General features: G+C 48.5%; 1 protein-coding gene across 3 annotated transcripts; it reads left to right on the top strand.

Moving 5' to 3' along the window:
- Window positions 1–52701: 52701 nt before the first annotated feature.
- On the top strand, window positions 52702–101128 carry PMEPA1 (prostate transmembrane protein, androgen induced 1). 3 transcript variants are annotated; one of them, XM_064465293.1, is made up of 5 exons: window positions 52702–53288; window positions 70015–70053; window positions 92851–93005; window positions 99393–99446; window positions 99550–101128. In XM_064465293.1, exons 1-5 carry the CDS (start codon window positions 53186–53188, stop codon window positions 100093–100095), a joined length of 897 nt encoding a protein of 298 aa, XP_064321363.1. In that variant the 5' UTR covers window positions 52702–53185; the 3' UTR covers window positions 100096–101128. The 3 variants fall into 3 exon arrangements, with proteins under 3 accessions (XP_064321363.1, XP_064321362.1, XP_064321364.1); XM_064465292.1 differs by having other exon boundaries at window positions 52704–53288; window positions 99547–101128; XM_064465294.1 differs by lacking the exon at window positions 70015–70053 and having other exon boundaries at window positions 52706–53288; window positions 99547–101128.
- The last annotated feature ends 40911 nt before the right edge of the window (window positions 101129–142039 follow it).

Below are 142039 nucleotides of genomic sequence, written 5' to 3'. Positions count from 1 at the left end.
AGCCCATATGTGTGAATTCACCTCATATTTCCTATCAGATAAAAAAATACAGACAAATAGGATAGTAGGTAAATTTGAGAGGTTTTAGGAACTTACAGATGGCTCTGAAATAGCTGCGGGTATGACACACAGTAAGATATGAATTTTACTACAACTGTAGAGCTACTGCAAAAAAATAGCCGCCTTGTTTTATTCCTCTGTATTTAAAAAACCAAAAGTGTGTGTTTAGGGGACACAGAAGGAAAGAGTGAAAAGAAACCTTAAACCCTGGATCCCAACAGGTGCCAATGAATCACAGCTCTCTTAGTCACCATTACTGGCTGCATGAATCAATAGAAGACTCTGACTATTAAATAAAGATTCAGTGTTTGTATAAAATATTATCTGATAACTGGCTAGTCTATATTCAGTGAATGCTTCACAAAAGACTTGGACCGAGACCTCCAAAGACAGGCAGCCCTGTATGCAATCATTTAGTGGGAGAAGAAAAGGCTGAATTTTAAAGGTATTTATTAAAAAAAAATCAGCTACTGTTAAAACACAATTTAAGTTTTTAATTGAATGAGAATGAGCACTCCAGTAAAATTATTTGGAGTGCAAAGGCTACTGCAGAAAAGGTAATTATACTTGTGTTGCAAATGTTTGCTTAGCAAAATGAAGTGCACTGTGACAGGGGCCCAAATTCCCAGGGGAGGCACAGGTTGTGAGCGATTCAGGTCGTAGCACAGAGGGTGAGAGCAGACCCTGTGCGGGGTGCTGGGTAGCTTGGTGCAGGGGTGCAGCTGGAAACCCCATCCTTTGCCGGCAGGCGCTGCCTGAGCCCCCAGGCCTCAGGGCAGCTCTGAACAGCAGCAATCATCAATCCAAAAGCAGCAATTTGCAAGCTATGTAGGTTAGTATTTGTGCACAGCAATGGATGTTGCTATTGTCCAGAGCAAAGGACACATCCATTGCAACTACTTGTGAAAATGTTGAATCAAATATAAATGCCCCTTCCTTCCTTTCCTGTCTCTCCCAAACTTTTAAATTTGGCAGGCAAAAGTCCCTCCTCCAAAATACCACTTAAAATAGTGACTATTCAAACAGATTTTCTTTCAGTTTGTAATATTTTTTTGGAGGTCAGGAGATGTGAATTTGTTCATTAAAACTAGGGGTTTTTTTTCCCTGCAAAGAACGAACATGTTCTGTGACAATTGTCTCAGTTGCTAATCCATTTTTTGACCTCCTTCAACATTCCATGGAGAGTTTTCATTCATTCTCAATAAAGACTGCTCATTAAATGAATCTTCTAGCAGAACTGGCAGGGCGTAATAAAGAGATTTTTAATCCTTTTTTACTCCAAATAACATACGGGCAACAGATACTTTCAGTGTGATTCACCTGGAGTTGTTGTGGGAGCTCTTAAGAATCTGGTTGTCTTTCTCAAATCTGCTCGGAGGATTTTAAGCAGCAGCTGATCTTCCAGGTTTGAAAATGTGGTTTATGATGATGCTTCTGAGATGCTTGAACTTCCTAAAAGGCTCCTGACTACGGAGTCATAGTTGGAAAGAAAGGCAGCCCTGAGCTGGCTGGCACTGGGGACGGTGCCGCTGTGCGTGGCGTGACCCGGGGCGAGTGCTGCGCCGGCTGGTGCTCGCTGAGACCTAAATCCTCTTTGGCCTCTGCTGTCTGCAGAGCTGTGCCTGCTTCTCCGGCAGCAGGAGCTGCCGGGATGCTGCAGGCTGGGAGAGGGCTGGGATTTGTTCTGCAAGAGCCAAGCGTTGATCCGTACTGCTGATGCTTACGGTAATTAAACAATAGAAGCAAAATGATTAATAAGGTTCTTTTCTAAGGCGTGGAGAAGGCTGAAGGCCTGGAGAGGGGCCACTGAATTTGACTAAATAAACTTAGCAGAATAGGAAGATTTTCAGCAATTATTGGCTCATTTTTTCCTCAGGCTTTCTAACCTGTCGCTTTAACTTATTGGCTTAAGACACTCCTTACACCCACATCACATTTTGCCTTGGGCCATTCTGCTGCTCTTGACAGCTGTCTAGGGCAAAAGGAAATCACCCGACCACAAATGTTTTCTCATAACTTCCTAACAAGGGGATCTGAAGAAGTCTAAACCTTGGAGGTTCAGACCCTGCTTTAAAAAGCAGGATAAAATTAGGACCTGAAAACCAGGCATTGCCCTTTGCCACCCCAGCTGTATATCCAGTTTTGCTGCTGTGTACACAAATTAATAGCAATTAGCAGCAATTTGAAAATGGTTACCTGAATTGCTGAAGTCATGGTGATAATTAGAAGCCAAATCGCAGCCACTCGGTGCTGCTGTTTTGTACCTGGTTGGCAATGCAGATCAACGGGGGAGCGAGGGGATGTGGCTGGTGTGGCAGGAGCTCTGCACCGACCTGGCTGCTGACCATCCCGTGGTATGGAAAAGGGAAGGATGCCTTTGAGGCCAGCCAGCCCTTGTGAACTGAGCCAGCAGATGCAGAGCCATGGTCACACCCCTCACCGTGGAAGCAGGTCTTCCTTGCGCACGTGAGCTGGCTTCATCGATGGCTGTGAATGTGCCTCCTGTGAAGCCTGTTTGTGTTAGCCCTGCCTGCAGCACAGCTAGTCACACCAGTGGCAGCTACTCTCATAGAATGTTTTTGATGGCTAGTGGAGATTTAAGTCGTTGAGGGTTTCACTACAGCATCACCTCTATACTGTAGATGTTCAGTGTTTGCTATGCTGTACATCTGAGATGCTGAGTAAAGGGTGTCTGTCGGGGAGCGATGTCAAAGGGACGGGGAGCAGGCACATGCCTTTGCACTGTGCTCAGGGACATTACGGTTCAGTGATGTTCAGCTTGTGCTCCATCGTCTGCCAATTGTCCCTACAACAGGTGGATCAAGCAATGACTAGAAAATAATAAAAACCTGTTCCATCTCCCACGCAGACAAGCTAGCAAACAAACTGCAGGAAAAGAAAAGCAAACTACCGTGCAGTTGGTGTTTAGGGTCTTTTGTTCTCTCTGCAAGTGGGTGCAAGAGAGTCTTGGGAGTGCTTCGGGAAGGCTGGGGGTCCTTTGAATGGATGGATCCAGCTGGATTTCACTCAGATGTCCCTGTCTGAAGACAAGGCAGACAATGAGCTGGCTTTTAATTTCTTCATGTTTTATTTAGGCCTCTTCCTTTGAATCCATTTAGAAAAATGTACGCTCAGTCATTCTTCCACACCCCTGTCCCCTTCCGCTGAGAGGAGGAGCGGGGAGGTGGTTGTGGTTTTAGTGTGAGTGTGGCTGCCTGTCTGAACTAGTGAGAGATTAAGCAATTTGCCCAAGGTCACAAATAATTCACTGACTTTCCCTGATGATTTTCAATACAACATGTGCTCCAGCACAAGTCCTCGTTGGAGAGTTCATGTTGCAGTTTTACTGTGGGTACCTGTACATGACAACTTTCCCTTTTTTGTGCAATTACTAGTGCTCAGCCTGAAAGCCTGGTTTGAAGGAAAGTTGGTATACTGTTCCTGGGAGTAAATCTGTCTGCAAATTTGATAATGGTTGAGGATCTGGGCCTTTCCGTCTTCGCTGTTCTTTCTCCAAAGTTGTGTTGGAAAATCCTGAAGGGATGTTATTGTGGCTCTAAAATGCACCGCCCGGTTCTGATTTCAGTCTGGAGCAATGACATGTGGCTGTAAGCTCAGCAGCACACACCCTGACCCCCTTGCTAGCTGTGTGGTGAAGCTCTCAAATCTTGCTGGGAGAACAGTTGGAGGTTCATGGTGCTGCTCCATGGTGCATCCAACAGGGATAGAAACAAAACTGCAAAGCAGTAGCTACCTGCTATTAAAAAGCATAATTAAAAATTTAATTACTTCTGAAAATAGCAGTGTCACTGGCTAGACATGCAAATCCCACTGCAAGCCAAGTAAGAAATTCTGGTTTCCAGGAGGACGCTTGTTGGGTGCACTTATGAGGGAGAAGTGAGAGGATGGGATCCTGGTAAGACAGGCAATGGGTGCCATACCTGTCCCAGTTAGGTCACCCTCCCCAGACTGCCTTCCTTCCCTAGCAGTCTGTCTGTCCGTCTGTCTGCCTCCCATTGCTGTACTTATCTGATGGTCGAAGTCACTTACTCTTATTTACATTGCCCATAGGGCATGTTGGATTGGAGCACATTCCCTTTCTTGTTACAGTTGATGAATGCAGCCCTATTAAAATATCATCTCATCCTCACACTAGATTGCAATCTAAGATAATATGTGTTTTTTCTATATCGTTTATACAAGAAAGATTATGTTAAATGCCAGACCCAGTAAATATTTCAAGATCCACTGCATTGCTGAGAACAGTTTCTCCCCGGGCATATGTTTCAGAGCCAAAGAAAACACTTTAAAAATTTCCTTCCTGTTTAATATTTTTTTTAAAGGGCATTTTCCCTATATCTCTTACTGAAATGACAAGTTGTCATGTTCCATGATCTTATTACAGTTGCAGATGTAACTCAGCAGGGAATCTGCCCAAGTTTACATTTAAAATCATAAGACCCTGATTCTGATTTTTTTTATCAGTTTAAATCTTCCTATGGTGTAGGACTTCCAGCTTTACCTCATTGTAATCAAGATCAGAATTGCTCCTAATTACAACACTTAACTCCTGTGTAGTGCTTTACACTTTCCAGGCTCTCTATACTCATCAATTAATTAATCCTCAAAGCAGTATTACATTCCCACTAGAAAAATGGGAAACCAAAGCACGAGGGTTGGAAGAACTTGCCAAATGCAGAGGCGATGAAGCGGGTGCTGGCACCATCAGCGCAGTAGCCTGGGTCCTTCCCCACCTGCCCTCTCCTGACTGTGCTGTGATTGTGTGAAACATCACCCAAAGGGTCCTGGAAAGACCCCACAGTGGGATCTGGGTTCTTCTGGATTTTGGGGACTAGGTGATAGTTTAGAAAAACAAAAAAGCTTGGAAAATCACCTGTCTCTTGAAGAGCTTGTAAGGTCTCACTGAGGCCTGCCAGTCCATGTGCATTGCTGAGCCTTCATGAGGAGGGGGCCAGAGGGATGGCCAGGCACTAGAAATAAAACCTCAGACCACTGAAACCCTCCCTTAGACATGTAGATATATATACACACATGGAAAAAGCATATTTAGGAGTAGCTGTAAGTCTGAAAAGCTTACAGATCTGTACACCTAATGCAAGCAAAGGTGACGGTCTTTAACCTCAGGGGAACAAGATTTGGCTCATATTTCAAGCATTTGCTCCATGCTCCAAAGGTCTCTGGGGAGCCTCACTGTCCTGGGCTGATGCTAAGCAAGGTTAATGACAGCGATGAGCAAAACGGCGAGGAAGAGGATGGCCTCAGTTCTAATCCAAATATCTTCTTGCAGTTTATTCTCTCTCAAGTCCCTACTGTGAGCGTATTGTCCTTCCCAGCGTGCCTGTGCAGGGAGGTTTCCTGGCATAGCTGTGTCACGGTAACTGTTCTACACAAGCCGTACCAGGATAAATCCCTGCATGGCTTCTGGAATAAAAGCCATGGCTGCACAGAGACATGCTTCCAGAATAAGATACATTTTATTCCAGAATAATATCCAGGCAGGATGTTTTACTGGGCTATCTATAATGGATTAATTATTCTAGTATAGCTGGTCTGGGAAGGTATTTCCCGGTAGGCAAGCCCATGGAGGGTAAAGGGGAATGTGAGCTTGGTGAGGGATTAGGTAGAAGGGTGGGATGTTTAAAGGTTCAGCTAAGCATCAAATAAATGAGTTGAAACCTTTGGAGGTTTCCCCATCGCTTCTCATGGAGATCCGATCACTTTTATCAAAGAGAGAATAAAAAGGACTGAGATGCAAATTTTTTCTTACTAAGTTGGTTTAGTTGGAGAGGGAAAAAGAGAAGTGACTTCAAGAGGAAAAGCAGGTTACATGGACTTTAGATTATGTGATTTTGGAAGGTGTGAGTCATTAGGAAAGGGGGGGGGGAATAATTTTCTCTGGTCGCTATGCAGTAATGGAGAACAGTTGTTCCTGTGTTCATTTCTGTGTTTTCCAGCACATAAATTGTTGGCATGCACCATTGTGAGATAGGGATTGTGCAAACTCAAATAGCAAAGCAAATATTCACCAATACAATAGCAGCTGATGCCAACTGTAACACCTGACGCAAATATGTTAAACATATCAGAGAAGGAGGGATCATTAAATGAAACAAGTAGTCTTTTAACTTTCATTTCCTGAAGGGTTTGTGATTTGTTTGGGGGTTTTTAAGAATAACTGGAAAAACTGCACTGGACTGGAAGTGCACACCAAGTAAGGGCAGAGGGAAGAAATCTTTGGTTTCTCCTTTTGTATTACAGAGTCTGAAAACGGAGAAGTACTTCATTAAAAATAGGGGCAAGCAGGAGATTGAATGGCTTATTCTTATAGTGTATTAATATTTTGAATCAATATTTCAGTAATATAATTCACTTTTGCATGCCTTTCTACTTTTTCTTAAGAAAAATTGAAAACCAAATACAAGCAAAACCAGCTGCTGTTTGTGTTCCTCCTAAAGGTCCTCTCTCCTGTGCATGTAGGTGTTTGTCCCTTTCCCACATTTTATTTTCTTTTTAAACCCTGAGGTTGATGACAGTCGGATTATTATAAAATTGTTGATATTGTTGCCTACACTAAAATCAGCCCTTTTCAAGGAAATTGACTTAAAAGCAGCCAAGTCTGCTGACATGGAATAGTCTGTTGAAAATGCCTCTGGTCATGGCTGCTTTTCTCAGATTGGTTACAGGTACATGAATCATTGCAGCATTCTTCTTTTGCTTTCTCTGACCTTGCCTTTTTTTGTTGTTTGTCTTTTGGATTTTTTGAGCAGATACGTACAGCAGAGTCCCGCAGGAGATGTCGCAGCATTAACCTGGGCTGCCAAGCAGCTCTTCGTTACACACCTCGTACGCAGAGCGTTCAGCGCCGGGGCTGCCCCGGGCCCTGTTAGAGTTCATATTCCTCTGATTGTCGTTCCTGCTTGTAGAGCAGCTCTGTGGCCTCCTGCCTGCGTGCCGTGGGAGGCTGCGAGCTCTCCCAAGCTGGAGCAACCTCAGCACTGGTCTCTGCTCTATGGTAGCTAATGGTTTAGCTTGAGCATCCTGACTAACAGTTCCAGGGCAAATCCCTGCTCAGGTTATTGTGTCCTTGGTCTTTCTCTGTTTACTTGCATGTATGAGGGCACTTTCTGCGCAGAGGCAATGTAAAGCTCACCAGACTGAGAGATGGTTTGCTCAAGGACCCAAATGCAGTGACTTGTCTTCCCATGGCTCCCCAGGGGAAGGCAGCTGCTGTGCAGACTCTGGGCTCGTCCTGACCCTGGGTAAGGAGAGAGCTGAGAGCACAACTGAGAGCTCTCAGATGCTTCTGGGTTCACCAGTGCACACACAAGGTACACAGCAGGAGAACATCTGCCTTCAGGGAGTACTGTGGAGGACTTGTAATGCTTCAATCATTTTTGTCTGCTCCTCTGATGCAAAATGCACAGATCCCAACCCAGAACACAGCAAAATCAGATGCTGGATTCTCTTCTAGCTGATTAAATTACCCCTAACTACAGCTCCTTCCCACCCCAGAGGAAGCCTTTCCTCTGTGGGCAGTAGGGCAGCAGCCCAGCACTCTGGGAAACTGCACTATGAAGGACCTCCGTGCAGAGCTGTGCACCTCGACAGTGCCCCATGTTTGCAGGCTTCAGACCCAGTGTGTTTGTCTGTCCCTAGCCTCATGAGACGGACAGGAGTGGAGCTCGGATCCAAATGCAGATGCTAGTCTCCTCTATAAAGAAAAAACCCTGCTGTTTGGGGAGATTTTTCTACTTGCATATTTAGTCCCAGCCTTGAACTCTCCCTCTCCATCTTCATCCCAGAGTTACCCTCTCCCCTAGCATGGATATATTTGCTTTTCACCGGTTCTTCAATACCTGTATAAAACCCTTCTACAACAGAGGCTCAAACACGTTTTCTGTTTGTTCATGGTTAGGCTAGCAGAGCCATTCAGACAGGCTAAGAAAAGCCAGCCAAACAGGTCAGAGAAAAGAAAGCCTTCGTATGCTTTGTGGATTGCTCTCATGGTTGGTGAAACTGGCAGGACAGGAAAAAAAAAAAGTGTTTGTCTGTGTGTGTGTATGTGGAAATCTTTGTAGCTCCAGTCTAGACCTTCCCTGCTGTTTGGGGAATGAGGGAAACTGCAGCCGGGGCAGCAAGGCTGGGTGAAATCATAATAGTCCCATTGACATCAGCCGGCACTGGGCGGGTGTGCAGACCCAACACCCTGTCAGGGAAAATGTCTCGCACTCGCACTGACACTCCGTTGTGGCTGAGGGACCCTGGCTAACACCAGTTGTGCTGCTTTCTCATGCAACAGCCGAAATTCCAATCAGGACACTTCCTCTGGGCTTTAAGTAGATCCAGGAGAGCTGTAGGTGTTGCATAAGTAAACAGCACTTTAGCACCCCATTTATATGGGAACATGTATGAGGTATGATGAGAGTAGCTTTTCCTTCCATAGTGCCATCAATGCTCTCTACTTCTGATGTGAGAAAATCACATACGCTACCCTGGAGACTGAAACACGCTGAGGTTGGCCAAAGACGGTGCGTTGAGCCATATGTTGACCCAAATCATCAGGAGATTCTGTGGGTTTCGTGTCCCAGCTTTGTTGCGTTCAGGCCCTCCCTTGTGTTTGTCAGGCTTCCAGGGACTGATGTCTGGCGTTCCCACCCTGTCTGCCACCCAGTCCCAGCAAGCTTTTTGCTGGAACAGGAACCTTTGATTTTTCATTTTGAAATAACTTTGGGGGTTGAAAGTTCTTTCCTGGGTGTTTCAGATTTCAGATGAAAAGAATAAAAAGGCTGTATCCAAAACAAAACCTTTTATGTTGGGGGCAAATGAAATGTTTCCCCTTCCCCCCTTCCCTGTGCCCCAATTTGATAATGGTTTCGAACACAATCTGGAGTCAACCAGAAATGACGTTACAGTGCTATTATCCTCTCTTTCCTTCCTTTCCTTGGCACTGATGCATTGCGCTGCCTGCATCCTGGCTTCCCCAGAAGACACTTCCCCGGAGCCTCTTTTCCCTTAGATCTCCAACCCCGGCTCCCCAGGTTGTTCCTGTATGTACCAGATTAATGACATCAACTCTACCAGTCTGTATTTGCGGCTGCAAAAATAGCAAGGTGGTGACTCAAAATGAAAAGTGCTTTCCAAGTGGTTATGTTGTATTTAGTATATTAACCACCACCCCTCAGAGGAGGCGGATGAATGTGGAGGAGGAAGAGGTTGTTTTGGAGATTTTGTGCGAAACTTCTTTTGACTGACAGCATTCTGTGACAGTTCCCAAAAGCAGTGCTTTTTACTGGCTCCTGAATTCGCTTATCTTTTGGCAAATCTCCTCCCCAGCCTGCTGCCTCTCCTCCTTAGGGTACTGAGACATTGTAAAGAAACAACAAAAGGAACGCCCGGCTCGCTACCCCGGTGGCACAGGGATGTGGGATGAACTGGCTCGAGCCAGTTCTCAGCAGACGGGCTTGTAGCGGAGCGATGGCTCCTGCAGCCTTCAGAGTCATTTTGGCCCCAGTGACCAGAATGTTGATCATGTGCCCCTGATTATTTTCTGAGCTGCTGCTGACTTTTAAGACCTACTGCATGGCGAACTGATGGAAAATAAAACCTTTATAAGCGCTACTGGCAGCAAGGTGGGGGAGGATCTTATTGTGAAAGCCGTATATGGCACGCTGGCCTATGCTATAACTGTGTATTTCAGTTGTGCTCTGCAAACTTTGCCCCTGCAGACTGATGGAAAATGGCTAGATGGAGCATGGATACATTTTCTAAAGGAAATGAGGATATAAATTCATTTAAGAAATGACATGCCAATTTTTCTTGCTCCATTTTCCTCTCATAATAAACGGTACAGCTGCCAGGAATTTTTGTGAAAATAACACTTGCTTTCGTCTTTTTTTTTTTAAATCCTGCTCAAATGTTATAAAAGACCCAGAGCCAGATATATCATATTGGAGATCTCAGCAGAGGTAAACCTCACTAAACAAACGAAGATCTGTCCCTGTCCCCATTGACTGCTGACAATGATAGCGACATAGGCTGCAACATTACTTCCTCAGAACCTCGAGAAAATATATAACCCATTTACTTAATGGACTGAACTATAATGTCATCAGTTAAGTGAATCCTGTGAATAAAGAACAAGATGAAGTAATTGCTTTCAAAACATTTCTGGAATGAAGTAAAGCTTCACAGTGACTGGTCTCCTGGGGTCCCATTGATAACCTCTTTTGAGCAAAGTTTGTTCTTCTGTGATGCAGAGATCCTTTTCCAGGTGTTATTAAGGACAGCTTGAGCTCAGCCCACTGTGACTGGGCCTGTGGATTGCCATCTTGGTTTGGTTTAAATCACAGCAGCTGGAATAAGAGCCCCCTCTAACCGCACTGATTAAAATTGTTCCAGAGGCATAGTGCCAAGTGCTTTTAAGCTTGTACGGGGGTATAATAAAGTCTTAATGCCTCCAAAATACACTGGTCTAATGATCTGAGCACGACTTCAGAAGTCAGGCCACTTGACCTGCGTCCTGTGAGCACTGTGCAGAGCTGGGAGGTCGTTACTGGTATGTGTACCCCATGCTGGGCGGTGCAGGCTGAGATGCGCGTGTACCTTCGGGAGGTTGGCACCCGCAGCAGTGTAGATCAGGACTGGAAGAGCCAGGGACCACCACTGCAGAAAAGTGGCTGTGTTGCTGCTATGGTCCAAGTCCGTGTGGGCGCAGGGGGCTGCTGGCCTCAGCCTCTAGCCCAGAGCTGCGCCATGCACTATGACCATGACTCCGAACACCAGCCCCGTGCCTTCTCTTCACTTTGCCTCCGACTCTCTGTGTGGCCAAATTCTGGGGGAAAACAATCTGAAGTGTGCAAACTGGCGTGCATGTACTGAATTTCAGCTGTATTTGCGGAGATGCTGAGCACCTGTAGGGCCTATTTACAGCAGTTATAAACAGCCAAGAAATGACACAGAAAGCTGGTGTGTGTCCCAGCTGAGACAGTTTAAAAACAAATGAAGAAACTCCACTGGTGTAATGTTGCAATCATCACTCCTTGACTGCTGTGGGAGACCGGCAGGAACAAGGTCTGCAGCATTTGCAGCTTATCTTTCATTTGGCTTTGACTTTTTTCTTAAGAGGCAAATAAATTGAAGAGAAACTGCTAGAATGCCATCCTACAGCAAAAGCAGAGAATGAAAGGCTTACCTGACACAGAGTAACTTGGCAATCTCTCTATAGAGACCTTCTCTTTGCTCCAGGATTTCAGGGGTGTTGAGCCCCTGAGATCTAGGTCTCAGTCTCTTTCCGATAATGAAAAGAAACAACTGTTGGAAATGCTGGGTTTGTAGTCCATAGGACAGAAGAGTTGTTTTCCTGAATCTTTGCAGCTTTTACTGGTAACCTGTGACAGAATCAGAAGACCAGGTTGGAAGGGACATCTGGGGGTCTTCTAGTCCAGCTGTCTGCTCAGGGCAGTGCTATTTTCAAAATCCAATCAGGTCATATAAAATAATCAGTTTAGCCCTTGATTATCATTTTTAGAGGTTTCTGCCTCTGTAGCCACACAAAGAGCTAAGCTGGCATTTGGTACAATGAATTAGGCAGAAATTTCCAGCTCCAGAGCAAAAGCAAGACAGAGAAGCAGGAAACACTTGAGGTAGGTCAGCTGTGGGCAGGATAGCTCATTTCTTTGTGGCAGATCCACTTGGCAAGGTTCCCACACCTGATTCCCATCTTCCCTCCTGTCCCTGCTGCCTGGCTGCCGAAGGCTGTGGGACCCTCATGATTATGCAGGGTGTGAAACGAAGTGTTTGCGTGGCTGTGCTCTGGGGGTCAAAAACCTTGGGGAGCAGGGACAGGAATGGAAATCGTAATTGTTCGCCAACTGTGCTTTCAAAGCAAAATTAGCAGTCCTCCCTTGTTCCTTCCTTATCCTTTGCACAATGCCCCTATCTGTCCTTCTCCTGTAATTTTTGTGTTTCCCTCAGCAATATTATTTGCACAATGTTTTTTTCCCCACATGCTTATTTTTCTGGCTACTTTGCATTGGCCAAAATGTTGAGTTCTTTCCATCTGACTTAGAGGTTTCTGGTCTTACAAACGCTCTGGAAAAATTTAAGTGCTTAATTAACATGCAACTACTGGAAGGGAAGAGAAAAAGGAAATATACAATCACAGACTTTTTGTTTGACAGAGAGGAGAGCCCCGTGGTACAAAACACACAAAAACGGGTTTCATCAGGAGATCTGGATTCTTTTCCCATCCCAGTGCCTTCTGTGATTTCAAGCCAGTGCCTGATCTCTCTGAGCCTCCTTGCCTACCTCCTGCTATTGTGTCTTGCTTTTCTTTCCCGTTCACTTCTTGCCTGTTGAGGTGGTGAGCAGCTTTCGGCAGGCACGATGCAACCTAAAAGGTACCTGTGTCAACTAGCAAAACACCTGCCCTGTGACCCCTTTGCACTCACTGGGGAAGAGAGACATCCCAGAATGATTCAGATCTGAAGTGGGATAAATCACAGCTCTTAAAAAGCCTTTTTCTCTCCATTAGCTGCAGCGGGAACCTAAAACCACTCTGTTACTAACCTGGACAAAGAAAAGCTAGTGGGAACCTATGCAGGCTGGAGCATATGCAGTGTTTATCACAAGCAGCCTAGCTGCAAACTTTAACACCTAACTATAACAAACTATAATGCTAGGAAAAGCTACTTTTCCTGGGCATCTTTCACACACAGACTCTCATTGCTGAATATCAAAGCAAGCAGGCAGAAATGACGAGCTCTTTTTTTTTTTTGTAATAGCAGTGAAGGACTGTAAGCAAAATCAAGCACTGTTCTGCTGGGAATAAATAAAAGAGCAGAGATCTGTGTTAGAGCAGCCCTTATGGAAACTTAAGGCCCAATACTTTCTTTGCAAGGTGAAGAAGAATAATGAAGGTGCAGTGATTGGAGCAGGAAGTTTGCCCTGTGCAGTTGTTCGTTAGTGGAAGCGAATATTCTGCGTAGCTCTGCATGACGAGCAGACTGCCTCAGTATAGCTGATCTAGGTAGAAGAATTACTTTGAAGGGGAAAGGAACTGCATGGTGTTTAGTTACCTGGCTTCTAAATGAAAAAACTTGAGGGATTAAAATAGCAAAATGTTGAACACCAACAAGAGTTCTCCCTGAAGAAAAAAAAAAGAACCCCTACCCCCAAAGCTCTCGATAGGCCAAATGGTCTTTTGAAATGTGGTATTTTATCTGAGAACTGCAATAACAATGGAGCATGGGAGTCAGTAAGGGGTTTCTGAAGGCAGCTGCGACTGCTGGGTGTGAGGATGGAAGAACAGGTCTCTGTTAGCTGATCTGGTAGAGTCACGTCTCTTTGTCCACACTCATCATTTTCCTCACATCCCTGCTGCCTTCTTCTCCCTGCTCCATTCCCCACTTACCTTTTCTCCCATTACATTTATTTCCAGTTGGATTATTTTTGAAAGATAACACTTTTTCCTCAAAAAAAGCACATATTCATGAAGATAATCTGTCATCTGCCACTATGGTTTTGTGTGGTTTTTTTCCCTTCCTACTGTGTGTTGGGGTCATCTTTAGCTTTAGCTCTGGAAGATGGGAGAGGTCTTTTTTCTTTTCCTGCTACCCTGTGCTTGTGCAGTGCCGAGCACTCCAGAGCTCTTATTCTGCTGCCATAAACTCTATGATGAACCATGCCTGCACATGCTGAGTTGTAGGACTCATCAGCCAGCAAGTGGGTGATAGCCTGTACAGCAACTAACATAGCCATTGGTTAGGTAAAATAGCAATAAAATTCTAATAATTAATTCGCTAAAGCCTTTTTTCATGGACAGATTTCCTGCTACAAAATTATGACTTAGGTACCACCATTTTCATTGGTCCATTCTCAAAGGCTGAATGTTTTTCACCCAACAGGGTATTGAATCCATTCCCTAGGATGTGTTAGGTATTTGTGCAAGCACCATGTCGAGGTGGTGTTGTTATGGTAACTCTTCTGTATTAGTCTTGATTCCGCATATAGTGCAATTATGAATGCTGTTGTTTTAAAATAATCTGAGCTGCCTCCAGTCCAGGGAGCCAGCATTGCTCAGTAAGACCTGCACATCCACACTGAGGCAGAGCTGCTTTACCATATGTTGTTAAAATAATAAGTTGATGAGGGAAAATAACACATCGGAAATATTTTTGTGGAAAATCAATGGAGAAGTCCACGCTTCCCTTGAACTTTTCTCCACAGCTATGAGGCAGACACCTACTTTTTTTTTTTTCCCCTTTTAAATCAATTCAGCCTTGGTTCTCAGGTAATCACATGAGTCCAAATAAGCAAGACTGCACTGTACTAATTGAAATGATTATATAAGCTGTGATAGTCACACAGAGGTGCTTTAGAAAAGCCCGCTTTCACCCAAGTCTGTCAAGGTCCAGAAATTTTACGCCCCTGCCAGATCATCCTCAGTATACCCCAAAGAAGCTAAAGGAGGGAGCTGGAAAGCAGAGGAGCACATGCAAAGAGATGGTGTCCCTGCTTGTTCTCTCCCAGGCGAGGAGGCAGGGCCAGCTGGAAGCCCAGGGCAGGGTAAAATGCGCTGACCCCAAGCCCTGTGCGCGGAGAGAGGACGTGCTTCTTGCCTTCTCTAGCAATAACTGACTCTGCCCCGAGGTGTGTGATGAAGACCTCGGCAAGCTCAGCTCAGGGATAGCTCCCTCAAACCCAGTCAGGAAACTGTTACCTTTAGCTCTGTGGTTGAGATGGTCCAAGCGAGCACCCTGACCTGCAGGGCCCGGCGAGCTCAAGCTGCAAGCAGTTTCTTCAGATCAAAGTCTGAATTTCACAGCTCCAAACTTCGTCTTAACTCACAGCCTCCAGCCCAAAGCCTCTTTGTCCTGGCCAGCGGCTACTTCTGCCACCTTGGCCACATACCAACCCCTCCTGCAAGGTTTGTGCTGATACCACTGCAGTGGCCCACACTGCAAGGACCTCCTCTTGCCCCCTCCCTTTCCAGGTTTAATCTGCTTTTCACTTATCCAGATGTGAAGCAGCTAGGTCTCAGTGCAATATTAAGGACGCACAAAACCACTGAGGACTGTGGCTCCAGCATCCACAATTTGTCTCAAGGCTCCAAAATATTCCCTGGATGTTGCCCAGGGGACTATAAATCCACTTCTATCTCTCCAGACTTTGAAGGACAGACATTTTCTCTTAAATAGACCTTCTCTGTTTTCATTCCCTTATTTATCTGGAGCTGACACTTTAACACAGTAGAAGCAGCCAGGCACTAAAAACAAAGAGAAACTCGAGTCCTTGACTTCTTCTGAGACTTGCAGCCTGTGTTTAAGAAGAAAAAAAAAAAAAATCTAACAAACAGAGAAAGCGGTTTTACAGATTTGTCTCTTTGGCTTTTCTACAATGTCAAATACGCAAAGCAAAGATTAGCAGTTTCTTATACTTCATGAGATAAAAAAAAGAATAAAATTATTCACAGAATAAAAAGGAAAGAAATGAAGAAACAAAAAATTCAGTACACAAGGTGTTCCTTTGGTTTCTTGGGAAAATCATAGAACGGTTTGGGTTGGAAGGGGCCTTTAGAGGCCATCTAGTCTGACCCGCCTGCAGTGAGCAGGGACATCTTCAACTAGATCAGGTTGCTCAGAGCCCCGTCCAGCCTGACCTTGAATGTTTCCAGGGATGGGGCATCGACCACCTCTCTGGGCAACCTGGGCCAGGATCTCACCACCCTCATTGTAAAAAATATCTTCCTTAGAGCTAGCCTAAATCTACCCTCTTTTAGTTTAAAACCATCACCCCTTGTCCTATCCCGACAGGCGCTGCTGAAAAGTTTGTCCCCATCTTTCTTACAAGCCCCCTTTAAGTACTGAAATGCCACAATAAGGTCTCCCTGGAGCCTTCTCTCCTCCAGGCTGAACAACCCCAACTCTCTCAGCCTGTCCTGTTAGGAGAGGTGTTCCATCCCTCTCATCATCTTCACGGCCCTCCTCTGGACCCACTCCAACAAGTCCATGTCTGTCCTATGCTGAGGACCCCTGAGCTGGATGCAGCACTGCAGGTGGGATGTCATGAGATGGAGTAGAGGGGCAGAATCACCTCCCTCAACCTACTGTTCGCCCTTCTTTTGATGCAGCCCAGCATATGGTTGGCTTTCTAGGCGGTGAGGCTCGAGATTGCTTGTCTGCATTGCAAACTTTCACATTGAGCTTTTGAAAAATGTTTCATTTAACTAGATACTTGACCCTGTGTGTCGATAATGTGTCTCCGAAATGAAGGGAGGAAAGGAGGAGGCAAGGAAGAAGGACGGACCTGTCTTTGCTTCTATTATCTTCAAAGACTGCAACATTTCTGCAGGGTTGCTAGATAAGCTGTGAAGGAGAGCTCTCCCATCCTTCCCCCGGCTCTGGGAGACGTCGTCCTCCTCCCCGTCTGGTGGAGGGCTGATTTCACTTTCTAACCATTTGCTGCAGCATGTTTTACCAGGCCTCAGCTGCAAATAAACCAGATTACCCAGCTGGGCTGGCCTCAGCAGAGACTATTACCACTTCCAAAGACTGAAATCAAGGTTTTTCACTTCATGTTCAAGTACTGAATAAGGTTGAAACCAGTAATAGGGGAGAATGGTAAGGTGGCCAGACATCCCAAAGTACTCGGAGCTGCATGGGATGGGATAAATGGTATCTCTTACTATGGCAATTTCTCCTTCTTGGGCAACTTTGGGTGGAAGTGCCCTGTTTGCTTTTGCTGCTAACAAAGCGACGAGCGCTGGAAGATCTGAGAGGATGCAGAGAGCAATTGCACTGCTCCTCAGGTTGGGCAGTGGGATCAGAATTGAGGAAAGCAGTGACCAGAGAGGGAGGCAGCTGCAAGGACATAATTCAACCAGAAGCAGTTTGAAAAAGGCTGAAACATTGTTTGGGTGTTGGTTGGCAAACAGTACACTAGTCATTCTAGCAGGCCTTGCCATTCCCTTCCTACATCAGTGAGGGCTTCACAGTCTCTGTAAAACCCAGCCATTTAGTGAATCACTCAGATAAGGACTTGGGGGAGTTTATATTTCAGGCAGACAGGTTTGAAGCTCTTGGCCCTGGCCTTGAAGAGGAAAACGAAGCTGGTCCTAAACATGAAGGATGGTTCTCACGTGGGTTTTTCTGTCGCCACCATGTGAGACTAGCGCGTGCATGCAACAGGCACCGAGCCACAGCCACCAAACACATCCAGACTGCCAGCTGGACTTCAACCAGACATCCAAAGGTGAAATCTTATCTCCATGCCTGAGAGAAAACAGGAGGAGATGCAGATGGTCCCAATAAACCATTGCAGGAGACAAAGTACACTTGATAAGGAGCAAGGGAAAAGGAGGACGAGAATTCCTAATGTCAGTGATTCTGTTAAAGACTTTGACCATGCCTTATGGGAAACTGCAAAGTTAAAATATAAATAAACTGACTTTAAAACCTCAATATTGCAACAGTAGCGGCTGAGTTGAATTTAAATTACCTTCTGTAATTCTTGGAATGTCTAATGCTCTAAGAAAGTGTGATGTTTTTCTTACCTCTTACATAACTTTTTTTTGGTCAAATTTCTGAAGCAGTGTATTGGTTTTATTTTTTTAAGGCAGAGATTATCAAGCTTGTTATCAGCTGCTTACAAATAAGATGCAAGGCCTAGGCATAAGGAGGGACCTAATAATTCAAAGAGTAGGGGATTCTTCTCAAAGTCTTGCCCAGGGATCCTAACCCTTTTCTCAGAAATCCCTGAGTACTGAAGAAGGGTATGGATGGAAACATCATATTAGTCACTGTCGGTTTATTTTACTTATCTGCCAGGTGCAGCGTGGAGAGGGAATCATTTCCCAGCTCTGAACTACTGTAGGTCTTGTCCACAACTAGGACTTAAGTGCTGCAGACTACATTGTGCATTTGTTCTTTGCATTCTGAAAGACCCACTGGCTTGAGAAAAAGGCAGTTGTGCCTCTGCTCATAAACAATGAGAATCAGACAGCCGCACACATAATATCTAATTTGAAGGTTTAGTTTTGTCTTCACCATCTGAGTAGGAATGAGTATTACATCAGCAAGAGCCCAGTCTAGCTGCCTCAGTAGCTCAGCATTTTGGGATAAGTCTGTGCAGAACTGCAGTATTCTGCCTTATTGATTAGAATTAATTTAATAATACTGCTATGCTTCTACTGATCACAAAATGATTTTATAAACCCCGGGTGGGTTTTTTTTTCCCCCCTTCTAAAATGGTATATGAGACAAGTAAATCTACGGGACACTCTTAGACTGACTGCTGATTCATTTCTGATTCATAAAAATAAACAGATAGCAAGACATATGTCTGAGCCAAACAGCATTTACTCTGTGGGAACATGTAAATGTAATAACACTCTTTAACAGGGTTAAACAATATTAGCCCTCTGATTTGTCATTATTAGTGTCACTAATTCTAGTTTCATGAACATCACTGAAAATATATGGCACGCAAAAAACAACTACCATAATGTGAGCACATCCATCTGTCTTTCCAGAAGAAAAACAGGCTTGGCAGGGACTGCAGTTCTGCAAGGATTTGAAACAACAACTTTTTATTCATTAAAATGTGGTTATGGTCTGAAAATGGACTTGGGGGAGAGGAGGAGGGAGGGAAAAAATGATCTCTCATTACAGACAGCACTTAGCCATTCCAGTTTGTCTTCCATTGGCAATCTGCACTGACAGATACAATGGCTTATTACTGCCCCCATTGAAGCCAACGGAAAATTTCCCTGTTGAATTCAGTGGGAGCAAGACCAGACCCCAAATCTGGACTGCTGTCAACAGCGGGGAGCCAATGTCAGTCTAAACAGAGCAAATTTGGTTTCTTTTCTGCCCCACGTGTCTTCAGCAAATTGCCAGCTAAGTGTTGAATCCAGACTCTTTATAGCTCTTGAGGAGAGCGGATGGTCAGGCTTTGCCAAGCTTGTGGAGTTTGAGGCTTTGCAAACCTCGTGAAATATTTACTAGCTTTGCAGAACGTGATTGACTTTTACAAGCCAGTTCTCCTCTGACTTCAGGTCAGGGCTCACCTCTTTACCAGGACACTACTGTTTTGTTTGGGTGTCCGTGTGCACATGTGCGAGAAGGCAGTGGTCGAAGCGCGGCACCGTAGGGGGACCTGCAGAGGGGTGCGCTTCCCCAGATCGCAACCTGGACCGTGCCCCTTCTCCAGAGTGTCCCTGCCTTGCTCTCCCTCCCCTCCTCGCCTGCTGTGCAGGTTGTTTGTGCCATGCCCATGAGCATCACTTTGTACAACGGCCTGACGCAGTAGGGCTCCCCTTCGAGCTGCGAGGGGCTGATACCAATGAATAACACTATCCCAAGTGGAAGAGATGCCTCCGCTGCAAATGAAGGGCCTGAAGCATCAAGCTGGAAAGACAGACTGAGACGTCTTCTGCCACTGGCCAAATAGGCCAGTGATAACTGCAGCCCGCGTGGGAGCTTGGGGGTACATGGGTACTTTCTGAGGCCAGAGTTACCTCCAAATGGTCACCGTACCCCGATGGTCAGTGTTGCCCAGCAGGGAGCTCCAGCTTTTTCCCTACCAGCAAGAGGACAGGGGCTGCTCGAGGCAGTGGGGGATGATGGGTGCACACACCATGGATGTCACCAGCAGTGTCTGAGCGCAAAGCAATGCGAGACGGGGCCAGAAAGGGGTTTCAGAGGTATGGGGCCTCTGCCTCATTAAGCTCTTCTGAAAGCCACCAGCGCAGAGGAGGCACCAGAACTGCCTTACACACTCTGGCCCAGGATTTCCCTACTCCTGTATATAGTTAGAAAGATGTTTTCCTAATGCCTAACCTCAGTCATCTTTGCTGTAAATAAGGTGATTTCTTAAGGGACAAGAAGAACGGTTGATCATTGTCCTCTTTATAACAAAAAATTCTTCATATTGGAAGACTTACATCAATCTTTCCTCATTCTTTTCTTTTCTAGATGAAACAAATCCAGTTCCTACAACTTTTCCTTACAGGTCTTGTTTTCCAAATCTCTTATCGTTCCTGTTTGCTCTTCTCTGGCCTCTTGCCAATTGATCGATGTCTTTCTCAAATTATGGTGGCCAAAGCTGGACATCCTGATCGTATTTTGCTACTTTGGATAGAGGAGGACAGCGAGGCAAACAGAATTAGCATGAGATGAGGAGTTGATTTTTAATCCCTTCCATTATCTCTGAGCTGGATAGCACTGCTGCAGGGTTTTAGGAGAAAAAAGAGCCAAAGTGGGAGCTCACTGAAGCACTGAACATCAAACCACATCAACTCCTAGTTATGACCAACTCTTAAATTATGCCAAGTCCTAATTAACCCTGACGTTATTACGTTGCTCAGGTAAATAGTCATCTGTACAATCAGCTCTGATGGGATTTTGGGGACAGCACAAAAAGTTTGCCTTGCTTCAGCTCAGCTCCTGCCAGCACCTCTGCCTCTCCGCTGCGTTCCTGCAGTCCCACCGCTGAGTGGATCACGACAGAGATTGCTGTGCCGACTGTGGGAACAGGGGGAGGACACTGTTGTCATGTCCATGTTCTATCTGTCATCTACTGGTAGCTATTTATACTGCGCTTATCGCTGTGGTGGGGATGAGCACGGGGTAATGGTAATGCATTAGAGAGCCTTTGAAGCGGAAAGCTGAAAAAAGAAAGATACTGTTGGTTTTTTAATGTGCTAGACTGAGCCTGGGAGGGAATAACTACCTGCCACTGCACAGGGACTGCTGCAGACCCACGGCCTTCCAGTAGTGCTCAGAATTCCTGAAAAATCACAGTCTGCATTGGAAAAATGCAAATCCCTTCAGGACTGAGCTCTAGGGCTTTAATAGCAGCATGTTTTATTCAGCCTGTTTCCACTGTGTTGTATGTTGTCCTTTATGTTTTCAATATTTAAAGCCTGGTTTTTGTGACAGTGTTTCTTATGGCATTTGTACCCCAAAATTGTCTTTTTCTGTGCCTCTTTATTCCAGTAAAGGTGTGGTTTTGTGCACTTCCCTCCCACAGTTGTGAAATCTCTAGGTGTCCATTAAGATGAAGAGAAGAAAATTAAATGAGTTTTATTATCTGTTGTGGCGGTGCTAGTGAAAAGGTGGGAGCGGTATCCGTTTGGGCTGTGTAGCACAGGTAGAGCCAGAGAGCAGGACGTGGCAGCACCTGGATTATCCATTGTGATTTTTTTCTTAATTCTATTTTTCCCCTCAATTGATTTGTAAGGAACCATCATTGCCTTTTATTGTTATAAACTAAGCTGTGCAGGAGGTTTCACATGAAACCATTTAATTTTCTAATCCTCCACTTCCTTCATGAAAAAAACCATTCACCAAACACTGTGCATTCAGTGCCACTGGTGATGGGAAATCAAGGACCATTTTTAAATAGATTAATTTCTCCAAACAGTCCTGCCATTGACAAATCCAGATAATAATAATACAGAATTTTAGAGAACACAGAGAAATGTTATATCTGCTCATCCACCTGCAGAATACCTTAACACTGCATGTCAGCATTTAAAGTGGATTGTCTGTAATTAGGCTGCAGTAAAACATAAGTATAGTGGTCACAGACAATAAAACCCAAGGAGGTATCTTTGCAGTACGTCTGAGCACAGGCATTTATACAGGTCCATAACAGTCTTTCACAGGAGACTCATAACAGAAGAAGAATAACGCGTATGTGTATATAAATGTATATACACACAAACATACACACACTACGCAGAATAGGTGTTACCAGTCGTATTAGTTATATATTGCCTTTAGGGAAAATGGAACTTGGGTTTGGGGAAATTTAAAGGAATCATTTTTAACTGAAGATGATTACATCGATGTCTGTGATCCCGCAAGACACTGGCGTTTCTCTGTCTCCCTCTGTGTTTTCCCTGGAGACTATGAGGGAAAAAGAACAAAGCAGAAATGCAGAGATCTGTGGCTGCTCTGGAGACAGAGGCAGCCGCTTGTATGGCATAGGAGAGGAGAGCCAGCACTCTTTCCTCCAGCAGTCCAAACCACCTTTGTAAAGGCAGGTATGGTATTGCTCTGCTAACGCAGAGGACATCCTTTGAGGCCTCTGGAGGCTTTGGAGTCACTCTGGATGCTGTTGCTGGCAGGTTGCAGCCCCAGGGAGTTGTTCTGCCACAAGAACAGAGCTGCTTATTCCCTCTGAAACAGGATTTTGAGGGGTGGGGAGCCCCCAAGTGACTGGGGTGTCAGGTCTCTTGGGTTATATGGCCAACGGCGCAGCCCTACCTGAGCGCTCCAGTCTCTTAGCCCTCCTCTTTGCCACGCAGAGGTGGTGACCGGGCACTCCGGGGGCTGCAGAAGCGCTGTGCCCTGTCGGTTGCTTTGGTATTGCACGGCGTTGCCCGGTGCAGAAAGGCTCCCAGCCCTTCCCACTGGGCAAATGCGACCGAAATGCTTCACCTTGCTTCAGATGAGCCTAGCTGCAGCTTATCTACAGTGCTCGCGTCTGTCAGCTGCGTGTTTAATGGCACTGCTCTCTGGAAAGATGAAATATATGGTTGGGCAATAAAAGAAAAGCTGGAAAGAAAGATTTATAATTTTCCCCTTAAGCCTGTCATTCATGTCATTAATATAGATGTGATTTAAGAGGGCAACAACTTTTTCTTCTTTTTTCCTTCTTTCTTTTTTTGCTAAAAGCTTTGTGTATGTACCCACAGTCTGACAACCAAATGGGTCTGCCTTTCTTTTTTCCTCTCCAATATGTGGATTGCTTCTAATTCTGTCAGTCAAATGGAGCAGCAGTTTCGGGAGGGGAGTGATTAAGGCTCCCTCAGAATAAAGGACTGCATGCTGCGCCTCTGCTATTCATCAGAGCTGGAGATGGAAGAGCGATTCCAGGCTCCTGAATAACGGGGCTTTTTCAAACATACAAAACACACCTTAGAAATATGGCACAAACAAAGCTCGAAGTCTCCAAGTGCCATACTTATTTTCTGTTTATTTCTTCATGCTTTATTTTCGCTTTTCATCATGTGCTCGAGGACCCCACTCGGCCCAGGCGCTCGCTCCGTGCTTGACTGCAGACTCACTCAGCAAAGCACTTGGCAGTTCCTTAATTTAAGTCTGTGCTAAGCTCACTAAAATCAAATGGATTTAAGCTTGTGCTTAAAGTAAAGCTTTTTATTATATAATTTGTTAAAAGAAACTTCATGATTAGAACTGAATGCATGCTTTTGGTCATTTTGGGCGGGGGGGCAAAAAATGCAGAGTAGGTGATACTGCAGTGTTACCCAAACCAGTGTCAGTTTACCAAAATATTTGTGTAAGATTAAAAAAATATATATAAAAAAGGTGAAATGCTTGTGAAGGTGTTTCTAAGCAAAACATTTCCATATTTTGCAAACTGTCATTTTGCAATTTCTTCCAGCATTATTTAGAATTGTTTAAATTCCACTTGTTTAAAATTGTGTATAAAACCACTTATAAGGTAAAAAAAAAACCCTTTTATTTATAGTCGAACAGTATCTTTTATTTGACTTCGGATATCTTCTCTTTCCTTTTTGACTCCTCAAAGATTTTTGAGAAACATTCAAGTTCCTCTGAAACAGAACTACTGAGTTGGTTTTAGACTAATGTTTATCAGCATTTATTCTTATTAATATTTATTCTTGACTACCAGACAATGCTTTGTTTCTTTAGTTAAGCTGTTCTCTTAAAAACCCATACAAAAGCACCGGAGGACATCCTGAAGCAGGAACAGTGTCGGTGCATCTTTCCCCCCCCACCCCTCGGGGGTGGCCAGCCCAGGTGTGCGTCCTTCCAGCTGCTGGCAACTCATGGAGGAGCTGCAACCTGAGCTGGTGCGCAGCGTGTGAACCCAGAGCCGCGTCTCTCCTCAAAGCCAAGGAGAGGTTTCAGTCTTCCTTTCAGGCTGGGAACCCTGCAGCTTCCCAGCTCCACCTCCAGCAAGCCTCCAACAGCGCCTTCCAAAGAAAAGGCAGAAGCGGGGAGCTGGTACTGGAAGACACAAAACCAACCGAACAAAAAATTACCGAGTTGTCTCTATACATTAGAATTAAAGTGGGAACATGGACTGACTTTTCTGTTTGCAATTCAGTTCAAGATCAGCCCTATCTCTGTGCCATTAGATACACTATTGTTATTCAGGGAAACAAGGAGGTACCTGTCCCGGCAGCAGGGCTCAGGGCAGAGGAGCAGAGGCATCAGGGGCTTGTTCTGCAGATGGGAAACCAAATGGCAGTGAGTTATCAGGGGAGTCAGGGCGTCTATTGCAGGGCTGGTAATTGCTCCACAGTCCCCCAAATATCAATCCAGCACCACTGTCATAACGCTATCTTCTCCGGGCAGTTAAGATAAAAAATATAGATGACTAGAAATTGTACTCCTACATACCAAGTGTATCAAATGGATGGTGGAGGTCCTCAGAGACCGAGCATTTGTTGAAATGCAAGATATTACTTCCTGATTCCCCACTATGTTTTATGGTGTGGCAAATTTATTATGGAGATAATATTCAATGCCCACACTTAACTGAATTTAAATCCAGGAGAACGTATCCAGGTCAGGTTTTTTTCTCATCACTTTTAATGGCTGCAAACATCCTGCACATGTGAGTGACTGTAACAGCATGTCCGCTGTGTTTGCTAAGGTACAATGGAGTGAACACGTCGGTACAACATGGTAAATGTTTCATGAAAAGAGTATCAAATGGACTGTCTAAAACCCTCAGAGACTGTCTGCTCTGCACTCAAACACAGGACATTATTTCATGATTCCCTGTGATCCCTTCGGCATTGTAATTCTAAACTGTGCAAAGAGAAGTGGATGAAGGCGGATTACAAATTCTAGTCCATATAAAGAACCTGTAATTATTTGTTAAACTGTTGTGTTTAGTCTTCTGTCCTGTCCTCTCCAGACTGGACTATGCAGTATTTTCCAGTTCAACTCCCTGGCTGTATTACTAGTTTATAAGAACTATGTGTACCTCCCTCTGTTTTTTCACAGTTTGGAGGTACGATTTCTCCTTCAGATCCCAGGCAATAGCCCGAGCGCATCCGCAGGTGGAGGATAACTGCCTGTGGGATACAGGCTCCAGTCCCACGCCGTGCTGGTGGGACACTTTCTGACCTGACAGCAGACATTTCTGTACGAGCACTTTACATGTTTCCAGACCTCTCGTACTTTTGTTCTTTTGCTGTTGTTTCCCCTCAGACATGATAGGATTTGTTTTGCTTCAAGACAGAATTTCCCCTAAATGGCAAGAAAGTATCTGCCTTTCTGTCCATGCTTCCTTTCTCGGAAAAAGTGTCCCCTGCTTCATCTGGAGATATATATATGTGTGTGTGTGTGTGTGTACCTATATATATGTATCTATCTATATGTATATTCTTTCTTACCCTGCTCCACTGTGATTTAAAATAGCAACTCTTTGCCAGTCTCTTCTCTCCCACCAGAGACAGGTAGGGTTATTTTGAAAGGTGCGAGGGTTGTTTGTTTTAATTTTTCTTTAAGTCACCAAAATGGTGTTAAATATAATTTTCATTAAATGCTCCAAACCCACTGCATTTGCCTGGGTGTATTGTTTTTCAGGCTCTCTCCCACCTCTAATCAGCTATGATTCGGCACAGTTGGCAGTCTCTGCTCAGTAAGCAGACTGTCTGAATCACAACTCAGCCCTAGAAAGGATGGTCTTTCTAGGTCAGGGCTAAATATACTGAGTATGGGGTGAGGATGGAAAAGTTCCCATTCCAGCTGCTATCCTGCACTGAGTCTGCGGGGATAAAACTCCCCACCTTGCTGGCACGTTGGGAAGCTTCATTCACCGGGATCTGCAAGGGGAAGGGGGAGAGTCCTACAGTGTTCCTACCCCGGCAGCAGAGAGGTCCCTTGGGGACACGGCATTCAGAAGCAGCTCAGAGCAGCCTCACTGTGGCTCTGAGCTGGATGGAGAAAAGGGGCATCAAAGTAGCCACTGGTCACCTCGGCATGAGCGAGGCTTACATCTAAACTTAACATCGCTCTTTCTTAGGACTCCCAGCAGCGATGGTAGGATCGAGAGGTCTGGGTTCACCTCCTTTCTGTGCCTTATCAGGCAGGGTGCCCTGCGAATGCACTGGCCTGCAGGACGCTGCTTGTTCTCCAGCAGTTGCCCATCCTCGGGCAGTGAGGGATAGCTACCAGATCTTTTCCTGATCTTAGGGATACTTCCAGGCTGGCTGGCTGGTAAGGAAAGCCAGCTCAGGAAACTCTGCTGAGATACGGTCGTGCTGTGAAGGGCAGGGTACAGGTGACGTTCAGCTGTGTTCAGATGAGGATGCCCCAGCTAGTTCATGAAGCACCAAGGCTGGCAGTGTAGGGAGAGCCAAGTGCTTTCTCCGGGGCTGACGTTTGCATGATGCCTTCCGAAGCACGTCAGCTATGGAAAGAGAGCACTCACAGGATCTCCCTCCAGGCTGGTCCAGCTATTCCTCCAGCCCATGGCTGAGACTTGGCAATCTGGCTGGAAAAATTGGAGCACAAATCCATGTGCTGTTTGAAGTCAGTAATGAAACAAACTCCCTTTTCCAGGAGTGGGACTACATTTCCATTGGCCCCTCCCTATTAATTCTGTAATACCATCTTTCATTTTTATGTAACACACTAGCCTTCCGCAAGAGTTTTCTTTCCTTTTGGAAGATGAAGCTTCAAGATTGTTACAGTTGCTAGAGGCAACTATTCTGCAAAATCTTTTTATAAAATGTATTTATCTAATTAAAAATCTTTTAACAGCACCATGCCTGTAGGATCAAATATCTCATTTATACTGTGCGGGGCTGGGGCAAGTGTTTGCTGCTTCTGTAGAACCACAGATAAACAGGGACTGGAGGGGCATAAAATGGCTGCTCCAACTCAGCTAATCCTAATGCACCTTTTCCAATAAAAAAGTGGGTTCTAAGACCTTTCCGGTTTATTATTGGAAGAAAAGTAATGGGGAGGGGGGAGGAGTAAGCTTATAATGGAGTCAATTCAATGTAGTTGGCAACAAGAGTAGAACAGCCTTACATCAGTGACATTTTCCAGTGAAACAAACCTGTTGTACAGAGAACAATTTTTAATTAACTCTGTATCTCATGTGTCGAGGAACGTGAGCAAACTTCTTTATGACTTTACTTTTGGCTGCAAAGTATATCCCAGTTTTTATTCTCCAAGAATAGATTCATGAGGTGAGTGGCAGGGAAGAGAGGGTTTCTAAATATGCATGTGAAACTCTGTACAAAGCAACTTTGTGAGCACTTTATTGATTTTTAAAATCTGCTTCTTTTACATGATGTAGAGCACGGCGTATTAAACATTAAATGGTACTCAAAGAATCTTTCAGAAGACAAGGCTTGGTTGAACTTAGAATGGAGTTTGGAGAAACCAAATACTTGATGCTCATCTTTGACTGAAGGAGCCCAGGTGGCCGCTGACCTGCCTTGGCATCTCTCCTGCCTCGAGGGAGCAGCCCAGGGGCCGCCGGTGGCTCAGGGTGGCCCCCCTCCTGCTCCCGCCATCCCCACCGCGAGGGAGGGCAGCCGGCAGCCTGCTGCAGAGCCCGCTCCTAACCCTGCTGTAACCAAGGGTGAAAAGCATTTTCTTTCTGGTGGCGTTACCCTGTCCTGCGTGTTTGCCTCCACTCCAGTGGGGCAAGAATGCTGCCTGGCAAAATGTGGGGGACAAAGCTCAGGCGGGGTACTGGAGGAGGTCCTTGGTTCAGGTATTAGGTTGGTGTGAGCGATTTCTCGTGTTTGAAAGTTCAGGGGTGAAATAAGGAAGAAACTGGAAGTGTCTGTGCCACGGCAAGGCTTCTGCTGCAATAGAAGAGCTATGCTGAAGCACAGCATAATGTCTGGAGATGTCTCTCCAGAAACCGAAGCTCCCGAATCATAAAATTAAACACTTTCTCTGTATTTTTTTTAACCTATCCTAGCAAAATAACTTCTGCTCTTAATTAACTTGCCCAGTCAACACCAGAAACCAATCACTGCTAGCTATTGGCGTGTCTGCGTTGGCTGCATTTCTCCATGTTGCTGAAGATGTGTGCAGAGCTTTGCAAGCAGGAACAAGGCAGAAACTTGCAGTAGCTACAATCTGAACTAGTGTGCAGACAAAAAAACACAGAGAATGAGTTTAAAAAAGCACATGAGCATCTCTTTGGCTTTGCACATCTTTTGACATTCCAGGAACATTGTTCAAAATATAGATTGCACTTACAGCCACAAAAGGAGGCTGATGATTTCCAGTCAGGCTGAAAAAAATGAGTACTTCATGGGGAGTTGAAAAGGAATTAAAACGAACTATCTATAAACCAATTGGTTTCACTTATGGTCCCGAGGCTCACCAGAGCTCAGGTATTTGTCTCAGTGGGGTTCCCTGCTTGGCCCGTACCTCCCCACTGCTACTCCCGCTAATGTGTACAGATAAGAGCTGTGTTGCGGACATAGTAATGGCATGTTGAACAGCATAGATCATAGGGGAGCTAAATTTGTATGCTTTAGCAGAAATTAGATTGCATTTCTAAAATCCTAATAAGCATAAAGATGGATCCAGAGGGATTGTTACAAACCAAACCAGAATAATAAGCTCATCCAGAATTTATCTAATGGACAAAAGGAGCGATGGTTCTCAAATAATGGGCACATCAAATGAACCAAAGAGCATCTCAGTAAGAAGAAATATGATCCTGTTCTGGGATGTTGGGGCCTGCAGCGGGACAGGGAGGAACTTTGCAAATTCTAGCTGTGTTGGAGAGAGATGAGTGGGTAGCAGACTCTCTCTTAAATACAAGAGTCAAGGAAGTACTTTATGTATGGATGAATAATTGCTTTTATGAGGCCAAGTCTTTCATTGAAGCTAATGGAAAATTTGTCATTGACTTCAATGGGATCGGCACTAGACCCATAACAAGAAAATAATAATGGCCTTGTCTGCGAGACAAAGCCAAAAAAAAAAAAACCCAACCAAAAAAAAAGATCCAGCTTTCACAGCAGCCAAGAGCCTTCTGCATGGATCTAGGAACACTGTACTTGGTGAATCATTCCTCTGTTAGATAGAGCATTTGTTCTGTTCCTGATTTATCTCCAAGCAAATTTAGACTACTCAAAATCGATTTGCTTGTTATAATTTTTTTCAATGCCTTTGGGCAAACTCTTGGCTTCCGCTGTTTCCTATTGTTATTCCTGCTGAGCAATTGGTTGCCTCGCTCACGTGGGTCTGCTCTTGCTCCCTGCCTGCCTGACACAACGTTATAAATAGAGGGCTGGTAAGAATCCCAGCTATCCGTATTTCACAGAGGTAGGCTGGCATGGCTCAGAAGTGCTCTGTTACACTACCTGTTACACGGATAGACCCAAAATTCAGAGATTCTTTTTTCAGAGTCATTTCAGAGCATCTGTTCTTGAAATGAGCTGGGTGCCCATGTTAACAAGCAAACAAGAAAAGCAAAGCACAGAAGGCAGCAGCTAGGAAGACCTTAAAAGGGCTTCCCTGGGAGAGCCATTGAATCAGGAGCCTGCAGATCTCCATTAATGAAAATTATTTTGCTGACACAGGTTTTTCACAATAATGTGATTGGGTTGGATTGGTATTTAGGAGGAAGAGACCTAAAGAATATTACTGGAAATGATGCTGGGGAGCCTGCTGAGTCTTAAGGCAATACCAGCCCAGTGTCAGTACATTTTATGGACTCTGCTACAGAGCCTCCAGCTATTTTCTGGGTCAGATTTAAGCAGTAGCCTGGAGGGCATTTTACAGACCTCTGGCTTTTTCTGTTGAAGCTGCTGCTTACCCAGGATCCTGCCCAAATTTCATTTAGATATTCTTTTTTGGCCTCCCTGTTTAGAATTTTTACCATTTTAATTACAGTGAAACTGATCTAGCTGAAGGTGTCCCTGCTCATGGCAGGGTGTTTGGACTAGATGACCTCTAAAGGTTCCTTCCAGCCCAAACTATTCTTTAATTCTACGATTGTATGTGCCATTGCAGGAGCAGATCCACAGTTACTTACCAGTGTGAGAAGCTCTGTTCAGACTGCACAGTCTGCGAGAGTAGTCCAGGCTTAGCTTAGGTCTGTTATGTATAAGTAAGATGCCATTTCTAGCTCACACAAGTAACAAACAGGTTTGTCTTATGTCAGCCTGAGCAGCCCATCTGATGTTGGGTTTAGCAGTGAGCCATCGTGCCTTTACTGGGATCCTTTGTTCTTGCAGTGCCTTATACCAAAGACACTTTTTGGAAATGCTAAGAATTTGCATGATATTAAAATGCATGTTCCGTTGGGCTTTCCAGTTAATTCTTCCTTTCTTTTTTTTTTTTTTTTTAACAAATAGGGCTCAGTTTTACCATTGTTCAATTTTTTCTTTTATTTAAGCAAAATTTTCAGCCATTCAGTGCCTCTGTTGAGATTTTTTCTTTCATTACTTTATGGCAGATGAAAGTTAAGAGGTCCAATTACTAACATTTTATGATAGCACAGAATATTATTAAAGCACTTAAGAGGTTATTAACACCTTTTATGTACCTCATTATTTAAAAGCCTGCCATATTTAATCATTTTAGCACCATTAAATTGGCATTAACAACAACCCTATGACTTACACTCAGAAATGTCACCATTTGACAACACTAATGCAATAAAACATCTCACAGAAACCTGGAGGCACCAGGTGAGCTATACCACTTCACAAAAATTGGGCTTTTTCGTGGCTTTCAACCACAGACAGCTGCAAGCAGTGCCACGGGGGCCCCACCTCGCCCTGCGGGCAGTGCCTGCTGCCGGAGAACGGCGAGGGAGCCGCTGCGATGCCTTTGGCAGGAAAGCTGGGTTTGGTGTAGTCCGCAGCGGTGAGGCACCCACGGCACTGACTGGGATCTCCACGTGCAGAGAAGCAGGAGTTAATCCTAATTCAGTCCTCTCTGGTGTCCGAGCGCAGGTCACAGGTCTTGCGGTGCAGTGTGAGTCCTGGGAATCCCTTTGCCTCCCAGTGGGTACTGTGGCACCTTTGCTGTCTCCCAGTGTCCATGCCAAGTCACAGGCTCAGGCTTTGAGGGCCCTTAATTCAATGACTGTCACACTCCTACCTGTGCCTGATGATGGATGGGTAACTTTGACAGATATGCAAGGGAATAGCAGAAAAGCCCTTCATCCTCTGTCCTGCCGGATCCCCTTGTTTATAGGAGCAGTTACACATGTGCTACTCCCTCTCGTAAAGTTGTAAAATTATTTATCCCGTGACTCTCCTCTTGGATCCCTTTCCTTTCTTTTTTTTCCTCACACCCTTTGCTGCGGAGGGCTGAGGCTGACATACAATCCAGTGGTTAGCAATTACACACTCAATATCAGCCTCTACCCATTGATTATCAAGGACAAAAAACAACAGCCACAGAGTGGCTAAGTGGAACATCATGTTAATCAAGTCAGAAGTATTATTTTTACAGCCTCCTGATTATTTCTAACAACGTACTAAAAGCCAGTGGGACTGGGTGGGTCTGAAAAGCTCTGGTGACATTGGGAGCGTTCCAGCCCCTGCTTTTCAGCTCACAAGCTGAAACTCCAGGAGCAAGATTCAATTCATATGGGACTTTTTCCCAGCAAAATATGGGATGAATTGTGTTTTCTCTTTAAGGCTTACAAATAAATCCCTTTCCCATAATCATTATTTTCATAGATGAGTGTTACTAATATATTTTGGCATTTTAAAGCACATCCTTGAATTTACTCTGGCAACTGCTACACAGCTGAACGCAGAATCAGGGAAATCTATTCCATGACTTATCTGCCCGGACTTCAGTAGCATTCCCTTTCTTTGTGATTGTCTAACAGAAAAAAAAAAATATAGAAAAGGCCCCAAAAGCCTCAATTTTGGAGCCATAAAAGACCACCTGAGTTGTTTTTCAGATGCTGGCACTCAGCCGAGTGACTCTGTCAAAAACCCCAACAGGTCTATGTACAAAACATACCAGTCCCATCTGTTAGAAGGATGCCACCACTGCCATCAGTGCATTAGTTCAGCCATTTGGGGAGAGTAAACGGTCAGCGTTTGTAACGCAGAAGGGTCAGGGCATCTGGCTGTTAATGAGGCTGCCTGTCCGCAGCCAAATCCCCCCGTGTACGTGATCCACGGGCGCTTCCCCATTTCCATCACCCTTGGAGGGATGTATTAATATTCCAGCCCAGCCACGCTTGGGTTTGTTTTGCTGTTTGCATTACATCTATATCTGCAGCAGTTAAATGCTGGTAGGTCTTCAGGTCTGTTAAACAAATTATGGGAGTCTTTAAGCATCATGTGCTGGGCTTTATCCCCCACAGCCGGCACAAGATCGCTCAGGTGCAAGTGGAGAGAAGTGAGTACAGCTCCCTGCCAACTCCCTCCTTAACTGGAAAGGCGTGTGCTGCGTGTGTTAATGAGCATGTGTTAGTGCAGGGTTTAACAGCAATGCCTTACCCCCAAGGAGCACAGAGCTGGGTCTCCTTTTCTCCTCCAGGTGTAGTTCCTATCTCCCCAGGTGCCTCCAATCGCTCTGGAGTTCCCTGCCCCTCCTTCCTGCACCTCCCCCACATTTTATAAGGCTTTCCTCCCCCCCCCCCCCCCTTGGTTGTTATAGAGCCCTTCCCCAGAAGATTCCTTATAATAAATGGGCTGAAGCAAGAGAGGGATGTAAGATACTTCATTTTTCAAAACAGCTTAGAAGTGAGGCCAAATTTTACTGGGACTTGAGGTCTGAATTCATTTGGCCCTTTTGAGAAACATCCCCTTGCTGGCCCTTTGCAGAGCTGAGGGGTTTCTCCAGCCTCCCACAGTGCTGGCTTTCCTGTGACCTTTTCCCTCTGCCTGCTCTGCCATGGTGATAGAGCCAGGATGCACCCTTGGGACCTGGGCCATGGGGTGCGTACCTGCTGCGCTCGCTGCAGGACCCTGGGCAGAAGGAAGGCTGTGGCTGCTTGAGTGTCTGATGTCTCCCTGCCATGGCTGCCCTCTCCACATGCTCATGCCAGCCGAGGTGGATGGAGAGAGGAATGTCTCTGTGGGATCAGCAACAGCTCTTGCTTGCCGGCGTGGGCAGCGTGGCTATGACGCTCATGCAGTGGCTCTTGCAGCAATGTGAGTGATCAAAGTGGGCGAGGACTGAGCACCAAAGGGAGGGAGACTAGAGGTAAAGAGCTGCTTTATATTTATACATCTTATGCTATAGAATGCTATTGTTAAAATGGCAAAACCCAGATGCTGCCTATGTGAGCAAGTTTTATCTGTTACATCAATACAGTTGCAGCAACATGTAACTATTATATTCAGTGCTGTAAAATAGCTCCCATGTGGCTTTTCCTACTAAGCCTTCATTATCAAAAGAGGCGTGACTTTTTCTTTATAGGCATGTAGCTAATATATGCTAACTATTTTCCTGTAAAACCCAGTGGCGATGTGACTCAAGACCTAAAGGCAGTGTTGCTAGGTGAGACTAGCCGTGGGCCAGTGTTCCGCAAGTGAAATGGTTTATTCCCTGCGGCTGTTTCAGGCTCGCCGTTGCTCTTTACCTGCTGAGTTAACTTTAAAACCTGTCTCAGCGTTCGTTCTGCTTGTGCAAATGTGCGTCACCGGGACATTCTTCCTAGTCTGTGTAGCCAAGCCAGCAGAAGTTTCTAGTTTAGCCTGTCCTTCATCAGTCGAGGGGACCATCTTCTCAGCCAGCGGAGCTAGGCAATTTGGCTGTGTTTTGCAGAGTATCAGCCCAGGCTGGTGAAAACCCAGGATCATTTATCATCTGGGTATATGATGGATGAGGTGATATGAATTGGTGGCTTTGGTCCATTACTGTTGGAACCAACTGATCTCCTTATTGGCAGCCTCAGCAGAAAGTCTGGGAAAGAGTCTTCGTGCCCTGTGGCACCTTTCCCTCCTCCTCAGAAGCCACTGTTCAGCAGGGACTGTGAGCAATCAGCACAGTGACCCTTGAGATTTTGCTGCCTCTACTTTCTGGAGCTCTTTCCTAATCTGCCAGGGCTCAGTGGATGCTCTGGATTGCCTGCTGCAAGGCCCAGAAGCTGGCTCCCTGGTGACTTATTGCCCAGGACCCCCAGGCAGATGGTGCAGATCCCACAGATTTCCAGCCCCAGATTTGCATGTCTGCTTAGCGGCTGGTTTGCAGCACCGAGGTATTTGCATTTGTGAGTGTGTCTCTCTTTCTGCCCCAAATCCCACACTGAGCTCTGCTTAGAACTGCGCCCCGTGTGAGATGCAGCAGGCGAAGGTGGCTCGCTTGTGCAGCTCACCTGGTGCTTGCCACGGGTTTGGCGTTTCAGGTTAAAGTTAGCCCTGGCTTTTAAGATCTATTCTGACCCATTTAACTCCTGAGCTTTTTGTGAAAAACAAGATGGGAAATATAAAACATCAGCTACATCAGCTCCTGTAACTCACAAAGTCAATGGGAAAGCTACGATAAATTTACTGTCCGAAAAAAGAAGAGCTGTTCTTTATATAAACTCTCACTTTTTCAAAGACAGTTTATCTTCAAAGGATAATTTTAGGTGACAGGTGTTGCTGGGGTATTTTGTGCTGGGTTTTTTTTAATTATTACTACTTTTTGGTTATACAGCATGATTCTTGAGTAGATACTCAAACAAGCAAGATTGGCTCATCATTCCTCTTTAATTCCACATCATGTCACTTTGGAAGGGAAATGGCTTGGTAAAAGCCAGAGAGTTCAGATATGATGCTGGCAGATCGTTATGAAATATTCACAAGACATTTAGTTTAACTCGGTGCTAATTGAACACTGACAGCACAAGTTACTCCTGCCTGCAGCAATAGTCTATCACATTTAGGCAAGTGGCATTCCTTCCACTTTGATGCTCTCCTAGATAGGAGGCTGCGAGGGAGCACAGTTAGCAACCAGTAAACACCTGGGTGAGCAGCATTCGAGACGGATCCTGCACTTGCTGTGCCAAGCGAATCCTCCAAAGCTGGTGAGAGTTTATTTGCACAGGGGCTGAAATGAGACTTCAACTCTCTCTCTGCAAAAATACTGATCATTATATGAAGGGTGAATTGAAATTGATACAGAGATTTTTGGGATATCTTCCTTAGTGAAGACACTAAAGCAAGATTATTTGCAGATTAGCTAATGTCACTTTTCTGAAGCCATGCCCCAAAGCCCTCCTTGCCCTGAGATGAGAGAGTTTCCAGGGCAGTTACAGCTATACTGAACTACCAGTGTGTTTCTTTACGGAGACAAGGACTTATTTGCCTCTCTTTCATTTTTATTTCTATAGCTCAACATACTGTTTGCTGATATTTGTGAATTTGTTTCTTATTTGTCAATTCAGCTTCCCCGTGGACATCTAATAACAGGAATTTTCCTACCATTTTAATTGTCTTTTATTCCAGAGCCAAGCAGAGTTTGAAACAGAGTAGTAATGCCATCATTTTAGTCATCAGACATGATGTGTGGTCTAAATAGCTTGGATCAAAACTCAGTACCCAGCTCTGCCTGAAACCCTCTTCCCATCTGTGATTTAGATGCAGTCATCTGCCTTTGGTGCCTCAGTTTCCCAGCTATGGAGAAAGGCCAAGTTGCTAATCAAGGATTTTTCCCATCTTCATTTGGAGGTGTTTGCTCCAGGCTTGTCCTGCGGTTAGAACGGGGGTGCACAGAGGGAGCCTGCAGGGACGGCTGCCTCGGTAGGGACCTTGCTTCTCCCTTTGCACCGCAGCCTGTGCCAGCTGCATTGTGTCACTCTCCGCAGATCTGAAGGACTAAGACTTTTACTTGTAGCAACACGTTAGAAAAGTGACCCGGAACATTTTTAATCCACTGGGGGAAAATGTGTCTCCATCTCCCCAATTTACCTGTCCTGGGGAGTTAAACTGGAGGTGGAATCACATATGAGAAGGTGTTAATGAAACTGTTACTGAATATTGAGGTGATAGTGGCTTAGATTACAGGAGTTCATCTAGCAAGCGCGTGGTGACCGTGAGCTCTGACAAGAGCACTTGCTGGCTGTAGAAAGGCAGGCAGTAGTGCAAGGGCCATTGTACTACTACTTCAGTCAGTTAACTAGTAGTAACCACCTAAGAGCTCCAGCAGCTCAAAGGAGTGAAGACTCATTGTTCAGTGCTTGTACAAATGCAGGCAAAGCAGGCATCCCCTTCCCCGTAATGCTTATGGGAAGCTACACAGGATGAAAAGTGTGAGTAACGTTGCACGGGCAGTAGTCACAGCGCACACCAGTGCTGAGGCTTTGTCATTCTCTTTTATGCAGAAATCACTGGAAAAGGAGGGTGTTACGAAAGGGTTTAAAGGAGGTAGCTGTGACTTCTTCGAAGCCTGGGGTAGGGTGGAGGGTGAGGGGTGGTTTCTGAGCTGGGCAGATTGGGAGCAGCAGCAGCTGACGACTTAGCTTTGGGGCGATCCCCATTTCGCTCGCCTCCAGGGCAAGTTGTGGCTCTGGAGGCAGGTGAAATGGGGATTGCCCCAAAGGAGCTTCTGTCTGACGTGGGGAGCTCCCATCTGGGATTGCAGAGAAGGGTGACCAGGTAAATGCAAGCAACTGAGAAAAAGATCTTTTCAGTAATGTTCTGGTTGGCCATGAGAGGGTAAGGGGACAGCTCTCAAAGTAAGGGATAAAGATATTTCAGTGTTTTTTTTAAAAAAAAAAAAGAGAATTTTAACTCCACTAACATCTTGGGTGCTATGGAGAATGGATCTGAGATGCCCAGGCAGAATCCAGTTGTAAGGGCTGAGCTGAAAGCCCTAGAAACTGAGTATTTCTGCCCTAGAACTTTATATAAGGTGGCTAATCGCTACAGATAGAAATCTGCTGTAAAAACACACCTTGCTTTCAACAAAGCCATGGTTTTAGACATGTTTTCAACAGCCAAGGATGCAATACCAGACTGAAAGAGCTCCCAGTCTTCCTTTCAGTGAACCTCCCACTCTTGGATTGCTGAATATCGCTCTCACGGTAATACTGTCCTTGGGATGGTTGAGTAAACTTACAGTCCCCCTATGACTGTATAAACATTCTCACCAGGAGAAGAGGAGGGAGGGACATGAAATGCCCCATCCTCCCCAGAACCCTGCTCTAAATGGCTTCCACAAGCATCCCTCTTCAGGAGGGAAAATAAATCGAGGCTTTCAGAATTGTTTTACTTGATGCATTTCATTCTGAGCTAAAGCAAAGCGAATAGGCAGTGGGAGGACTTCACTGATAAACTTTTTTTTTTCTCCCAAGCAGAGAATACCAGAAGATAACACAACAGCAAATGACTGCATATTTTAAACCCTTGTAGCTAAACCTTCCCTTTTGGGGCTGCGCCAGGTATCTCGTGGTGCCAGTGAAAATGGGATACAGATGTTCACTTGTTTGGATGGAGGCACTGCAATAATTCATGCCTGCTACAAATGATAGGATGCCTCGTGCTCACAAAAGAATACCCTGATCTTTTTGTCAGTAATAAGAAAATATATTAAGGAAAATAAGGCCTGTAAAAGCTGTGATCTGGGGGAGCGTGGGGTGGTTGTTTTTTTTTTTTTCCAGTTTCCAAAGTGTAACTTTTGTTGTAGCGGCACAGCCTGTGCTGCTAAAAACGCTCCCACCAGGATACCAACCCGAGGGTGGCACCACTCGCAGGGGAGTCAACCGGTGTCTGCGACAGGTATACGGAGTGTTAAATACCTGCTGCTAAACACGTATGAACAGAGGACCTGAGCTTGCAGAACAGTGGAGGTTTGGGGTGTCGTGTCTGAGACTTTTTTCTTCTTTTTTCTACTTTAGCTTTGAACACTTGCTTATTTTTGTAAGATTAATTTACGTGTTTTTAAAAGGTTTCCTCTGATTTTGAACTCACTTGTGGTGAAAATAGCCTCATTAAAGTCCATGGTAACAGTGTTCAGGAATGCGATCTGTCTGTTTTAATGGACATCATGGAATTGGGAGATGTATACCCCCAAAAATACCTCGGGATGGGATAGGGAGAAAGATGAGCTGAGCCCGTCGCACTGCAACATAACAGCAGGGCTGACGCTCACCTTCTGCTTTTTCGTGTGTAGCAGATAACTGCAAAACTGGCATCTGCCAAAAGAATTTGTTAGCATACCTGAATACCTGCACCGCTGGTTTCCCCATTGTGCTCCTGTCAGGAGAGGTACAAACAGGTTCACACCTGCTGTATAGCTTCGGGTTGAAGGAATGCATGTGCAAATTTGGCAGGTAGAAATTACACTCTTAAAATTAGACTCCACTTCTTGAAATCAGAGCGCTCTGCCTTCCCTGCCTGCTGTTCTGTTTTTCACTTTCTTCTTGCGATGCCCATATTAAAATGAAGATGATTTTTTTTTTTTAATCTTCTTAGTTCATTTTCATGGTGAAGCAGTAACCGAATCCAAAAATCACACTTCTGGGAATCAGCACCAATGTTGTCTGAAGATTTTAAAGGTGTGCACGGTTTTTTTTTCTCGCTCCCCCAAATTTTACTTTCTCAGTAATTTTTATGAAGTGGGTTTGGGCTTGACACAACTGGCACAGATTGGGATGTAATGACTTATTCTTCTGATTTATTTGGGAGGTTTTTAACCATTTCCTCACCTTTCTCATGTTGTAGGTTGACTTTCAGAATGAGATTTTTCAGTTAAAACAAAAATCCCCATGAAAATCTTTTGATTCAATAGCACTTAAATGCAGTGCTTTATTTCCCTCATATTTTTTTTTCAACTGCTTTTCTTGGCTTACCCCACTCACCAGATTTTTTCCAATTTAATGAAAAGTTTTGGCATTCTGAAATGGCATCTTTTGCAGGACTAACTGTAACTGAATGTTTTGCCCTCGTACTGTTTACTACATCGAATTTTTCACATCAGTGCAGACCATGGACAACCCTGCCTAGCCCGATATATTAAGGTAGTGATTTTTCAGTCCTCACCAATACGCAGACCATTCAAAACTTTCCAGGGCAAATGTGGATCTCTGGCTAGCAAATTTCACGCTGCTAACAGCTGAATACCTTTTCTCACGTCTGTGGACTCCTTGAAGTTCCCAGGCCCCCATAAGTTCACAGAGCACAGCTAGAAACTACTTCAGGTTTGCTCCCGCTTGCTCGCATAATGTAGTAGTTTAGCAAATACGCGCTGCCCCACTGGTATTTCTTCAGTGGAGCTAGTCTCAGCCAGAAATAAAGGCAAGATCTATTTTTTTCTTCTGTAAGTATGTTCAAAACATGAATTTCCATGAGTTGCCAACATAAGACCTATATCTGCATGGTAAGTAGAGTCACTTTCACTTGCAAATGAGGTTGGATCTGTTAAAAAATCTGCTAATTTGCAATAAAAATAGCATCCATCTTTGCTCTGCAAATATAGCCTATTTGAAAACTGTCCCATTTTCAGAACTGTAGCAGCTTGTAGGATGAGAGAAAGGGGAAGGAGGAAATACCTTGCATTTGAAGTCACTTCGTATTTCTCCAGGACTATTTCACACACCTTTAGTCATTATGTTGCGTTTTGTGTTGTCACGTTAATTTTCACAGCAACAGACTGATATAAACAGTGTGACTGCGCTGCAGAAGCAAGGGAAGCTGGATTGATTGGGAGGAAGAAGGATTTGTTCAGACATAAATATCTCCTGCCATATTGAGGGGAGTTTAAAAAAAAAAAAATGGCCAGCCAAGAAATTGCTTTTTTGTAGGAACGTTCTGTTTCTCTATTTTTTTTTTTCTTTTTCTTTTTAATGCGTTCTTCACTGTGAGAGACCAAGAACAAGGGGGAACTGAGTGGCTATTTAATGAGTCTGGGATGCTGAGTGCAGCTGCTCTTTCAGGTGGGTGATACTGCAAGGAATGGAAGACAAGGAAGGTGAACATGTACGCAGAAGAGGGTATTAAATAAGGAGGCCTGGTCATGTAAGGTCTTGTTGGGGAAACTGCTGACTTTCTTGCAGGTTAAATGCTTGAAGGAGTTGCAGAGTCAGCCTCTAAGAAAATGAGGGCATACACCAAAAAATCAGCACCTCAGCACGGAGACAGGTGAAAAAAAAACAGGTGCCGGGAGAGAAGCCAGTGCAAGGCCTTCTATCCCAGCCTTCCTGCACCCAGTGAAGGATGCAGAGATTGCATAGAGAAGAGCAGGTATTGTTGGACCTATAGAGCGACGCCTACCTGGCCATCACTTTTATCCCCTGTGTATTGGGTTGCTATAGGCATGTCTCTAGGGCTCCAGACTTTCAGAAGCCTCCCATAAGGGCAGGATGAGTAGGATTTCCTGCTATGTAGTTTCCCATCTCACCTGTTGGTGATGTTTCCTATGAGGAACTTGGTGCCCTGGGGACTAGGAATTGTGTAGCATCAATCTAGGATCTCGGAGTAGCGTAGAAAGTGTCAGTAGGATCTTCTAAGGTTACATTTGTTAGGACTAAGACCTTCCCTGTTCTACTAGGGGCATCTGCCTGGCTTGGCATTTCTGCTTTTGGCCTGCTCTGATGACACTCAATGCTGGAAATGTTTTCTGTGCTCCCATGTCTTTTCCTTTAAAGGAGGGGCTGAGAGATGCCTCAGCTTTGGAGCGGATGATTTGAATTCTCTGTTGGCACTTGTCACTCCTTGAGTATTTTGGGCTAGAGCTTGTGGACTGGTGTAAGAAATCTACCTGTAAGGAGGTATGAGGAGAAGCCCCAGTGTCTGATCAGAGGTTTTGCCAGTAAGGATGGGATGAGTTGCAGCTCTAAGAATGCCTTATTCCTCACGCTTCTTCTGATCTAAGGCCAGCTGTGATGGGTCACACCGTGCTTTGCACGATTCTGAGCCTTGAACTGAGGTTTCCACTTGGTACGTCCAAGTTTCTGACACCAAAAGCCTTGGGTGGAAACTTGCTTATGTCTGATGGTTTGCAGCAGGCAAAACTCTTAAAAAGAGCAACTAATTGCATATTTGTGATGGCACATACAGTACTTGAGAGAAGCCCTTATTTTCTACTGTGGTGGGTCTGGAAATTCACCTCTGGCCATGCTCAGCAACATCCATCCCCAGCCTCTGAAGAGCATGGCTCAAGAGGAGCTTTTTGGCCCTTTTCCTCTGAGAAAGAACCACTAATTTCTTCATTTTGAGCACATTATTATTTTTTTTAACAAAAGAGCATGATACAGCTCTACATAGCAGTTGGAAGCAATGTGATTTGTGTCATGAATACTAATGTGTTTGACAGTATCCTATAAATTCATCACTTTTTGAAGAGCATTAAGAGTTGTAGGAACCGTACTTAAATTCTTCCCCTACTTTTTTTCAATTAAAAGAAGGGAATCTGTATTTGCATCCAAAACAAATATGGCTTGGGTCACGGCAAGACTTCTGCACGCCGTGCTAGACCTGGGTGTATAGCACATTCATTGATTTTTTTTTTTTGTTTTCTTTTTTTTCCCCTCCATGAATCACCCTAAAGCTATAGGCGACAAAAGCTGAAGCTATGTAGATGTGATTTCTAGTTCATTTGTTGTTCATTAGAAAGATTTTCTCTCTCTTATTTGCAGCACCCCTGCTGCTGCGTGTTCATTAGGAGAATGGAATGTATTCCAAATATTTCCTAGCTCTGGCAGGGCAGATGGTGGAAAGTAATTTTCCAAACTGTTCTGGAAAAGGGGGGAAAAAACCCACCCAAATAACCCTAAGTCACCCCCTGCACACCAGAAGAATTTGGTATTTGAGTGCAGACGTGCCGTACACTTTCTGTCTCTCTGGTTGTACAGTGCTGCGTGTCGGAGTGGTGGGAAGTGTGTATGAATGGGGATGTATCACATTACATGTGGGATGTTAGCAAGGCTGGGATTTTTTTCACAGGAAACTGCGTTTGCAAAGAGCACACAGCAACATGCAGTACCCTAAAAGATGTGTGTGAAGGAGTGAGCAAGATTCATTTCCCTAAATCTCTGGGCAACCCGATGCCTAAGGGAATCCCAGGGAGGGAGGACAGAGCCTGGGCCGCGCTCTGGTTTCTCCGTCCAGCCCTGTGCAGAGGCATGAGGCAAACTGGAAGCTCCTCAGACGCCTCTGCCCTTCACCAGCGTGGGCAGAAGGCTGTCCAAGTGCTCAGACAATGGTGGAGGAAGCGGCTCTGGCTGCGTTTCCCTTCTGCTCCCTGGGGAATCAGGGGAGCGCACAAGCCAGGGCCAGATTTAGCTCTTGGATCCACATGAAACATCTCTGTGCCGACTGCTCCCTCCCTTCATGCTCAGCCTCTTGTCACGGGAGTGGAAGTCGCGCACACACACACACAAGGGGAACAGAAAAGCCGAGTCAATATGCAGCAGGCAGAGCCGGGAACACAATGTGGGCGAAACAAAGAGCGGGGCTGTATTTACGGCCTTCCCGGTGGCATTCACTTCTCATGCTTGGAACTGGTTTCCTCTTTTCATGAGCCTCTTGACCTGCAGATCCCTCTCCTCGGCAGACAGACCCCAAAGCCCCGTGGCTGGATACGTATGCCTCTTCAGATCAAACCAGCAAAACACTTTGGACATAGAGCCTGAACTGTGTGTTTGCATTGAGGCTTTAAGCTCCTTGCTGTTGGCACCCAGGGTTCCTATTTGTTTTCCAACTCCTGAGGACAGCAATGGTGCTCTCTGAGTCAATACAAACAAACCAAGAGAGGCCTGAGGCAGCACGGCAGAGCTTACCCGAGTGCTGCCGTCCCTGGGGCTGTGCTGTGCTCTGGCCCGTGGAAGGTGCCTCTGGGCTCTCAGCTCAGGCCAGCACCCCCAAAATCTCACACGCAGAAACCCGGCAGAACAAGGAACTTCCTCAAAAGATGGGCATCAGTTACCCTGTCTGTGCCACCAAGACACCCAGCTTTGGAGGGAGGCACTTTGACAGCTGCTATAAAACCCCATCAGGTTTTCAAAGCCCGCTATTAGTGATGGATTTTCAAGCCCCCTCTTTCTCCAGGTGCTCCCACGTTGCAGAGCGTGTGGGTGGAGGTGTTGGGGCCTCTCACTTGGTTCATTTCCACAGCTGGGCCTTCGGGTGCAGATGTTGGAATGGGCGGTTCACAGCAGATGTTTGAAAAGGGGCTGAGAAAGGGTGCCCCCGCCGAGCACGAGGCAGGAGACCCCTCTGTGCCTGCGTTCAGCTTTCAGGCAGCGCTGTCCCGAGGTATCTGACCCTTCTGTAGGCTCAGATAAGCGTTAGTACAGTAGTGCCATGCACATTGTGCGACGGCTTTGCGGAAGCGGGGCTGTGAAACGGATGCTTTCTGTCGCTACCGTGACCTTCAAACCCATTGCTCGGTCACCCAGCAGAAAAAATCGGGAGAATTCCTTCCGAACAGCCGAGTGCCGGTGCCCTTGGGAGCTGGCTTTTCCTCTTTGGCTAGCCAGAGCTTCCGCCAGCCAGGACTGCCTCACCGCACTGCGTCAGCTGAGATTCAGGAATTTGTCTAAGTTACATCCAGTACCTAAACCTATATTTTTTACAGCCTGGCGGAGTTTTAAACTCCTCTCCATCAGCTATGGCCAGTAGCCTTCGGAGATAAGCAGTGGCTGTAATTGATTCGTCAAGATCACTCTTAATTTGTTTTTGCTCAATTGTTGCAATATATTTGATTCCCAATTATCATGCTCTGGCGTCAAGCTTCCTTTAGGTAATTCACAGTGTAGCTTACGTATGTGTAAAGAATTTATCGCAATTGTGTTTTTAATTAAAATGCATACGATAATACCAAAAGGGGGGTGGGGGGGAGGAAGGGAGGGAACCCAGATTAAGTTTTTAATTGTTTTAATAGTGAGATTTGGTTCAGTGAGAACAGGGCATATTGGTTTCCTTGGAAACATTGGCGATGTATTAGCTGTATAAAATCTAGCATAAAAGATTTGTGAAAGTGAAGCCTTTAGGTTTTAACTGATAATATAACTCCTTCATTTGGAAACTCAGATTCACACATGGCCCCTGGAGTCCCAAAAAGGTGTCTTTTTTGTGTTTTCTCTTAAGGCATAGAATTAATAATTTCACAGGTTATCAGAATCATTAGATATCTAAAACTGCAATAACAGCAACAACAAAAAAAACCCCTTCAACAATTCAATATTCCTGATTCATACCATTTAATTAGATGCGCCTTTAAGTTCTCTTGGTGCCAAGCAGTACCAGGCTCAGGCAAGACTCCACGTGATTTGAGAAAGAAGTATAAAAATTTGGCTTTTTTAAACGTTCCAATAAAACTAGAGATTATTGGTAATGGAGCAGCTGGTGATGTTTTATATACATCCCATGGTCAGTTATTTTATTGTACACAACACTGATATCTGGGCGTACAATACACAATGCACTCTAGCCAGGTTCAAGTTGCAAGAGTCGCTGTAGCTGCTGCTAACGGTCTGGCCTCGCAAGAAGTCTTTGATGCCTCTATTTTTCCTGGCATATGTCTTAGGAAACAGAGCACCCCCGGAGAGCCTCATCCCCAGAGCCAGCACGTTGGGGTTGGGGCTACAACACCCCAAGGCACCACAGGAGGTCAAATGTACATTTTAAGGTTGTTCTCATCGGAAGTTAAAACATTTTATTTTTATTCTCTTTGATAATCAGGCTCTCAAATTATCAGTTTTGTCTCTCTTGTGTTAGAAAATAAAGCCTTGTGAGGGAGGATTCAGCGCTCTGCAGTTGAGTGGGATTGAAACAACCGATTTTAATATCTGTGATTCACCTCGGAGCCCAAACTGTGATGATGGAGTGCATCTGGGGATCAAACACTGCAGAAACCCTCTCTTTTAAACAAAACGGGGGGGGACGGGGGGGGGGGGACGGGGGGGACAGCAGATAAAGTACCAGATGTAGGATTTTGGACTATCAGGGAAGAGAACGGATGACTTGGTTTTAGCATGTAAGACTAATCACTCAGTTGAAATCATTTCAGCAGCTGAGTAAATAGACTTACGGAAAAGGCATTTATGAGAGCATTTGTGTTCCAGGATCCTCCCTCTTTCCTAGTTCTCCTGTTTGTTTGTTTTTCTGTCTCTCTGGTGTTGAAGCTTCCCAGTTAACAGGTTTATTAGGTAGTGATGACGATGTCAAATGTGCAGCTAGGCAGTCCACATGGCCCCTCGACTGCGCCGCAGCCGTACCGGCTGAGCAAATGGAGTGCAAGTTCAACAGCCTGTCCATGAACAATGGGCCTCTCTGCAGCAGCGGGGCTGTTCAGCTGCGTGCTTGGCTCGCCGCCACCCAGAGCCATGACCACTCGAGCACGAGCTCAGCCTGTACCACGCACACACACACGCATCTTGTCGACTTTTCCTCCTGCTCCGGTGTAACTCCCATCAGCGGCACCCAGCTCGCTGCCCGCACATGTCCCAGCAAGCGGCTCGGGCCCGTCGCGGGCGACATTCCCGACGGGTGTTTTCCAAGGTGTCACAGAGGGGCACTTCGAGGATGCGAAATAACTGAAGCCTGGAGGAATGCCGTGCTCAAGGGCATGGTGTTGGCAGCCTCTGCAGGCCCTGCTGCTGGCACCTGTGCGCAGACCGGGCTCCGGCATCACACCCCTGCAAAGAGAGCCCTCATGGCTGAGCTGCCGGTGGAGCCCTTGGCTGTCTGCCTTGGCTGTCTGTCCGCCCTGCAGAGCCCTGGCCGTCTGTCCGTCCGTCCTGCAGCTGGGCCCGGAGGCTGGGCCCAGCTCACGGCAGGGCCCAGGCACAGCTCGCGGGTCCCCGGGAGATGATGGTGCGTGCTAGCGCGTACTGCGGAGGTGCAAGCTGGCCTCGTGAGCCCGTGCGGGAGGCGCTGGAAGGGCGGCGGGTGCGGTGACGCGCGGCCCACGCAGGCACAACGCAGACTTTGGGCCCCTCTCCCCAGCACGGGCGCCGCAGACACCCGGATCCGCAGCTCCCGGCGGCCCCGCACTCCCCCCCCCCCCCCCGACCCGAGCACCGGGGCAGGGCCCGCCGCTCCCGGGGGTGCCGGGCGCGCGCCGCCGCCGCCCCGGGCTCTTTAAGGCGGCGGCGCGGGAAGGGGCGAGCTGCGCCTTTGTCATGGAACCGGGTCAGCGCGCGGTCACGGTCCCGCCCCACGTGGAGTCAGAGCCCACATGGCCCGGCGCGCCACGCCTCCCTCTGCTTATTGGCTGCCATGCGCCCGGCGGACGGGCCCCCCCACTGCTGATTGGCTGAGAGTGCGCGTCATTTACATGCGGTGGGCGGGGTAACGCCTGCCCGTGACACCGGTCGCCGTCTGGGGCCGCCCCCGCGGCGTCTGGGGGGATTTAAAGGGGCAGCGCCCCGCGGTCACGCGGCGTGGGGCGTCGGGTGTGCGAGGCGGGTGTTGGGCCCGTGGGGGCGGGCTGGCAGGCGCGCGTGCCGGGCCCCCCGATTCCACGTGGGTTTCGATGCGAACCCCCGAGGGCGTATTGCTGGGGAGAGCCGGGACAGCCACGGGGGAGTGGGACCGAGCCCCAGGGTCCCTCAGGAGCGTCTGCACGGGGAGGAAGGGTCTGCCCGGGGGGGTCTGCCTGTGCGGCACCGGCATCCCCGGTGTGGGGCATGAAGGTGTTTGTCTGGGCCTCAGATGCAAGGGCCAGGGCGGGGCAGCTCAAACCAGTGCCTGTGCAATGAACCCCGCATGGGGGTACCTGGTCCTGCCCTGTGCTCAGCACTGGTGAGGCTGCACCTTGAATCCTGGGTTCAGTTTTGGGCCCCTCAGGACAAGAAGGACATTGAGGTGCCAGAGAAGGGCAGCGGGGCTGGGGCAGGGTCTGGAGCACAAGTGTGCTGGGGGGCGGCTGAGGGAGCTGGGGGGGTTTAGCCTGGAGAAGGGGAGGCTGAGGGGAGCCCTTCTCGCTCTCTGCAGCTGCCTGAGAGGGGCTGGAGTGAGGGGGGGGTTGGTCTCTGCTGCCAGGTAACAAGTGATAGGAAATGGCCTCAAGCTGCATCAGGGGAGGTTTAGATTGGAGATTAGGAAAAATGTGTTCACTGACAGCGTGGTCAGGCCCTGGCACAGGCTGCCCGGAGAGATGGGGGAATCACCGTCCCTGGGGTGTTCAAAAATGTGTAGACGTGGCACGTGGGGACATGGTTTAGGAGGCCTGGGGGTGTTGCGCTGATGGTTGGACTTGATCCTACAGGTCTTTTCCAACCTTGAAGATTCTATGATTCTACCCCACACCCTGTGGGGATGAAGCTGGGAGGAGGGCGAGGGCTCACCCTGTGCTAAGCATGGAATGGCGGTTGAAGGCAGGGGCATCCTCTGAGCCTTCAGCTCCCTGGTGACCCTCCCCGGCAGCAGGCACGCAGGGGCTCCATGGGGCCGTTCCCGGGCTGGTGACAGTGTTGGCCATGGGTGGCTGCGGAGCCGTTGCATCCCCTGGGTCCAGCCATAGGGCCCGGGCGGCCGAGCCGTACCCGCGTTTCCCCCGGCAGGGCAGGGCTGCCCGGGCCCCCGAGAGCTGCGGCCCACTGGTGTGTGTTAAGGCAGAAAAACACAGAACCGAGCCTGGGTGTCTCGGATCACACCTTTCATGCAAGAAACAAAAACTAAACACAGAGTAATTCTTGTTTTGGCAAATACAAATATGCTTGTGTGTATGCATCTATCCACGTATGTGAGTGCGTGTGGGTGTAAATGGGCATCGTATAAGGACAATTCAATCCATGAACTGTTTGCAGCTGCTCCACTTCAAAACTGCTCCACAGAAGGAGCCCAGCAGCAAAGCTGCTGCGAGTGGTTCAGAGCTGGTTTTCAAAATTACTCAAGTGCTTCCTCGGATGAGCACGAAGTCTTCACTTCAGTATGTCAGCAATCTGTTGGGGAGTGCAGGGTCACCTTTGTTTGCTTTCCAAAGCACCATTCCTCTCTCCAAAACGCCTGTTGTTCCATCGAGAAAAATCAGGGATTATTTTATGTTTATGCATTTAACACTCTTTCCTTAGCATTGTTTTATTTTACATATGCCATCCTGGTTTTCCTGGCGCAAGAATATGAAATGTTTTTAGCTGGGGAGCTGTGAATTTGGAGGGCAATCATTTTTTGTTAGCAAAGTGATATATTTCCAACCAGTGCCTCCAATAAAATGTAAAGGTAGGGTGGAGTCTTTCCAGTGACGTCAGCTGGAGTTATATCAGGCCCTAAATGAGACAGAATGGGTTGGAATAACATTCTGGTGGCTTCAGTAAAAATTTTCATTACAAACAAATACTTGTTGACTTTTCAGCCCTCCTGCTTGGGAACAAAACCTCCTAAAGGGGACCCAACCCAGCGCTGTGCGGAGATGGAAAAACAGCACTTGGGAGGCACCCGGCTGGGTGACAGCAGCTCCTGCCCCGGGGTCGTCGTCCCAGGGGAGCGGGTGGGCTGCGGAGAGGCTCCCGGCGAGGACGACGGGGCCAGGGAGGGTATTTCGGAGCCCTTTAGGTGGAATATGGCTTGAGGGAGGTTAGTGACTTCTAGCAAATGGGGTGAAGTCCCAGAAGGAAAACGCTTTTGCCGTTCCAACCACGGATGAGGGCTTGTCTACCGAAGGCTTGGTTCACAGTATCTCATACACTTTAAATCGTACTGAGGCGTAGCTGTGCTGACTTTCAAAGGCAAATAAGCCCTTAGCTAAAACGGGCGAGCATCTGCATCCCTGCTTATCGCTGCTCTCCTCTCTCGCGGCGGAGACCTCGTTGTAATCGCTGGGGAGAAAACTCAAGTTTCTGGTACCAAACAGTTAAAAAAAAAAAAAATTAAGAGGTTAGTCACCAGAAAGTGGAAGCCATGTCTGGAATTGTTAGAAATAGGGCTCACTTGAAAATAAATATAGAATTATTCACCATGGTAACTATTGCCCTATTGCGTTCGTGCATATCGATTTAACATTAATCCAAAGACTAATGCTGTGAAATATTTGGTCTCTTTAATGGGCAACTGTTTAGTTAACAAATCTTTGGGGAGTTGTGGAGTGTTGTGTTTTCTTTTTCCTTAGATCGCATCAACCACTTTTGGAAGACAGTGATTCGACTCTTCGGGTTGCTTATTTCTCACATGGATCTCGCTTTCCAGTTACATTTCATGAATTTACCCTTCGTGCTGCACTACAATGATTACGCAGGGTCACTCAGATCTTTAACTAACGCTGAAGTGTTGCAGGGAGGGATAAAAGGAAGGATTTAAACGTGACCACATGGACTTCTGGTCCGGCAATGACTGAAATTGTGTTATAGTCCAAAACGAGCCGGGGCAGACTGATGGGTCCGTGTCTGTCCGAGGAGCTCAGATATTACTGAAGCTCCCGTGCGTCCCTTTCCGTGGATGAAGAGCCTGAGGCACAGCGAGAAGCCCTGGCTCACCCTGAAATTTTGTGGCAAAACCAGGAAGCGCAGGGAGATCTCGCGGTGCCAGACTCATCCTGGAACGATCAGAGGTGTCTCTGGGGAGAACATAAAAAGAAACTGGAAAAAAAGCTGATCGGCGACAGAATGCAGGAGCCAAAATCAACAAAAGCGTGTTCTGGAAGTATCCCACCAGCCGAGCAGTACTCGCTGTGGTACAGAAGACAAACGGCGGTGGGCTGGAGGGTGGATAGCGTTATTACAAAGAACAGGGTGAAGCATTTAAAGTTAGCTGATGTACTTTTAATTTTTACAAGCCCATCTGGGATGACTTTAATTATTTGTTCTTAAATCATGGTGGAAAAATGCTGATTGTTCTTAAAGCCACATGAGTCGTTCAGATTAAATCGGGACGGGGTAAACACTGCATTTTTAAACCAGCATCGACTTGCAAACAGTTATTTTTCTTTTTTCTTTTTTTTTTCTTTTTTTTTTTTAAGGAGGGTTAGGAAGATATGTGAACTTGCAGCAGCCTGCATCTGAAACTGGAGCCTTTATCCACCAAAGCTTTGCAAACTTGTAAAAACTCCCCCTAGAAGAAGCTGGCTGATTCACGGGGTGAGGACGGACGCCCTCCCCCCCCGCCGGAGAGCTCTTCCTCAGCTCACTTGCAACCCGGGCACCGGGTCCTCCCAGCCTGCGCTTGCTCAGCCGTCGGCGCTGGTCAGGGTCCGCGAGGTGCCTCTGCCAAGGCTCCTTCTGCCACAGCGCCCATCGCCAGCACGCCCTGCCTGCGAACAGGCCTGCAGCCGTGCCCTTCCACGTGCCGCCCCGTCACCCGTTCCCTGGGCCCGCGGGTGACGCCGTGCCCGGCTGGGGAAGGCAAAGCTGTGCTTGTCGCGGCAGAGCGCGCAGAGAAGGACGCTGTAACCCACCAGTCAAGGAACTGGCCTGCCACGGAAGAGTAAGATATTACTTAAAGCTGCATTAACTTGCTTAAGACCATTTAAGGATGTACCGTGTCTGTGTCTTAAAATACAAGAACCCTGAATCAAACTCGAACTACGGCCGCATCCAGGCAGCTGGCGGGCTCGGAGGGCTCGGCCGCGGAGGCTGGGCTGGTGCTGGCAGGCTGCTGGCAGCTGGTAACTCCCCCAACACGAGGAAGCGCGTACTGTTCACCTTGGCTTACTTATGGCAGTGCTACGTATTTTAAGTGCAAAGGACTGTTAGTTGCAAGCTGGTGGGCTCAGATTAGCTTATGTCCACCTTTTCTGGACAGTCAAGCAAGGTCCATTGGAAAAGGGTCTCTAATATTCAGCTGCCAAGTCTTTTAAAAAAAAAAACCAAACATATTTCTAGCTAAACGATAATAAAAGTGGGTTGATTGATAAAGCTATCTGAACTGGCACTTGTCTTTGGAGTTTTGACCGGGCACGTGCCTTGCTTTAATGCTCGAGCTGGCCTTTCGGGGGCTCACGGGCCCCACCCGCCTGAGCTGCTGCCTCACGTTTTCATGAAGCGTTTCTAGAAACTTGCCAAAAGAAACTGAGACGCCAGGACCAACTGAAGGCATCGGCCGAAAGGCAGGTGAGAATTGCCCCTCCTGTGTTACCGACGATGAAACCAAGGCTGGGAACAAAAGATAAAAATAGGCTTGGAAATGCTTTATTTCCAGTTTTAGCATAGATGTTTTTATTTCAGGTCATCCTCTCCCCGGCCTGCACGCTCACCCCCACCTCCGCCGTCGGCGCCCCGCGCCGCTCCCCCCGCGTTTGGGGAGCAGCACTCGCATGGTCATTCACGTCCGCTCAGCACTGGGAAGCACAAACTTCCCAAAGCTCGTTTCTACCCGAGCCGCGAGATCCTCTTCCGTGTTTCCTTTGGATTAGTAATTGTTGGGAGTTGCCATCTGTCAAGTGGCAAAGAGTAAAAGATTAAACAACCTGGCAATTCCTTGTTCCTTCTCTTCAGGCGTTTTCACAGGACTGGATGGGGCTGCAGGAGCGAAGCACAGGTGTGCATTTAACATCACTTTGTAAGGAGTCACTTAGAAAGAAATTTGATTTTTGGGGGGCGGCAATAGAGGTTATCCCTCACCGGTGGGCGCCCCACGCCCGACCTGGCTCTCAATGCCGTCTGTGTTGCTGCGGCCTTGTACAAGAGGTGGGTTGGTCGCTCTCCCCTTCGCGGTGCGCTCGCCGGGAGCACGGGCCCAGCTGGGGACTCTTCAGACCCTTCCAAATCCTAAATCGGAGCTATCAAGAATTTCGGGAAGCTCTGCTTTCTTAGAAGACGACTGAAGCTGTCTTCATCTCCCAGTAACGGGATTCAGCGAGTATTACAGCAGCTACTTCGCACCGCCATGGTTACGCTTGTTTCAGCATTTTCATTATAAACCTCTGTTTTCACAGGTTTATTTCCCAGGAAAAAAAAATAAAAATTAAAACCTGTCTTAACTAAACCTCGGCACACCGAGCACTCATGGGAGAGGCGCTGGTTTTGCCTTTTACCTGTCTAAAAAGTGCATGGGGTCACTCCGTTGGAAAGCAGGCGGTTTGAAATAAAAATGGGGATTTCTCTGCCTGAAAGGGTTTCTGAGCTTTGTAGCAGCGTTGCCGGCGTTAACGTTGTTGCTAGCGGCGGAGCTTGCACCGAGTTCAGCCGCGGCCAAAGCGGCGCCTGCAGGTTTTTCCCCCCTCCCCATTTCTTTTCCCATCTTTCCCATGTTTTCTCTGAAACGCAGCGCTGGGGAACCCCCCGTGCGAAGCAAGCCCCGAGCTCTGTGGCTCTTGCGCTGCGGTGTGAGGGGGCCGTGCCACGGCAGGGGCCGCAGCGGCGGCTTGGGTGGGCGTCGTGGGGCTGAGCCTGGCTTGCACGTCGGTTTTCCTGCAGAACGATCAAATCTGGATGCTTTCGGGGGCCGAATTTTGCAAAATCCCCGCCAGGCCCCCCCCGCTGGCTGAGGACGGGGGCGGTGGGTGCAGCGAGGCCAGGCGTGGAAGGTTAAACCCGAGGGCGGTTGGGTGGGTGGGTGAGGCCCTCGGGTTTAAAACAGACCCCGGTTTAATGGACTCCAGTTTAATAATTTAAGCCAGACTGCCATGTAACGGGCGCGGGGGGGGCCGTTACCCCCCCGCCCCCCGGGGTGGTGGTGGTGGGGGGGGGGGGGGCCGCCGCCGCCGCGAGGCGCCCCGGACCCCGCGCAGGGCGACCCGGGCCGCGCGCGCCCGCCGAGCCCCGCCCCCTTCACACCCCCCCCCCCCCCCCCGCGCGCCCGGCGGTGGCGGCGCGGGGAAAAGGGCGGGTCCCCGTCTGGCGCTGACGTCACGGGGCCCGCCCGCGGCTGGCGGCGGCGCGCGGCCGCGTCCCCGTGGCCGTGAATGAGCGCGGGGGGCGGGAGCGGAGCGGGAGCGGAGCGGGCGGGCCGCGCTCCCACCGCGCTCCCACCGCGCCGCGCCCCACAAAAGTGCGGGGCTGCCGCGGCCCGGGCCAGCCCAGCCGCTTCCCGGGCCGAGGGGGCGCGGAGCAGCCGAGCCGAGCCTCGCTGAGCCTCGCCTCGCTGAGCCGCGCCGAGCCGAGCCGCGCCGCGCCGAGCCGCTGCGGGGGGCGCTGCGCCGCGCCGGGTTTTTTATTTCCAATTTTTGATCGCAGCTGCATTTCCCTCCCCCCGCCCCCCCGCGCCGAGGAGGAGCCCCGGCTTTATGTGGTGCTGCCCGGAGAGCGCTCGGCGGCCGTGAAGTTCTTTGTGTCGCCGTCGCCTTCCGTTTTTTTTTTTTTTTCTTTTTTTTTCTTTTTTTTTTTTTTTTAAATGTATAACTTCATGGGTCTGAACAGCACGGCCGTAGCTATTCAGCCCAATGTGTCCTGCACATGCAACTGCAAAAGGTCTTTGTTCCAGAGCATGGAGATCAGTAAGTACTTGTCCTGCTGCTGCCGCGGGGCCGGCCCCGGCTTCCCCGGGTGGGAGCGCGGGTGGGTGCGAGGGCGCGGCTGTGCGCGGCGGCCCCGGCGCTCCCGGCGGCGAAGTTTCCGCGGGGGCTCCCGGCAGCGCCGGGACCCTTCGCCGCGATGCGCTTTTCTCCGAGCGATCATTATCCCCCCTACCCCTCCGCCCCCCCCACCCCCCCCCGTGCGAGCTCCGATCCCTCATCTGTTGCTGTTGGGGTGTCTGGTGGGGGTGTGACGCGGCGTGACAGTGCGCGGCACCGGGCTGGGGGCGGGCGGGTCGCCCCCCGGTGCGCACACCCCCCCCCCCCCCCCCCCCCACGGTGCGCACCCCTCCCCGCGGGCCGCCGCCGCTCCCCGCGCTGCCCCCCGGCAGCCGGTGTGTGAAATCCCGGCTCTCCCCCCAGCCCGCCCCCGTCGCTACCCGCATCTCGCCCCTTCCCCCGCGGCTCGGCCCCGGCGATGCTCCTCCGGCCGGTGCAGCCGCCCCTCGGCGGGGGGGGGGGGCGGCGATGCCGGGGGGCCCCGCGCCTCCCCCGGGGGTCCTCACTAGCCCCGGTGTCAGTCGCCTTCCTCTCGGTCCTGGGGCGGGGGGAGCGCTGGGGTCCGGGCAGCCGAGTAGGGCTGGTATTTGGGAACCTGTTCCCCCCCCCCGCCCCTGGGGGCATTTTGTTATAAAGGGCTATTTGCTTATTTTTATTAATATTTTTCAACCCTCGCAGAGTAGCAGTGAGTACAGAGCCTGACCTAAATATCCACTACTTTTCTGTTTGCTCTTTCCCTCTTGGAAATGAAGTGCGTGGAGGTGAGAGAGAACGAATATGAGTGCTGAGGGAAGAGCAACGAGTCGGGTTCTCTGGCGATTTAAAGCAAATGGTATTTTTAATAAAGGGAAGGTGTTCGAGGCGTCCCAGGCTGGGGGGGTTGGCAGGATTGTACCCCGTTTAACACCTTGCTCCGTGCCGTGAAATCTAAACCCTCCGCAGACTAATGCAAAATGGCCCAAAATGAAAACTTGGGAAAGAGTCCCGATTTTGCATATATTCCTGGCACTGCGACGGGGCAGGCTCGCGCTGGGTGCGTGTAGGGGAAAGTCAGCTGAGCTGTGCCTGTTTCTGCTAGCACAGGATCTGCCCCGTTACCTCCAGCGGGGTTGCAGAGCAGTATTTTAGAGCCAGCATCTGTCCCTTGGTATTTTGGATGGCTTTTGTCCCGTGTCATCTGCCTTCGCCTTCTCCAGTTTCATCGCTGGTTAATTCAGGTGTCTGAGTCCTGGAGAAGGTCTGGAGGCATTTGTATGCCGGGTACTAAAATGGGTTCATTCTGAATTTTAGCATAAACCATACCCTTTGTACTGTATGCACATTTAATCTTGATTTAATCTCATTCGTGTTCAGACAAAACTAAGCTGGATTTGCCTGATTTTATTAACACTACCGGTACTGAATAGACCATTATTCTTCCCTGACTTTAACAGGCCGGGCTAGTTGTGCATACCAATAGCAGTGTATAAATAATGAAGGTACAGTTCTTTTTTTGTGTCAGCCGGTTGGTGAACATAAACTGTGTCCCACAGAACTGCAGGGATGAGAGACTTGACTTTGTGTCTGATCAAGGCTCGTGGTTATGATAAAAGTTGTGAATTAAAATGTGTAACGTCTTTTGAAGAAAAAGCTTCTCTTCCAGTCTAACTCTTGGCATGAGCTTTTGTTGGAACAGCTCAGGCTTTTAATTTAATTCCTTGACTTTTTAGAAAGAACATATTTTATAATCTTTTTTCCCCATTTTTTCAGCATATGAAAAGCTTTGGGAGGAGGCAGGTGCCGGTTATGGATGGGGGGTGTGTGTGTGTGTGTGTGAGGCTGGGGACAGCGAAGTACGCTGGGGGACACCTTGCCTGAATTCGGACGGGTGTTGCGGGAGCCTCGTGCCTGACGCCGTACGGCTCCCGAGGTCCTTCCCCGGCTCGTCCCCTGCCACCGCTGCGTGCGTCCCCCTGCGTCAGCCGCTCGGCTCTGGCGTCCTGATGCTCAGACGCCGAGTTCCCATTAGCTCCCGGGAGCCTTGCATCGAGCTCCCTTAACGCTGCCCTTCCTTATTTCGGTTTTGGACAGGTTTCTTTATCGCCAGCGTTATTTATTAATTTCCCGCCCGTGGCGGGCAGCGTTAGCTCACCTCTGTGCTACAGGAGGGCTTCGGTTGCACTGCAGGGGCTGTTACCTGATCGCTTTCTCCACCTGGGTGCAGTGGAAAGGACAGAGTTGAGCCTCCCTGAGATAAATTCATTATACAGCTTTTTTTCCTCTCCCTTCTCTGATCGCTTGATTTCATTTATCTTTCTAACACGACTTTGAGGGAGCCTCAGAGGAGCTACCACCAGATGCTATTTAATTTTCTAGCCAAAAGTTGCCATGCAGGAATGCTTTGGGAAGGTGGCATAACGATATACTCTTTTAATTTAACCCTCTAATTAGGTTAACTGTACAACTGATCACCAAAAATATTTCTTTGCAGGCTTTATTCCGTATGGCAGGCTGCGGCGCTGCGGTGGAGGAAGCAGCTGGTTTCTGTGTGTGGCGCTCCCAGATTAGGATTATAAAAGGGCTTTTTGGGGGCGGGGGCGCGGAGTCTCGCCCGCCGCCGGGGCTGTAGTGCCAATATGCCGAGCGGCGTTAAGCAGCCAGACATCTGCGGCAGTGGTCTCTAATCGCTTCGGCTGGGTGAAAGAGGTCAGGGGTGATTGTCGTGGCGGAAGAGTCTGTAAATAACTAATTATTTGGCGCAGGGAGTGGAGCGGGGCTGCGTGCCTGCCTCCCCGCTGGCTTCCCAGCTCGCTCGCCCAGGGCAGCCCGGCTCCCGCCGCCGGCTGGGCCGGCGCGAACCGCCAGCGCCTGCCCGCCGCGTCCAGCACCTGGGCCTCGCGGCTGCCCCACGGGGGCTTCTCCCGGAGGGATTGGGTGCCAAGGCTGGGGATCCTGCCTCCGCGGGCACCCGGGCATCCCTGCGAGATGACGACTTCAGGCGCGGGGCGTAACGGCAGGTCCCTGGGCTGGGTGGCTCTTGGCAGAGGCTTTGCTCGTGCAGCAGCGTTAGCCGAAGCGTTGGGGGGTTTAGGAGGTGTCGTTACATCTCCCCGGGGAGATGAGGCCGTTCCCCTGGGCTGGCAGCAGCGCTCTGACGCCGGTGTCGGAGCAGCGTGCCCGGCCGGTGGCGGGCTGGGGCGAGCAAACTGTGAGAGCGGGTTTCTGTCCAAGCGGGGACTTCTAGGTTTTCACATTCTTTGGTTTAATAACAAACCAAACGAAATGCAGATGGCTCAACCAGGGATCACGTCTGCTTTCCACTTCAGACTGCTTTTTTGGCAAATACATTTCTTTCCTGACACTGTGTCAACGGCAGTTACGGTCTCTTCCAGGGCAGAGTGGATAACAGCCACGTACTTCTTTATTCCCCCCACCAAGTTTTCCTCCAGGAGGTAGGGGCATGGAGGGGAGCCAGAGCTGCTACCAGTGTTTCAGCGAGCTAGAGGGTGTTTGCACAAGAGTATGTTCACTTTGTGGCATCTCAGTTTGACTTCAGCCAAACCAGGGAGTTCCCTGTGTCTGGCTCTGGCCGTATGTCTGTGACAAGTGCTGCTTTTTGCCGAGATCAGCATCCCAAGGTACGACCCGGGAGGAGCAAAGGATGGATGGCTTTTGCTTACAGTGGCCTAAGAACTGTCTGTGCTTGCCCTTGGCCATCCCCGGGGACCTGGCGGTCTGTGGTCCCACCTCTGTGGGTCCCACCTCTCGTACCCAGGGCAGCCGGGAACGTCCTGAGTCCCTGAGAGCACAGGGGTCTTAAAGCTACAGTTTATTTTGTGCCCTCAGGCAGTGATTTTAATCTTAGTGGTTTATAATCAGTTTTGAATGGGAGAATGAAAAGACACAGAGGAGGAAATGGAGGGGAAAATAGTCAAACTCTGGGGTTTTTTTTTTTCCTCTGTGTGAACACCTGGATTACGTGACGCTGCACAGCGGGACCAGCACACACGGCACCAGAGGTGATCCCGTATAATGCGAAGTGGAGACAAGACATGGCTGAATCTTCCTTTTCAGTCAGTATCAGGGTATATTCAGAGAAGGATGTTTGACACAGTAAGTCCTGTTACCTTCTGTCATGAAGGCATCCTCTACTCCCTGCATAAGCCTTTGGTTTGCCTTCGTTTTATTTAGTAGTATGTTTTCTGGTGCCGGTTGTGAGAGGACCGGCACTGAAGGGTGTGTGGGAAACAGCGACCATGTTCCTTTCCTAAAAGCCAGGAATTCCCAAGGTAGGGACTGGGATCACCTCTAAATTTTCAGGGTATTAAATGAGCTGTGCTACCACTGCTTCTGTTGCAGATGGAGAGAAGAGTACCTACCAATATATGTTCTTACTTATTTTTATTTGCTGTTGCTCACCAAATACACTAGTATTTTTAGATTTCCCAGGCCGAGAGTTGGTGGCTAGATAAATCCCGTTTTAGAAGGAATTTGTAAACCTAAATTATAAATGGATAGACATGAGGAGACCTTTCCAAGGGAAGTACCAAAATACATGGTGTCACTAATAGACAGTAATTACAATCCAGCTTCTTTCCTGAGTAACTCCTTGTACAGTCATGTCTGTTGGTCTTGTTTCAGGTAATAGCAACCGTCAGAATTTGGTAACCCTAATTAGCTTAAAAAAGGTCATTTATTTACAATGGTATTTCATGTAAAAACCGACTACCGGTTTGCTTCCTGGAAAGAGATCCCATGCGTGGTGTGCGGTTTGTCTTATCAGATCCCTCAAGCTCTCCGATGCACGGTGCATCTGTTCTTGGCATGTTTCATCAAAGTAATAAAGCCTGGCTGGAAAGCCTGTGAGGAGAGAGGTACAAGGGCCACTGTGCTGCAATTAGGTGGAAACTTGGTTCACACCTCAAGCACGCTCCCAGACATCCATAAAGCAAAAGAATCATTAATGTCGGCGGGGATGTTTTACGCTGTGTTTTTCCTGTCTGTGTGGCTAAATTGCCGGGTGATTATTTTATAATTATTTCAGGTGGCAGAAGGTAGGTCACTTGGGCAGATCCCACGTGAGGAAACACATCAGAGACCTGCTCCGGCTGCGAGCAGCGCGGCCGAGTCTGGCCCCAGAGAGGAACGGGGAGGATTTCGCCGCGAGGTTCCCCTCCGTGAAAGCAGGATCTGACCCATCATCTCAGCTTTCAGAGCCGCTGGGGTGGGCTGCTGCACTGCTGCTTCCTTGCTGCCCTATACGCAATAGTGGCCCTGGAGCTCCTTGCGGAGCGATGCGCGAGCGAAGGGCGTCATGGGGCGGTGTGGCAGCGGTGCCGGCGTTAAGCACAGCGCGGCCACGGCGGGAATAAGCTGCCTGAGCTGTGAGCACTTCAGTGCTTGCAGGATGAGGCCGTACACCTCTGAGAGCCGACGAGTTCTCAATACTTGAAAAAGTGTCGGGGTAGCGCCTGTGTGTGTATACAGGCATAGGCGCATTAGTGAAACATAATTGATTTGGTAATACAAGAAAGTAGTTCAAAATGAACAGGTTAATGAAGTAGTTGGTACCCAGAGAAAGGAGTTGTGGGGTTTGGGTTTTTTGTTTGTTGGTTTTTTTTTATTTAAAAAAAAAAGCAGATAAATTTCAGCTGTGGAAGTTTATCATCCAAATCAGAGGATTTGGGGAGCTATTCAGAGTAAAGAGAGCTTTGATGATTTGGCAAGGAATACAGCTTCTAAGGCAGCACTTTGATCTGCATTTTAAATGCTTCTTTGTAATGACAGTTTCACAATTGCTTTTCTCGTTTTAAGTCAGTTTTGCAGAGGTATGTTTTGAGAGAAAATAGTAACAGCACACATTATTCTTCTTGGCTTCAGAGCCAGCTAGAACTTGTAGTTCATCCCAGATCTTTTGGCTACTATGGTAAATTTATGATTACACCAAAAAGGAAATTAGCAGAGATGTTAAATATTATCAAAGCTTTGTAAATCTTTTGAAATATCTCCAGTGTGAAACCTAAACTTGCATTAGCATTTTTGCTGCAGTATGTTGTACAGTATTTATCCAAGTACCCACCTAATATTGGAGGTTCCTGATTTAGCTTTTTTTCTCCCCTTAAAAGGACACGTTACTGTTTAGCACATGCATCCTTTTAGTCTTGCGTTGCACATGAAGACCTTGCTTCTGGTGACTCGAGCTTTTTAAAGACAACCTGGTGCTGCTGTAGTGGTGCCATTGGGAAGCTTTTTCTTCCCCTTCCATCCACAGCACATCCTCAGATAAACCCTCGTTGGAGGGAGAAGGTTGTCGTCGCCTACGTATTCTTATAAAAGAGAGCTTGTTGTGTTAATTTATGTAGTATGGGTAGAGTAGGAGAGAGGGTAGGAATTGGGAATATTTATTAAGGTTTTCATTTAAATGTGCATAGCACTTTCCCACTTGTAGGCAGTTTGGGGTAGGGCTTACATCTCTCTTGGGAAATCAGCAGCCTTAAGGGTGAGGGACTAATAAGCAGGTTTTCTCAAATTGGTTTAGAGCTGCCTGGTAGCTCTTCTGGTGCTGTTTTTGGCCTCTTCTGAGCTGTGACTCTAAGCTCTAACAGGCTGGCTGCTCTCTGCTTGTGGACCAAGTTCAGCTGGTGTGTAGAAGAGGGCACACATTTCGTTGGCAAGCTAAATTAGCCCGTGAATTCGGGTCTTCAGTTACATGTAAAGGGAAGCATCACTGGGCGGCCTTAAGACAAATAGCAGCGTGTATACATTTAACTTGCATCCTGTTCCCGTCTGTCGGTGACTTTGTTCAGTTGGACGTTATCCTTGTTATTCTGCACCTCTCTCTGCTACAGGATGCTGACTTGGAACATGGGGGGCTGCATGGCCCTGAGACCTGTAAATTCAGCCGTCACACTCGGAGGCGCTACTACCAGCGCACTGGTGCCTGGTGCAGGCTCAGGTTGGCACCAAGTCCGCCATCACCTGTAGGTTTATTTTTTTAACTTAACGCTGCTTTTTCACTGCATACAGCAAGGTAGCATTGCTAAGGTCGTAAGCGATGCAGTGTCCCCTTTTTTTCCAAGCAGTCAGATTTCCAGTTTCTCCTTGATACTAGACTAGGCTTACGCTCCATCTAGAAGAGGGCGTGTTTTTCTCTGCATGTGGTATATGACAGTGTTGTCACAGGCTGTGGTGTTACCTAAAGGTACCTTGCACATCCTTTGAAACTTGCCTCGCAAGTCATCAGTGTTGGTGGCTGTCCACAGTGCTTTCAAACGCTTCACACGTTTGTGGTCGGTGTATTCAGTCTCACATGTATCTTTAATAAAATGGCTCAGACTGGCTAATACACTTGCGGTATACATTCAAAAATGTGCATTTCGAAAGGTGGGTGCTTTTGCACGCGGCAGTTCTTAAATCTGTTCACGAGACCCTGCACGGTGCTGAGGAGCTGTGCCTGTGGTGGTTTGCTGGCGCGAGGTGTGTGCTTCAGCAGGTGCAACAGGATTTCCCATGTTTGCAAACGTGGCCCAAGCAACGCAGCAAAGCAGAATTTAGCCTTGGAGAATGGAAGCTGATTAATCCCCAGGCTTGGAGCATACCAAGAATGAAAAGAGGTGCTAGCAGAAAAATCAATACTACTTTTCAAGAATATATGCAGGACATGGTTTGGCGACGACTCCATCTCTTCATTCTGTCCAATATGTTAAGTAGCTGGTTTGTTACTCTAACCCCCTACAAATGATTGTCAGTAATAATTCTGTAAAACTATGAATCAACTCTGCATGACTTTGTGCAAATAGACTGAGTAATTTCTTTGTTCTTTTCTTCTTACTTTGTAATTGGAGTCTGTAAAAGCCCAACGGTTTGGTCTTGTGGAAAGCATGATTCATTTATTGGTGTCTGTGCCGACTAGTTATCTTTCAGTAATTCCAAAGTGCTGCTACAAGCCAAGAGTGATTCATACATGGCTAAGTGCACAAACAAATGGGGTCATGGCCATCTGCAGAAACTTTTCTAATCTATTTATGGTATCGGAGAAAGAAGTGGGTGTATTAAGGATGATGGAATAGGTGTCAATTACATTAGTGAATATAACCGGTTAAGTAACACTAACCATTACTCAAAACCACATCTGCTCATTGCTAAAGATCACGTCGGTAGATCCTATTTAAATCTTAACATAGGTCTGATGTGAGAGATGGATTGAGCGTCTAGCTTGCCTCTTAAGGAGCTCACCATCATAATTGCTATGGTGGTCTCTTCTGCCTTCCTTGAAATTTAGATGTTAACTTGCACTATGAGTATTTGTAGTAGCAAAGTTTGGCTCTTTGCTGTTGCAGACCTCAGTCGTTACATGCTTTACATGCAGAATTTGGCCTAATAATTAATTAACTTGCCGTTGATGATCAATGGTAGGGTTTCTCATTTGCACATTGGGCAGAATGGCTGTGCAGCATCGCAGTAGAGACAGCGGTGGTCAGCTGAGTTACTTTTCCTTCCAAATGCATCTTCAGTGCTTTAAAATCTCAGAAGGAAGATGACCTGCATCTTACAAGGTAGCCTTCCTCTACTTCTGTCCCATTTCACTAACTGTGAGAATTATTTCCTCCTTTGTAGCTCTGATAACAAAGCAGCCCTGACTGCGGCCGCATCGGAATTGCTTTGTTTAGATTTTAGTCTTTTGCTCTGGGGGAGGCAGTTTGCTCCTGCTGTGCTCACAAGTGGAGGAGCCAAGCCCCAGAGCTGGCTCTTGGGAGCCTGAGTTGAATGTGGAAAGGGGGGAGTTTGAGACTAGCGATAGAAAATAGCCGGGGCAAGATGCGCTCCTGGGGCGTATGGATGAGGGCAGCCGGCAGGCTCGCTCCAGACGGCTTACTGCCAGTGCCTGCCTGCTCTTCAGTCTTGCATGCTGCAGCTGGGGCTTGCACCTGAGATACGTGTATCCAACAAGATCCTGTGCTTGCAGAGCACGTGGTGGCCTCACAGTGCTTTAGAAACACCCCACGTCTGCAGGACGGATGGGCGTTACGCCGGCGGCGAGCTGGAGGCACAGGTGGACCAGCATCCTGAGGTTTGGAAACGGCTGCAGCCCCGTCTCGTCGAGCCCGGGAGACTCGTGCGGTCACTGCTGAGCTGCGTTCGAGTTCTGAAGGACTCGACTGGAACACAATGCTCATGGACTCAAATTTCCGTAAATTGAATTCAAGCATCGGCGCTGGCCAAAAATATGGAAGAATTTGTTGTTGCCCTTTTACTGACAGTTTGAACGCTGTGACTTTTGCTGCACCCTCGCTGCACGTGCTGTCACGGAGGGAGACGGGACCCTGGCCGACACACAGAGCGTGCTGTGGAGGGGGAAGTGACCCAGACTTTTGCCCAAAGGACTGATGAGCCTCTCCTGATGTCTGAACAGCTTTCTTCTTCTGCCCTTGCTTTATTTAAGTCAACAGATTGTGTAAGCCACATGCTAGATTTACCTGCAGGGCAAGTGGGAAACAAGCAGTGCCATTTGGATGCATTCCCAAAAGATGTCTAACCGCTGAGTGTTAAGACTCACATTTCCAAGCCCGAGACCCTACGACCGTCCTCCTGAATCTGCTTGCCTGCTCCCCCATCCGTGTGCGACGCACCCGTGGCTTCGGCTGCTGCAGACAAGTCCCGGGGAAGCTGCCTGCTGCGGCCGCTTGCCGGCGGGTCTGCTGTGGCTTGGGCTCTGTGCTGAGCGAGCTTGGAAATTCTCCCCCTTAGTGGTTTCTGTTTAATATTACGATTAATATTGTTATTTCTAATAAAAACAAAAGGTCGCCCCCCCAAAGCAAAGCTGTGCCCCGAGCCTCCTGCACCCTCCTGTGCTGCGTTTCCCGCGGTGCTGAGGGCACCGGCCGGCTGTGAGAGCCGCAGGGATGAAATCCACAGCGCGGTAGCTTGAATAACCCAGGGCTGGACTTGTTCTTGGTGCGTGCTCCAGGCTTGAAACCAGGCTGGAGTTCCTTGTGCTCTTCACAAGTATTGGTGCAATGCGACCTGGTGCCTCGAGAGTTGGAGAGCATCGCTGTGCCCAGCGCTGGCCTCGTCTGCGAGGGCTTGGCTCTGCTGGAGGTGGATGTCTGCTTTCCTGGAGGAGCAGATCCTTCTCTTCCCTTTTTTTTTTTATTTATTTTTTATTATTATTCGTTCCACCATTATTCCACTAAGGGTGGTCTCTTGGCTTCAGTAACTTAGTCTAGCATATACAGATTAAGCTCTTCAGCACGGAGCTCTGAAAGTACCTTGGCCTGTTAGGTGCTGCCTTTAGGACACTTCAGGATCAACATGATTTATGGACACTTGCTTCACACAATCCAGAGTAAAATTACCTTACATTGCAGTAATTTCCCATATGGTAAACGGGAATCTCACTTTTATTGTTGCACTTATATTACTGTAATGGGACTTTGCTTGAATTGGAAGAGGCATTTTTGAGTTCAGCGTCTCCCTCTCCAGCGTGCTCAGGCACACACAGGCATGAGGTGTGTAACGCTTAATGATACTGATCACTGGTGCATAATGCAGTGAATGGTTTCTCTTTCCCTAGTGTGGCTTATTCACAGCAGTATACACAAATAACACCTTTTCCAGCTTTTGCTATGAATGCAGGTGATGGCTGTCCTGCTGGCTGATGTGCCAGAGATAGGCTGAAGAATAAGGGGGGGGGGGGGTGGCCCAGAGGTCTCTGGTGGGGGTCCCATGTGCTCTGAGTGATGCATAGAGCAAACTATGGGGTTACAGACGTATTCTGTCTTGTTTTGATAGCTTTTAATCCTCATCATTCTCATGGGTTTTCTTGATAAATACTTCTCAACATCCATTGACTTGCCATCCAGGCCTGAATTGTAAGGAACAATAAACATAATGGGCAGCCTCAATGTAATAGATTCGCTCTGAGCTTTTTATTAGCGCGGCTTTTTGTTTAAGAAAAAAAAAAAAAGGCAAAGATGACTGCATTTATTTCATTCAAGTTCAGAAAGTAGCTCTTTCAAATCTGAGGGAAGCATGCCTGAGTGGGCTCTGTTCGGCCGACTTGGTTATGCAGGGAGGGAAGGATGCGTCCTGCCGTGCAGCCTGCAGAGCGCTGGCTGGTCTCGAGCGGGTTAACAGCCGTCTGCAGATGTTTGGGAATTTCTCTTTTGACTTGACCATGGGGTTTTGCTGCTCTTCAGACCACAAGTGCACTCCAGTCACAGCAGGTTCATGGGTTTGGAGATGCTTTTCATCCCCTCCTGTTCCTTCACTTCGCTCGGGAAGGGATCACGCTGTGTCTTGCAGCCATGCGTCTTCCTTGGTTACGCTTCTAGAGATTTGCAGACCCACGTTAAGCATCTATTAAATTAGGCAAAATTGCCTTTAGAAAGCGACATTTCAAGTGGAAGAAATGCTTTATGTAACGTAGGGGTATGCGAAGGGACCTAAATACAAGCTTCAGTTGGCTGTTACGAAAATAGGTATAATTGGGTTTTTTTGCACAGTGATTTTACGTCTTCTGAGTTTAATGTCCTGATGAAATCCTGCATCCAGTCCACGTGCGGCCAAGGAGATGGGGGTTGAGGAGCCTGAGTAATACGACTGTTTCTAGGAACAGCCTTGCCCTCGTTTGCAAAATCAGACCTACCTGTCGTTTGCTGAGGCTCTGCTCTGTCAGAGAGGTATCTCGAGCAGCGGTTTCCTCTTGCCCACTTTTGCCTTCGGTCTCTCCGTTCAGCACTTGGCCGCCCAGTGCTGGGGCTGGGCACGGGAAGGGATGTCTCTGACTATGGTTGTAACTACACACCGGTGAAAACTGCAAAGCTCTCGCAGCTGTACCCTCCCAACTGTGCACGTGCCAAGGGCTGCAGCTTTGTTTTCCAGACTGATCAATGCAGTTAAAGTCATTGGGTAATTTAGTACCTGGAGGTGCTTCTGTGGGCTTGGCGTGAGAGCGACTGCTTTGCTTCTGCCCCTGGGGAAGGCTGGGGAGGGTTCCCCTCCAAACTGAGGCTTCCCGTGTCCCAGCTGGGGCCGGATGATGCTGTGGGGCTGTCACCCAGCCATTCTGGGATCGAGAGCCTGAGGAAGTGGAGGATGTTGTGTTTTGACCTTGCATCCTCATACTAATCCATATAATCTTTCCTGTTTCTATATTTAAAGCCTTTCCAGTCTTCTGTGTGGAAGGACAGCATTGGCTCTCTTGGGTAAAGGCTGACCCATCCTCTTTTGGAAAGCTGGTCCCCAAGTAGCTTTTCTCCATAGAAAACAAGACTCCTCTGAATCTTGCTGGCAGGGATTGGAAGAATAATTTTTTAATCTGGTGTATCTTCAACCAGTTAGGGCTCAGAGCTGTTTTTCCTTCTAGCTTACTAAAGGTCTTGCAAGGATGAAAACTGTTGCTTTCCAAAGACTGTCTTAGCCAACACATGGGGGGAAAGCCTGGCACTGAGACAGGGCGGAAAAAGCTGAGATCGGATTTGCTGCTGCTTTGAAACTATCCCTTTTTAATTGTCCAAACAGTGTTTCAAAGAAAATCTCTGCTCTTCTCTATCTTCTCTATCTTCTTCCAGCATGATAATTTTATATAATCACTTTTCTTTCTCAACAAGAATAGGGCGTGATTTTTTATCTTGCAGAAGGAGGAAGGGATACATTCCAGATGTTGCTGGGATACTCTTTTTGCCTCTGTTTAATGTTTAGTGGCTTTCAGTAAACAGTCTGCGAGAGGTGGAGCTGATGTTTTTATTCCAGGACGAATCATCTACAATAAATCCCATCTGCCGACGGGGGAGTGTATCTTGGGTGTGACTTGGTGCAGTTAGGAGCTGATCCTGGTTTTCCTGCCTTGCAGAAGGGCAGCTAAGTCTGAGGCTGGCCTGAGTGCTCCTTCGGGGTCTTTGCGAGGTCCTCCCCTTCCCAACTCCCTGCCGAGCTCTGGCTCCGTGAGTGAGAAATGCCCGTTCCCACGGTGCTGTCCCAGGGGACTGGATCCTCACACGGCACTTCTGCTCTAAACTGACTCGGTGATTCTTTGGGAGCAGCTCTGATCTGGGGGCAGCCCTGGGTGGGCGAGGGCTGCCCCTCCTGCGTGCCGTCCTCTGTGGGATGCCCGGTTCAGCAGGATTCTTCAGGCCATGCTGCTGGCAAGCCAGGCTTTTTTGGTGCTGGTGTTGCAGTCCAGCAAAGAGCATCCACGCGCCCCACAGTGCGAGGCCAGATCCAGGAGGTGGGCTCAGGCACGGGCAGTGCTCTTCCCTGCTCCCACAGCAAAGCCTCATCTTTTCAGTGCGTGCAATGCTTTTACCTGCTTTTGGAGCCTTCTTGCCGACTAAACTAAAAATCATTTTCCAGCATGTGTTGCACACAGGTGTTGTGGGACAAACGCAGCAGCTCCATTCCCTGTTTCATGTTTTCACCTGTTTAGACTAAGCACATCTTTGTTTTGTTGGCAGCCTATTTGGTTGCACAAACAGTGTAAGACAAAACCACTAGCAGGTGTTGGTCCAGCCAGTATAATTACTGGTTGCTTGCTGCTGCTGCTGGTAGGCAGGCAGCGTGAGCCACCCTTCACATGGAGTCGTCTGGCAGGACTGTGGCTGCAGAAGGTCTCCGGGCACCGATCCACAAGGAATATGCACCGAGTGCTCAGCCACTCCTGTATCTCTTCCCTGCTGCTGATTGCATTAAAAAAAAAAAGTTATGCATTTATGGAGGAAGGGAGGAGAGCCCAGGGTGGCTCTGGTCAAGTCTAAAGTGCAAATTTGCACTTTAAGTGCAAATTCTCATTTGCATTTAAAAAGTTGGCAAAAGGCATGGCTAAACCAGAAGGCCAAACGTGGGCACGTGAGAGTGAGAAGCAGTGCCCTGAAATCCTGCCTGACTTCAGAGGGTTCAGACTGGCTTCTCCCACACATCCCAGGCCATTGCCAAAACATCCTGGGTGAGTCACCGTGAGGCGGGGCGATGTGCCCGTGTGCGCGCAGGGTGTCACGCCTGGCGTGTGCGCAGCGCCCAGCGCCGGCGGGGGCATCGCCTGTGCTGCAGAGCGGGGTGTGGGGACAGCCGTGGCTTTCTGCCCGCTTGGAAACTTTAACGGGAGAACAACTGATCTTGATCCGGCCAGCTGCAGGCACGGAGGGTCTTCTTTTTCAACCTCTGACTTTCCTTTCGACTCCCACACCTTTTGGGACTCCCAAATCTTTTTGGCTTCTACTTTTTCTCAGCCTCTGCTTTTTACTTGGCCTCCCACCCTTTATTGGCCTCCACTTTTTCTCAGCCTCTACTTTTCCTTTCGGTCTCCCACTCTTCTTGGCCTCCAGTTTTTCTTAGCCTCTGCTTTTCCCATGGTGTCCCACCACTTTTTGGTCTCCACTTTTTTTTTGGACTCTACTTTTCCCTTTGCCTCCCACCCCTTTTTGTCCTCCACTTTTTCTTGGCCTCTCACCCCTTTTCAGCCTCCACTTTTTCATAACCTCTGGTTTTCTTTTTGGGCCTCCCATCCCCTTTTTGGCCTCTCACAGCTTTAGGGCCTCATACACCATTTTGTCTCCCCATCTGTTTTTGGCATCCACTTTTCCTTAGCCTCTATTTTTCCTTTGGACTCCCCACCCTGTTTCAGCCTCCCACCCCTTTTCTAACTCCACTATTTGGCAGTCTCTACTTTTCCTTTGGTCCCTAACTTCTTTTTGGCTTCCCAACCTCTTTTTTTGTCTCCCACCTCTTTTTGGTCCCCTACCCATTTTAGTCCTCCCACCCCTTTTGGGCCTTCGCACTTTTTGCAACCTCTGTTTTTCCCTTGGCCTCCCACCCATTTTTGGTCTCCACTTATTCTCAGCCTCTACTTTTCCCTTGGCTTCCTACTTGTTTTTGGCCTCACATCCCTTTTTGGCCTTCACTTATTCTCAGTCTCTGCTTTTCCCTTTTGGGCCTCCCACCCCTTTTGGGCTACCCTTTTTCTCAGCCTCTACTTTTCCTTTTGGGACTCCCACCCTTTTTTGGCCTGTGCCTTTTGTCAGCCTCTACTTTTCCCTTGGCCTCCAACCCCTTTTTTGGCCTCCACTCTTCTTTTGGCCTTTCACTCCTTTTCAGCCTTCCACCCCATTTAGGCCTCCCGCCCCTTTTCGGGGCTCTGCAGCGAGTTGGCTGTGGAGGAGGAGGAGGATCAATGCCGGTGCCGCTTCCAGCGGGGCGGCGGTGGCGTAGACGCGTGCGGAGGCTCTCGGCTGCCCGTGCGAATGCAGGCAACGGCTCACGGTCGCTTTTGAATGCCTCCCGCGTGCAAAGCATTGATTTGCAGTACATCTGAACTCGTTCCCCTAAATCAGCCTGACTTAAAATCAGTGAGCTGACTCCGACCCTGCAGATCCCAAGTTATTTAGCTGCTGCAGTAATTTACAGAGACCCTCTGACCCTTAATCTTTTCCTGGGGTGAAAAAGTTGCTTATCCCTGTCCTCTCAGGTGCATGGAAAGTAACTTTTTAAAAGCTTTATTTGGGAGGAATGGTGTGTTAATATAACCCCTTGAACCTCGCAGCCTGCTCTGCTGCACTCGCAGCCGCGGCGGGAGCGGAGGCAGGAGCAGCGTGAGGAGCGGGCGGTGGGCGAGCACCGAGGTGCAGCAGCCTCGGCTTGCTCTCGGGTTAAAGGCCACTTTCACAGGCCGGTAGGACTCCTTTGGCATCAGTCTGTGGCAGGTACTAATTAGTACCAATTAACCATTATCAGTGGCAGACAGTTCTTATGGGCTTCATAAAAAAAAGTCCTGTATGCAGTTTTCCTCTGGTGAAATCCCGTCGGGACCGCAGAGCGCTCACCCAGCCTGCGCTGGCTCGTGCCTCGCTGGCGCTGAGGTGGTGCTGGTGGGGTCGGGGGGGGACCCAGTTCCCCTCAGCCCACCAGTTTTGCAGATACTAATGCGCCGCTCGCTGATGGGTGAGAAAGAAGTCATGAGTTGTCTTTTATTCCAAACTTTTTGCTGCTTTGTTCCTCACTTGAACATACATCTGCAGGGCATTGCATCTGGGGTTTTGTGCAAGATTTTGCTGTGGGTCTTCCTCTCCAGCACCGCACAGGCTCTGCCCCAGCGCTGGGGATGGGGTGTCAGAAAACCCTGAGCTTTCACCCAGGCTCAGCAGCACGTGGGGCTGAGCTACGTGTGTTTGCAGAGGAGGGGCACACGACCAGTAGCTCACCAGTGCCTTGAGGCACGCAGTGCTGCCCGGGGCCGCCGACAGGCGGTCTGGTGCTGTGGGATGTGGTGGGAAGGTCTCTGGGGCGGGCCAGGTGATCCCCAAAACTTCACAAACCTTCGTAAGGCTTCGGCATGTCATCGGGCGAGTTGGCCGCGAGTGCTGGAGGAGGGCGGTTCTGGGGAAGCCCGTGCAGTGGCGTGGCTGGAGAGGAACGGGACCTTGTGCTGCAACTACTGGTGTGGGAAAAGCACGTGGGGTCGTTACCAGGAGTGGTGAGACGCGGCTTGTAGTGCTTCTGGTACTCCTGGCTACTGCGGAGGTGGTAGGCTTGGGTGCAGACGTCAACCATGGTTGGCTACGGGGGGGCTCTTTGAGAATGAGTCCCCAAGAGGGGAGCTGGGGTGTGTGTTGCAGCCGGTCGGAGGTGGCTCCCATCACTGACAGATGCTTTCTGTTTTTCTTTCAAATGTCTCCAGGCACTGAATGTTTAGGTCGCACCTTTCCAGGTAAACTGGGTAAGTGAAGTATTTCAAGAGTTGCCAAGATCTAATTATGAAGGCTGATTGCATGATTGCAGTTGCTGTACTATAAACACCCTGGTTACTCGCTTGACGAAATGGGTGGTACGTTGCCTTGCCCAGAGAGCGGCAGGTACCCGCTGTGCGGGGTGTGAGGGGGATGCAGCTGTGTCTTCAGAGGCTGACTGTGCAAACCTGGGGTTTTTTGTCTACCAACGGCTGGCTGCACTTTGGTGATCCTGGATGGGAATTTTTCCTTCTGCTGTTCAGTGTAGAAACGTCTTCAAAAGCGGAATGTCTTTTTAAGTGCAAGTACTTTTCCATTTGCTGTTACTCTGGCAAACTAATGAGCAGCATTACATCGAGGAAAAAACCTTTCACTGTGTTTTGTGAAGATAGTTTGACAACCTGAATCTTTCTAAGTCATGGCATGTCGGACTTCTGCCGAGTGCGGCAGGAGCGGCCCGTGTTCAGCACAGACAAAACCAGGAGCCCTGTTGAACCAGGCTGCTGGATTTGAGCTGAACCTGCTGGCAAAAGAGCCTTTGCTGGTTTAAGAAGACATTGTTGTAACATTTATGGGTCTCTCTCAGTTCAGAATTGAGTTTGAGAGTACCTCAAAAGTAAGGCGCGTTTGCTCAAATGTGGTGTCCCAAGCCTGCTGGGGAAGAACCGACTAAATAAAGTGTTAACAAGTGGTCAGTGAATTATAATAAATGGCTAATCAGTTGTTAGAGAGCCTGGGAGGTCACTAGAGCTTATGACCTTGGCTTTTTACCATGTTCAGATCTTTAACGTGCTCATAATACCTACAAAAAAATCATTCATTAGGCTTTTATCAAGCATCTATTAGTAAAAGTCGTAATCTGAAATAAGACCAAAAAAAAAGGAGAATTATTTCAGTTGTGTTACTTCAAGCCTGATACACCATTTGGTAGCACAGCAAAATAGTCATTGCTTAAGCAAGAAAGCTGTAAGACACCACTGATCCCACCAGCAGCGTTATCGTGGTACCAACATCAGGCAGGTGAACAGCAGGAGCCTGAGGGCAGAGCCGGAGCTGGGACGCTCACGCCAGTCTGGAGGGAAACTGTCCTGCAGCAGTCAATGATTTGTTTATGTTTATTTTATATTAATGCCTTAAAGGACAGATTTCAGCGGATGAGCCGGGCAGGCACAGGGAGCCCCTGTGTCACGCTGCTCTGAGCAGCGTAGCTTGGGGCATTTTCACTCTAGCAAAAGGTGTTTGCTGTTGCTCGACTGTTGTAAAACTTGCACCTGTTTTCTTGTCCTGTGATTTAGGAAAGCATGGGAGCGGGGATGTGTTCTAGCTGTGCTGCTCTTCCTGCTTTCCCTGGTCTTCCCTGTCCCATTTTGTGTGTATGTTTGTGCCTCATGGAGGGAGGCAAAGATGCAAGTGAAAATATGCAATTTTCTTAGAATATAAATAATAGAAAATTAAATATAACTTTTTTGTTGTTGTAGGGTTGTTCCTTGCAGTCTATAGTTGCTTACTCCTTTGCCATGCTTTTGTATTCTTTGAGGGGTTTTAATGTTACTGAATGGATACCATTTGGAGTACGGTGTAGGACACTTCATCGGTCTTGCTGCTAGCTTAACTGCGCGCCGAGTGAGGAGCTGTCGTTGCAGGCATCGGTGAATGCCCAGAAAGTCTCCCTGGGCTTCTGAAAACCGTGGTCTGTCGGACGTGGCTGCCTCTGTCGGACGGCTTTTTGCCTCCCCTTTGTTGTGTGGGTCCTTGGCTGCAGGTACAGCCTGGGCCAGTATTGCCAGACATCACCACCTCCAACAGCCGCTTCCTCCTGGAGCACCCTGGTGCTGCCTGCGGAGCCGGGACCCTTGGGGAGAGGTGGCTGTGCCCACCCGGTGCTGCCTGGGCTAAAGCCCTGCTCATGGCGGGTCAAAACACAAACCCTGGGCAAGGAGCGCCACCCGAGACTGACTCAAGGGAGGTTTGGCTTTCATTGGGTTTTTTTCTTGGGTTTTTAAACTGCTCCACCATCTTCCTGGTAACTCCTGGATGTCTCCGGAGTGGGTGCCAGACTCTTGAATTTCTGTAAATCACTTGCGGATCTCTCTCTCGCCTGCTGAGAGGGGATCAGTTTGGCTGAGCCGCAGCCTCTGCCCAGAGCTGAGCCCCGGGGCACGGTCAGGTGCTGCTGTCCCCGCCGTGGGGAGCAAAAAGGGGTGCTGCAATTACTGCTGGGTTTTGCAGGCTCTCCCGCTTCTCACAGGGGGTGGCTGGGAATGGCTACGGACGGTGAAGAGGAGATGCCCTCACCGAGGAGCCACTCATCTGCAGTCCTTGAACTCTTTAAAATCAAAGGGCAGGGTGGAGGGTTTGCACAAAACAAAATTCACAAGGCAAAATATGTAGCTAGGTGAAAATGTGTCTACTGATTTCTTAGAGGTTTGAGTGAATTCTGTCCATGTGGGCGCACAGACCTCCCATCTCCCAGAAGCTGGGTCGCTCTCTGTATTCGCTGCAACGCTCCCCTGTGAAAATGCTCATATGCATCGTTCTTTATTGTTGTGGGTTTGGGCATTTTGTTATATTAGTCTAAATGGGTTTGTTTCCATAGCTGCATACTGCTGATAAAAACCCAGTGTAGGATCTCTCAGTCTCCTCGTGCATGTGTACCAAAAATAAATCACACGCAGTTGTCACAAGATGAGCTGCTGCCATGGCAGGTGCCACGCTGCGAGGAACTTTGGGCTGGACCTTGCTGAGACCGCGGGTGCGTGCCATCGCACCCCGCTGCCCCCACACAGCATCCTGCTGCAGCTCCCAGCTCTGCAGGCAGCGTTGGAGACCCGGAGCACCCGGGGAAGCAGTTGCTGCAGGAGGGATGATGTTTTGGAAATGGGGTGGGAAGTGATGGAGGTAGGGGGAGAAGGAACTCCTTGTCCCTCACCTTTTTTTCAGGTAGAAAGGTATGGATGTGGTAGGGTGTGTTGGTGAAGGATTGGCATTAGGTGGCTACCAGGGTAATAAAACTCCTCTCTTGCGCTGAAGTCAGCGTATTCACCATCAGCTGTTAATAATTTGCCTCTTGTCAGAAGGAGGTGGGCTTTTAGTGGCTATTTAAGATATCTCAGCTGCTGGGGGTTGGTTTTGCTTGGCTTCAGGTTATAACTGCAAAGGTCCAGCCTGGGGGTGGCAGAAGGATGGAGGGTGTCCTGCAGCTGCCTGAGGTGGCTGCTGTGTGTACCCAGGGTTGCAGGTCCCACGTGGAGCAGTGCTCCCGGCCAGCGAGTGCTGCGGATGCCCAGGGCGATACCACACCAGCGCTACCACCTCTGCGCGTGTGGGTTTCGCTGTCTGTGCAGCTGGGCTGGAGCACCTCTTCTGGCAGAAACCCTGGGTTCTAAGAGGTATTTTTCCTTCGGGAAGAGTGAAACTATTGATTTTTGTTTTGCCAAAAGTTCTGATCCACAGAGTGGTGCATTCTGGTGTGGGACCAGCCTCACTGTCTGGTGTGAGCGCTCGGAGCAGGAGCTGCCTGCGGTGGCATGGTCAGGGCATGGCCAAGGGCATGGCCAAGGGCATGGGAACGCCTCGGGGAAAACCTTGTCCTGAGGGTGCTTGGGGGGCGGCTGGCCGGCAGCGCTTCCCCTCGCTGCTCTGCCAGGGGTGTCCTTAAACCCTCGGCTGCTCGCTTTCCTTTAATGCATCTTTTTAAGTACTGGGTAATAGTGTTTTCTTTCTGGCAGAGGCGAAGGAGGGCTTTTAATAGGTCTTTTGTTTTTTCTTTGTGCAGTTGCCTGGCAGTAACCTGCTCTAGCATTTATTTAGGGTATTTGTATTTTTATATGTGGGGACCTGCAATACTGAGAAGCCAAGGGGCTTGTCCAGGGTCACACAAGGAATACGTGGTAGAGCTGGGACTTGACTTAAGCTTTTCTGAATGTTGAGCTGATCTTTAGGCTTGGTGGAGAGCAAACCATCTCAGTTTGTCCCCTTTTAATTGAGACAGGGAAGGCAGAAAACAAAGGCTCTGTGGAAGGAAGCTCTGTCCTGTTGGTGATCTGCACGGAGCTGGAGTTGCGGGGTGGTTGCGTTTGGGAGCGCGAGATTGGTATGTGTGAAATACACGGAGGCAAAGGGAAACCCAGGGCCAGTCAGGCTGGAAATCCGATGAGCTCCTTCATCTCCACTGGGGCCAGCTGCTCTGGGAACTGGGAGCTGCCCCGAAACCCTGCGCTGGCGAGGGAGGGTGGGCTGTGCGTGGCCTCCCTCCCTCAATAACCTGGTGCGTTTTGGGGGCGATGGCTGTCGCTGCCTGCAGCTGGGGTTTGCATCGCTGCTCCTGTCCCGCAGCGCCTGTGTGCCTGCCTTGTCTGAGGCAGCCCCTGTGTGCTGGCAGCACAATACTCGCCTTCACTCCCCATCAGACTGGAGGTCTAGACGCTTTCTCTGCCTTTTGTTATCAGGGTCACAGGTTAGGGAGCGTTCCCAGCTCCTTTTCCCTCCGCTGGTCAGGAATCCTTCCCCAGAATCAGGCGCTCCACTGGGGACTGCAGCGGGGACCCCTCCGGAGGGAGTCACCCTGCTTCCCAAACACACTTAGATTTAAAATTATTGTGGCAGCTCCCAAAAAGAAATGTGCTTTTGAAATGCAGTCGGGATCACCCCCACTCCAGTTCTTGCAGGCACAGATGCTCAGCTGACACCAGCTAAATAGAAACCTTTTAGCCCTTGCCAGTAAGTCTGGAGCAAACTGCCAAAAAGCATCGAGGACCAAGATACAAAACGAAGTCAGGCCTGAGCAAAGTACTTAGAAATGAAGGATGGAACCGATGTGCTCTGTCTCTTGATTTTTAGCACATGAGATGCTTCAGTCTCAGGGTTTTGTTAAAATACAAAGGTGGAATTTTAGAGGTTTTCAGCAGATACAAAGCAAATAAGTCCCCTAGCAACAAAGGAAAGGTTTTTTTTCCTTTAATGCAGACTTTCTTGGCATGAAGCATTTTTGAAATTTTTTTTTTCCTCCCTTTAAATCAAAGATGAGTTTTGCTGAAGGAGACATTTTTAATGGCTTTTAGACACATATTCAGAGATGGGACTTGAGCCCTTGATGTGCACCTGTTTGTTCCCCCCCACCCCAGCCCACCCTGAGTCCCCCCACAGCTTCAGCCTTTCCCTGGCCTGGGGGGTGCCTTTGTGCTGCTGCCCAGGGGAGCAGCCCCTTGCCTGGGGGGCGGGAGGTAAAGGGTGGGGAATGGTTGGAAAAGTAAGCTGGTAGCAAGTTTCCTGCATGGTTTCTTCTTCTCTTCTCTTTTTTTTTTTTTTCTTTTTTTTTTTCCTTCCTGGCAAGAAGACATAACAAAAAATTGGCAGGTTCATACTTTTTATTATTGAATTAAAATCTATTAAATAATAACAGTGAGCCAAAACCTGAAATTGCTATTAGGCAGTGCTCTTGGTGAAGTGAAATGCTTTTGGATCTGGCTCACTGCTTGCATTCTGTGTGTATGTGCATGTGTATTATGTGTGAAGAATGAGTGTATGAAGCTCAGATAGAGGTTTTAAATAGTAATAACACTGGCAGCCCTTTCTCTGTGAATCCAAGGCTATTATGTGTCTGGCTCTTGCCAACATGAATTGCAGAGGAAGTTCATGTAAACTCCATGGCTGATTTGACAGCTGCACAACCGTGGCGGGTTCGAAGCCTGGATGCTGTTGAGCAGAAGCGATGCCATTTTTCTGCGTCTGGTGATTTACCTCTTTGCAGCGGGTGAGGGGGGACCGAGGGAGCCTGTTTCCCACCCTGGTCCCAGCACCAGCGGTACCGCTGTGGGGATGGGCACGAGCTGTTGGGCAGTGGTGGCATTGCCTCCCCCACCCCGCGCCGGGGTTTGGTGCTTCCACTTCTTAGCGAGGGGTCGTGATTCTGGAGTTGCTGGAAGCTGTGACGGCAGCCGAGCATTCACCGGGACCTTGTTTTACCCTTACGGCAAAACCCGCAACTTATGGTCAGGTCAAGGCTTCAGCTTCTTCCTTAAAGCTTTGTTGGTGGCCTGGGATGCTTCCACTCTTGGGTGAATGTCACCGACTTGCGCTGCCCGGGGCACACGGGGGGCACATCGGCCGTCCTGCCGGCGGCAGGGCATCAGCCACCCGTTGCTCTCCCGGGAGCGCAGGGTGGCTGCGGAGCTTTGCTCCCTGCGTCCGTGGAGGGGCTGCGCTGCAGAGCCCGGTGGGTTGGGCGGTGTCGGGCCCCTCCAGCACCGCGTCTGCAGCCCCTGGGTGCAAACCTGCTCTTTGTGCACTGTGGCAGCGGGGACAATTTGGGGCTAATTCCTCTGCAAACCCGCAGTGTACCGAATGATGCTGCCTGTATGGGGTGCGGGGGGAAATAATGTTAAATTAAACTCTCCGTAAGGGAAGAAAAGCATCCAGCCCCATTCTTTACTGCTCGTTTTAGTAATTTCTTCCAGATAACCTACACATCTGTGTCAGTGCAATTAAAGCAGAAATTCTGTCTAATGAACAGTTGTAGCCCTTGGGCTATTGCAGAATGAACAGTGAAGTTGGAAATAGTCTTATTAAAATAATAATTAAGAAAGAAGGGTGGGGAGACAGAGGGAGGTGCAAACGAGGTGGTGGTGGGATGCTATAGGGTGAGGAGCAGAGAGGACCTGCAGCCAACCTGGTTTTGAGCTTCCAGGGGTAACGACCCCCCATAGAAGTGCCTGTGTGGTGCGGCTGGACCCGGGACTGGGCACACCCTGGTCCGCCTCCCTCGCCAGGGGCATCTGGTCACAACAAAACTGTCTTTAAAAGCCAGGCTTGTGCTTTGGTAAAAGTGGCTGCCTGTGGGGTAGCTGTAGGTGGGACGCTCGCCCCATCGTGGGCAGCGTTAGCTGTCCTGTTAAGCCAGACCAGCTCTTTTGCTTATGGTTTGGTTGGGTTGGGTTTTTTGGTTGTTTTTGGGTTGTTTTTTTTAGATTTTGGCTCTCCAACAGGTGATAAAGCTCAGGAAGGGAGGAGAATGTTTCTTGTGTTAGACAGGATTATATCTGGTTTTACTTTTTCCAGAAAACTGTCCTTTCTCAGTTAAAAAAAAAAGCATGCTGTGCACACCCACGTAGTTTGCTTTAACTTTTGTGTCTGAGGATGGTGACTGCCCAGGCTGAACTCTATCAGCAATGGAGACTGGCCAGTTTCTCTCATGTGAGATAGTTTATTCTTTTGCTTTTAAGTAAATAAATAATTAAAAATTCTTTTTCAGTGTTAACCCTTGGAGTTATAAGAGTCTCTCTGCGAGTCATCATTTTATATCAATAAATCAATTAATACGTCAAGCTGGCTTTTTCAAACTTAATACACTCCTATTCAGAAATGCATGTGCTGCAGAGAGCTAGTGACATCTCAGATTAACAAAAAAAAAAAGGCAACTATCATTAAAAAAAAAAAAAAAAGGCCAGACAAATCTCACTGGAATGATACATTGGAATGATTTTAGTGGGATTTATATCTATGAGCTGTGGGGTTTTTGTGGTTTTTTTCTTTTGAAATGGTTGTGAACCAGAGTGATTACTTATCATTTTCATTTTAACTCTATCTGACAAATCGTTTTAGATGGAGAAAGCAATACTGCATCTTTAAATGGCTACTCTGTCAGCGCATCTTGCAGGGCTTTAAATGCCCTTTGTTATCGCAGTCTAGACAGGACGCAGGCAGAATATTTGATATGTTATAAGGCAAAGATTTGACAAGGTTGAATTAATTTACTGGCTTATTTAAAACTGAATTTCAAAACATTTTTCCTTACAAACTTGTCTTTCTTTTTCTATCCTATATTTTTTTCTTCGAAGTTAGTACAGTATGTTTCAACTGTTTAGACTGGGAGAGGAGACATTAGCTTAGTGCAGCCTGCAGTACTTTAATTGCCCTTTTTATGACTGTCTAGACATCATGCAGATGCATGTTTGTGGTGAGAAGACATTTCCCCCTCTGGTTATACGATAGTCTGAAACCTTTACATTGCCTATCTCCTTAGCCCCTCTGTCTTGGAATGTGCTTTACTCCCTCCATCTCTGAAAACCACTTTTTTCCCCCATCTTATTTTTTGAAGGACACTTCAGCCCCCATTTTTCTATTATTTTCCCCCCATGCTTATTTGCAAATGCTAATGCTTTCTGGGGGAATAAAGGTATGTGGAGCAAATGGCTCTTGGAGCCCCACGGGCAGGTCAGGCTGCAGAAGCTGCAGCCGAGGGATGGCTTTGTGCGCCGTTTGGCGCTGCGCGATGCCCTGGGTGTACCTGCATCTCCGCAAGTATCGCAGTAGATGCATATGGCTCTGTTTGTTTGGGTTCCCCTTGCCATAAGAGCACAGCCTTGCAGGCCAGGTTTAAGAATGAAAATATCAGCAAGGTTTGAATGGGTTCAGAGTTTTAGTTATGCAAATCGGATGCATTAATTAACCCCGTTGCTATAGCTACTGCTTTATTGTTAAATGCAGTGAAAAGGGGACAAGCTGTGTCCACGGATAATCCTCTCCTCTGTGCTCTTCCCCCCTTCCCCGTCCTCCCGAAGGCGCCCTCCGCCCGGCGCGAGGGCAGCTGCCGCCCTCCTCCCGGGGGCCGGGGTACCCACCCGCCGCCGAGCATCCTCGTCCCCGCGGGCAGGTGGCGGGTGCTGCGGAGGCGGCTTGAAAAGACGGGCTAGAAACCACCTCTGTGGAAGCGATGGGTGAGCCGGGGGGCTCCTCGCCCCCATGGCCTCTTCCCTCCAACCGCCCCCAAAACCTATTGTCAGGGCTGACCTCGCGGGTCGGCTCTTCACCGCTGCCCTGTGTCATCAATCTGTCGTCTGGGGGCTGTGTGGGGACGGGACTGGGGTGCTGGGGACAATGGGGCGGGCAGGAGGGACGCAGATGTGCCAGGGGATGGGGACTGGGATGGGGCGGCTCATCCCGCCACGGCCGGGCGAGGGGAGGGCATGGGAACCCAGCCCCGCTCGTGGCTCTGAAAACCGTCTCCGCTGAGCAAGCGCTGCTGGGTTTTACACGGGAGAACAGCTTCTCTTTTTGTGCGTGCTTAAAAACTCAAACGCACAATGCCAGAAGAAAATATGGACCTTCCAGCATATCTGCTGTAGGAGTTAAAACCATTCTTAGGCTGTTGCTAGAGCTGAGGTGGAAGTAAATTTATTATCTTTAATTTTATCAGATTCGGCACATTTTAACTCGCCTCCCCCGTTCACTCTGGTGTGTGTATGTGTGTATATATAAATACAAATTTTTTTCACATCTCTGTGAAATGCACGTGCATTCGCTCCCATCTGGTGGTGTTCAGACCAGTTCAAGAACTGAAAATGAATATTGCAGTGACCAAGCACAGTGTGCGTGTCTGAGTATTTGCATGTGTTTTGCATAATTTTTTTCTGCAATGCATAATTATATCTGTAACTTAAGATTGTCCTTGTTCCATAGGAGCGACTTACCTTGTGAAAGGTCATTCCTTTTGTAAGCAAAAGCTGCAAACTGATACAGACGATAAGGGCGCTTAAGAAGAGGCAGAGGAGGGAGAGGTGTCCTGCCGAATGGCCTGGACAGGGCTGAGGAAATCCGGTCGCAGTTACAGCCGTGTCATGACCTGTGTGGCTTTGGCCAACTTGCTCAATCTGTGTTTCAACACCCGTCTGCGAGCCGCTCGTCGGGGCAGCCCGTGCGGCACTGCTGCCCGCAGGCGCGTGTCCCGGAGCCCCCGGGGAGGCTGCAGTGACCCGGCCTTGGGGCAGGGGCACGGCGGGGTCCCCAGCACTGCTCCCGAGTGCCGGTGGGCTCCTCGGGGCTGTGCTGGCTCGCATGAGCTGCTGCTTCACACAGGAGAAGTGCCAGAGGAGCAGATGTTCCCTGGGCACAGCTCATGGTGTTTCATGGCTTCTCTGCACCTCTGCTGCATCCCTGGGCCAGGCGCAGGGTGCGAGCGATGGGTGTTGTGCTTGTGGCAGGGAGGCACAGGCATTGCTGCTTGTCCCCGTGCCCCTCCCGGGGTGCCCCTGCGTGAGCGCTGGTCCCGCAGGATGTGTGGGGGTTGGGTGCTGGCACTGGGGCACCTGAGCCCCGGCTGGCTCTGGCAGGGCCACGGTTGAGCATGCTGGGAATTGGCCGATGAATGGTTTTCCCCAGGAGTAAGTGGAAATGGAAACTTTCTAGAGGGCAGCCAGGGTGGAGGGATGCGGAGAGGGAGGACACCAGGGAGGGAGACCTGGTAAAACCTGGTATATACAGCATTTGGCCAGGAGAGGCTGTGGTCCCTGCTGATGACAGCCAAAAGCCTCCACCTCCGTGCCGTGCACCATCGCTGCTGGTGGTTCTGCAGCAGGGTGGTCCATACGGAGCAGGAAAGCCTGTGCCATCTCACTGCTTTGCAGGCAAGGAGAACGCTTTGCTGTCGCCTTCCTTTCTGTGCGCACAGCAAATGCAACGTACTGGATCCTCGTGACCTGCAGAATGAAAGTTGCCTCATTTTGATGGGCCTGGTGACTAATGAAACGCATATTCCGTAGTGCCTCGGCAGCAGCAGGAGGAGGAAGCGGGCTACGGCGCTGCCGGCCGCGGTCGGGTGATGCGGTGCAGGCGGCTGCGGCTGACTGAAGCTGCAGGTGCCGGCAGCGTGAAGCAGCTCCGTTGCAGCGGGAGACAGGGCTCAAACGAAGTTGGAATCGGAAATCCAGTCCCTGTAATTGTTGTTAGCTTTCTGGAGAGGTGGCAAAGCCCTCCCTGGATGGAGCACTTGCTCTCCTCGGAGCGTCCGCGACTGGCAATTTGTCTGTCGAAACAGATGTGGGCAGCAACAAACATCTATTTCTATAACTAGAAACAAATTTGGTAATTGCCTCTTTCAACAGGACTTGCTCAAGCAGGAAATGAAATTCCTAAATGGCAGTTAGCAAAAGTATTTATAGCTAAGTTCATAAATGAGATGCGCTTTCCTTTGTCATGAGTTTCTGCTGGGTGGAAGGAAAAAAAACCCTCTGCAGAAGCAAGCCACATATTGATTAGGAGTGTTTCCAGGGTATACAAAAATACTTACTTATTAATGTGCTTATTTTTACTAGCTGTAGAGATACCCCTGACAAACAAAACCTCTTTGGTCTTTCAGGGTCAGCTGGCAGGGTTTGGTCCGGATGTTGTGTACTGTGTTTTTTCACTTGTTCTTTGGCAGATATTTTTCTGGTTTGCGCTATTTATGATCGCAGACTGTAAACCCTTGTTCCTGCATCCCTCTCTGGATGCTTGTGCTCAAAGGGGCGAGGTGACACGCTGCCCTCGCCCCTGCCCCAGACGTCGTCCCAGCCTGATGCCATCGTGCCACCTCTCAGGGAGCAGGAGATGTTCTGGTTGTTCTCAGCTTAGTGGGGGGCCATGAGCCTTTCTCAACATTTTCTAGTGAGCAAGCAAATTTACCTATCTTTTAAGTGCAAAATCAGAATTACTTTATTCTTCTAATCCAGTTTAGCCATCCTTACCCTTGGGAGTATCTTCAAAAGCAATGTACTCCTTGCAGTTGTCTCAGTAGACTGGAATCAGGCTTACTGTGCATAAAACCCTGGAAAAGGGGAGGGCGAGAGAAATGGGCACCAAGGAGGAGGGGAGGGGTTGGTGTATGCAAGACTTTAGAGACTCCAAGTGTCCCAAAGAACCTTGTTCTCATTGCTCTGAGGGAGCTGGTTAATGTCTTTAGGAGTTTCTCTAAACAAGTCTCCAGTTGGCAGGTCCCTGCTCGGAGCCAGGAGATGCCCCAGCTGAAGGCGCTGCTGAGCCCAGCTCTCATGCTTGCACTTTCCGTGTAAGAGCTGAGTGCTGCCGTGCCAGTCCTGCCTTTCTGGCCTTTCAATGCAGCTCTCGCTCCCTGCAGCTGCTGCTGTGGCCGTGCTAGCTTGGGAAGGTCAGCTGAAAAACAGGCACAGCAGTGTGATCGGGACAGTTACTGTGTTTTAAAGGCTAAAAAATATTCTGAGGCCTGACCAGTCTGATAATTCTATGGCTATAAGCATGAAATGGGGTCATTTCCCTTAAAACACACAAAAAAAGGGGATGGTGGTGCAGGATGAGGCCATCGTTTGCCAGTGACTCAGAGGAAGTGATGCTTGATTACCCAGGGTGACAAACGAAGAAAACGATGTTAAACACAAGAGTTATGGCCTGAGGATTGACACGGTGAACATGACTTCTTGGGGCCCCATCGCCCATTTTCCAGCAATGTTTTTTTTCTCAAACTGGCTCCTTTTCCGAATCCCACTTACTCTCTGCCCTCCTGCCCTGTTTGCAGCCTGCCATCAGAGCTCGCACGGCATTATTTCTGCTTGCTACATCAGGACCGGCCATGCTGAATCTGGAAATGCAATTTAGCTGTTAACTGTACTGATGATGCATGAAGCAGGACCAAATCCAGCGGGCTCTTCCCAGCCGCCCTGCCTGTTGTCACGGGCCTGATCCTGCCCTCTTTTGATGCCTTGGTGTAGCTGCTGCAGCTCCAGCCTCGAGATGGCAGCTATCAGTGCCAGCAGGGGCAATATCAAGATCATATTCTTTTTCTCCAGTACTTCCTGTGCTGCCTTGTAAACAAATATAAATTGTTGACAATCTGATGGGCCCTTCGTATGTGGTTTTATGGGGGTATTATTTAGAAGATACGTGTTGCAGATAAATGCTAATACACAAATATTGCAGTAATGACTTTGCCTGGTCTGATTGTTTCTAAGATGACCTAACAGGCGAGCGGGGAGGGTGAGTAATCTCCCATCTGAAGTTCTCTGTTCTTTCATATTTTCTTCCCCATCCATGGTCTCTAAGAGGGAGAACATTGGTCTCTTTAACAAGTGGAGCTCAACATCTGTTGGGTGAAATGGCCTCTGGAAACCAGGGGCGGTGTTCGGTGCTGCACCCTCTCTGGCAGCCTTTGGATTCCAGCTGTTGCCTGGAGCTGTTTTGGTTCTTGCTTAAATTAGAGCAGGTCAAATGTAATGTTTAGCATAATGGGCATATGTCCCCTTTCCAGGCAGGGCCAGGGCAGAGCTGCCCGCACTGGGTTGTGTTGCTGCTGTGCCAGGGTATTTTCCTCCATGTCCTATGTATGAGGAGGGGAGGGTGAGGACTGTCGGACGCAGTCGCAGTGCTGGCCCTGCTGCCTCCCCTATGGGGTGCTGCAGAGTCCAAGCCCCCACAGCTGCTCGCTGAGGAGGTGTGAGTTTATTCCCTCCTAAAGTCGTAGCTCTGAAGGGTGACTAGATTCAGATGGTGCTTCTCAAATTCACATTCTTTAGCCTTGAGTAGAAAACATGAGGTCCAGTCTTTGGCTACATTGCTTAACCCACATCCTTTTACAGAGGCTTTGATGAGTGTCTGGCATAACAACCACACTTTGGCTGGACTCGATTCTGCTGAGTTTGACCCTCCGGTCCTTCCAGAGAGCCACATGCTGGTCCAAAGTGTGCCCAAATTGTGGTATAACGTCTATCCCCTGCTCTTTGAAAGTACACTCGTAGCCGGCAGGCGCAAATGCAAGCTCTTGGGACAGGCATAAAACCTGCTCTAAACTGAGTCCAGGTGGGTGTGCTTGGGGACCAGGCAGACCTTGGGCCAGCTCTGTGGGCCCATCTTTTGGTCCAGGCCTGCTGCAGGCCAGTTCAGTAACGTCAGCTCCTGACCTTTCTGGTTCTCCGCTCGCAACAGGCAGCGTGTTGGCATGTGCAAGGCAAGACGGTACAGGGTGTCCTTAGCTTTCACTTTCCAAAAGCGATTAGGACCTCTTTTGTGCCCTAATTATTGGGGCATGCAAGGTAGCAGCAGGCTCTCAGCTGTTCGTGTCAAGGACTGTCCTTGTGCATCTCCTTGTTCTTGATGGTGCCTCTGGGCAGCGCTGAAGCTGTGGTGCTTCGAAATACCAGCAGAGACTGGGGAGGGGAGCGGGTTGGGCTGTCAAGTAGCTGACAGAATGGATAAGGGTGTCTCTCCTGCTCCACACCCTGCTGATGCCCAAGCCCCTGCCCTTGTCACTGCCTTCAGCTGGAGATGCGGGTGCTGAGAACGTCTGACTTTCAGACACACCGCTTCTAGTTTAGGGCAGTGTCTTTTCCTACCCATTGGCAATAAGTTTCGTGCAAAGATGGTGGCCCAGGTCCGTTGGAGCAAATGCCGGGTCATATCTTTCTTCCTGTGCCTGTCAAAGCCCGTGGGTGGGGAGGGGAGCAGGCAGGGACCTCTGGACCAGTGGCTGGGAAGATGCTTGCTACAGGATGCTAATGAAGCAGCCCAGGTTTTGGGTGCTGACAGACACTGGCGCTGGAAAAGGAGGACGTTGTTCTGCCCTGTTCCAAGACTTGGTTTCCATTTGGTCTTCAAGGAGCTGTACAGGCTTGTTCAGAAGTCTTTAAGGTTACTGGCCTGAAACCAGTCTTGGCTGAAATCCTTGAATATTCCTGCATGGCATCCCACAAAGCTTGTAAATGCAGAATTTGGGGAATCATGGACAGGGAGGAAGGATGCATGGATGCTCTTCAGCTCCAAGCTTCAAATTATTGCCACTGCTAGTCCCGTTTGGACTTCCATTTCTCCTCACCACCTTCCTGATTGCTCTGGAATAGCCTCATCTGGACGTGCTCAGTCAAAAAGTAGCTGTACCCTTATTTATGTCTTTTACATGCTTTTTTTATGTAACTCGAGTGCTGCCATCAAGGGCTACAAGGAACCTGCTCAAACAGAAGATGCCCAAGGGTGGGGGTGGATGAAAAGATGAGAAAATTGGGAGAGAGGGAGCTGCAGTCAGGGCTGTGCACATCTCTGCTGCGTCTTGCTCTGAGTCACGCAGCCACGGCAGCTCCCTGGATATCGGAGGTGTTAATGGAAAATCAGGGATGAAAGTGCTCGCTGCAGATTTGTGAACACTTTTCATTAATTCATCCAGTTAATTCAGCCATGTCTGGAAAAACTGTGTGTGTAGAGATCTTCCTTTCTGGGGTGTGAGGGGGAGGCGCGTAGAGGAGAGAGCATTGCAGTCAGTTGAACTTGCCCTGAATCCCCAGGGATTATGGAAGAAGTCGGGACATTCGGTGTGACATTATAGTGCCACCATATTTAGCTGATGGTAGGCAGCAATTCATTTATGGATTTCATAAGCTTCAGGACCAGACACGACCTGACTGTCCCTGGTCTCGGGTGGCTGTGCCGGAGGCCAGTGCTGCTCGCTGGGCTCTGCCCTGGGATGGTCCCCAAGGAGTGCCCGGCTCCACATCCTTGCGGGCTCTTGGCTGGGATGTGTTGAATCACAGCGCTGAGTCGCCAGCGTGAACCAGGCTCCATAAATAACCACAGGCGCTCTGCGAAGCAGCTGTGCGGGGTGAGGAGCGGAAAGTGCTGCTTCACAGTTGGAGCACGGGCTCCGGGGCATCCTGGTCTCAGCTCTGCCACAGCCTCTCTGTAAGCGTCTCCTCGCTCGCTGCACAGTGCTGTCAGGTATCCTGCACGTGCTGGCCCAAGGGCTGGTCGCTGGCAGAGGGCTCGGGTGCCCTGTGCTGTGGGTTCCCGGCTCATGTCGATAGGCTCAGTGCCCAGTAATTGCGTCCTGCTGCTGGTGGGCTCTTCAGGTCCATGCCCACACTGGAGCCAAGCTGCTCCTGTATCCCAGGAGGAACTGGGGTCCTCAGCAAAGCTGACTGAGAGCTGGGTCTCGTTCCTGGGCTGAGTGACCTGGGGAAGGCTTTGTCCCTCTGCAGTGGACAGGCTGGGAGCCTCAGCTTGCCACTTGGCAGCTGATGGAGGTGCCCAGGGTCAGAGCGAGCGCTCCTCCGCCTTGCCATGGTCTGTCCCTCGCTGCCAGTGGTGCATCACCCATGCCAAGCTTTGCTCCAGCTGCTCACCCTCTTTGGCTTCCCAGGGACCTTAATTACATCATTCCCTGCTGCCTGCCTCATATATCTTTGCATTGACTTCATCCGTAGGCTAAGGCTCTGCCGCGGGAGGAGGAGGGAGGCTGCGGCGCACATACTGCTGTGTGCAAAGCCTTGCTTTCAAACCCTGCGTGGGCACCTGCGGGCCCTGCCGGGGCGGTCAGGGGTGCTGCAGGGGCAGGAGACAGTTCTCCTTAGCCTGTGTCTTCTGGAGGCTCGAGAGGTGCTGCTGAGGTTTGTACAAGACCTAATTACATTGATCTGTACTTCAACAGGCAAGTTAGAAAAGTCTCAATCTCTTTCTGCCCGTTTTATTGAGACTTGTTAGGCAGTGGGAGGAATGTCTGTACAAAACTATCCCATTCAGCTGTGGTGTGAAAGTTGGTTTAAGTGTGTCAGAGAAAGTGAAGACCAGAGGTGAAGGCACAGTACGCAGTGGGGTTCCTTGGCTCTCGCATTAGGCGCTCACAGGATGTTTCTCTGGGAAAATAAGTGACGTAATTAAAAATAGTCCCTATGTGTGGTAGAAAATGGCCAGTCCAGAGATTTCCATACAGGTGGGTTGTAGGGTAATGTCCCAGCATAGACAGGGAGTCTTATCTTGGATTGCAGGTGTTTGCGGAGGGTCTTTAACAAGGCAGTCCTTGCGCTGCGGTGGGCTAAAACCCGAGGCCAGGGCAAACCCCTCCTGCCCAGCGAGGAGCCCGGCTGCTGGGAGCGAGCGCCCGTGTGGGCAGCGATGGCACGGCGGTGATTCAGGGGAAATATTATCTCTGCAGTTCTCTGAAACTTTTGAAATAGCAAAATCGGCATCGTTCTTGGCCCCTTCTTAGTCTCCTTGACTCTTACTCACTTCCTTCTGGATTTTTCTACTACTCAAATTCACATCAGTTTCTAGATGGAGATAAGCTTTCGTTTTAAACCCACTGTTTTTGCCTTTTCTGTGACCTGTGCTGTTGCGGGTGTTGGGGCAGTGTTGGAAGTTTCCCCACAGCAGTGGGGCTGTCCACACCACTCCCAAAGCCCGATGAAGGCTTTGCCTGCCTCTGTTACCAGCTCTCCTCTGTGCCACGCACGTGGAGCTACCTCAAAACACACTTTTAGATGTATTTTCCTGAAGAATGGTGATGAAACAAGTGACAATGGGGCTCTGATGCCGAGGAACCGCCACATGAGCATCCAGCAGCTGAGGTGCACATCCCATCCGTCCTGGGTGAAAAATAACTGATGCTTCATTAACTTTCAACAGCGAGGCTTGCTCGGGGAGGTATCTCGTCCTGGCTCGAAGCAGAGCCTTGGGTTGCCTCGCACCGGGCTGATGTCAATCAGAAGATGAAATTGGCAGCAGGAGTTTTTTTTCTCCACGCCCTTAAGAGCATATTTTTGATAGTCTGTGCAAGTTTGTGATCGGACTCATCATGCTTGAACTCTCCCAGCAATCTGTTTCAAGTCAGAACTAAGGGGGTTTTAATGATAAAAATACCCAGAGGAAGCGAAAGTGAACATCGGAAAAGCAAAGTATTCTGCAGGGGATTCTCTGCTTGCTTTAATTTTGTCTCTGCAAAGCAGACTTGGGTTTTAGCATGGTGTACCACAGCATTTATGATGACCAGTGGTTTTTGGGGTTTTTTTCTTTTTTAGAAAAAATTTTCTTAGGAGTCGTGGCTAGTGCAGCTACATTTGTTCAGTTTAGCCATTATCTCCCGAGCAATTTCACTTCTCATCACTTCTCAAATGATACGCAGTTCCAATATATATAGAAATCATAATTCAAGCTTAGAGAATTGTTTTGACCTGCAGATGTGTATTATACGCAGCTGAAAGCAAAGGTCGCCGTGGCTGAGATGCTGTCTGAAGCTGTTCTGTCCACCTGTAAATGATAGCCGGAGCACCCGTAATTATTGCAGCAAAACATAGGGGCGTGTGTATATATATATATTTTTTTTTTTTCTCCTTCTCTTTATACTTGCCAGTGCTTTGGAGCATTTGTCTTCAGCAGCAATACTCTGCGTGGAAGGAAGAACGTTAATAAACTTTATAGTAAGCATTTTATAAACCATAGTATAGCTGTAGAAAGTAAACACATTTGAAGTATATCATAGCCTCACCTCCCCTGCGGCCGTTGTGCACCGTGTCTGTGCAGAGGCTCAGTGCTCCCACCATCACCACTGACTCAAATAGCTCTCCCTCCTTGCAAAAATACTAATGAAACTTAAACCTGTGGGCGCCAAGTATTTTTTTTCATCGTCACTCGAGGAAGTTCTGAGATGCACCTTTCTGCAGCCGCTTCTGCCGAGCTGGGAGCGTGGTCTGTGGTGGGAGGAGCGGGGCCAGGCGCCCCGGCAGCCGTGCCAGTGAGGTGCCTCCACGCCGCAACCTACTGCCATTTTCATAAATTTCAGATATTTTAGAGCCTTATCGTCTTGGTGGCCAGGCAGCAGGCCGGCGTGGGCAGCAAGGGCACATGCTGCCTTCCTCTGGAAAGCCCTCTGAGCAGGAGAGCGGCGGCAGCCTGTGCGTTGTGGTGTCCGCAGGCTTTGGGAAGCAGCGGACGCCCCTATCATTCATTAACGTAACGCTATAATCTACTGTGAAACCCTCATTCAAGGCCACATGTGGTTTAAAGTGGCAAGCGAGTAACGAACTGGAAGAATGGGACGTGACGCTTGGTCACGAATATCCAGTTTTGGGATTGTGAGAATCTGGGGGAAAAATGCTTAGTTGCAAAACAGTTGCATGCGTGCTGACCGACTCCCAGAGCTGCCGCGTCTAGACAGAAAATACAGAAAAGCAGGTTGTGTCACTTAAATGTGGTGTCTGAACCTGTTAGTTTGAAACGTATTCTGGAATAAAAATTATGCAAAATTAAATTAGTGTGACCTTACTTTGCATTTGGAGGCTGAATATGCCCATCTTGTAAAGCCTAGTGCATTTATAACGCTTCCCTTGGGGAAAATTACAGGCAGAAATGGAATGAGGTCTTTTCTAATTGAAAAGTGACAATGATTAGGAAGCCAAATACAAAATGTGTTGAGTATATTTTTTTCTTGTTTTGTTGCGTGTGTGTTTTTTAAGAATACCAGTAGAATTATAAATTATGTGCTTTGCAGTTTGGCTTGTTTTTCATTCCCCAAAGGCTTTTTATTAGCATAGCAGCTGAATTGCACTTGTATAATAACGTATTAACTCAAAGTTTGGGTTTTTAATGATCTTTCTTCATTAGATTGACTGAGCTGCTTGGATAAAATCTTACCAAGTATATCCCACTTACCAGCGTGTTGGGTTATTTTCCTGCTTCTGCAAATAAAGCCCATGAAGACAAGTTATAACAGAGGGAGAGTTGGCAGAAACTTTGGTGCCTCCAGTGGGTATGAGTCTCTCGAAACTTGAAAAGCACAAGTTGAGTGTGTGGGACTTCTTTTGGTTTGGTTTGATTTTTATTTTATTTTTTTCCAAAGGCCAGATTGGGCAACGTGAGTTGGGCAAAGCTTATCTCTGCATACCTGATGCGTGTGCTCCAAGGCACTGCGAGGCCGTGCTGCTCCTCGCGGGCTGGGCTTGGGGTAGAGCAAAACTCAGGGCACCGTGTGTCCTCTGCTCTTCCCTGAGCTCCTGGTGGGGTTGGCCTCCTCATGAGTACAGACAGCATTGGGAAGAAGTTTTAATTTTAACAGCCCCACCAAAGAAGACATGATACACCTCTCATATACAATACTTAAACATTCGAGTGGTCGTCTGTGGTGCGGGACAAGGGTAGATGTGCTTTGCTGCAGTGATTGAGCTGTTTGCTTCCCCGTGCTAACAAAGGATATCAGCGAAGAGCAAGGCTGTTGGCATGGAAAGGCCAAAGTCCAAAAATGGGAGGAGCTGATCGGGTTTTATTGTTCAGACACGTTCCACCAAACCCATTTACAGAATGTTAATTTGCAGCTTAATTGTTCTCCCTCCTCCCACAAAGGGAGATATTAAAATTGCTCTTCTATTGATAACACCAGTGTGATTGCCATAGCGTTAGACTAGATTCCACATTGAAATAACCCAATTTAGACTTTGAAGAGCGAGGCATGATGCCTGGCCAAAGGCTGCCTGTGCCTCCCGGCCTCGCCTTGTGGTCCCTGAGGAGTTCCAGCCTGTCCAGATGATCAGCTCCAGGAGAATATGGGAGGGAGAGAAGGGGCAGGAGGAGAGTCCCCACCAGAAAGCAGCATCCCCTTCATCCTGGTAATCATACTGTGCCTTACTATTGCGCTTCTTGACAACTGTTTCATAATACCCCAATTACAGGAGTCCCAGAGCCAGAATAAAGAGCATTCAGGGCTGGATGGGGATGGATGAGATGCCGGTGTGTTGTCCCAGATCCTGATGGAATACCCACCCTTCTGCTTCAAGCCCTGCTCACTATGTGTCTGTACGTGTGTGCAGGAAGCTTGGCTTGGGTTGTTCGTAAATGGCACATCTCGTGTGTTCTGTCCTCAGAAGGAATTAGGGCAGCACTTCCTGATGGCCAAAACTTCACCTGTTTAGCAGGCACCAATTTAGCAAGGTTTGATTTATTTGAGGGACCTCTGGTCCTAGGAAAGGAGCTTTCCTTTACAACTACCTTGGTCTTGTTTTTCTTCAGAAATGTAACCTCTTTTAACAGAAAAGGAAGTTTTCCATCACTGGCCTCATTTTTATGTTTTTCTTGTGTTTTCTTGCTCTGGCCAAAGCACATGCTGCATTTTGAGGCTAAATTGACTCATCTTCCTAAAACCTGGGGGGAGGGGGTGGGTTTGTTTTTTGTTGCTTTATTTGTTTGTTTCTGGTTTTGGGGTTGTTTTTTTTTTCCTTCTTTTCTGCAATGAATTCTTCAAAAAGCGGGCTCTGCACCCAAGGTAGTGGCTGCTGTCTAGCCACGTGTAGGTGATGCAGAGGGGCTCTGGGTCAGTCCCCCCCGGGGTCTGGCCCTTTGTGGGTGGCCCGGGGAGCACCCAAGGGGCCTCATGTGCCTTGCTGGGGTGCCGGGGCTTCGCCCCATCAGTTGGGTGCTGGAGGTCAGCGGGGATGCTCTCGGTGCTTCTGGGTGCAGGTGGCACTAGGACATGCCTTTGGGCTGCGTAGGGACGCTGCTACGCAGGGGGGGTGGCATGGGAAGAGGCGTTGTCCCTATTTAATGGTTTTGCACTATTCTCTTTTCCCAGCCCTTTAAGTTTTGGTGTTTGTGTGTCTGGTTAGTCTGATTTGTGTTTAGAAGAAATGAGCTCCTGTTTCAGCACAGGGCAGCCCCGGGAGCTCTCGGGTCCGGTCACCTGTCATTCCCACGGGTGAGCTGCGCCGCTGCTTTGGGGCTGGATCAAAAACTGTTGGGAACATGCTTTTTTTCCCAGGCTTTTCTCCTCACAGTAGCAATCAGGCACCTTGCTGGGGTTGCTGTGAAAGACCCAGAGCTCCTCTTTTTAGACGATGCCTTTAGCTAAAAGGTGTTTTTAAGGCAAAACTCCTTTACAATGTTTGGCTTTTAATCCCTCTCTTCCCGCCCCACGTGCAATCTTCCAGTGTAGAGGCAGCTGTGTTTTAGGGTACTCTAAGTATAGGGGATCCAAGTCACTCATACATCTAACTTTAAGTGACAGATAAGGCTCCTGCTTTCAAGGCATAAGGCTCTTTGAAGGTGGTGGGCAGAGCTGGTTAAGCATTTTGGGCAATGGGTGGAAATAGCTGCTGTTTAGCAGAACAAGCTCCAAGGTAACTGGCAGCGCTCACCACCTGGACTGTTTTTTTGACATTTATTTGCTTTTACTGGCACTTAAATGCCACCTGCCAGAAGAAAACTTTCCGTGAAAAAAAAAAAAAAAATTAAATTTGCCTGACTCAGCAGAAGCCACCCCAGCTGGTACGAGGCGTGTGATGCTGCCCTCCGAGGCATGATGGGTCTTCCTGTGTATCTACAGATATATACTTCTGAGTGTCTGTATAGATAAAACACAGATGGCAGCATCCATGATAGCTTAGGGCACAGCTTTCCAAAACTGGATTTCATAGCTGTCCCAACTGAGAAGCAAACAAAGTTTAAATCCCCAGAACTCCTTTACGATGAGCGTTGGAGTTGCTGCTGCCCGGTCCTGGACACGGCGAGCCCTGGGTGCTGCTGACATGAGGGGGCTTGAGGGGAAGCGACTCAGTTTGGGGATGGTACCTGCTCTCTAGGTGCCAAATGCATGGAAATAATGACCCCAGCGCTACCTTTGCCTCCAGTACTCAATTTTCCTTAGCCTCAGAGAGGTGTGAGGAATTATTTCCTTAGGAAATTTTAGGAGCAGCTTTTTACTGCCTCCTGCCAAGTGTCTCCAGAGTTAACCGGATAGTCTGTTGTTTGCTTGTTCTTGTTTGTTTGGATGATTTTTGGCAGTTTTCCTGTATGCCAGTTCAAGCCAGTCAAGCTGCCACTATCAGCTGGCTGAGCCCTGAGCCGAGGGATGTCTGGAGCTCTGGGATGCGGCCCCCACGGGCAGCTGCATCGCGCCCATCTGGCATCTCACATAAAAGCAGGAGGTCTCCTCGCCCGTGCCATGTGATGGACGGGCCAGCGTTGGGGAGGGGGGGGCTGCCAGCACCGGTGCCTGCTGCACTGTGCCATGCAGTGGGCTCCCCGTGCCGCTGTCGGACCCCTGTGCAGAGGGGACGTGTGCCTGGTGCGAGGGTCTGCTTGGGGAGGGCTTCGGTCCGGTCCTCCCTGGAGGAAGGAGCGTGGTGATCATGGAAAGAGAATTGCAGACATTTAGCTCATATTTAGCTAAATTGTTTCATTAGCATGAATTATGATGGTTTGAGAATGTTTCAGTTACACGCTGCTTTTTCTGGTGGCTTAAAGTTTGTCTGTCTCTCTTGCAGCGGAGTTGGAGTTTGTACAGATAATCATAATCGTGGTGGTGATGATGGTGATGGTGGTGGTGATCACGTGTCTGCTGAACCACTACAAACTCTCTGCGCGATCCTTCATCAGCCGGCACAGCCAGGGGAGGCGGAGAGACGAGAACCTCTCATCAGTAAGTCACACCTTGCTCTTCCAGCCCACGTCGTCCTGCGCCGTTTGCCAAATGATGTGGCGCTGGGGAAACATTAGAGCCAAAGGCCTTCGTCTGGGTCGTGTTTGCCCATGTGCTGCTTGGCACTGCATGAAGAGGCACCCTCCGGCTTGGGTCTTGGCATCATCCTCTGTCTCTCTGTTACATGGGGGGGTTGGGGCCATTTTAGGGATGCCCCTGGCTCTTTAGGGTGCTCTGTGTTGTAATATATGGACAGCCGCAGCCTCTGCCTTTGCCCTGAGCTTTTCAATTCAGGCTTCACTTCTGTATAAGTAACTGTATGAGGCTGTTCTTGGCGTATCCCGTTTCTGAAACCACCACGTACCCTCAGCTGTTTGGGGGTGCGTGTGCCTTGCTTTTAACAGCCCCAAACTATCGAGTCCTTCGGCGGCTCCAGTTGGAGAGTCTGAAATAGCTGTATAAAAACTTATCGCCTGCCTTGAAGAGAATGGGAAACCCTGAAAGACATTCTCCAGTTTTCACCAGCAGTGCTGCTGTTACTGTAGTGGAGGGGTCAGAGAGCACTTGTCAGCCAGACAAGCAGAATATTCCCTCCAAGGGGATGCTCAAGAGGTTCCGTGTGTAACCCGGGCCCCCTGCTTCATAAAAGCCCGAGGAGAAACGTGTTAATTGTACCTCTGACGGGTACTCGGGGGGGAGCCTGTCCTGCCTCAAGGCGGATGTTGGTTTATGCAGTTCCCTCAAATGAAGCAGCTCAGAGACTTACAAAAACCTACAGAGAAAAGACATCACATTTTCTCGGAGGGTGAGCGTGTGCTACGTGGCTCTGTCTTCAGTGCAGGGATATCTTGTACTGATACTTGGGGTTTTTTAGCATTGACCCTGAAGCATCTTAAAGCTCTTTAAATGATAGGGCTTCCTCAAAGTCCCTGCTTTGCGTCTTCTCCTCTGCAGCTTCCAGGGCTGGCTGAGCACACCGGTGCTGCCTTGTGGTGGTCCATGTGGGGCGGTGCTCTCTTGTGTCAAATCCATACTCACTGCAGGAAGATGAGCAAATACTGGGGTTGTTCTCTTTTTTCTTTTTTTTTTTTTTCCTATTTTTTTCTTTTCCTTTTTTTGAGAGATATCTAGCATCTTTTGTTAAATAAGCCTTCAGTATGTGCTGCTGCAGGCTGCCCAGCCAGCGGACGCCCAGGGCGCAGGCTGTCCCTCTGCTCCGTGGCTGCTCTTCTTGTCACACGTTACACACGGCAGACGAAGGTCCCTTAGGGGATGCTCTGTGCCGAAGCGAGGAAGTCGCCCCTTGGGAAGGAGAGCTGTGCAAAACCCAAGCTCGGTTAAGCCACCCTTCGTTTCGCGGGCCGTGGAGCACGCCTCTGGAGGGCACGTGGTCCTTTATCGATGCTGTGCAACAAGGTCAAAGTGCTGGGAGCGCGTGATCCCACGTTAAACCAGCCGGCGCGAGGGTGGTGAGCGCTCAGGCACCTGCCTGCTCTGGGGATCAGAGCTCAACCCCCCGCACGTGTATCGGCTCCTCCCGGAGTTACACTCCTGTGCACTCGCTCCCGTGCACTCGCTCCCAGCAGTAGCAGAATGTGGGCATCTGAGCACATGAATTATTAAAAAGAGTGGAAAGGTTGTTTTCCCATTTTCAGGTTGTTTTTTTTTTTACTGTTTTGTCATGTCCAGAATGTTTTACTTGAAAAGTATCAAAATGTTTCATTTTACACTTTCAAAGCAAATATCAGATCAAGCCTTTTTTATTTTATTATTCTAATTTCTGTTTCCTTAAGTGGCCTATATTTTTTCTTTAAAAAGAAGAGAGAAGGCTAACATGGGAAGAGAAGGGAAAAATCACATGGAGACTGAAAAAAAAAAAAAATCCGGGTTGAATCAAAAACTTTTGACTGTCGCAGATAAATGCTTTTTCCCCTTTTTTCTTTTTTTTTTCTTCTTATTTAATTTTTTTTTCTTCTTTTAAATTTCACCAGGCCAAAACTTCGAGACATCTTTTGGCCCAGTCCCCACACCAAAACAGCTCCGTTATTTATTCAGCCTTCAGGCACATCAGCGATTAAATGGCTTTTTGGCAAAGGTTTGCCTCCGCTAGACCTCAGTGAGGGTGCAGAGTCTTCAAAATCTTTCTCAGAGCTAAGGAGAGAAATGCAAATGTACCGGGTTTGGGTTTGGTTTGTTTTTCTCCCCCAGCTTTATAATTCTGCCCCTCTCCCTGCCCACGGCCGTGCTGCGAGAGCAGCGTTGACGGAGGGGCAGCCAAGCCTCCCGGCGGCCCGAGCGCCCTCCGGACGGGACAGAGGAGCCCCCCGTGCGCGAAGCGGGAAGCTCATTACAACGGCATCAATCATAATAAAGACCTCAAAGGTGGCTCCGTTCGGATTCAGCACAGCATGTCTTTTTGTAGAAAACGGCTCCAGTCTGAACGAGCGCCGAAGGCTGGCAGGCAGAGGCTACGCTGAACTGGATACTGGTTTCTGTAATCCATTAAACTTGTGCTGAACTGGTGTTGGGCTTTTTAAATCCCAAACTTCATTTTGCTGTCGTGACAGACGGGCACCGGAGCTGCATGCACGCTTTTCATCTCTTGAAATATTAAAGTAGTTCATCCCACGGTCAGGATGGTGTTAGGTCTGCCAGAGTTGTCCTTATTGTTGTTGTAGCTCAAAAATTACAACTGAAGGAGAAATTAATTTCCCTAAAGGTTTTGTTTTTTTTTTTAATGCGGTTCTTGCTAGCAAGGAATTCTTGTGTTACATCATGTGTTTCTCCATCGCTGGTCTCGCTGTACTTAAACTGTGTCTCCTTATAACGAGTACCTTTATTTTTCCAGAACTAAGAATATTTAAGAAATGCTACCAAAAACTTTTTTGCAATAAGAATGGCGCTGTCCCTGCACCTTTGGAACAGTGATATCCCACTCCCCCAAGAACAAGTGGTGTAAATGCAATTTCCAGTCATACCTTTGTCCCCCAAAATGGAAAATGTAAGTCCTGAAAGCTCAGAGACTTGATTGCACCATGCAGCTTTACAGAGAAACTTCTCTGACGTTAGTAACCAAGCAGATCTGTAGAAGTTGAAGGTTGATCTCCAAAAAGAAATTTAAAAGTAATTTTAGGTTCTGCAGTGAGTCCTGGAATTCCTGCGGAGCCTTTCGCAGCCGTGTTGCTCATCAGCCAGCAGAATCTCAGCTTTCGTTTCAGAACGCCATACCTTTCTAGGCTCGGACATTGTTGAGATGAATTCAAGTCCTAAATATGGTGAAAATCAGAGGTGAGCAAGGAGAGCCCCGAGGACGAGGATTTACAGCAGTGATGCTCCCTCACAGGGCAGCGCAGTTTTGCTTGGCTCGGTGGGGACTGTGTAGCCATCCCAAAGTGCGAAGGCTTTGGGCTGTATGTTGTCTGTCTCTGAGGCTTTGCCCTCCTCTGACTACAGATTCCCAGCAATTTTAATCCCGCTATTGAGTTTTTAGGAGAGATGAGCCCTTACCCAGCTGGGCTTCCCAGTAGTGTGTGAGGCAGAGGGTCGGTGTTGGCAAGTGGTGAGCGTGCTTGTGTTCGGTCAGCTGTAGGCATGTAAGCATGTCTGGGTCAAGCCCTGGAGTCCCAGGAGAAGTGGTTAATAACAGCTGCAGGGATCCAGCTCCTACGGAAAATAGGTCTCCTGTCTGCTCCTTATTTCTCTGGAGATCACATCTGAATGGTGTTTCTACTGGTTTGTTGCTCTTGCATACGTGTGTTGCCCTGAGCGTCGGTCCTGGACCTCATCTGTACAAACAGATGCGTTGATGCGTGAGCCAGAGCTTTTCTTATGAACACCTGGGATACTGGGTGCAGGCTTTGGGTGAGTGGATACTTAGGGGTAGGGTATGTTTTGGGTGGAGCAGCTCAGGTAGGGGTGTGTATATGCCCTCCCCATCGCCTGCCGCAGCGGGAAGCCCCAGCTGAGCGTGGGGATGCTGAGTGCGGCGATGCTCCGCACGCCGGGAAGCACCGGGCTGCAGCCGCCCTCGTGGGAGCCGACTGACATCGCTCCCGGGAAAGGGGGAAGCAGATGGGATATTGCCATGGCACTGCCCACTGCCAAGTTAAATATAAAACATCTAGCAGAAGGCAGCGGGGTACTTGCTGCTCAGGAAGTCTGCCACGGGGGCATGGCAAAGTAAACACAACTTTCGGAGTGCTTCCCACTCCTGCCCGTGGCTTTGGTGTCCTTCAGGATGAGGTGAAGGGCTGGCAGCACTGGAAACCCTCTCCGTGTGCCTTGGCGTCAGCGCCGTAGCTGAGCAGCGGGGGTCAGAGGCGAGGATTTGGTCTGTGACAGATGCAGTTCCTTTGGGTCTTTTGGCTGCTGGGGGAAGCTGACTGCAGACTATCTCTGCAGGCAAGAAATACATGTAAAATGGACCAGACTAAACAGCTGATGCCTGTGTAAACAGTTGCATATTGAAGTCTCAAGGTCTGTATAAAACACGGCCTTGCATTGCTCGGGAAGGGCTATGCAGCACGCAGCTCACCCAGCGCGTGCATTAGCTGCAGCCAGGGAGGGTACCTGTATTTCCGCACTTAACCTCTGCTCCAAGGAGATGCTCCCTAAAAAAGCACCGAGAATTGGGAAGAATCTGGGCCATCTCATTTCCATATAAATCACTGTTTTCCTTGCACTGGCAACAGGACTGCCTTGAGGTTTATGTGCAGAGCTGAGCTTCAAAAACAGGAACCTGATGGGATTCTCTCCATATCTGATACCACGTGCGATGCCACAAGAGAAAATATATTCCAAAGTTGGGGAAAATAAAATAGAAGAAGAGAGGAGGAGGTGGGGGGATATAATGGGCAGCTTCTTTGGAGATTTTAACGCGGCACTGGTGCAAAGGCGTGCGGTAACCTTTTCCCTTGCAGCGTGGTCTGAGGCCAGATGTGCTTCACAGCTGGGTGAGGACTAGGGAGCATCAGATGGACAAAACCCCTTCTGACTTTATCAGCGAAGGTGTCCATGGTGCAGCGGTACCACTGCAGCTTTGGAGAGGCTTTCACCGGGGCACCGGGCTGCCCGGACCGCCCCCGCGGTTCTTGTAGAAACAGGTATTTTCATAGCAGGAAAGCTTGTGGTTTGCTCATCGGGAGAGCCCTGCTGCGTAGGCTGGGCCCAAGAACGGCCTCTGGATGGGACACTTAAGGGGAGAAAGGGGGAAAAGAAACACCCTTGGCATTGCTTTTTTCCACTGGTGGTAAATACTTCTGCCTGTGCCTGACTTGTTAGTGCCAGAACTAGGGATTCATCTGCAAGGAACTGAGAAGTGCCAGCTGTTCCAGCTTATAATTATGAGCCTTCTGGCTTGTTTTCCTCCAGCCCTGCCTGCCAGAGGCATGTTGCTGTATGTGAATATTAGCAATATTTAAATATTTTAGTTCTTAAGGCAAAAGTGTCGAGGGTGAACTGTGTACGCTCAGAGTATCATCAGCAAATGGGAGGAACCTCTGTTTGTTTGTTTGTTTTGATCATGGATTGTAAACTAATCTCACGGTTTGGGGGAAATTGGCTTGTGTGCCTGGGGTTGTTGGTGCCTGGGTTCTGACTGCAGGATCAGGGTGAAGCTCACAGCGTAAGGACGCCTCTAGACCACAGTTCCTCAGTCTGTTTAAGCCAAGAACTGCTTATCCTTTTGGGGAAAAAAATACTCTAGAACCATCCTGTTGCTACAGATCTCTACTTCTTTTTTTTTAGCCAAACCAAAATTAGGCTTAACATTTGGTTATTCACTTATTATCTTTATTTTCCCATGATTTCCTTGATTGAGTGCATCAGAATGTGGGTGTGAGGTTTCTCTTTTTTTTTTTAAATGTTGTCATTGTTGCATGGAGCATTTTCTGATGTCTTGTGAATCACCCACGGCTCATGGATCACAAATTGAAAAATACTCCTCTGGCATGCTTGAACCAGGGAGAGAAACACACTGGGTGGGTGTGGGCGGGAGGGGGGAAGTCTGCAAATGGGAGAGCATTGTTTGCTGATGTCCTTCTCATCATTCATTCTGCAAGTGATCTATTCAATATAAATGGAGGTGAAAACGGAGGGAAATTTTAATCAGAAGTGTTGTTTTCAGTGGTAACACGCTAACACCCTTAGCATATACCCACAAAATACCCAGCATATATGGTAAAACCCCTACTAGAGCTGGTTGCCTGCTTAGAAGAGGGTGCGTGCTCTGTGTTGCTGCAGCCGGGGCTGGAACGCGTTGATGGCAGCAGCAGCGTCTCACCTGGGCTGTGGTGCAGGCTGAAACCCGGCAGGAGCTGTTTGCAGGAGGAGTTTGACCACTGCTGGCAGTCCGACTCACTCTGCACTCTCTTCTCCTTTCCAATGCAGGAGGGAAGCCTGTGGCCTTCGGAAAGCACCGTGTCGGGGAATGGAATAACAGAGGTGAGGGCGATGCGGGTGCGGGCGCCGCTGCCTTTCCCGCTGTCCCGGGCTGCAGCATCTCATGCTTCTCGCCCTCTTCCTCTCTTTTTCTCCCTTTCAGCAGCAAATCTACACCCCGAGACCCAGCGACCGCCTGGCAGTGCCATCCTTTCTGCAGAGGGACCGCTTTAACAGATTCCAGCCAACCTACCCCTACATGCAGCACGAGATCGACCTGCCGCCCACCATCTCGCTGTCGGACGGCGAGGAGCCCCCCCCGTACCAGGGACCCTGCACGCTGCAGCTGCGAGACCCTGAGCAGCAAATGGAGCTCAACAGAGAGTCGGTCCGGGCCCCCCCCAACAGAACCATCTTCGACAGTGACTTGATAGATAACTCCGTGTACGGGGGGCCGTGCCCCCCCAGCAGTAACTCTGGCATCAGCGCGACCTGCTATGGGAGCAATGGTAGGATGGAGGGACCGCCGCCGACGTACAGCGAGGTGATAGGGCACTACCCCGGGTCGACGTTTTACCAGCACCAGCAGAACAACAACGGGATGCCCTCCATCTTGGAGGGCAGCAGACTCCATCATTCACAAATCAATGGCCTTGAGAGCACAACCGCGTGGAACAAAGAGAAAGAGAAACAAAAAGGGCACCCCTTTTAAAAAAAAAAAAAAAAAGAAAAGAAAAAAAAAGGAAAAAAAAAAGGCAAGAAAAGTAAATGAAACACTCTGCACTTCTCATTAAAAGAAAAAGGAGAGAGAGAGAGAGAGTTGAGGAAGATGAGCAAAGAAAAAAAGCCCTTCCCCATCTCTCCATGTATAAATATTTACTTGTTATGTCTGGTCTGAATGCACAAGCCTACCAAGCTTGCAAAAACATTTCTTTATTGAGCTGTGTCTAGACGTTTAAAAAGGAAAAAAAAAAATCAACTGTAGTCTTTTTTTTTTGTTTGTTTCTAGTTGAGCTGTGTGTGAATGCTTTTTTTTTGTTTGATTATTTCACTTATCTTTAAAGACAAAATATTTGCACAAAAAACATTTTGTTTAAAGATCTGCAATATAAATATATAAATATATATTAAAAATAAGAGAAAGTGTATGTGTAAGGAGCAGGAGTATTTTTGTATTAGAAGAGGCCTATTCAAAAAAAAAAAAAAAGTTGTTTTCTGAACTAGAAGAAAAATGGCAATTTTTTGAGTGCCAACTCAAAAAGCGTGTATTACATTGTAAAAAAACAAAAAACAAAAAAAAAATCAAAAGCAGGGGTTTAGAGTTATTTATATAAATGTTGAAATTTTGCACTATTTTTTAATATAAATATGTCAGTGCTTGTGTTGGTCAAAGCCTCTATCATGTCTACCATGAACCTGTTAAGGGATATATGTCAAAGTGAAGAACAAAGTAGCTGGAAGGGGGTGGAGAATCGCTGAAGTGGAGATGCCAGCCCCGGGAGCGGTGAGCGAGACTGCATCTTATGCAAATCCTTAATTTCCAGAGTCCCTGCGCGTGGCCGCCGACAGTCACGGCGTTATACATTCCCTACAAAGCAAGAGGAGTCGGGGTGTGTCTGTATGTCATCCGGTAGGATTATTGGAGTAAAAAGGTAAAATAAAATCTCCCTGCTTCTGAGAGTCAGTAATGACTGAAGCAGGCAAAAATTACTTGATTTTTTAATTTTTTTTTTTTGGGGGGGGGGGACACAACCTCTAACTTTTTGGAGGGGGGAGGTGGGGGTGAGAATAAACTTCTGTGTCTGAAGGAACAAAGTGTTTTTTGGTTTATTTCTTCCAATGTTCAACTGAAGGGCCCTATTTGCAGCTAAAGCGGTGATTATGGAAATTAATGTGAGCGAAATGGTAACGTCCCCACCGGCTGCCTTTCAGCTGGGGTTTAAATCTCTCATTGAAAGTACGAGCTGAAAAGCGTGGTGGTGGCGAAAGCCATTTTCATTTTGTATTAACCTCCCAAACCTCTATCTGGGAGAAACATTCGCAGCCGTGTCTCGCAGCTCCGCCGTCCCCCGGGCTGCCTCTGGTCATCGCTATTTTTTTACTTTATTATCCTAGCTAAAGAGGCGTCAGATACAGTAGATGGAAATGAATCTGCTCCTGTGATGTATTAATTAAAGGCTAAAGAAATACGCTTAATGCTTTAGAAGCAAACCCCCTTTACCTCTTCTGAAGATATCCCCGTCCACAGCAGCACGGTCCCACCTGCCCTCCCGCCCGCCGGGTGTTGTGCGTCTTTAATTTATCTTGGTTTTGGAAGCATTTTGTCTTACTATGCTATTGTTTACATTTTTATATTCCGTAGGTGTCTGGTAGGTGTTTTACCCTCGCGGTGAATTTGTATGTGATGGAGCGAGCGAGTGAGAAACCCGAGAGCGCGCGCGCGAGAAAGCAAAAGGGGAAAATACCCGTTCCCGGTGCCGTCTCCCCGGCCGGGAGAGCACCTCTCCGAGCGCGAGGAGGGTCGGTAGGGGAACCACAGAGAGCAAAGATTTTGCAAGGAGGTGTGATTTCATTTTCTGCAGGATGCTATCTAGTAGAGTGACATAAATGAAAGATATAAAGGCAATAACTATTGTTTTTAAGCAACTTTTCTATTACTTGAAAAAAAAAAAAACCCATGAGAACGGTTTTGAAGTTCTGACCATTTGAACAATATTTATATATATTTTAAAGAAGACGATGAATAGCTGAACTTGAAGTTTGATCATTATTTTTTGCTTTTCTTATTTTTGCCTAGAAATAGTCCTGTACCTTCTCAATATTTCAAACTGCTTTTCCACAGCTCTTGAAATCTTCATAGCTTTACAGTCATGTAACCTAAATTTTGATGACCTTAAAAAAAAAAAAAAGAAAAAAGCCACAAAAAAAAAAAAAGTCATGCAAAGGAATAAGGAATAAAACTAGTTTGTCATGAAAGGTACAAAACTGATGAATTTATAAGAGTTTTTAAAATGTATCTTTCCTTTATGTAACATGTCTATTTAGTGCCTTATTAAAGAAACAGTAACCCTCCCTATTTTAGAGAGGGGAAAACAAAATCATCCTTAGCGTCACAAGTAACCAGCGTCTGGTCTCTTGCTCCTTCGGACCTTGCATTCAATTTTCCAGTCCCCTCTTCCCCGGCGGCGCTGCCTGCTCCCCGGAGCAGCTCCATGTGCCTGGCCGCGCAGGCTGCGCCCTCCGCCGCTGCTCTTCTCCGACTGCGTGTAAGGGAACTTGAACACGTTTATGCACATTGTCCTACCCGGGGAAGTAGGAAACTGTGGTGGATATTGTAAATGAGATACCAACCAAAAGAGAAACCGAAATATAATATCTACTGCCCTCTTGAGCCAAAATGCGTGAATAGTGTTGTTGGGTTGGGGTTGGTTTTTTTTTTTTGGGGGGGGGGAGGGAGGGAAGGTTGGTCTGTGATCGAACTAGTTTGTTTGCTACAAAAAAAACCTGGTTACCTCAGCAGGTTTTGGGTGGAATATGCATCACACGTTTAAAGCTGAGCAGTGAATAAGGAGGTGTCGTGGGGACTGGAGGTTGTTAAGTAACGGAATTGTCTTGTCGTGTGGCGTCTCCTGGCCACCAAACCCCATCGAGAGGTCAGGGAGGTGGGTAGGGTCCGGAAAGGTGCGGAGGGGTAGTGGGAGAGGGTCTAAATATGGAGTGCAATTAAACCCAGCTGTCATGCTTTGAAGTCCTCAAAATTTCAACCGGTTCCCCCTTTTTTTCCCCCTATTTTTTTTTCTCTCTCCCCAATCCACTCTAGTGTGAGCTTTTATTTCTCAAGCATCACCCCAAGCATCTGCAGTTGAGTGATCACTTTGTTGAGTTCCTGGGTCCAGTTTCATTTACCTCTTTCTCTAGTTTGGGGAATTTAACGAGTCTGAAACAGGGTGGCTCCTCAACACCAGATTCCTGTTGCAAATGATGCCGTTCTGTCCGTGCCGTGCACAAACAAAAACCAAGCTGCCACCTTTCCCGCTGCTGGTGCAGGGCCCTGGGGAGCAGCTGCAGCCCCGGTGAGGGGGAGCCCCGGGTCCAGGGCAGTGGGTGCGACTCGAGTCCACCTCGACGGAGCCAAGTTGTCACCTTTTGTCTTTCTTCTGTCCATCCCTCTGCTTTGCAGTCCGAGAACTGTGTATTTCAAGTGCAGATACCGGATCTGGGGCCCAGATCAACTCCAAGTTCTGAATGGGTGTTTAGAAATAATTGTCTGTTCTTTTTTATTATTGTTGTTGTTGTTGTTATTGTTATTATTATTATTATTATTACTATTTAATGTTACTTTTTGCCTCGGGGTCCATTTCTTCCCAATTCCCATGTCCCATATTGCCACCAAGGCAGAGAATTTGCTTTGCACACCCTTGCTGATGTCTCTACTTGTTCCCTCCTGGCCTTCACACAGCTCAGGAGAGAACTGTACTAGAAGCTGGACTGCGGTCCTGCTCCGTAGGAGTCTCCAGCATCTTGCAGCTGCCAGCAGAGAGATTCAGGCCCCTTAAGAATGATTTATTTTTAAACAGATACAGAAGAAACAAGGCATTGCTAATGCTTAGCAACCTCTTGTCCTAGCCTGCCTTCTTGCTCGAAGTTTTAAGAGTCACATTAGCTTTAAAAGGGGTTTTTAATCTGACAGAGTTTCTTAGCTTACAGTACGGCAAAACAGCATCCTTAAAGTGCCCCTAAATCATAATGGCCTGGAATGGGAACGTGGCTGTGTCGATCAGGATGGTGAGGAAGGATGGGTTTCATCTGGGGCTGACACTGGTAAAACTTGTGTTCCCTTCACAACCCGCGATTTCACCGGTTTGAAGATTCAGCTTTACTAATCTAGTGTGTTGTTTCCATAAGTGTGACGAAATTCATTCTATCTTAAGTGGGGGTATAAGGAAATCCAATTGCTTTCTGGAGAATCACCCTTTTGTATGTGTATTGAACTATAAAATTGCACTAACTGCTATATTAAAAAATAAAGAAATAAAAGCCCAACATTTTTACTAAGGATCGGGAAAAGACTGAATCCAGATGTGTAGCATTAACAATGCTAGGTGAGAACAGAATGAATTTTTAATCTCTTCTGTCTCTGTATCGCTCAGAGATTTTCTATGTACAACACAAAGCTACAAAAAACAAGTTTTCCAGAAACCGCGCTTCAAATTTTTGCTGTACTATAGAAGCTCATGAAGGACAACATTAAAGTCCTAATTTGCCTGCCTTATAGACACATTTCATTGTATTAATATTTTCTTAAACTTCCAGTTGCATTGCTTTGGCTTTGGAGTTTGTTATAGGCAGTCCTGTATCCTGAGTTCTGTTCAAGTTTAAACTTATGTAAACTATTGACAGCACATGCAATGCAGTACTTATCTATATTTTGCTGTTTTAGTATGAATATGTACTCTGATGCCAATTTACAAAAATCTGTTGTAAACGCTTATTGTGTAACAGTAACCGATAGTGGCAATTATATGTCATTCTAAAAGCTGCAATACTTATACAATAAATTTTACAATACTTTGGAAAATTTGCCTTCACCTTTTGCTTTGTTACCCAAAAATCAGAGTTTACCAACACAATGTAATTTCAAAAGCTCTTCCTGTTTTCCTTTTCGAATATTGGAAAATTAATATTCTCAGTTTTTGATATTTGTGTGGTTTTCCCCCTTCTTTGTTAAGTAGCCTTCTGAATAACAGGCCAACTTCTGTATTGCCACGACGTGTTTTTCCCCATGAAGCTGTAGCTGGTTCCCGGTGTATTTGCATGCTCGGTCCGTGTGTGCCTGTGTGCGTGTACAATTCTGTTTTCTTTTGAGTAGATCAGGTGTCGCAGCTTTAATCCCAGAAGAAGCATTCCTGGTTTGCACCAATATGTCCAACACTTGCGATCCTGCCTTTCAGCCAAGAACATCACTGATGGTCAGAAGGTCTTAACTTGACTAACCGTCAATCAACAAGAACTGTGTAGATTGACTCAAATCCTAAGCACAGATAATTTGTGTGACTTCTTCCTTTCTGAGACTGTGGTCAAACTGCAGTGATCACATTAAAATGATTGAAAACTTAACTGTTTGCAGGGGGTTTTCTTTCTGTGTTTCTGAAGAGTATCCTGTAGATTCACCCAGACCTTGGGTTCCCTCCTTGGACTAAGGAGTGTGTAGTAATTAATCCCTGGGCTTTGCCCGAAGGCTGTCAGCTCTGCCTAAGCCCTCGGTCTCCCCAGCCCTTCTCTCTGGCTGATCGCAAACCTCCGTTTAAGGAGGCAGCATTTTTGAAAGTGGCCCCGGCGTCTACAAGCAGCTCCTCCAGCTGATTTGGATGGGCAAGTGGTGGACACTTGGCTTCAATCTGGGGGAGCCGTGAGCATGAGGACCTCCTGTGGACTTCAGCGGGACGCCTGGATGCTCTGCAAGGCTGGTCCCTTGCAACACAGCCCTGAGCTGATGGCTGGTTGGGAAAATATTACTAGTGATGACTGAGAGCAGCTTAATTGCAGCTCAGGAAAGAGAAGCCCAAATCAAACCCCCCAGCTCTGATCCTGGAGCTGTGCCACTCGCCTCCCAGTTGTGGTTTATTTTGTGGGATTCCTGGTGTCCTCTGTGCATTGCTGCTGGAAAGACAACCCAGGGTGCTACAGCACTGGAAAGCAGCTGCCCTGGGTTGGAACGCTTTAATTTTTCCCCATGGTGAGAACTGGCTGCTTTTAACACCAGGCCATTGCCTGGCTCGTTGGAGGGGCTCTCCAGGCTTCAGGGAACACTCGCCAGTAACTGACCATGAGCTCTGATGGGCCAAATACCCAACCGAGCCCAGTTCGGGGCCCTTCTACCTTTAGACCCAAATGACTCAACATACCCCAGCGTGAGCAGCTGTAACACAGCTGGGGGTTGTTTGGCAGGGGTCTATCCCCGTGTGCTCTCAGGGCCCTGACGGGCAGTGGGGTTTCAAGCCTGGCGCCGTCGCTGTGCCCCGAGGGAGCCAGAGGTTCCCGAAAAGCTGGGGTACCGCTTGGAGGAAGGGTGCATTGCCACGCAGGCGAGGTTCGTGAGCAGCGCTATGAGTTAAATTGATCTCATTGCCATTTTAGACTGTAGGACTCTGGCTTTGGCAGTCTGGGCTCTGGGCTGAATCGGTGAGCGATGATTTGGAGGTGCGAGTGGGCTTCTCGAGGCATCACGGAGCACTTGAGATGATGTGTCGGGGGTACTGGAAGGTATGCTGCATGCAGTAATGCTCCATGCTGCCAGCATTCAGTGCCTTCCAGTCCATTTACAAACCACCAGCTATTAGCCAGGAAGCCTTTTTTCCTCTAAATCATTGTTTAAATGAGCAGAACCCTGCTTGGTCCATTTTAGCAACTGGCTAACTTTCATGTGATTATTTGGAGCTAAAATTTTTAATCTATTTGCAATCAAGTTACTCTTGATTGTCCCAAAGCCGGGCTCTCCAGGGCTGGAGTTCTTGTTTTCCTTTGGGAGGTTACCTTGGCAGCTCAAGCAGGCTTGCGAGGAGGCCGATGGCCGCTGCCGGGGCGGGTGGGGGGCTGTGCTATGGGATAGCTTTTAGGAAGCAAAATCTGCATTTCAGCCTGAGTGGATGGACCAAAACAAGCGACTTCCCCTGTTGCATGTGTCTGAGCAGGTAATGAAGACGTGCATTTTCTCTTCGTTGCAGTCTTCATTAGCCCTGCGCCCGCCTCAGCTGCCACACGCGTGCGAGCACGGCTGGGATTAACCCTCGATACGGTGGGAGCTCCGCAGGAGCTGACACGGCTCGCAGAAACCGAGGCCCCCATCCTGAAAAGACACAGATGTCTCATTTTATGCACTGTGAATAACACAGATAAAAATTCAAATGGCTTACTCAGTGTATAACGCTGCGCACGGGAGTCTTGTGCGATTGGGGCCAGCAGGAAGAAACAAGGTGAAAACCCACGGCAGGGATGAGTTGATTTGCTTTACCAACACAGCGCTTTGATTGACGAACGCGACGCTGTGGGCTGCGAGGGCATCATGGCCCGGGTGGGATGAGGAGCTCGGTGACGGTGGCGGGATGCCAATGGCCCCGGCGTTGGCTCGAGAGGCTCCAAATCCTCTTTCCCATCCCACGTGCAAAGAAACACTGAAATACCACATTTCTGAGAGGGGGACAATGCCCCTGCCCCAACCTCAGGATCACAAATATCCAAGTGGGAAACATCCACCTTGCTCCAGGCGCGGCGAGGCGGGGAAGAGGGCAGAGTTTGGTTTGAATCACTATTTCGAAATGACATTTTTCATTTTCAGATTCATGGCTGAAACAAACATCTTCCCACAGAAAATGGGAACTCAGCTGAAACCACATTTTTCAAAGGGGAATTTTTTTAAATTAAAAAAAAGAGCCAAGTTCAACCAGCACAGTGCGTGGGAATGGGCAGAGAAATATTGTTACTAAGCTACCTTTCCGTGGCTAATGAGGTGATGTGGGGACACTGCATCACAGCTGATCGGCAAAAGATTATTTTTAACCCTTTTTTATTTCTTGCAACTCAGTGGAAGAAACAATTTTCTGACTTTTGGAAAGCACAAATGGCAAAGCCTTTGATTTTTAAACAGATTCCTGTGCTGCAAATTGAACAGGACTTAAGAAATCAGATTCAGCTTTCCCCTGCGCTTCCAGCATCAAACCCCTTTTTGCAGCGCTTCTGGCCCTCCCTGGCTGTGCTCGCTGGAAGGTGCAAATTCCACCTTCAAAGTATCTGAGCTTCACAGCAGCTTTTTATTTTTTTTCCCCCTCTTTTTGTCTCCGTATTTTATCTGCTTGTCCTAGCCCAAACTCTTCCCCTCTGTCTGCCGGCACCTCCTCTCTGCCGTCGCCCTTCTCAGGAGCTGCGTTAATCCCCGCTCCTGCTCTCCCCGGCAGATGATTCATTTCTCGTGCGGCTTTGGCGGCAGCTCGCGCCGTGCCGCTGCCTGCACCTGCATTTAATCTGGTTTGCATCTGGAGGGCACAGAGCAAACTTCCCCGCCCTGGCCCTGGGCTTGCTCAGCTCCAGTTCCTGGTGCTCAGGGATGGTGCCCCCCAGTGATTCCCTCCCAGTAAAGACGGAGGAGATGGCTTGGGGTGCTGTGAGGTGAGGAAGGTGTGAAACCTGGAGTCAGCCTCTTGCTTTTTAACCTGCTCAGGCTGCTTTTCCCTCCGGTTAATTTATTGGAGGTCTTTTATTCCATGCTGTTGGCCCCAAATCCCCTGCGCAGGCTGAGACCTGCCTCACCGTTGAGGGAGGGGCAGCCTCGACCAGGGACAGAAAAGCCTGAGTAAGGTGGCTGGAAACAAATTCTCCCTCATGGCGAGTGTCGCGGTGATGGGTTACAACACTGAGATTTGTTAAGAAAGCAACATGCTCTCACAGGAATCCTTGCTGCTGACTATCCTGACTGTAAGGGGAATTTGCTCCAAACACTTGCTGCTGTCTTTTTTTTTTTTTTCTTTAAAAAAAGAGTCTAGAAATTCCCACTGCTTTGACATAAAACAGGGCTGTGCAACAGTTACCAGCAAAAGCAGGAGACTGGATAGGAGAAAAGAGGAAATAATGCCTGCCTTGTGTTCCCAGACATAATCAGGCTGGAAAAGCACAGCTCAAGATTCACTGCACTTAAGGTCTGATGGGGTCAAAACTTCTTCCCCCTCCTCAGGAGCCCTGCAGACAGCTCACCCCTCTCCTTTGAACCCAGTACAGGAACACTCATGGGTTTTGCTCTGTGAGTGGGCAGGTGGGGGCAGACAGGGCAGCTGGCCCAGCTGGGGGCTTTGACCCAGGTGGGAACTATCCTGCCATGGCCCAGGAGGCAAATTTAAGCAGCTCCAGGCAGGGTAATGGCTGGCTGGGGGATTTCTCTGCTCTTCTGCTGAGGTAGGGGGTAAAGGAGGTTTTTTTGAAGAGGGTGTTTCCTGACCACCCTTTCCTTGCAGCTGTGTGAGTTGGGACTGGGTTTTGGTTCAGTGGTGCCCCAGGTTTCTGAAGCTGCCTGGGTGATGCAAAGGAAAGACAAATCCTTTGAAACAGCAGCCACTTCAGTGCCTATTCTTTTTGAGGTGAGATTTATGGCATTTTTTTAGGGTATCCAAAACTGGGCTTCAGGGTGTCCTGGAGCCACATACTGCAGGAGCTGTAGGTGTGCTTTTTCTTCCTCTGTGACTGTAAATGCATTGATCACTACAGCCCTGGGGGTCGTGACCCACTGCTTTGGGTATGAGCAGGGCTTCCTGCCTGCTGGAGAGCATCCCTCCTCTGCTGGGTGGGGTTGCTAAGCAGGTCGGGTTGGTGGCTGCACAGCTCCCCACCTTCCTCCCTGGCTCTTGTATGGGGACTCTTCTGTTAGGTAAGATTAAAAGGTGTGTAAATGAAATTTAGAGCTCTGGCTGACCAGACTGATGGCTCTGGAGTAGGCAGAGGAGAGGTGACATGAAGCACACTATGCAGTGTACTTGGTGTGGGTTTTGCAATGCAGAATGGGAGAGCGTTGACTGCTGGTCAAGACTCATTAGTTGTCAGCTCTTGGTGGGTGTTCGTGCTCCCCCCTCATGCAGTCCTGACTCTCAGTTCAAATGCATGCAGTTGCCTTGAGATTGATTGCTAGCAGCAGCAATAAATCACAATCACAGCAGCCAGTGGTGAGTTTTGGATGCCAGACAAAATGGAGCTCCTCAGAGTATTTATCTCTTGCAAAGGCAGGGAACCTGGACATTGAACAATTAGATCAGCGTGGCTCTGTGAAGTTGCATTTGATTAAGAGAGTAACTCTGAAGTACAAAGCTATTGCTCTGGTGTTGATGTCCATTGCTAATAAGCAGCCTGGTTTAAAAAAAAGACCGGAGTCTGAAGTAAAAAGTACCTCTGCCACATTGCTCACCAAGCAACAAGCTGCACCGAGGCAGGTGGCTTTGCACCAGGCTCCTGCCTTCTCCTTTCTGCTGTGGCCTTGCTATTGTCAAGGCATAAGCAGAGAGAAAAAGAGGGATTTTGCTGCATTGGAAGCTTGGCACAGGTGTCACCTCTTGTTTCCCAGTACTGCAGAAGCTGGGCTGCTTCAAAAGACCTTTAAGATGGATATACCTGACCCAGGGGTGGGAATGGCTGCACTGTCCTGGGGACCACAGCGGCTCTGCTGAGCCGCCCGTCAGCAGGATGTGGCAGCGGCTGTAAGTCCCAGGCAGTCACTGTAGTGTAATGCTTGGGTAGTCTCAGCTTGCCATGCTGTGCCCTCTTTGTGTTAACCACAGCGGATGGGCTGTGGCCGCAGCTCCCGCTCTGATGTTGTAGTGCTGCGTTAGTATCTCCAGTACCAAGTGCAGTCAGCTACCTTTTTGCAAGGGGTGTTTACATTGTGTTAGTACTTGGGTGCATTAAGACTGGTAAGAATTAAGCATCCAAAACACTTCAGCAGCTCTAAAGTAGTCTTGCAAGCGTGCAGTAATGCAAGACCAGACCCGTCTGGGTGCTTTGTGATGTTCTGAGGAGTCTGTGTAGGTCTGGGGTAGCCAGCAGAGCTGGTGTGAGTGTGAGGAGGGAGCTCGATTGGGTTTGAACTTGGTGTGAGTGCACACCGATGGCTTTCTTGGGGAAGATGATGAGCTGTGAGCACGTGTTCACTCCAGACAACTTATTAATGCACTTGTCCATCACAGTGCACACAGACAGATGTGTTTTCCTTGAATCTCAAACTGAGACTCTGCAAGGTTCAGATGTGCAGAATCAGGTTAAAAACCAAATGATGCACAACCCTGATGGGCCCCACTGCTCTCCTTTTCTCTTGTGAGAGCTGCCGTTTCCCTCTGCTCTGCTGAGCAGGTCTGTAGGTCTTCTGTTCTGAGGAGGAAAGCTTGATGTTCCCGAGGAGCCCGGCCCTGGTGCCCTGCCTCCCCGCTCCCAGGGCAGCCTTCCCGTGGGCATGGAGGAGCTGGAGCTAAATATAAGCTGAGGAGGGGGCAGAAAAAAGGTGAGTGGGGGAGGGTGAGAAAGAGGATCTGTTTATTTTCCCTCTGATCTCTGAGCCCTGTTATGTTTTACTGCTTTGCAAACAGGAGGTCTGGAAAGCTTCCTTTCCTCCTGCGCCAGTGCAAAGTCAGCTGGGTGTATAATTCCTGCACTTGAAGGAAAGAATACTAAATATGACTAGATTTACAGTAACATTGTAAGAGTGGCATGAAACTGGACATCTCTTTACCCTCTCCAGGCCAGATTTTACTGTAAATGCCCAAATAAAGTATTTATATAAACATATTTTGGCAAATTTATATAGTGCCTGGATGCACTTGCACCCTGTTGCTGAGAACCTAGATCCGATGAGTAACCTGTGGCAGAAGAGCGGCTTTTATTGCAGAAAACCCCTACGGAAGGTGATGCAGGCAGGTGTTTTACGTGCAACAGATCTCAAGGAAGGCGAGGCACATTCAGCACACTTGCTCTTCTGTGCACGCAAGGATGTGGTCACCGTTGCCTGTAGCCTGGCGAAGCTTCAAAGGAAACTCTTCCGTTTTCAGGTGCCTGGTGTTTGAGTAGCTGTGTTGGAGAACAAAGGGACAGTATCAAGGAATATAATCGAGCGTAGAAAAGCACAGTATGAAGCAAAGCTTTAAGGAAGTAGATTAACTTCAAAAAAATTTGTTCAAGTTTACTCAGCTCTTCCGATTTGTCAGAAGATGCCCGACTCCTCGGTGAGGTTTCTGCCCTGAATCGAGGTCTTCTCAGACTGAGTCATGAGCAGATGTAACCAGTTGTGAGTAATTGCTGGAACCAAATGTGAGTTTGGAAAATGGGCTTTGTCTTTAAGAGAAAGTTTTGGTTTATGGGAAAAGGCATGGGTTTTGCTTTCCTGCTCTGGCTTTCAGCGCCATGTGTGGGTAAAAGCGCGGCCACAGGTTGCTGTTTCTGCGTGGGTGTTCCCGACACCCCCTGAAGGCTATGCTTGTCACTTCCTTTCTGTCTTGGTCTTCAGCTTCTGGACTGACTTTAGGACTTGTGCCATTTGCCCAAATATCATCCAGCACAGGTACATGTTGCTTTTAAAGAAATTCTGCATTCAGTCCCACACAGAAAAAAAATCCCAAACCCTCAGGGGCTGCACCATGCTGTCCTCCATCCCCACATGCTTCCTGCGTGTGCTGTCCTCCTCTCTGCTTCTGGGTTCCTGTTAACCCAGCACTCGTTCATGGCTTGTGGAATAAGGTTCCTCTGCAGAAACAGCCCCGTCCCCCAGCCCTGTCCTTCGATGCATCTCAACGTCCTCACGGCAAACCGACTGGCAGCGCGTCCCACCGCTGCAACGCCTGATCTGCCTTTCCTGGATCTCTAGTTTCTTCTCCAGCTCTGGCTGAGATACAGGGTGGCAGCGCAGGACTTGAGTGGAATCAAAATAGCATTTTAATTGTAAACATTTGTCCAGAAATTAATGTTTCTGAACTAATGTTTCTCTCCAGCCAATGCGTTTGGAAACAAATGACACTTGCTAATTGATTTTCCCCATAAAATGGGAGATGTACATGTAGAAAATCAGCCATGCATAATTGAAAATCCCCCTCTTTCAGCAGGTATCCACATAATCACTCAACTGACGCATTTGCTTGTCCTCTGGCAGTTATCACCTAGCAATTGCATGGCTGTCTGGAGGGGATTACTTTTTCTAATTTTTGTTTCTTCAGCTGAATTAAGTGCTGAAAAATCACTATAAACAGGCTTCCATGTCTAATAAGTTTGCTTATAGTCCCAAATAAGTGTACCCATAGGGGGAATGTTATTGATGGCTTTCTCCCTTGGCTGGAAAGGTGTATTTGATGTCTTCACACCTCTGAGATTGGTAATTCCACCATTTGTCCCAATATGTAAAACAGTTTCGAGCAACATCCAAGAGCCTTTTAGCAGCTGATCGATGACTCCTCCACAGTGAAGGTACTTGGCTCCAAAGACCTTGTCTCTACCATGCCAAACGAATGACCTCAAAACCCCAGAAACCTAACAGAGAACCAACAGTCTGAGTGAGTGGGAGCTGAATATAGAAATAAGTGTAAAATAAGTTATAAAACTGAAAAGCTGTGATTCATTGCTTCTAATGTAAGGCAGGTGAAATTTTGACCTGTTGCAAACCAGGTCTTGGAGGTGACAACAGATTTCAGTTGCATTAGGAGGGTAAAAGCAAGTCCTGCAGATAGCTGGTGCATAAATCAGTGTATTAAAGGAGAGCTGCAGGGTCAGTGTCCTGCCTGGGCAACCCTCGCTTCCCTTTGCTGTTTTGGGTGCCTTAGCCCAGCAGTGCATGAAGTTCTCCTGCCAGAAGAGAGGGGTGTCCTCTTGGAAGTGTAGGAAATGGTCAAAATGCAACAACTATGCTTCATTTTGCAGCCTGTAGATGCTGAGGGGGAGGCAGAAAATCCCAGCTGGGGAGGGAGCCAAGTCAGAAGGAGGAAATTGGCTTTGACATGTCCCTGCAGGAGGGGGAGCAGCAGCTCCCGGGAAGCTGAGTGGATGGTTTAGCCCTTCCAAAGGGGCTTGTGGCAAAGAAGACCCCACCAGAAAGGCCCCTGGCCAATGCAATTTGGAAAGCAGGGTTTGCACGTGCATCAGTCAGCCATTTACATGAGCTAGGCTTAATTTCTCATGTGACACAAAAGGTTACAAGATGTTTGGGGCTCTTTGTGAAAGGTGCTGTGAAATCCACGAATTAAGAGGTTGCTGAAAGCATACTTAGATGGGGTGGAACATTGGATGACATGGTTATATTTAGTGGCTGTGTGAGGGCAAAATTCTACCTGTATGAGATTTGTAAGTGGCCACGGGATTACAGGGCTCAGCTTGTACCAGGAGTGACCAGGTTTTGGCCCCTTTGAAAGCTGGGGATTACATGGAGCCACTTCCCAGCCTTGGAAATACTGAAATCCAGGAGTGCGGAGGAAAGCGAGAGCACAGCCTGGGCCAGCTCGGGGTGAGTGTCCCAGCTACCTGGTGGCCACAGGCAGTGAGGGCTTGTAAACTGGGCTGCGTATTGTGCTGACAGCTGTCCAGCATCCCACGCTATACGTGGGATGGATATACCTCTTGCAAGTGTATGATAACAACTTACCATGTCCGTGGTGGTACTAGTCAACTTTGCTTCATACAGCTTTCTCACCGCACACCTTCAGTAACAGCCCACAATGGGTCCTAGCAATCGTTTAGTATTTTACAGTAATTTCCCTGTGTTGCTTTGACCTCTGTTATTATCAGCCTGAACAGACAAAAGTAATCAAGGTTTGTTCACAAGTGATTTTGCATTGGAGCTGCTCTTGAGGAGCAGATGATTTTTTTTTTTTGTTAATAAAGCTGCATAACAAAGGATTTCATCATTCCAGTGATACCGAATGTAATGTGCTTGCAATAATTAATGCCACTACTAATGGTGGATTGGAATTTTGCCTTAATTATATCATTAAGATACATTTCATGCATTTAATTGTTTTTGTAAAATGACAGCTAAGCTCTCCTGCCTCACATTTCCCATTTCCTGATTCAATTACTTCACATGCAAGGGCAACCTGCTAGTAATGGCCTTTCACAGCTTTTGCTTTCCAGGGGAAATCAAGTGGGTTTTGGTTAGATATGCCAATACATTTCAGGTTAGCAAAGCTGTTCTGTGCTGTTTGTCAATGTTAGCAGTGAGCAGATGCACTGAACTCTCTCCTCCTCCTTGCTGGCCTGGATTTCTGAAAAATAGGAGGGAAAAAAAACCTGTCGAGACAGGCCTGGGAAGAACAAGAAGGTTAAAAATCAATCTGCAGGCCTTATTGCATGCCCTGCTGTAGCAGTGGGAGGTTAAGTTTGGGTAAAACAAGCCATGTCTGGCCCAAAGGCAGGAGCCTCAGGATCAGGGACTCCAGCCTCAGAGGGGATGATGTGTTGGTCCAGGGATTCACTAGCAAAAATTCCCGGGTGTTGATAGCATGAAATCCAGCTGCTGGAGGAGAGTTGGCAGCTCCAAACAGGTCCATCCCCTGCCACAGGGAACAGGCAGGGTCATCTATGAGAAACAGCATAGGATCTTCTCTTTGTATGTCCCTACTTTCGAAGCTGATATAGCTTGCACAAGATAGTGTGATCACACAGGATATCATGTTCTGGAAGAGATGTTTGTGCAGGAAGACCTGGGAGATCTGTTCCTTTCCTGGTTTGTTGTCATGTGGGAGTGCTGATTCGTTAGCCATGATGGTGCTGACCCGTAGCAGCAGGTCGCGGATGGGAGATGGAGCTGCAACTCTGGGCCTTCTCGTGGGGCAGCACCAGCCAGGAGGCTCAGGGCAAAGTTTCCTGCTTGCTCTTTGAAATTAAGTCAGCTTGTGTTTTTGCAAGGCCAGAGCCAGTCACCCACAGCAATCCCAGTCTTCTGGCAAGGCATCTAGGAGGCATATGAATCAGTGTCATCCAAAATAGGACCTAGAGCCCTTGGCAATGGTGATGTATGTGGATTTGTTTTGGATGAGTAAATGCAGTTTTCATTGGACAGGAATTTGTAGTTATGTTTGCAATTCCCAGCTGGATTGGGAGTGGTGAGTACTCTCTACTTTGTGCCTTTTCTGACTGCAGCTCCCTCCCAAATCTGTAATCATTGTTATATGGCAACACAAAGGCAAAATTCAGGATGAGGGTGGTTAGGAATCAGGGCAATCTCTGGCTGCAGTAATCACTACAGAAAATATTGTTAAGTTGCCTTGAGGAGTAGATAGCATGTATAACACCATGGGCTTCTAGTTTCGCAAAACGAACAGCAATAGCAATCTGGATGGCCTTTGGGATGGTCTTGGCTATTCTCAGGTGGTCCAAAATCCAGCAGTGATGCTAAAGACAAGCAAGAAGCTATGTAATGAAAAGCAGGTAAAGCAATTGGAGAAATGCAAGTGGATTCAGGCAGATGAGAGTGGGAGCTTCCATGCCAGGCAACAGACACAGCAACTGGTAAATACTTTAAAAACCTTTCCAAGTTGTTACTGCAACATTGACCGTGGGAAGCATTTGGGAGCAGGTTTTTGTTCTGAAAACTATAACCATGCTGCTGACTCAACGAGTCCTTGACCTCAATTAGTTGCATTCATTATTTGGAGTCCAGTGGGGATGAAGTCAATTGCCTCTTTCTGTTCTTTCTTCCCATCCCTTCTTACTTGATGTATGACAGAGCTGAAACTTGGCTAAGGCACAAATCCCGTTCAACACATGACAGCTTTTGCCCTAACAGTGTCCTGAAGGATCTGCAGAAGAGGCAGAGGAACCCTTTGGGCTCTGTAGAGCCACGGCCAACAGAGGGGAGTCCTATATTAGAAACGTCCTGCCGGATAGGCTGCACATCTGCTTTGCTACTGGCCTGCTAGAAGCTTTGAGCAAGAAACTTCATGGGTGTCCCATATATTTTGACAGTGATGGAAGAGATTCAGGCACTACATCCTAGTCACATAAAGCGTGTTATGGGTAGTAACTCAGTTACCATCTATAAAAAGTGGTGTCACCCCGAGTGGTGTCAAGCTATTAGAACACTAATACACCATGGCCTGTATCTGCTGGAACAGGGTCTATGCTGTATTGTCAAGCTCTGGAGTCAATAAACTTCATGTTGTTTCTCAGGTAAATTAATTGTCTGTGTTTCTACATCAAAACCGAGCTCAGAAGGCTTTAGGGGCTGCTTGATAGGAAGACAAGGCAGAAGGATGTCAATCCATGTTATACAAATTGCAGGGAAGTCTTGAATTCTGATCAAACACAAAGCAGTCAGTTAATGACTGTGCAGCAAGTATTCTGAGATTCTTTTTTTTTGTTGTTGTTCTATCAGGTGTTGGGTAACACCTAAAGGAGCTTCTTTTTGATTATTGATACTTTCAATTAGCCAACAAAAAGTTCCCTCCTGGATCTCTTTGGGTTAGAGACCACGGACTGCTCTTCCATTTTCTGATCCTTTTCGTGAGTTCCTGATGCTAATGGTTATCAGTGGATTTATCTTTAACTTTTATGGTCAGGCATGGGGAGGCTGGGCTTGAGCTGCCTGTGCTGTGACAGAGAAGAGCAGCAGGTGAAAGGAGATGGAAAAACCACTGAGCCCCTCCTCTTTTCCACCCTTTGTAAAACAGGGATAAGTCTGAGGCACCGTGCGTTTTTGGTTCTATATAGAGATGAGACATTATGAAAATACAGATTTATGTCAGAAAAAAGAATCCAAAATTAACTAGAACTTCCTTCTGTCATCAGATAAGTTGCACTTGCTTTCAGCTCCTTCCTACTGATGCTTGGGCGAATGGCAGTCTGAGACATTAGAGAAACACTAGATACCAAAAAGAGCTAAATAAGAGGTGTGAGGAGCACTGATTTCCACTATATACCATCTCACATCTTTCTACTTGGAAGATGAATTTCCAGTCCAATTTTGCTTATAGATTCTGTGTCTAAATTGTTTTGTCAATAAATACTATCCCCTCCTTGCTGTGATTGTTAGTAACGAATTTATGTTGTGTTTTTTTTCAGGTTGCCCAACATATTTTGGAACAAAACTGAGCACCATTAATTGTTGTTCTCGGAATAAACCAACAACACAATTTATCAATGTGACAATAACAGTAATGTTTGTATTTCCCAGTCTTGAAATACTTGGATTGGAAATGATAACATGATAATTGAAAATATTGGTGATTATCTCTCTGCAAAGGTGTTTTGTTGCTACACGCAATATCTTTGAAACCAGCCATGAACAGAAGTCACCATAAGCAACAATAAACTAAAAATTCGTTTTCCTAGAGATTGTTGCACTGCATCTGTTGTGTGGGAAATAACTCTGGTTTTTGTTTTGTTTGGGATTTCAAAATGGTTTGTGGGACATTTCAAACCAATACCATCAGGAAAAATCAACTGCTTCTATTTAGCTAAATTTGAAAGGTTATATGATAATATGAGTGGTTTTTTCAAGCAGCGTGTATATGTATATATATGTATGTACACCTTGAGATCAATATTAATATGGAAACAAGACACACACTGTATCAAAATGAGAAGGAAACATCAACATAATTCTTCACACTTTCCTACTGAAAAATGCTAAATTTTGTCTGTTGTCAAACTGTGGGCAACAAATTGAGTTGGGTATGATTGAGTCGAGCACTGCCTGAGCCCAAGGGAACAGCGTTTCCTCCTGGAACCAGGACCCTCAGCACTGCTCGTGCCTGCCTTGTGCCCAAAGCCCATGGGCAGGGGCTCGGTGAGGTCTCTTGCCCAGCCCCAGCAAATTTTCTTGGTTGATCCAGAGCAGGTTTAAACTTCAACTACTAAAATGCATTCACAGTCCTTCCCTGGAAAATAACGTACAGTTACAGGGTAGAGAAATGAGGTTTTAGATTACATTTTGTATTTTTTTTCCTCACTTTTTTAATTGGTCATTTGAAGGAACATCACCCTTTTGCATTGCTGCAGTGCCAGCAGGGGGAGATGCCTGCCCAGCCCCTCCTTTCCAGCAGGGACAGGGACCTCCTGGGGAGGAGCCTCTGAGCAGTAGCTCTGGAGAGCATCACCAGTGGAAGTGAGAACCAAATGGGCGTTTTGGACATTTCCAACCTGGATTTGGGGCTGGAGGAAGCAGGCAAGAGCTTCAAAGGTGTGGTGGCACCTGGCAGCTGGACACAGGGAGAGGCACCTGGTCTCAGGGTGGGGTCCAGCACCAGCTCCATGCAGACATATAACACCTCGCCTTAGATCTTTATTTCACCTTAATCTATTGAAATGATTCCCTTATGATCTAGTCCCTGATGTCCTTATTAACCAAGGATTAATTAATTATTAATCAAGCAGCCCAGGCTACTTATTAATTCAAGTTATTAATTAAGTGTAGTATGCTAATGAGTCAGCTTGTTAATTGAGTTGTCAGGGGGAGGTGAGGATGGGGAGGAGGATCTCTGCCCGGCTCCTGTGGCAGAGTCAGGACCACGGCTCCTTGTGGGCCATTGGTCGTGGGACCTTCCGGAGCTGGGTCATGCAGTTGCAGCTTTGGAGAAGCTTTATTTGTGTTTTTTCCTGTTGTCAGCCCAAAGCAGCCTGTCAAGAAGAGACTCCAGGACTTCAGGCCAATATATCAGTGCTTTGTGCAGGGTCAAGCTGTGCAAGCGTTGGGGCAGGACTAGCATGACCATGGGATGAAGGTAAGGAGGATGGCTTGGAGGTGTGTGAGGCGACGGGCAGCTGTGGCCTCCTGCTTTTGTCAGCCTTAATGAGATTCACAAATGGGAATTGTCCTCCCTGAAGTGACTTTTGCCCAAGAAGAGAAAGATATGCAAGTTAAGACAGTAACTAGTGCAAGACAAACAGGAATCCTCTGCTTCACCAGAGCCTTTGCAGTGAGCAGGAGCCACACATCTCTTTCTGGTAAGTTAGAGCTACCTGTAGGTCTGCCCCAGCCCTGCTCCTTCTGTTTGCAGGATCAGGCCAGGATCCATTAGAGGATGGAGCTGCTGAGCTGTGCTTCTGTGTCTCCTTGGGGCTGCAAGGACAAGATCCTTCAGTGTTTGCTTTGTTCTTTCAACTTACCTTTCACAAAGCTTTGTGAGACAGCCCCATGCAAGCATCTTACTGCGTATTAGCATCAGGTAGTCAGGATTGATACGGTAATTTCAGGATGTTTTCTCTGAAAAGTTTGCTGATGGGCCATTTCTTGTTGCCAGCAAGTCTCTAACGTCATTGGTTTGTTCCACTGCTAATGCCATTCCCCAGGCGAGCTGAAAATAAACCCATTTCTAATCACTTCTGAAAGTTTCTGAAAAGAACTGGGGGAGTGAGAGAGCTAATGAGGAAAACACACAGCTTTAGAAACAGAAGTGCATTCCCTGAAGTCAACAGCCTAAAAAAAAAAAATGGTTTTTTTGAATATTCATTTCTACTGAGATTTTCTATCACTATAATTAATTTGTCACAAATACACTGACAAAGCATTTCTGGTGGAGTGATGAAGGCTACAGGCAGCGGTTTACTTAGTCTCTTTTGAAGAAAAATAACTAGCTATCAAATAACTTTAAACTCTTAAAGCTTTACTGGCCTGATCCTGCTTTTATTAAAGAATGCTACTTTGCTTTGAAGACAGCTAAAGCTATTGAAAAATTGTTATATGGGTTTATTTTTGGTTAACTCAGTCTCCTTCTGGTATATTGGTATATTATCCACGGACGCTTTGACAGGCACTGGATTTTTGTTCTCTTTTAATGGAGAGGGAAGAGAACAAAACCTTTAAAGCACCCACAGAGTTGTTCAGGGCTCAGTTCTGCTGGTTTTCCCCTTCCTTTTTGCAGTAATGTCTTGGTCCTTGGGATGCTTACTTGAAGTAAAAGACTTCTGACAGCGGCCAAATAGCAAATCGATGCCGATTGTCTCAAATGACTGACGTGTAATGACATCTGCCTCGTTAGATCAGATCGCTGCTCCCTGCCAGGTGGGCTTGCACCGCCAGCGGTGGTCAGTCTGGGGAATTGAAGTCTTCAAGGTTTCCTCCTTTGTCTTTCTACCTCCAAAGTAATTGCTGCATGAGTCATGGAGAGGACATCCTTGCAGGACCCAGCGACTGCCTCAAATCAGCGGGAATAGTTTTTTTGATGGGAGAAGGATCAGACCTGATTCTGTAACTATTACTCACCCCAAGTAGCACTAGTTCAATAAGTCTATTCATGTAAGTAAGCCTTCATTGACGTGAGTAATGGTGGCAGATTTTGGCCCTGAGTTATTACACTAAACCATCTCGAGCTGAGGAGAAAGCTGCATGACTCAGATCTAGCCTTAAAAATAAAAGTTTTAAATCCCAAGTTATGATGTGCCATTTGGCTCCTGCTGAAGTTGGTCTAAAAAGGCTGCACTGAATAATAAAAAAAGATCAAGCTTTTGATGTTAAGTTGCATGTTCAAGCATAAAATCCAGCCTTGATGATGAAGCTTAGCCTGGCTTATTTCACTCAGGCAAAGACACTAAACAGGAACCTTACACTATTTCACACTTAGAGGAAATGTCTGTGCATTAAAAAAAAAAAGGTTTGACAGATAAGTAATTAGGAAACATCTGGCCAAAACCGAAGGCAACAGAAGTGATTCCAATCAAAGGTGGTTCATTGAAAGCTTTTCATCTCGACTCCAACAGAAACGGCAAACTTAGAGAAAAAGGAAGAAAATTCCAGATTTCTGATGAAGTGTTAAAAAGTCAGACAGCGAAAAGTGGATATACATCCACCCAGCACAAAAGGCTAAATGGAGAAGAGAAAATATTGGGTTGTGCATACGCGGAGGTGTGTGCCAAGGGCCCAGAGGCAGGGCCAGCGTTTCGACACTGTCACGGTGTTTTTGATCTAATTCCCAGCAGCCGCGTAGCTCCAAGACCAAGACGTTATTTCAAAGGCTGATTACTAAATGGTGCTGTGGTTGCTTTGCTGGTACCTGCTTCCAGCGGTGCCTCCCACACCGGCAGCTCCGCGTGCCCCCACCCATAGGCACCATAGGACAGGCGAGGCTTGTGCGGGCGGTTCGTCGGCATGAGCCGGCTGGGAGGATTCTGCAGCCCTGACAGCCCTTGCCTCATTCCTCCTTTTCCAAAGGCTTCACTGGGGCTAAGCACAGAGTAATGGAACATCCTTATCGGGGATTTTGGGTGAGTGGTGCTCCTTTTCAGTAAGCTCTGTTTTGCTTGGCATGGTGTTTTGAAGATCTTTCCCCACATTTAGTGAACGCTGGTGGTTTAGAGGCTCCATTAAAAGAAATACTGGAATTGTGTGGATGCTTCCCTCAGCTAATTGCGTTGGAAGGACTTTGATGCGCTCTTTAAGAGTTGATGTTTTCTCATGGTGTTCTGGCTGTTGCGCCGCCTGCTAAAAATGTTCCTCCAGGCTTTTTTAAATGCCAAACAAGTTTCACTTTGAGTGTTGGGGCAAAGTTTTAGGTATAGTTTTTTCTTCAGATTGGCAGGTTTAGACATGTCCAACCTCTTCTGCCTCCACGGCCCTTCCTTCATGGCATTCACACGTGGTATCTCAGCAGGGTTGGACCGGACAGCCACCGCCACGCTTTCCAGGCACTTGGAATTGAACCCTGATGCTGGAGGGGGCCATTGCTGCTTTAAACTGCCCATTTTTATATTTTTAGCACATCAGACTAAAAGCCCAGGACGAAATTCGCTGCATCTTGATGCTCAGCATCCAGCTGCTGGCCTGAGCTCTGCCAAGCAGGGCAGGAGGGGCTGCAGGGCCCCAGAGAAGGGAAGGGAGTGGGCGAGTGCTGGCCATGCATCCCCTCGCCCCCCTGCCCAGGATGGGGGAGGAGAAGGTTGGTGCTCCAGCACAGCAGCCATTTTAAGCTGCTTCTTGCACAGCTGGAAATCATTGCGATAGCATCAGCTGCCAAGGAGAGTTATGAGATTTGGCAGGATTCAGAGGGAAAGAGGTAGCAGCTAAATCATTTGTGAATAGTAAGTGCTTCAAAGACATAGCGAGGGGCCCTGGCTCACTGGCGGGTGCCAGCGTGGGTCCCTCTGCCCCGTGCTTGGCAGGGCTGGGGCTGCCCAGTCCCACGATGGGACCCAGCAGGACCCAGCACCGACCCCATGATGGCACCTGGGAGGGCATGAGGCTCTGCGTGGGGTGAAGGGCACCTGCAGGTCCCAAATTGCTCCTGCAGTTTGTTGCCCCACCAGCATGTCCCCAGGCACAGGGAGCTGGAACACCTTACAAATGGGACGGATTTATTATTGAGTAAGGAAATATGTTCTCTGTAACCCCACTGCAAAAAAAACCTCTGTAAAGCAAGAACAGGAAGTGTACAATATATTCATTTCCAAATTAATTGCTATTATTTTGATTAAAACACATTATCATATAAATATTTGATTAAGAATGCGATTAAATCTTTCTTGCTCATGAACTGTGACAACTTTGAAGTCTAACCTTTTATAGCTTGGCACCACATCATTATCTTGCTCATTAGCTACGTTTAATAATTCGATCTCATAATATGCTTTGCCATTTGGAACCTGGCTTTGTGTGCCAAGTTCAAATCAATGCTGTTAGTTATTTGTGCCACTGCAGATAATTAAACAAAAATTAAAAGCAATTTAACCTTGCAGTCTGGTTTTGGGTAGATGAGCGTTCGAGAAAGGGAGCGGATTATAGAGCACAAGTCAGTGGGGGTGGTTCCTCTGCTGGCTGCGTTGGTGCAAAGCTGGCCAGGAGCGGTCTGGGGAAGCGGAGGTGTCTCCTGGGGCAGGCAGGGAGCCTCCAGTAATTCAGAAAGTCCCTTTCCACCATGTAAAGCTGCTGGGCATCGCAAAAGGAGGCGGCAAACTTGCTGTGGACTCTTACAAATTACACGATAGGGTAAAATGGTGAGTAGTTGGGTCTTGGGTGTGCGGGGAGGGGAATCAGAGCAGCTCCAGCCCAGGCTGCCAAGGGGTCACCTCCAAAGGAGTGCTCTCCCACTCCCCCAGGACACATCTCCCCGGGGTGAGGGTGCTGCCTTCCTGCTCTGGCTCCTTCTGCTGGCTCCAGGCTGTTACTTTTGGATAGCATGGTGCACTGCAGGATCCTCCCATCCCTAAGCACAATCAGGCCCTCGCAGGCTGTCTAGAGGCAGAAGGATGCCTCTGTCTCTCCCAGCTCACTCCAAACAGCCAAAGCCCACTTTCCTAATTTAAACTGCATACAAAAGCTTGCCTTACATGGTCACGGATGCTATTTTTAGGTTTGCCAATTAATCCAGCTCCGTTTGAGCTGGATTAGAAATTACATACCCCCTTAATTATAGGTGTATAAACTCCAGACTGGCAGCTGTTTTGACATTCTCAGCTGGGAAATTTGCCCTAAACAGCCGCCCTCCTCCCCGAGCTGCGGCAGGATCGCGGGCTCGGGGCTGCCTGCCTTCGTGCCCATCTGCTGCGATGGCACCGCGCCTGCTCTCGGCGCACTTGGACGCCTGCCCTGGGACACAGGTGCCAGGCAGCAATGAGCTGAGATGGGCAGCCTCCCTCTTTCTTCTTTCTCCTTCCCCCTCCCCCACCCCCGCAGGAAAATCTCCCGTGTCCCCAGGCCTTTTCTTTCTGCTGAAGACATCTCCCAGGAATGAGAAGGGGCCCGTGATGACACCTCTGTGGTGGGGTCTCCGTTGGGGGCTGCGGGAAGTGCCAACCCCACGCGGTGGGCGATGGGGCCGGCTCCTGGCACCTCCGGCACCGAGCCCCCACGCAGGGCTGCCGGCCCGGCACGACTCGAGATCCCCACACCCAGAAGTGCCAGCCCACGCGGGGCTGCCCGTGGCACCTCTCTGCGTGCCCACGGCTAACGTGAGAGTCCATGCGTGGGGCTGCTATGCACCCCAACCATGCAGAGGCATGCAGGCAGTGCTGGGACCATGGGTGACCCCCACAGCCGCTGCTCTGGGTGCTCAGAGGGTGGGATGTTGCCCCTCTCCCGGTGAGGGTTCCTCTCTGGGGAACGGGAAACCTGAGTGAGGAGGTGCTTTATTTATTTAATGTGGGTGGGGAAAATTTTAAAGATGAAAGTCCGTAGTATTGCTCATTTCTAACACTGCCAGTGCCGCTGAATGGCGGGTTTCTGGTGAGAGTCTGTTGTGACCTAAAGCAAAGAGGAAAAAAGCAAATTTCAGAGAAAGTTCCATGGGGACTCTCCCTGGGACGGGGCTGTAGCCACCCCAGAGGCAGGAGCTGTGCCCAGTCACCGAGGACCACCCCGTGGCACCTCCAAAGGCCGGGGCAGAGGCAGGGCCGTGTGGTTAGACCCTGCGTTACCGAGTCCCACCCCGCGGAGACGCGCCCAACGCAGCTGCCGGAGCATCGCTGCTAAATGTGGCTCCCGGCCACAGCAGCCGGGGGAAGGTTTGCGGCTGAGCCATACCTGAGCAGTGAGCTAATTCCCCAGCAGCACTGGGTCAGCGTCATTCCCCCGCGGGAGGGTCCTCGCCTGTCCTGCTCCGACTCCCCACGGCTTTAATGCCTGGTGGTCGTCTTGTTTCTTTTCTTCTTTCCTGGTAGCTGGAGGTTTGACAATAGCTGGCGTGAACGCTGTTTGATCTTCACAAATGCTTTTATTTTTTGCTTCAGTGTAATATTAACTGCTTTTGAGTCTAGTGAACAGAGCGCCTTGCTTGCTTGAGCTCCATGATGCTTCCCTCCTCTCACTTTATGGCAGCGTCAGCAGCATTAGCACATGATAGTCCTGTGACTTTTTCCTGACAACCTCACTGCACCTCTTGCATCCCTTTTAATTCTCTGCTCCCTGAATCAGCTCTCCAGGCTACCCCTGACTGGAACCCCTCCCTGCTGAAAACTGCACCCCGGGACCACCTCCATCAGGAGCCTGGCACCCTGCCGCCGGCAGAGGTGGTGATTCCCACGCGGCAGGCAGCAGCTGTGCAGTGCAGGTGCTGATGCCAGCCCCCTGACTCACCTCCCGGCCACGCACCCGGCTGCCCACGCGCCCGCAGCCATGCGCTCAGGCTGGCAGGCAGCTAAAACATCCCCTTGCAGGGGAAAAAAAAAATCACCCCTTTTTACAACCTGCTTGAGTCACTCCACATACTGCTTGTTTATGTTAAAGTCTGGCACACTGCATCTCGTGGGACAGCTTGCCGACCAGGCGCAGGCACCCAAAGTAGTTTTCCGTTGAAGCTGCAGCCATATACATTTACTCATCATATTTTCCGCTGCCCATTGGAAAAAAAGAAGTTAGTATTACAACTGCCAGCGCTGCCCTCAGAGAGGGAAAGGTTTAATGCTGCATCAGTGTGTCCGGCTGTCACCTTCAAGCAAAGGTCTTCCTGGGTGCAGGTGAGGTGGAGGGTGCTGCATGAAGATCCTCCTGCCCCACAGCTGCCCCAAGGGTTGGTTTATGAAGCCATGGGCCACAGTGAGTGATGAGGAAGGGAAGGAGCTAATTTCTCAAGTCAGCTTTTCAGCAGCACAAGACGGAGAGGCCAGCTCTCCCAGCTGACGGTGACATCCCGGAGGTGCCGGAGGAGCCTTGGGCCATGCTGGGGCCCTGGCAGGAGGCACAGCACCAGGCACACACCGCTGCCACAGCTCTTGCTTCTCAACCAAGAGCTAGATGGGAAACACGTGAGGGTTTCCCAGGCGCTGCTGCTGCTGCTGCTGGTCAGACCAGCAACGCCCTGGCAGAGCATCAATCCCACCTGCAACTTTACAGAGCTGTTTGGAAAGAAATGTGTGTGTCTGGCAGGGGTTGAGAAAGGGAAAGTGGAGGTACCTGCTTTTATGGGCTTTGGAAACTCATAAAAGCTTTGGCGGAGTTCTGGGGGAAGGCTCCGAGGCAGTCCTGGTCCGACACACTAGCTCTGGAGTGCGGGGGCTGCCTTCTCCCCCTTGCCTTGTTGCAGCTTTTTTTGGTGGGTGCGATGCATTTCTTGCCCTTGATGTCCGCCCAAGCAAACAGGAGGTGGTTAGCAGAGCCCGTGATACCGGTGCAATAAGCCCTGAGCCCCTGCTCCCTGCTGTAAGCCACGCCACTGACACAAGCCCCGGTTCTGCTGGGTGGCAGGGAAGGCAAAAACAGGCAGGTTTCACATCTGACAGTGGTTATGACAGAGTGACTCACAGGGCAGCAATTCTACCCATCCTCACCTGGCTGCTGCTGAGCCAGGACATACCCGCGGTAGATTCCTGAGGCTTTGCGTGCCACCTTCCCCATGACCCCACCCAGCATGACACCGAAACTGTCACCCAGAGACAGTTCTCAGATATTGCTGTGAACCAGCCCAGGGCGTGAGGGGTTGTCACAGTGTCCCCACGCCCAGGGCTGGACCACCTGTAGAACAGCTCTGCCAGCTACTGTGTGCCGAGAGCTGAGTGAAGGGTGACAAAGCATATTCCTGCCCTTGTGCTCCCTGGGCCTGCCGGTAACTGCCCTCCAGTGTGCTGCTGGTGTCACCTGTGGCGTTAGGGCATTAAGATCCCTCTTGGGGTGAGCAATCACTGTGGTGCCCCAAGACCACAGCCCAGGGCAAGGCAGGTCTCCTGGCCCTTGGTGAGCACTGGCAGGTGAGGCCAGTCCTGCAAAGGGATTTATGCTCGTACAAAGGCAATTGCTCAGCAAAGCAGCAAAAGTTCCTGGTCCCTGTGGAAGCCCCTGTTATGTCATGAGCATTTCTGGGCGTGTTGTTTCCATGCATCCTGTGGCAGCGTCTGGAAATCAGTAGCTTTGCATGCAACTGGAGTTTCCTGGGCTGCAGGGGAGTTAGAAAAGACAAACACAGTGGTGACCCTTGATATTTATGTCCAAAAAGGAACCTAATTTGAATGTTTCCAAACTCAGAAATAATTTAAAAAATGAAGATGATTTGTCCTACCAGTAGATCCCCAGAGACACGTGTACCTTATAGCTGCATTTTCTAGGCAAGGAACCCACCTGCCCACCACGAGCAACAAAGCTGCTGCCACCACAAGCCCAGTGCTGCAGAGGGAGGTCTGCACCGAGGAATCCCTTCCTGCAGCGCTGCCAGCCCTGGGGCAGCTCATGCTGCAGCAGCTCTAGCCCAGGGCCTTAAGATCCCTAAATGCACAACAGAGAGATGGAGAATGAACTTTAAAAAGGCCTTTTTGCCTTCCCTCCAGGCTTTGAACTGACTAGCTGCTGGAGGGCCATATCCAGATATGAACCAAGAGCCGCGAGCCTCAGCCCTGCTCCTCCACAGTGCCCCCCCCACTGTGCACAGCCAGGATGGGAAGGGGGACCGAGGAGAGGACAGGGGGACCTCCTTCCTGCACGCAGTCTGTGGCTGTTCTTTGCTAAGACTAATGAGAAAAACAACTGGGGAAAGTGAATTTACAAATTTCTGCAGCAAGAACTGAACAGAGACCTGCCAACTTCATCTCTGCGTGCTGACCAGTGCTGGCCAGTCCTGGCTGGGGCCCGCCACTGGGAGAGCAGCGTCGGGATGATGCTCACAGCACGCGGAGCCATCCAGACCCCTCTAGTCTGCTGCCAACACAGTGAAGAAACCCTCCGCGAGATGAGAGAGGCCCTGCCAGCCCGCTTCGATGCCTTTGAGTTCTCGCAATAGCCAGCGGGAACTGCAATTAACGTCTGCTGCAATTTCTTCATTATCATAATGACAGTGCTCAGCAAAATATACGGGAGACATTGACGGTGTCATTCCAGATGCTGGAACCATACGATGCCACATGGAAAATCATGGCGTGGTATAAAAACTAGGCTTTTATATGGTACAGCTGCCTCTGCATAATGCCCTTGTAATTTATCAGTGTACAGCATCTGGTTCTTTGCTGTCATTCTTCGACTTTCAGACAACCATAATCTCAAGTGTCTTAATAATAACACAGACCTGCCAGACAGGGGAGGAGGAAGGATGGGAAGGGGGTGGGAAGCAAAACTGGTCCTTTTGTACCGTTCATCCCAAATTAGAGGGGGAAGCCAGAAAAAGGGTAAGTCTGGTAGGGACTGGGAGTGCTGCAGGGGCGGGAAGGGTGAGGGGTGCTGGAGGAGGGGCTGGGGCTGCACAGCAGGTCCTGGAGGACCCTGCCCGAGGGGGCACATTGCAGAAGCCGTGGCTTTGGTATCCAGGCTTGGAAGAGCTCCCAGGCATCAGCTCTTTCTGGGGCAAATTTCCCTTTGTCGGTTTAATGAAAACCATTTGGCCAAGCCTGCAATTTGAGTGCACGCACAGCAGTGTTGCAGGGCCTGGCCCCGCAGCCCGGCGCAGGGTGGCACCATGGCAGAGCTCCCTGGGGCTCAGCCCCAGCCCTGGGGCTGCACAGGCTGAAGGGACGGTACTGGGTCCTGTATTGGCAGCCTGGAAAAAAAATGCTAAAAGGGTTTGAGGCAGGGGTTTTGCCTTTGGAGCTTTGCAAGCACACTGCTGGGTGTTGCAAAGCTGTGCCAGTGCAGAGCTGCCCACCTCCTGCCCTGGCAGTCCCTCCGTCACAGAGAGGCTCTCGTGGCACATCTCTTCCCATTGCAGGCACTCGTGAGGGTGCCTGACCCGTGACACCTAAAGCAGTTTTGGGCTTTATGAGGGTGGGCACCCCAAACCCGGTGTGCTGGGGGTGTGAAGAGTCAAACTTGCAAGCCTGGGAGCGTGAAATCTCTGCATGGCTGACACATCATCGCCCCCATCGTCTTAGTCTCCTGGTGCATCTCCTGTCAAATTCAGGGGAAATTTCTGGGGTATGACTCAGCCCTGAGCATGAGCAACTCCACAGAGAGGACCTGCAGGTGCGGGGCCAAATCTGTGCCCTGGTTACACAGGTGTAAAACGGGCCGACACGGCCGGGGCTGGGTCACACTTTCTCTGGGATGAGCAAGGGGGACCTGACTGGTGTCTGGTGCAGACAGGGGCTCTGGGTCCCCAGCACCCCATAGCACCGCGATGCCCCAGACCCTGCCCCATCCCCAGCGTGCTCTGGGCCCCTGGTGAGGGGACCTGGGAGGTGGGATGTGGGAGGCTGCCTGCTGCCACCACGAGATGGCGAGCGAAGGAGCCTCTTTGCAGGCTGTCCTAGGGAAAGGTGCTCCGCTCTCGGCTGCACGGGATAGCTCAGTGTGATTTTCTGTCGGAGGAGGGTGGGAACAAGTATGAGGACACCCATGGCCAGGCTGGGTAAGAACAAGAATGTTTGAAATTATCCAAGCAGAATTCGGGAGTAAGTGGCAGTGTGTCCCATGGCCGTTCGTACGTGACTACCCCCCCTTTTCTGACACGCTGGATTGCTAAGGGAAGGGCTGTCTCCTTGCTTTCCCTCTCCATCCTCATTACTGCCAGGATAACCCATTGCTTCCCCACCAGCAGCCAGGATGAGCAGGAGCAGAGCCAGTGCAGGAAGGGGTTAATGGCAGTCCCATTAGCCCTGATGAGGGGCACCTGGAGGGTGGGGAGGCCCTACAAGAAGGAGTGGAGGAGCAGGAGCTCTGCTTGGAGGTGCTGTCTGGGGAGCTGCAGAAAGACTCTTTCCTGGGTGTGATGGAAGATGGGAATGTGTGAAGGCAAGTGTTGGGGGCTGGCTCTGCCTGGGGAGGTTCTGGGTGAGTCCTGCAGTTGGGTCATGATGAGCTGTACTGCTGAAGTCTTTCTCAGCTGACGTTTTCCTCTGATATTGGCAAATCTCTGTAGTTGCCTCCTGTCCTGCCCTCTGGGTGCTCTGCTCCAATGCATGTACAGGAGTCCCAGCCTTTGCTGGGCTGTGCATCTCCTTCTGGTGCTTGCCTGGGGGCTCTGACCTGGCAGGAGGGTTTGGGCCATCCCCAAGCCAGGCTGTCCCCTGGGATGCAGGGTGGCAGTGGTTCATCTCTGTCCCAGGTTGCAAAAGGGGCAGCCAAGCTACTTCCTCCTGGGTATTTCTGCCGGAAAAAACTTCCTGCGAAACCAGCTCCCACATCCCACTGGAAAAGATGTCTGCAGGAGCAGAAAGGGCTTTTTGTTAAATACGTGCACGTACAGAGTCTGTATGTGTCTGAACGCTTCCCCAGCGCTGCTGATCGGGGTGGGTGTTTGCATGACGGCCGTTTGGAAGCGAGGCTGCGAAAGGACCAGGAGCACGTTCAGCGCCGTAACCTCCAGAACCAAATCCTGGCAGCGTGGTGCCGAATGGGCATCGGAGGCCCCTTGTCTTTCAATAGCACAGCAATTTCTTTACTGCCCTACGGGGGTTGTTATGACAGCCGTTTGTACTGGGACTGAGTAATCTAATAAACTGGAGCTAGCACTCCTCCAGCAGGGCTTTGACCTGCAGACCTGTGTGAGTAGTTACAGTTTGCGGCAGTCCAGAGTATCCTGATTATTTTTTTTATTTTTAGTAGGCAGGAACTTCTGGCTACTTTGTCCTTTTGAGATAGGAGGTGAGTAGAGAGACAGGGGTTATTTTGCCCTGCTCTCTGTGTGTATTAAGAGATAAGCACCACAGTACACTAACAATCAGACAGTATGTGATAAACTGGAGCTATTGGCCCTAACTGGGACAGCAGCTTTATCTTGGGAGGGTGCCTGGGTGGGGGAAGATACCTGGCTGGAATGAATGCAGGTTCTGCCAGCTTCACCTTGCCATTGGAGGTAATGTTAGTTCAGGCTTGCTTTAAACTCTTTGGTGGGTATCCAGACATGAAGCACCTCTCTGCTGGGTCACTTTAGGTTACTGGTGTTAAACATTGATTGCAAAGGGCTCCAATGCATGGGCAAGGCACTGTAGCTTAGTGGTAATGTTAGCTGAGCCACAGAAGCTGGCCTGCTGGCCCTTAGCAAGAGTGCTGGGGTCGTTTAGCTTCCTGTGAAACAGGTTTAAGCTAATGCAGTCTGTGCTAAGACTGTGTTTGTGGTTCAGCTGAGAAGGAGCAGCCTAAGCCCCGGCAGCATGCTTCCTTCAAAACCACTGCATACTTGTGTATTCATCAGGGTACTTTTCACACCATTAATGTTGAACTTCCCTTCAGTGGTTACCTGAAACATTCTCTGAAACAAGATGTACTTTTAAAACAAACAAAATAAAATCCAGTTACAGAAACCCCAAATTCTGCTTGCTTTCACGCAGCGCTGAGATTAAGTGACCCAAGACAGCCTGCCCTCTGGTCGTGCAACAGCCTGTCCCAGCTGGGTGGGCACCCAGCCTCGTGTGAAGGGACTTTGTGCAGGACAGTGTGTGTCAAGCCAGCCCCAAGGCTGGTTTTAGCTGGAGTCCTGTGTAGGAGGGAGCAGCCTGGCCCTCAAAGGCTGGTTTCCTTGGACAAGGATGCTGGTTTGGGCAGAGGAGGAGGCAACCTATGGGCAATGCAGTGTGGGGTAACTGGGAGACGGAGGCAGCTGGTGTGTTAACATCACTGTCCTAATCCCAGCCCTGAACCGCTGGCCTGAAGCGGCGGGTGTTTTTTGTCTCTGCTGGAGGCACGGGTCTCCTTGAAGCCTTCCTGAAACCCTGTGTGCTCTTCTGCACCACTAAACATACCTGTAGCAGCGGTGTGCAGGTATTTGGGTCCTGTCTTCTTTGGGGCTGCCCTCCCCAGGGTCTGTACTACCCCTCTGCCCATAGGTAACAACATGGGAGGGCTGCAGTGGGGTAGGAATTATTTCCCAATGTGCCCGAAGTGCATAGACTAACACATGCTTGCAGGCCCTGGTTAGATTTCTTTCTTCCCAAGAACTGAACCATGCTTACAGCCTGGCTGCCTGCCCCTGCTGACCACAGCCAGAGCCACCCAGCAGCCCTGCCTCCACCCTCCTCCCCTGCCCCCTCCAAACCCAGACCACCACAAAAACCAACTGGTTTTGATTCTGTGGGAGTGGGAGCCCATGGACCTGGTGGCCTGGGCTGCTGCAATGCTTTGGGGCTCCAGCTTCCCCGTAATGGCCATGCCAATCCCCTCAGAAAGCGAAGCCCCCCAGGACAGCATGATCCCTATGATTTCTACAAAACTGGCACAGTCTGCCCGGGTAATTTGCTGACAAGGCTGAATATAAATAAAGTCGATATGTCCATTGGTTTACTTGAAGCGGTGTGCGTGTTGCCCTCTAAAAATACAATGTTTACCCTTGTGGCTGTGGCGCTGGGTTCACACATTCAGGAGAACTGTTCCTGGACCAAAGTACAGCCGTACAGCCGCTGCAAGCAGGAATCCAACACTTCGGAGAACAAACATGTTACGCCAGCAGGTGAGCTGGAGCTGCATTCCTGAGTGTTTTTGCCCGGCATGGATGTCCCTGTGATAGTGGAGCCAACAGGGGAGCTGCTGAGTGGCCCCTTCTCTTAATTAAAACAAATGTGTAGTTAGGCTTTATCATGTTCAGTGTTAATTAACGCACAGGGATAAATCCACTTATTTTCTGTACCTGCTGGTTCTATTTTTGTGTTCAATCTCATATTCATCTCCTTTTGCACTGATTCCCTTTGTGTTCATGGAAGCGTTGGGTGAGAGGGGCCTTGGGAAGGCTTGAGTTTGGTCCCTGAGATTTTTGCCAGGGCTACTTTGGGTCAGCTGTGTCTTGGCTTGGAAACCTCCAAGGACAGAGACTCTTTGGCCTCGCAGGCAGCCTCACTACATCGCACCAACCCTTCAGGAAAAACTTTCCTGATGTTCAGCCTGAACCTCCCCAGGTGAGCCCATGGCACCTCTGCACATCCCCAGCATTGCAGGACCTGAAGCTGAGCTCTTCCAGCCTTGCCAGTCCCTTCTGTCTGGTTTCTACCTTTTGAGGCAGCCTGGTAGGTCTGGGAGTTGCCAGTGAAGATTATAATCCAAAGAAATACATATTTTTTCAATAAAAACAAACATCCCATGCTCTTGTTCTTGCTGCTGGCCTGGGTCAGTCCTGAGGTCTGCTCAGTCCCTTCCTCATGGGCAGGAGACCACAGATATCCTGCAGCTCGGAAATGAAACCTGCCCTGAGAGGAAATGCCTTCCTGGTGCCCAGCTGGGAAGCCCAATTTTTTCTGTCCATTTTTAAAACATTTATCTTTTAAATGCAACTTATCCACCATCTCAGCTGAAGCTGGTGTGGTGAATGCTGCTGGGAAATGGGGTTTGGATCTGAACGTTTCCTCTGTGAGCTGCAGAGGGGTGGTGGAGTCTTATCTCTCTTCAGTCTCCCTTGGCAACATCTATTTACATGGCTGCACAAGCTGTTGAAATAGTTACTTCATCCTAGCCTTTTGTTTTGTTTCATTGGAAACCAATATTTTGGCCGTGTCAAGGCTTGAATTCTTTTATAGCATGTTTAATCCAGGTTCGATGGCTTGCTCTGGTCCCAGAGGTAGAAAACCGAGTAGAAATAAATACAGGGAACGAATTGTTGGGATGTAAAATAAACTGGGGGGAAAAACCCCTGAAGCCTCAGCAATTTGGCAGAATGCCTCTATCTTTTTTTTTTTTTGTAATATAGCTCATGAGACTTTATGAATCTCTGTTTAAAAGGGAGCGAGCTGGTTTCAAAGCCTCTGGTGGCATGGCCAGGTCATTAACAAAGTTCTCACTGACTGAAGGATTTTGGGTGTCTGAGCATGGCTGACGGGGCTTAGCCCATCCTGTGGGTTGGGGATGCTCCCATCTACTTTTTCTCCTGGCTGGTGGCAGGGGCATTGGACAGTTTAGATGGGGTGTTGCCTCCTTCCAGCTTGTGCTGATGGGGACCTCGCTGGTGGTGCTGGCCTCTGAGCTGGCTGCTGGTGCTGGCATCTCTCTTGCCTCTGTATTTTGTAAGTGAACAGCATCCTCACCCTTAAACAGAACCACCCTGGGGGGAGGCTGCTTCCCCAGGGGTGGTGGCTTTGGCTCGTGTCTAAAGATTTACCTCCTGCTGGGTCTCCCACTCATCTCTGTGCCTCCAAGGAGGAGACTGGATACTTCTTTTTCCTCCCAGCTGCTCTGTCTTGCCTGTCTTGACCATAAGTTCTCTGGACAAGCAGCTTTTGATGGAGACAGGAGGTTATTGTCCTGTTTGAGCTGGGGGGTGCTGTTATTTCAAACAAACATAGCAGCATTTCTGCTGTAGCTGAGCAGCCTTTGCCCAAGTCTGTGTTTGCATGGGAGCCCGGAGGAGAATTTCACTTACTGCCTTATCAGCCTTATCTGCTTCTTCCCTAAAGCCCAAGCGGTGACGAGTGTTTTCTTCTCATTTATCTGTGTACCCGCCCTAGTGATTGGCCAGAAGAGATGAGGAATATTGTAGATATCTAGACAAATCACTTTCCTCCAAAGTGCGTAAGTTACTCCAGGAACCACTTTTAGCGCATTGCAATGGGAGCGGCAGTACCCTATCGGGGCTGATAAGCAAAGCTCAGACCTGAATCTAGGCAGCATCTCTTGGAAAGATTTCATCTAGGTTTTGATTTCTAGCAAAGATAGCCATTATCAGCACAAAATAAACTTTTTTTTGCCCAGTAACTCCCAGCGATGTTACAAATGGGAGACTGCGACAGGACTGCCAAAACAGGGCCGGACGAAGGGCCAGTTTGCATTTGCTTGTCGGGGTTGGGCTGTGCTAGCAGCAGCATTTGGCTCCACTAGCCATACTGCAGCCTTATCCCTCTGGGGGCTCAAACCTGCCTTTGAAGGTGCCTTGTTCCTCATCGCTGCTCTGCTATCTCCCCCAGGAAAGGGCTCCCAGCCCTCATCCCGCCCTGCAGGTGGTTTCCTTCTTTTCCTTTCTTCCCCCAACCCACATGGATACAGTCCCAGGAGGTACCACAAGCTACCATAGCACAGGACACTTTCTTCTCCTCCTCTTCCCTTCCCACTGCTGCTAAGCGACTGGGTGAGTCTAACCCTCACCCCGAGGGGACCCGCATCACACCTTCACAATCGCTGTCTTGTGTTTGGCAGCAGTGACATGGGATAACTTGGCCTAAATAATACATTACCAGAGCTGATGTCACCGTGCAGATAATTTTGCTGGCTTTGTAAAGTTAAGCAGTTTACACATTGCCATTAGGTCAGGAAAGCTCCATTTACCTTAAACAATTAATCAAGATCAATTAAACACGGGGTAATTATGAAGAACAGCAAGAGGCAGAATGACCCTCATTTCTTCCACTTCTTTATCCCGCTTAGACAACCCAGTGCAATAGCACAGCTCGCAGGGCTTGGGCAGTGGGAGAGTAACTTACATTTGTGTTTTGCGATGACAGATCTATCCTGAAGGTTTGACCTAATTACCATGCCTTGTCTCGCTTCTGTCTGGGAGTTATTGTTGCTGTCATAGTGGCAAATGCAGCTAATGAAAACATCCAGTGAGTTCCATTAACATATTAGCGTGGTGAGTTGGCTCTGTTGTGCAAGTGCAAATGAATGTTTCTGTATTTCTGAAATTTTTTGGTGACTGTCTTATCAAATGTATCAGCAAAGCAAACACTTGTTAGGACTACTGGAGGATATTTTCCAAAGAAGAAACTTCTCAAAAATAATTCTACAATGTATTTGATTATCATAAAAATGCTAATAGAAGCTACAGAGGACTGAGTTTCTGGCCAAGTCAGATGAGGAAGCAACATGGCAGACCAGAAAGCAGCGTAAAGCAGTTCCCGTACCAGGGAATTGAAATGCCTCTTATGTAGGAGAACTTTACAGAGGCTGAGAGACCTTTGGCCATTTTAGCTGATCTTGGAGCTACTTGGTGGTAACTTGTAGTATTTCACACAGATTTTTCTTGGGATCTTTATTGCATAAACAAGTTGGTTTGATGTAGTAGCAGCCAATAGAGAAACTAGCAGAAAGGAGCACGGTATTTCCCAGTGACACAGCTTTAGACAAGCCCTTTAGAGGTGGGGGCAGGAGAGATGATGCAGGATGTTCCTGGAAGGAGCCCATTTCCTTTGCTCCCACTGTTACAAAACTTGTTTTCCAATTCTGAGAATCATCAGTGCAAAAGGACCATAAAGAGTTTTAAGAGGACTTTCTTTGGCTCACTTGTTAGGAAGCTCTTTGCTGTGAACTGCTAAATGCCTGCTGCTTTCTGGGTGGCCTCCTCCCATTGCTGGGGAAGGATTAGGTAAGGTGGCTGTGTCTGCAGTCCTCTTAGCTGGTGTAAGAATTACTTTAGTATGATAATCTCTCTGGCCCTAACTTCTAGAAAGAACAACAACAAGTCCCTGAGCCATGGCCGACTGAGTGGCACAGATTTCCAAGATACTGTACCATGGGCTCTTGTAAAAGAAATGGGAGACTCTTATCCAAGAGAAGCAAAGGCAAACAGTTTCTTGCTCAAAAGGGTGTGCTCAGAGAGATCAACAGACTAGAGATGAATTACTACTCTGAAATGATCTCTTCTGCTACCCTTCACTCTTGCGGAGCCTGCTTCTGGTCTGTTGCGATAGCTTTGCTTATTCTTTGTCCTCAGACATGGTATTTTTTTTATGGATACATCTACAGATAACATATTATAAAAAAAAAAAACATTCTGCACAGTGATAACTCACTGATATTTTTGCTTCTGATAGGGAAATTGAAGAAGTTTTGTTTGGCTGTAATTCCTAGAGATCAGCATGTTAATGAAGTAGTCGATGAACTTTGGGTTGGATGTTGCAATGTCCTGCGAGCTGTAGCACTTATCTGGATTAGTTTTCAGAGGACCCATGTCCTGTCTGCTCCACAGGGAGGTTCACAGAGCAGTCCATAAATCCTCAGTAATGCACACAACGGATTTTGTTTTAATTTATAATCTGCCCCGAGTCACAGAACACCGCTAACTAGTTGTTGATCTGGCTGGGGCGCCTGCTGTACTGACATAACCCGTGCGCAGTGTACACTGAACATTTCTCCAGACAAATGTGGTTCTCGCTCAGTCTAAATCCCCCTACCTGGTAGCAAAGCACAATGGTCTAATATGCCCAAGGCCTGGAAATATTCATGTTACAAGGGCTTCTGGGCTAAGGTGTGGCTGGTATTATGGGTTCCTGTGCTGTGTACTCCGTACAACAGCAACTCTCAGGCACCTAATTTCAGTAATGTTAGTATTGAGACGTATCCGGTTCCACACACAGGCAGGCTGCAAACCTGTTAACAACATAATCTCCAGCCACCAAAATCACTGACCTACTTTGTTCAGATGGGTTGCATTCCTTCTCTGAGATGCTTTTGAGGTTTAGTGATAAGGGAGTACTTAGCACTGTAACCAGAAGTTTGGGGGAGGAAAACTGGCAGCTGCAGGAGCCTTGGGTGCCTGCAAAGAGTTAACTTGCACCACTGGTTGCATGACAGCCCCCAGCTGTCTGTGCCTTCCCCTCCAGCATTTCTCTCCATTATTTCATCAAAGTAACAGGCATGGTTTTAATTTTCCATGACTTGCTTATGAAATATGATACTTGCTGTAATAAAGAAATGATTTGGTTTGTAATGGATACATAAGAAATCAATTTCCTATTTTTAAATTAGGTGGGATTAACAATGAAGCAAACAATAAGCAGAGCAATGGGGAAAGAAGGATGGGAGAAAGACCCAGCAGCCCCCAGACTGTACTTGGGCGTGTTACACTGCATTTGTTAATGGCTTCACTGAGGCAGTCGCAGCTGTAGTGTTTCTTCCAATGTATATTCATTTTCTGCTTGAAAATCATGATGTTGGGAAGATTGCTAAAGATTCATGACTTTCCTTCTGCCTAGCAGTGACATTTAAGGTGCAACATGGTTTCTGTTCAAATTCATGGTTCAAAAAAACCCGACACCATCATAAATGTCTTGGGAACAGATGCCCTCCCTGGCCTTCCCACTGTGTCTGCTGCAGGGACAGCATCCAGCAAACACGTTCACCTGGACCAGGAGGTTGGAGCTCCTCTCCAGCAACTGGAATAGAAGAAGCTTCCAGCTTCTACTTTCTAAGGGTATAGTTATATGGGAAAGAGCTGCTCGTTTGGAGATACCGCAGCAGTGTGACACAGCCTGTGAGGAGTTTTCCAGCTGTCGTTGCTAGAAAACCCTCCAGTCCCCAAGTGTCTGGTCCCCCTCATTTACCTTCCTCCTACAGTGCTGCTTGGGGACCCCAGTGCCAGACAGCTGTCAGCAGTCCCACAGTCCTGCACAAGACTAACAGTACAGTCACCTTCCAGGCAGCCCTATAGACTGTATCCCTGAAAAAAAGTAGCACTATTTTCCAGTCCCTGCTGTAATACATATTCCCAGCACCTGGTAATCCTGTGCTGGTCCCATGTGCTCTGCCTGTGCTGGCAGAGCAGTGCCTCTGGTGAGGTCTGTTGGAGGGGCCTGAGAGGCACAGGGATTAGCCTTTAGCCTCTCGAGATGCTCTGTGTGCTTTATTTTCCCTTAGCTCTCCTGGAAATTCGCCTCCCGCGTGGCAGAAAGCGGGTACAGCCCTCGCTTGGCACACACTGGGGGCCCGGTGCAGGCAGTGTGCTGCAAAGGCACCGATTTCACTCCAGGACAGAGTTCCTTGAAGTTGCAGGCGTCTCTGAAGACAGATTGCCCTTTAGACCTTGGACTGCAGACAGTTGATATAGATTCCCCTGCCAAGCCGCACCAAGCATTGCCAGCGTGTTTTTGTGTCGTTAACAGATGTGCTGTTACTCTCTTCCCCTATGCACGCACGCAGCACGCACTTTGCTGCACAGGGAGCTCGGGGACCGCACTGTCCCTGGAGCTGGCTTGGAGGGTTTCAGAGGTAGGGAGCTGTGTGCTCGCAGTACCGGGGGTAACAAGCCTGTCCGAGTCTGTCCCCCTCAGCAAACCACCAAATTGCAGTCTGGACTTGCTAGAGCTCCTCTTCTGGTGCCAGCGTCTCTTCCTGGCCCAGCTCCATGCTTGCGCTAAGTGGCTTTGGAGCTGCCCCAGGGGTCTGTCATGGGCTGGAATTAGAGTTGCATTTGGCTGGTTGGTCTGTCTTTCCTTCCTGGATGCTATTGCTTTTTTTAGCTTATCTCAGTTCTGCATGGGTTTGTGAGTTCCTGCTGAAGTCTCTAACAAGATTTGTATGGTGGCTTCTTTTTCCTCCAAGCAATCATAATTTGGCCAGAAATAAATGTCTGCAAAAATCTTTTTAAAGTCTCTCCTTCATGTAGGTTTCAGCAGCCTTCTTGAGAGACAAGCCATAAAAACTGATGGGACTTTTGGAAATGGTTGGTGGGACTTCTAGGACTGGGCAGAAGTCCAAACAATTTCTTGTAATCTTCTCCACATAGATCTGTTATTGCTGGGGCAGGTACCAGATGCATTATCACTACTAATCTCCTTCAAGGGTGGAGGGGTGCCTGAGTGTAGATAACTACGATGAAACAGAGCCAGATTTCTGTCTTTATAGAATTAAGAGCAAGAAAACTCAATGGAATCTGAAGCCTGCTTCTACTCACTAGAGTCAGAAGGATATTGTTTTTATACTCTAAGACCACCAGTCAACCCACAGTTCTCCAACAGCCTCCCCCTCCCCTTTTCCAACTGCTGTCCTAGTTAAATTTACAGCACCTTTTGTTTTGGATTTTTTGGGGGTTTTGTTTTGGTTTTGTTTTTTTTTTTTTCTACTGGCTACCTCTGAAGCTTCAAGTAACTGTTGGTACTATCCCAAACTGAAAGGCAAAAACCAGGCAAAATGTACAAAAACCTCAACAAAGAACCCACAGATTCTTGTTGCCACTGCTGAAGCCGGAGGGAGCTCTGCTGTCCAGCTCCGCTGTCACTGCCATGTGGCTCTTCATGAACTTGCTGTTCAGCATTAAGGCAATCCAATGACTGAGGTGGAACAAAAGTTCAGGCACACTTATCTTAGCCTGTTCATACCTGGACGAGTTATGGAAAAAGAATGCGGGAGTCAGATTTCTCCATGGGAGTCAGTGCAATGCACAGCCACCTCCAGAAGGTTCACCTGGGTCTCAACACCCTTCTGCCAGCAGGAATAACTCCTGGGAGAGTTGTACTGCCTCAGGCTTAGTGGTGCATAAGTCATGCAAAGTCAGACCACTTTTGCAGCGTTGCTGGATACTGGTGGCAATGTTGTTAGCCCTGTGGGCTGGAATTTATCTCCATGGCACTTGCAAGTAAAGCTCAGTTAGCTTCTGAGCCAGCTGAACTCGTATCATCTTGTAGCATTTAGGTTTCACTCTCTCTTTCCAACCTTGGTTAAATTTAAAGCTACTATTCATAGCTGCTCTCAGGATCTGGAGCTCCAGTACACCATGGGAAGTTTCTCATCTGTTCAGGAAGACACAGATAAATATAGTGATGGTTTCCGGTGGGTAAAATGAGGTTTTGTTGTGCTCTTCACATCCATAGCTGAGATGGCATTCGTACGCACACGCTGTTGCTGTGCCAGCCTCCACCATGGTGACAGGGCCTTCCTAGGATTTCACTGATGAGATGAGGATGAAGAGTTCAGACTATTAGTTTAGTTTAAAGCCCCCAAAGCTATGCAAAGCAGGGGTAAGATCTATTAACTGTGAGCCTAGAAGCTATTTTCTGTAGAGGATGAGCTTGGTTTGTTCTGGAGAACAGCTGTTTATCAAGAGCAAATTTCTGGGAAGGATTGTTTCTTGGCCATCTCAACCTGGGAAATGGCGTGATACTTTACAAGAAAAAGAACAAAAACTAGTAGCTTGGTTTAAAAAAAGAACAACAACAACAAAAAAACCCCAAAAAAGGTTTTATTCAGCTAAAAACATCCCTTTGTAAAAGGCCTCGAGGCTGCATAAAAACAGCACAAGAACTTTGATAAGTTCCTTTGGGAGGATTAAAACAGATGTTTTCTCTTTTCCAATGGCCAGTATCTGACATTTCCAAAGAAGACAAAGAACATTTCTAGGATGTGTGTTAGAAAAACTTCTGCTAGCAGCTTATCGGCTTGAATGAAAGCTGAAGTCAGATATCTCAGAGCCCACATCTGGTCACACGCTGGAGAAAAGCCACAGCAAGTCCAATGGTGCTGGGGTAAGGAGGAGCAAAATTAATTCCGAGGTGACCCATGTTGCTGATGGTAATGAAGGCAGCAGAAAGGCCTTCACGCTGGGTAGGGACAGCTCAGAGGTCTCCTGCATGGCCTCTTACAACAAAGGCACCGTAATGATGTTTGTGTTTGCAAGGATCAGCTACAGCCTGAATTTTGTGTACTAGTACCTGTGGATTTCCTCAGGTTGCTCACAAACTCCTTCTCTGGT

Source organism: Phalacrocorax carbo, chromosome 14 (genome assembly GCF_963921805.1).
Source record: "Phalacrocorax carbo chromosome 14, bPhaCar2.1, whole genome shotgun sequence".
NCBI classification, from domain to species: Eukaryota; Metazoa; Chordata; class Aves; order Suliformes; family Phalacrocoracidae; genus Phalacrocorax; species Phalacrocorax carbo.
This window is presented reverse-complemented; position numbering and strand designations above follow the sequence as displayed.

Bases quoted from the DNA above. Each gene is read 5' to 3' on its own strand.
- PMEPA1 (XM_064465292.1), top strand. From the start codon at position 53,186: ATGTATAACTTCATGGGTCTGAACAGCACGGCCGTAGCTATTCAGCCC. The intron at 53,289-70,014 runs GTAAGTACTTGT...AAATGTCTCCAG, and splicing joins GTTCCAGAGCATGGAGATCA to GCACTGAATGTTTAGGTCGC. The intron at 99,447-99,546 runs GTGAGGGCGATG...TCTCCCTTTCAG, and splicing joins CGGGGAATGGAATAACAGAG to CAGCAAATCTACACCCCGAG.